This window comes from Eschrichtius robustus, chromosome 18 (assembly GCF_028021215.1).
Source record: "Eschrichtius robustus isolate mEscRob2 chromosome 18, mEscRob2.pri, whole genome shotgun sequence".
Classification (NCBI taxonomy): Eukaryota; Metazoa; Chordata; class Mammalia; order Artiodactyla; family Eschrichtiidae; genus Eschrichtius; species Eschrichtius robustus.
Genome location: NC_090841.1, coordinates 22,470,553 through 22,614,731, shown reverse-complemented (window position 1 = coordinate 22,614,731; position 144,179 = coordinate 22,470,553). Strand labels below are relative to the sequence as shown.

Below are 144,179 nucleotides of genomic sequence, written 5' to 3'. Positions count from 1 at the left end.
TACCAGTTGCCTTTTGCAACTCCTAAAGAAATCATGTATCCAGGCAACAAACATCAATGACTGATAAAACCAGTAGGTAATAGGGAATTAAAGGGGTATCCTATCACTGCTGTAACAACTTACTACAAATATGGCGGCATAACACAAATTTATTATTATACAGTTCTAGAGGTCAGAAATCCAAAATGGCTCTCTCTAGGCTAAAATCAAGGTGTCAGCAGAACTGTGTTCCTTCTGGAGGCTCCAGAGGAGAATCTGTTTCCTGCCTTTCCCAGCTTCTAGAGGCTGCCCGCATTCCTTGGCTGGTGGCCTCGTCGTCCATCTTCAAAGCCAGTAATAGTGGGCTGAGCCCTTCGCATGCTGCAATCTCTCTTGTCTCTTTTTCTCCTCCCTCCTTCTTCCACTTTTAAGGGCCCTTGATATTACATTGGACTCGCCTGGATAATCCATGATAATCCCCGTATGTTAAGGTCAGCTGATTTGCAACCTTAATTCTCCTTTGCCGTGTAATGTAACAAATTCACAGGTTCCAGAGATAAAGACGTGGACATCTTTGGGAGGCCATAATTCTGCCCAACACAACTTCCAAATCCTCTATTCAAGACACCAGGGAAGATCTGGATCCAGCCTACCCTGTTGAGGTGCCAGTGGCCAAGAGTGCTGTCCCCACCAGCTCCACACCCATGCTCTGGTCAAGATGCTGAGCTGGGCCTCTCCTAGAGGCCTCAGCCTCTGCTTCATTATGTCCCTGAATCCTTAGGCTCCCTAACTCTCTGGTATTTCTAATGGCTTCTTCCATCCCCACCCCTGGATTCATCCTGACGCAAGGAAAGAAAGGAGTCCAGCTGACCTCCTGTGCCTTCAGTCCCCCTCTGCCTCACTTGTACCCCGACACCCTCTACAGAAGGCTCAGGACCATTCTCCTCACGCCCCCTCCCCCTCAGGGCTGGTGACAGACAGCCTCAGGCCTAAACCGTCAGAGGCAGAGGAAGCTGCTCTGTAATTTTCTGAAGAAACCCTAATGACTCAAGTCTCCAGGCAAGGATTTTTTGGTTTTTTGTGGGTTCTTTTTTCGTCTTTTTTTTTTTGCCACACCGCGAAGCATGGGGGATCTTAGTTGCCCCACCAGGGATCGAACCCGTGCCCCCTGCAGTGGAAGCGTGGAGTCTTAACCACTGGACCGCCAGAGAAGTCCCCATAATTCTTGATATACTAAATTAATTTGAAGATTCTCCGTTCCACACTCTCTCCTTTCCTCATTCCCTGGGGACAAAATCAAAACTATTGATATATTTGAACAACCAAAACTGACCAACTGTCTTGTTCGAATGGCTATCCACGCTCCACCCGAAACCCCCAAACCCACTACTTCTTTGGGTGCCACGCCCCCAGGGTAACCAGATTTACAGGCTATGGAAGCAACAGCTGAAACTATTGCTAAAAAGTACTCCGATTTTCCTCATATAGAAATATGTGTGAACCGAGGAGGTAGGAAAAGGAGGATTAAGCTAGAGCCCAAGCTGAAAAGTGGTTAAAGCAGTTTCTAGCAAAGTCCTGAATTGAAAAGAGAAGCTTTTCTATGAGGGGTCCATCACGTGGTTCTCACAATAGGCCAGAGACGTGGGGCCGGTGGAGCAGGGGGCGCTTTTAGTTACAGCTGTGAGAACGGTTCCTGAGAGAGCGCTGGAAACTATTAGGCCTCTTGCTGACGCTTAGAAATTGTCTAAAACCCGCCCAACACAAACCATCGCCAAATCATTAAGTTTCTGAATTCCTCTGGCTGAATGTACTATGTACTTGAATTTAAAAGCAAGAGAGCTTTCCTTTGAGACATTGTGAGGTAACACGGTTTCATCTATTATTAAAAATCCATTCAAAGTCCCATCATTCAATGGGCCAAGTGATCTTCTTATGTAAAAGGGCTTTCAACAATGTTGTGCGTGTTTTAATTATGGGAGATCTGGGATGGAGCTTGGGCCTACGGTCTCTACTTAAAAGACACAATAAAGGAGGAGTCTTGAACTTGCACACGGAAGGGAAAGAATGTAAGGATGTAACACAGGCTTCCTTTGGAGGACCTATTCGTGGTGGGTCACACACCCCAAGCCATTGAGTGTGGGAGAACTTGGGAACACTCAGTTCAATTTTATTTTTAAGGAAGAAAAGAAAGGCGATTTCTAAGCCTTAACAGCTTTGTGGGGTCAGCTTCTTCAGGCTGGGTTGCTAAGATGTGACTTGTGTCTCGCCAAGGGGAGGTCCCCAGAGCATACTCAAGAATTATCGCCTCACCATTTTGGTTCATCTGGTGTCTTTCTAGTGCAATGTGGAATCTGTCACACAGGATTGTTTAAAAGTTCACTGAGCTTAATGCTGCGGGGATAAGCTCGTGACATACTGATAAGTGAAAAAAAGTAGCTTATGATACAGTCTGTACTATACAATGGTAGTCTTGTGACATGCTTGTCTGTAGATAGGTTTTATATTTTTGAGTATGATGTTGGGAGGAAATATACAAAAATCTTAGTGTGCAAGGCTCATGAGTCATCTTCTGTTTTCATCTACTTTTTTATATTTTCCGATTTTTCTATAATCAATATATATTGCCTTTATTATCCTAAAACTAAAAATTAATTAAAACAGGGACTTCCCTGGTGGCGCAGTGGATAAGACTCTGCGCTCCCAATGCAGGGGGCCCGGGTTTGATCCCTGGTCAGGGAACTAGATCCGACACGCATGCCACAACTAAGAGTTCGCATATCGCAACCAAGGAGCCCTGGAGCCGCAACTAAGGGGCCAGTGAGCCGCAACTATGACATGGTGCAACCAAATAAATTAATTTTCAAAAATTAATTAAAACAAAATGTCAGGACTTCCCTGGTGGGCCAGTGGGGCCAGTGCCAGCGGCCCAGGTTTGATCCCTGGTCAGGGAACTAGATCCCGCATGCACGCCGCAATTAAGAGTTCACATGCTGCAACTAAGAGAAGTTCGCACGCTGCAGCGAAGATCCCGCGTGATGCAACTAAGACCCGCTGCAGCCAAAATAAATTAAAAAATAAATAAATAATTTTTAATGTCATATAAGCCTCCTAGAGAGAACAGTCGAAATTCCCTCTATCACCCATTCCTTTGGCATATGATCCTATCGTCTAGTGCGGGGGTTCCCCAACCCCAGGGCCGCGGACCGTACCGGGCCGCACAGCAGGAGGTGAGCGGCAGGCAGGCAAGCGAAGCTCCATCGGCCGCTCCCCATGGCTCCCCATCGCTCACATTATCGCTTGACCCATCCTGCCCCTCCCACCCCCGTCCGTGGAAAAATTGTCTTCCACGATACCAGTCCCTGGTGCCAAAAAAGGTTGGGGACCGCTGGTCTAATGAATTAAAACAAAACTATGCAGAAGAGATGCAAGGGGATGATCATTCTTGGGTGAACTTCCAGGGACACTGGTAGCCAAAGGGTTAGTGCAGCTGCTGTTGCTGGGGGACCCAGAGGGTCTTAGATAGAGTGGGTCACCGCTTTGCTGAGAACCTGCTCTTCTCTCTTTGGAAGATAGAGGGCGCTCATCCAGGACCCTTTGGCGGATGAAGAGGTTCTTAACCAGGGTCTGGGTGACCCAGGAGATTTGACCACAGGGTGGAGAGGCCTAGAGCCTGGCCAGGACTAGCTGGATCTTTCAGGTGTCAAGTGTGAAGCAGGGAGAGTGAAGTCATAGCCCGCGTTTGCCCAGGTCGGCCAGTTCTGTTTGGCAGGTGGGTGTGGAGGACAGAATGTCCACTGCAGCTGTGAGCACAGCCAGCCGGGCAGGGCACGGGAGGCTACCTGCCCAGCACCCGCTTTCAGAACGATGCCCCCTCCCTCCACCCCTTCCCTGACTCCAGGTGTTGTGGTGTAATGAAAAAAGCACAACAGAAGGCCAATCACTAAGCTTGAATCTGTTAACCTCCTGGTGTGTGACCTTGGGCACTTAGCTTTCTGCATGTGTGTCCTATCTGTGAAAATGGAAAGAATATACGAGGATCTCACTGAGTTGTTGTGAGTTTTAAAAGAAAAGATGCATGTTAAGGACGCTTTGTATTGTATAGCAGTAAACACAGGTTTGTTATTCTCAGAAGGATATGGGGGCCTCACCTTCTGCACCCTTTTTCCTGCACCCAACACAGGACCTGAGCAGACCAGAGTCACAGTCATAAGCCATCCAGACAAAGCAGCCCCTGCCCACATTTGCCATCTCATCTCCATCTTTCCCAACACGTGCCACCATCCAGCAGACCGCCCACTCCCAACCCCCCACCCCAGTGATCATCATGGTCACTAACCGCTGCAGAGGAAGTTACCACCAAAGCCCCAGCTGAAATACGGAGAGAACAGATAAACACACCAAACTGAGTTGTGAGGCGAATCGTTCTGGAGCCCTTGGCAAGGGTGAGTGGCCGAGAACCGCCAGGAGACCCAGACCGCTCACCACACACCACACACACACACACACACACACACACACACACACACACACACAAATAAGGAGGGCAGGAGAGCGCTGTGGGAAGAGAGGGCTTGTGAAAAGGGCACGGAAGAATCCGCTTGTTGGTGAGTCCCACCCTCCCTGAAGGATGAACAGAGGTCGGGTCCACCTTTCCCTCAGTTCAAGAGGGCAGAGCTTTCAGGAGCTCGCTCGGAGAAGGATGTGAACCCCTTACAGCCTGAGGACAGGAGTGGAGTAGGCTGGTGTCTGACTCCCAATGAGCGAGCGTCAGATGGCCACACACCATCTCTCTGGGGTGCAGGGAGCTGGAGAGGGGCCGACAGCCAGGGAGAGGTGCCCGCATTGGGAAAGGCCTGCCCTCCCAGAGTTGGTTGCAGCAAAGGCGCCTGAAAGCTTCCCAGGGACCGGCTCTGGGTTGGGCAAGAGGCAGCTGTGGGCGGGTTGGAGCTGCCAGAGGTGGACCGCTGGAATCCGAGGGCCCGGGAAGAACAGCCTAGAGCTGCTTCTGCCCCAGTCGAGGCCACTGCAGGCAAAAGTCCCTCATGATGAGTGGATGTGGGGAGAGGGCACCGGGGGAGAACAAGTCAGCTCTAGGCGGCTACCAGCCCAGAGCCAGTTCCTGGCACTGAGTGCCAGACATGTCGGCGCTGTCCCCCTGTCCCCCTCCCCCCTTCCTGCACCCCAGTCCCAGCGAGGTCAGGAACAACCTGGTGAGTATGGAAGCAGGTGAGCTAGAAAGAGAGAGAAAGCTGACCTCAGCCCTGCCCCGCCAGCCCCCCTGCACAGAGATGGAAGGTTAAAATGTTAGCCGATATCTGAGCGTGCACATTCTGATGTCTGTGTGTGAAATGACTCTACAGCTTTGCATTTCCTCAGAGTGACCAGAAAAGTCTTGAGACTTTTCATCCAGATGCCCCGGGCAGTGGGAGAGAAAACAAAGCTGCTTTGTGATGACACCCCAGGAATGTGCTTATCCAACATATCGGTGTACTAATTAGATGTTTATCGGGCACTGCTGCACGCTGCAGCAAGCCCTAGCCAGGGCTTCACTTCACGTAAGCCTTACAGCAGCCGTCTCATGTGTTATCCCCAGGTTGCCGACGAGGAAACTGAGGCATAGAGAAATTAAGCAACGTGCCCCAAATTCGCAGAGGTTTCTCCTTTAAGCCTTAGCTAGAGCTCTCCTCCCTCGGCCATCTTCCATCTCTCCAGGATCCCAAAGCAACTCACTTCTCGAACGGAATTGCTTGTTTTGGTGCTGATGTCCCCAGTTACAGTGATCTTCTTTAAGACGAGAGCTAGGTGGCTTTCATTTTTGTGGGGCAGGACCAAAACTCAGAACATCCTGTTTCAGCTCAAGCCTGTCCCATCTCCGCTAAAGAGAGCTCTGGGTCCTCATGTTCATGCTTTGCCTCTGCTCAGCTGGCCCTTTGGGTTTTTGTGACAAAGAGCTGAGAGCAGGAACAGGGTTGAGCAGAGCAGCCTGGAGGCTGGTCAGGGGAAGAGGCTTTCAGGGAGTTTGGGAGAGGCATGGGACACCTGTGGGGTATGAAGAAAGTGGAGAAGAGAGAACACAGGTGTTTTAAGATAAGGGCCAGAATCCCACTTAGGGATGCTCATAAATCACATACACATATTTGCTTGAAATTACATTTTCGGTGGCTGGACTGTGGCTTTTGTTGCTGTGGTTTGTTTTGTTTTGTTTGTTCCCAACACCGCTCTGAGGCTAAACTGTACCTTGGCTTCGCAGTCTACGGAATATCTAAATTTTTAGACTCTAGTCTCTGACACATAATAGGTGTTTGACAAACGATTGCTGCATTGAATTTAAAGTAATTTGCAAAGCACCCTGTAACTCATAGCCGGATGCCTGCTTCTGAAGTTGACTGGGTGCTGGAGGAGGGCTGGCAAAACAGCCACAGAAATGTGTTGAAGGGCAGCCTATGGGCAACTTGACTTCAGCGAAAATCCCCAAAACCAATGGTGTGTGGTTCATGGTTAGGGGGGAACAGCTGACAAGAGCCTGGGCTGGTGCTCAAAATGTCAGAGCTTGAGCAGAGTGGGTGAGTGTAAGGTACCCCCAACCCCCAGATTCAGGATTCAAATGAACAGTTGCCTCTCTGGGTGGGGTGAGTCAGAGGTGTGGGTGGGACATTTCACCTCCCATAATCCTGGCCTTGTCTATCACCTCGAGTTGGCTAGAGGATGTCCTTTCAGCCCTTTTTGATTAACTTCTATTTACCTTTGTCTATTTTTAGATGACCTTTGACAAGACCCACTCTTTGAAATAGTCTGGCCAAAGGATTCCAAGAGGTCAACATCTTGTACTGGGTATTTTATAAAAGGGCCCTTCTTTTCTACATGTGGAGCCCAGCTGGGTGGAGGTATTTTGCTAGAGAAGCGAGCCTTGAAATATCCATATAACACATAATCGAGTCAAGACTGACCCTGGCTTTTCTCCCACTTCCTTAGGGGGATTTCTTGGACACAGAGGAGCAGAGGGGGCTTTGAGAAGGGTCAGTGCCCTTTCTACTGGGGGCTCAGTACAAAGTCTCATTACATCCAGCCTTGAAAATAAGACAAGAGAGATTCTCTCCAGTTCCAGTTGGATAGTTGTGGCCTAAAGAATAAATATGTGCTAGCCAGGAATCTCTAGAATCTCTAATGAAGACCAGAATTGGCATCCTCAGATATCTTCAGTCTTGTTGGTCTTAAGCACAGTCTTGAAAATAACTGCTAAAAAGCCTCAGTCCACAAGAATGTTGCCAATGCAAACTAAACTCACCCTGTCACACTGCTACTGCTAAGGAAAAAAGGGTTTCAAGGTAGAAAAGCTCAGTAAGATAAACTGGAGAAGAAGAAATGAGACCTGAGACTTTCCCTGCCACATGGAAAGAGCAGTTTCTTCTCTGCACATTTTCAAGAATCCCAGGGCAGTGACCTTGCTCCTTATAAGTAGGCTAGCAAAGGGCTCTTTGCAAACACAAACACCAGAGAAATGTTGTGAACAGACACTTCACTGACCTTTGTCACAATGGTGTTAAATGTTTGATACAAGTGATAAGAAACAGGGACCTTGTTTTCCAACTCGTCATTTCTGTAGAAGCGTTCTGTCTACTCTTCTGCTGAATATGGTTCTTTTTAATGCAACATGGTACTTTTTGAGGCAGAGGTTACATAGGTACCTGCTGAGAGGGATATTTATAAATTATGGCAGCCATCCCATCCCTGGGGAGAGCTCCGAGTCACCTTAAGGGGAATCATCATTCCCCCCGAGAATCATATCTGGGGTGTCTTCCTAGTTACACATAAATAATATAGAGCCAGAAAGCATCTGCTGCCCAGAGGGAAGGGGACAGTGGAACCACCTGTGGCCAGTCAGACACAGGGCTCTGAACAACAAATATCAGCGGGTATAGCCAGCAGTTCTCTAAGGACACAACAGGCCAAAATTCATGTTTCAAAACAACATGCAAAATGGCAAGTATGGCAGCATGTTTCAAGATGGCACTCAGCAGGAAAGCCAAGGAAGCCTCGGAAAGGACGTAGGCTCACTCAGCCTAAGGGTGGAAAGGTGGCAGTCAGGCTGGTGTTGGCATCGCAGGACTCTAGAGCTAAACCCCCCAGGAGCCAGCCACTCTGGCACAGCCACCTTGCTTGGGGACCACGGGTGAGCACTGAAGAAGGTAAACAGCCCCTGTGGCACACCTTGGCTGAGCACAGTTCTGTATGAGGAGTGGGACTGTCATCTTTCAAATAACCATTGAAGCCTGGGTCAGGACCAGCTGGGGGACCGTCTGAGCAGAGGGTGAAACTATGCAAGAACTGCCTCCAACAGTGACACTGTGTGGCAGCAATGAGCAACTCTGGGAGTGGTCTGATCAGGCTCGCTTCCTGCTTGCTCAGCCTGCAGAAGCAGGACTGGATCCCTCTGGCCTTTTTTAATAAGGACCTGGGAAGTCCTGGCCAGAGCAATGAGGCAAGAAAAATAAATAAGGCACCAAATTGGAAAGGAAGAAGTCAAACTGTCACTATTTGCTGATGACATGATTTTATATGTAGAAAACCCTAAAGACTTCACCAGAAAAACTATTAGAAATAGTAAACAAATATAGTAGGTTGCAGGGTACAAAATCAATATACAAAAGTCTGTTGCACTTCTGTATACTAACAATGAACTAGCAGAGAAAGAAATTAAGAAAATAATCCCATTTGCAAATGTAACACAAAGAATAAAATACCTAGGAATAAATTTAACCAAGGAGGTGAAAGAGCTATACACTGAAAACTATAAAACATTGTTGAAATAAATTGAAGACACAAAGAAATGAAAAGATATTCTCTGCTCATGTATTGGAAGAATTAACATTGTTAAAGTGTCCATATTACCTAAAGCTATCTACAGATTTAATACAATCCCTATCAAAATACCAATGACATTTTTCACAGAAATAGAACAACAACAACAACAACAAAATCCTAAAATATATATATGGAACCACCAAAGACCCCAAATAGCCAAAACAACCCTGAGGAAAAAGAACAAAGCTGGAGGTATCACAGTCCCTGATCCAAATTATATTACAAAGCTATAGTAATCAAAACAGCATGGCATTGTCAGAAAAACAGACATACAATCAATGTAACAGAATTGAGAGCCCAGAAATAAACCCACACATACATGGACAACTGATTTATGACAAAGGAGCAAAGAAAATATGATGGAGAAAGGATAGTCTCTTCAATAAATGGTGTTGAGAAAACTGTACAGCCACATGCAAAAGAATGAAACTAGACCACTATCTCACACCAGACACAAAAATAAACTACCTCAAACTGGAATACTACTCAGCCTTAAAAAAAATTAAATCTTGCCATTTGCAACAACATGGATGGACCTTGAGAGTATTACGCTGAGTGAAATAAGTCAGACAGAGACAGACAAATACTGTATGATTTCACTCATATGTGGAATTGAAAACAAAACAAAACAAAACAAACAAACAAGGAAAAAAACAAAATAAATGTCCAAATCATACCAAACAAAAACAAACACATAGAGGAAGGGGAGTTGTGGTGGGGGGGGGGGGGATTGGTAAAGGGGATCAACTGTATGACAGATGGAAACTAAACTTTTGACAATGAGACTGCTCTAGCGTATGCAGAAGTTGAAATATTACATTGTACACATAAAACATGTTATAAGCCATTAAAAACAAACAAATAAACAAGGCCCTAGGGTCTTTGACCCTGTGCCCCAGGCTTGTGCAGCCGTTACATTCACTTCCATGTCTTTCACAATTGCTATGTGTGTAAGTAAGCATGTGAATGGCTTTTAGCCGTACTGATTTAGGGGTTACTGGTACTGAGTTTCTCGCCTCTCCATAAGAATCAGGGTTACCCTCAAACGGCCCCACTTTTAGAGAAGTTCTCCCGGCAGTCTCTCTGGGGCAGCCAGCAGCAACAGGACACACACTGCTGGAAAAGTACCATTCCTCCCCTGGCTGGATGGCCAAGGACCCAGTGTCCCCGGAACCCACTGGCTGCTAGAATAGTATCAGACCCCTTCTCTTCAGCCCGATGACCACCTGCTTGGCCTTGGGTGGTAGGAAACTGTGACCCTAAATCTGCTCTTTGGCTGGAAGTTCTCATCTTTCTTTCCACTGGGTCTCAGGAGGACTGCAGACACCACTGCAGCTTTCTCATGTCTTACTTGTACGTCGTGCATCTGTGCTCCCAGTGCAGAGGGAAGCCGCTCCTGGTTCACCCGGGGACCAGGAGTCAGGTTTCAATCAGACAGGCATGAAGACAAATGTCACATACCTTTCTTCCCTAAAGTGGCACAAAGCTCCCTAAGAGGAGGCCAAGTGGGCGGGGCTAAACTTTTGTACTCCTATACTTCTTAGTCATGTGGGGAGGCCACTTACAGGTGAGTTTGATGCGGGGAGGAGGAAATGGACGGCTATTTGAAGTAAGACGTAGGTAACGCTCCACAACTGACCTCACAGCCTCAGGTCACAGACCCACAGCTTTCCACTCCATCTCAGTGTGTCTTGTCCTTAACTCGAAACCACAAGGCACATGTGCACACCCGGTGTGCTGGCTGTCCCAAAAGACTCTGAATGAATATGAGATTATTCAGCCCTCGCCACCTGTCTCAGCTAGGATTCCCCAGAAAGTAGAGTCTGAGGCAGAGGGCTCAGATGCTTCAAAACTTTGTTAGGGAATATAATCTTCTAAGGATTATAGGAAGCAAGATCGAGGGAGAAGAGGCGAGGATCAATTTAAGGATACCAGTCACTGAGTCGCCTACCAGTCACTAAGTGCAAGATGGCTATATATGCGGCATTCATTCAAATATATTTCTTTAATACTCATTAAACCCCAGGTATTATGCAAAAAGCTATAGAGTTGGTCCCTGTCCTCAAAGAGAAATCATGCAAACAGCATCTAAAGTCCGCCCATGTTAGTGTGGGGAGGGGGGAGAGTTTTTTTTTTTCTTTTATTTATTTATTTATTTATTTATTTATTTATTTATTTAATTTATTTATTTTTGGCTGTGTTGGGTCCTAGTTTCTGTGCGAGGGCTTTCTCTAGTTGCGGCGAGCGGGGGCCACTCTTCATCGCGGTGCGCGGGCCCCTCATTATCGCGGCCTCTCTTGCTGTGGAGCACAGGCTCCAGACGTGCAGGCTCAGTAGTTGTGGCTCACGGGCCCAGTTGCTCCGCGGCATGTGGGATCTTCCCAGACCAGGGCTCGAACTTGTGTCCCCTGCATTGGCAGGCAGACGCTCAACCACTGCGCCACCAGGGAAGCCCCGGGGGGAGAGTTTATTTATCAGCTCTTGCCTCCCATTGGTCGAAGATGAGCCCCAAAGGGCACTGACTCTCCCACGCTTCCAGCTTGCCCGTGTGTGGGCACCAGGCAGGTCTCGTGGAAGCATCAGCAGGGGTGCCCTGCGAGGGGAGGTGAGAGGTGACTGGTGTGCATATAGGCAAAGCACTGCTGGACCCACCCGAAGTCCACTGGAGCCCATGTGCCATGGCACTGGGACAAGAGACAGGAAAGGCCAAAAGGATCTGAAACTCCAGCCATGGGAAGAGTTAGAAGGACGGGATTGTAGCAGCTGTCTGCAACTCCACATTGGGACCTCTAGAGCTCTGTGTCTCAGTGGCAGCCAGCGCAATGTCCAAGGGCCGGACTGTCATAAAGACACGGAAGTGACAGCAAGCACATACCAAGTCAGGGAAGTGAATGGGATTTCACAGGCCGCCAGGATCTTCTAAAAACATTCTATGCTCTGATTCATAATCCACACCCTCCCCCGTTTGGGAACTCAGCAAAATCACAACCCCCTCTCTTCCTGGGGAGGCAATCAACAAGGAAGCCTTACAAGTTTGCAGTCTATGTTCAAGTCCCAGGTCTCCCACCTACTGGCTTTAGGACCTTCTGCAAGATTCCTAAACTCCCCCAGCCTCAGTTTCTCCACCTGTCAAAGGGGAAATTGAGATATCAAATGAGAGCAATTCAATGTCATGTTTAGCTTGTTCCTGGCACCCGATAAGTTCTACATAAATAGAAGCTACTGTGGTTACAAGGCCACAAACTCTGCGTGCCTCCAGGAATATCATGTTTCTCTGGGGGAAATTAGGATGGTATGACACTCTGAAAGGGTCCTAAAGCCTTAAATATATCAACAACTGCTGCTATTTTAACACCCCTGGGAGCAAAGAGAAAACTTGGCAACAGCAAAATGGCCTAAAAGAGAAATAAAATCAAGTAGTAAAATTAGCATCCCAGCCCATCTTCACTCCAGGGCGCAAGTTCTCCCTAGCCCCCCAAGAGTGAGTCAGTTCTGGCAGAAGAGAAATGAATTCATCCTAAAAGAATTTGTTATTCTTTCCCCACTAATCCTTCTCTTTCAGACTCAGTGTTTCAGCCTTGAGGAGGATGCTTGTGAATGACTACTTAGGCTTATGGAAAAGGTCCTGTGTGCTTAAGTTTCCATAAGTAGATGTACTCTACACTAAATGCTCCCACTTCACTTTGCTCCCACTTCTTACAGCTTTTTTCTTGCAGGTCTATTGCTGATCAGACTTCAGCACTTTATTAGTCCCCCAAATGTCTACGGAGCCCCAAATTTGTGCCAGGCCCTGCGCTGGCCTTGGGGATAAAAAGGTGAGTCTCTAGGGGAAAACTGCTTAGACGGGGAAACACATCACAGGACAGGTGAGCACAGAGGTTCAAGCATTTGTTCAACAGATACTACTGAGCACTTATCAAGCCCAAGTGATGTGCTAAAAGCTATATAGACTTGATGCCTGACCTCCAGAAGCTTGTCATCTGGAAAAGGAGACTGACAAAAAGCAGACGATTACCATACAAGGAGACCGACAGTGTGAACGGGAGAACACACCAACATGCCCTTTCTAGATTATTCCAGGAGTCTGCACCAAGCTGCACTGAAATTGAAGCCACCCTATGCTCAACTCCCAGACACACCTCAATCTTCCTGTCTCTGGGTATCCTTCAAACCACTCCTCTCATTTCAATGACATTTTTATGTTTATCAAATAGGGCATAAGTTCTTTTAAGGGTTGAAAAGCATTCCTCTACAAGATTCTTTCCTGTCTAGCTAAAAGCCACCAACCTGGATTACCAAAATGTCTCAGCGCCCAGTACCGTAAGGTCTAGAAAAAGGGGTGAGTTTCTTCCACTCCACAGATGGCCTGCCTAGTAAATTTCCTATTTCCGGCCCCCAAACTACCTCTTCCCAGGTGATGACAGTGGGAAAGCCCCACTCCCTTCAGTGGACACCTCCACTCCGCGCTAAGGCTGTATCAGTCTAAGTAATACTCATGCAGTGGTTGAAGCGAAGGGTGTGTCTCTATCTCCCTACATTAGCAAAAATTACCAAAAGAATGGACAGCTCTTTTCCTAATTTTATAAATTTTTTGTTGATATACAATATACCTAGAGAAAATTGCACAAATCATAAGGCATGTCTGGATGAATTATCTCAAAGGAATACCCCCGCTCCCATGACAACTACATAGGTCAACAGCTGTGTTTTCCATTTTAATATGTTTTAAAGTCTAGATTATTCTAGACTCGGAGAACCAGTGCATGTTCGCCAAACCCAGTCCAACTCTTTGTTATGGCCCCTTCTCCAGCATAAGGCCAAGGTGATGCCAGCATGCCCTTCCTGTGGTCTTGGGCTTGGCCCTTCCTGTGGCGCCTTGTGTCCTGCAGGCAACTGAGCCAGACCTAACACACACACAGCACCACAGCCTGCACGCACAGCACACGGTGGGTCCACAGGTGGAAAAGAAGCCCTGTCCCAAAGGAAACACGGGCTGCAGAGATACATCTCTGCCCACCACAGAGACAGCTTTTATATATTGTTATACAGAGCAGCAACTAACAGCTGACTGCTCTGGCGTCTCAATTTAACAGCCCAGTCAGGTGGATCTCCCTAAAAAAGCAAAGGTTACCATCAAAGGCATATTCAAGACCCTACCTCGTTCATGATTAAAAACAGCTGAGAGCGCTGAAATGCTCTTTTCCCCATCTCAAACGTTTCAAAGACCTGCCATTAAATTCCACTTTCCCCCGGAGGGCTCTGAAAGAAGGATGCTTCTGTCTGGCATGTGACCAAGGGCAGGGAACTTCACCAGGAGATGGGGGCAGCAGAAAAGCCATCTCACTGGGACACTGGGCCAAGCTGCTATCCCCACAGACAAGCTCTTCCCTTCAAAATCAGCTCCAACTCCATCTCTGCTCGGCCTTTTGTGCCCACTCCAAGGGCCGCATCTGGGATTTGTCATCTACTTTCTCACATGCCGTACCATCACACTTGCCCTGGCACCTGATGGCCATCTAGGGCTCAGATAAAATAACTCACACCAAAGACCTCTTAAACATCAACTGGTGTCAGACACTGGGTCAGGAGCTAGGAACACCAAGAAGAATATGCCTAAGACAGCTAACTGACCAGATCAAGGGGAAATATCATGAACAAATGCAAAAACCAAACAAACAAACAAAACTTTAAAATGGTCACTCGCTCCCATTTACATCTCACCTGAAACCCTAATCTTCTCTTTGCAACATTATAATTCTCTCCAGTGGTGACTAATTGTGGCGTCACAAAGGATTATAACTCTAGTTGAGGAATAAGCAGTAGAAGGAGAGGAAAGATCCTGTTTCCATGTCAGTGTTTCTGGCAAATTTGTTTTCAAAGGCGCGAAATAGACCGTCCCCTTTATTCTCACATTTGATGATAACAAGAAAGTCTCACATCTCTTGAGCTTCTTGGTGAGTACTTCACTCAGTACTGCTTCTCATATGTGATCCTGGTAGAAAGATGCCTTTCTGCATCTTGAGGCTTGTATCCTCTGCTCTCAGGGCACCCAGAAAAAAAAGTCTCTTTCCCCACAGTTCACAGAAGTTCTGGAACTTTGTCTCCCCTGCCTCTAACTGGCCTGTGTCCATTGCTGAACCAACCACAGAGGACAAGCAGTACAGCGGTCACATTCCCCATCGGCTCCACCCGAACCACAAAGACAGTGAGTGCAGGATAGCGAGTTTCTCAAGGAAAATCAGGATACTCCTTCCTACCAGAGGGAGGTGGAAAGGAAACAAGAGATGTCTATTGAAGAGTGAAATCGGCAGCCTAGCCTAGGCCCCCATCAGTTGCAACAGAGGTTAAAAAAAAGTCATCATATGATACAGACTAAAGAAGCCCCCAGACTCAGAGCCCTGTCTCCCATCTTCTTTTTTTTTTTTTTAAGATTTTTTTTGATGTGGACTATTTTGTTAAGTCTTTATTGAATTTGTTACAATGTTGCTTCTGTTTTATGTTTTGGTTTTTTGGCCGTGAGGCACGTGGGATCTTAGCTCCACGACCAGGGATCGAACCCACACCCCCTGCACTAGAAAGTGATGTCTTAACCACTGGACCGCCAGGGAAGTCGCCCCCCCCCCTTTTTTTTTTAAGATTTTTTTGATGTGGGCCATTTTTTAAAGTCTTTATTGAATTTGTTACAATATTGCTTGTCTCCCATCTTCTGTGAAGCTTGGCGTTGCATCCACAATACAGACCTGAACATTCATCTATAAGACACAGTTTGATGTAGTAGAACAGGGTTTCTCAACTTCCTCACTGTTGACTTGGGACTGGATAATTCTTTGCTGTGAGAGGTCTGTTCCGGGCATTGTAGGATGTTTAGCAGCATTCCTGGTCTCTACCCACTAGACCCTACCCCCAACCCACCCCCAGCTGTGAAATTAAAAATGTCTCCAGACATTGCCAAACGTTCCCTGAGAGGCAAAAATCGGCTCCCAGTTAAAAACCACCATGTTAGAAGGCATGAGGACAGAAAAGAAGGGTTCTCAACACTCACCAGGAAGGACAAACCCAAGTCACCTGGTCCAGCTGGGTCCCTCTGCAGCCCTGGGGCCTGCCCGGTTGGAATTCTGGGCAGGAGAATTGGGTTACTGGACACTAGGTGCCAGAGACAGAGATTTTCCAGTCCTCTCTCAAAACTTTGCTCAGAGCTGGCCTCAGAGGGACCAGGGTCTCCCCTCTAATTCAAGTTTCATGCAGTCATAAATCTTACCCCTTACTGAGCACCTGCTGCATACAAGGCACCACTGGGTGCTTATGTGTATATATTTTCTCACTTTATCACCACATCAACATTCCAATACAGATGTTAGCTTCATATCACAGAGGAGGAAACTGAGAAATTAGCTGCCCCCAAATCACACTTAGTGAACGCTAAAGCTGGGATGCAAAACTGTCTGGCAGAGTCCAGAATCCCCACCTTTTCTAATACGCTTTGTGGCCTCCCTGCATGTCCACGTGTTACCGAAGGCGGGATCTGGTTGCTCTCCACTCAAAAGCTAATAAAGAGGCAAGGTTGGTAGAAAGGAAAGTTTGCTTTATTTTGGATGCTGACAAACGGGGGGATGGGGGGCAGAGCGGACGCCTGTCCAAAGGCCGACTCCCCCAACTGACAATCAGGGGGCAAGAGCTTTTATAGACGGAAGGAGGGGGCTCCATGCAGAAACAGCACAGTCAGCTCTGACAGTCACCTTGATACTGGCCATGCGGTGGTCTGACCAGCATCATCTTGATTGTTTTAAGTACAGTTAGTCTTCAGTTCCAGGGCCGGTTTGTTCCCATTTCCTTGAGGCCAGTTTTCAGAATCGTGGCAGCTTATGTCATGGCTACAGTCTGGTCATCATGTAGTTAACTTCTTCCAGCTGGTGGGGGTTTCAGTGTCTACAACAGCTCACAGGATATGGCTCAGAATATTATCTACAGCCCTTGAGGAGGAACTAAAGGTCCTTGACTTTGCTTCATGACTAAACTATTATTATTTGGTCTCGTTTGACTGTTTTCCTTTGTTTCTGCACTTTCTCACTTCTCTCATTAAACTTATTCTTTGGCTAAACTTTTTCTCAGACAAAAGGCAGGCTGAGGACATGGGGGGCAAGGACCACAGGGTCCTGCTCTGTTTCACACTCCTGATGGCTTTCTGCAGCCAAGCTCCCGTGACTTGCCATTTCTATTCCAGTTTCTCTTTTCTTTGAGATATTATTTTATATTTTGTCTCATTCTTCTTCCTGTGCTCTGGGTTTCCACTTTGAGAGTTTAATCGCTTCATCTCTACAGGTCTAACAGAACAAAGGAACTGAATAACAGTAACTATTGCTCACCCTTAGGTGAATGACTGTACTTAACTATTCTCTTGAATATTTGGTCATTTTAGAGATTGGTTTCATGACTTAATTCTGTCTGAATTTATTTAAGTTTATCATTTTAAAGACCTCATAGTATGATGAAGGGGCCTATGTTTGAGACGCAGAGGACCTGGGTTTTCCTTTTGACCCTGCTACAAACTTGCTGTGTGACCTTGGGAAACTGATTCAGTGTCTCTGAATCTCAAATTGGGTGCCTAGATTTATTCATCTACAAGGACTCTTCTAGCAATTTGATAAAGGCACTAAATCTAAAATTAATTCCATGGACATTTAAAAAGTCTGAAATATTTAGAATAGGTTTCAAATAAGGAGCAAGTACTGCTTCTCTGGGAGGTGGTCGGAGAGAGTCCCACCGTGTGGAATAACAGCTCGCAGCTGACTTCAGCTGTGTTCCGTGAGGACAGAGAGGGGGGCAGGCCTGTGTCACCTGAGTCTCGAGAGAAGAGGTCATTAAAAATGCATGCCCAGGCTGCAGGAGGACACCTAGTGAATTAGTGATGGCCCTCAGATGTCTGCGCTGCATGGTGATGGTGAGACAGGAGACGGGGCCCTGAGTGAGGCCCAGCGGAGGATGGGTGTAAACAGAGCGCCCAGCTCAGAAGACCTCCAGCCTGGTTCTGGGTGTAGCCACGGCACAGAAGGCGCCACCTCCGAGTTTTAGGTGAACACGATTCATTTGGCAGGAGAAGCAGGGCAAGCACGGTGCCTCTCACACCACCAGAGCGTGCACGGGCCAAGCCTCCAGGCTTCTGTCTCCCAGGCTGCTGGCTGCCCAGAAAACAGTGGCACTGTGGTCAAAAAGGGGAGCCCCAGAGCAGGAAGGGGGACGCTGCAGAGATGACAGAGTGGCCTGAACCCCTGCCAGGAGCCAGAGACCTTTGAGGCCAGGAGGGAGTTTGTACACCGGACGCCCCCTTCCTCCCTCCCCCTCGCTCTCCCATCCTGAACTCAGCTGCCGAGCTCAGCTGCTGGCAAACTATTTTCTGTTGAGTCCTCAGAGGGAGTCTCCAATGGATCCCCACAGCTGAAGAATTCGAAACCCACTGAGCTGGGGGAACCCACCTGAGCTTCGTAGTAAAGGTGGTCTGAGAGCTTGAGAAGAAAACCTCCAGGGAGTGGCCAGGGAAAGGAGCCCCTTTCTCTCTCTGCCCACGCCAGGTGCCACGTGCCAGGTACCAGGTGTACTACTGGTGGGGGGACGACCCAGAGGATGCTGGCGATACACCCAGAGCCTCCCCTGGCTCCTCAAGTCCTGGGCAGGTACAGAGGCCAAATAGGTATGGACAGGCTTCTGCCCTGGTCCTGTGGACAGCAGTGGAGACGAGGACACAGCTCAGAGAAGGATTTAGCATAAGGGGAGGGAGGAGAAATTTGTCAGAGGGCTCCAGGCTGGGCAAGGTGTCTGGGAGACCCCGGTCACCGAGGCTGGGAAGTGGACACATCCAGCCAGAGGTAGACAGAAGACTTGGAGCTCAGGGGTCATGCACTTGGGGTCATCAGAGAGCAGGAAGGAGCCGACACTTGGAGGGTGGATGGGTATGCAGAGCAGAAATGCGTAGACTGAGCAGAAAACACCATTTTAAAATGTCCTTTGTAGAGAAGCTGGGTTTCCTGGGCCAGGTCACTTTTGAGTTATTAGAAAGTGCAGTGGTGATGATCACCACACATAAACTTCACATAACTTTAAAGTCACCATTAAAAGAACAGTCACGGGACTTCTCAGTGGGTAAGACGCCAAGCTCCCAACACGGGGGGCCTGGGTTCGATCCCTGGTTAGGGAACTAGATCCCACATGCATGCCACAACTAAGAGTCTGCATGCCACAACTAAAGATCCCACGTGCCACGACTAAGACCCGGTGCAGCCAAAATAAATAAAAATAAAATTTTAAAAAATAATAAAAGAACAGTCAGCAGTCCTCCTCGGCACCATCCAAGCTTTTACAGATAGTTGTGCTGAGAAAGCTTCCTCGGCAACTCCAGGCTGAATGCATGCCTCCTCCATCCACTGGATACGTGCCTCAGCTATCTCACCCAGAGAAGGCAGGACCTTCATCGGCTCGGTTTACCCGTGTACCCTAAGTGCTAGAACAGTCTCTAGCACATGGATGACACTCAGTAACTATTTGATGAATGAATGAATGAATCATTTACTCATCAGTCTTTCTAGTAAAGAGTAGACCCCCTGTAAAAAAAATCATTTCTATATCCAAAGCGCCTATACCATTGCTTGACACACAGTAGGTGCTAAATAAATGTTTTTGAATAAAGTGAAAGTTTCCAATGCCAACAGCAGGCAATGTGTGCTCCCTGGCTGCCCTGGGAATCATTTACACAACACCGCCACACCACCACCCCCCATCCCTCACCTAAAATCTAGATGAATTTCTGAGTTGTTCTCTAGACAAGCAATACAGTCACTTCTTCTCTAAAAATGTGTGTACAAACCTTTTTTCTTTTTCTTTTTTTTTTTTTTTTTTTTTGCTAAAAACAAGCCCAGCAAATGTCTAGCCTCCTCTAACAGCAGCAAAATAAACACAGGACATAGTAAGGACATGGCTTAGAGGAAGAGAAAATGGCTACCTGTTTTAGTTAATTTGAGGAGATGATTTTATAAGAAACTTTGTGTATTTGTCAGATTACAAATGAGAGCTTCCAGACCTCATGGTCTCTCTTTGATGATTCTGAACCTCCCGCAATAACCCCCTCAGGAGTAGGCGGGCAGGACGGCACCTTAACCACCAAATCTGCATAATAGACGTAATTACTACCATCAGGGTGAGTGACAGAAACACTGTCCTTAACAATGTTGTGTAATCTTCCTTTTTTGTTTTGGCCTATGGTAAATTAAGATCATTTCCCTCTCCTCTGAAAGGATTCAGCTGTCCTGCTTCTCTTTCTCTCCCCCTCCCCCGGCTGCTCCCCCCATCCCTCACTCTTTTGTCCTCCCTCCTATTCCCACACCCATTATCCATTGACTCACCTCCCCCTGTTTTCCTCTGGGATCTGACCAGAAGCCTCCCCCTTTCCCTTTTAATTTAGGTTGTGACATCTCTGGTGAGGTCGCTAACCTTTATTTAGGAGACTGGGAGCCATTACCCACCGCTGCAGAGCACTGCCCAGCCCTCTAGTCTTGGAATTTGGTCCGAAGGAAGCATCGCTTCCACGTGTGGGCTTCCAGTAGGAAAACTGTTTGGTGCACAGAATTCTTGGCGGTGTTTTTTGGGTGCAGTGGGAACTAAAGTTTAAGTGGTCATGTTTGAAGCCACTCTGGTGGTGGCAAAGCACGGCGCAAAGACCAACTTTTTGCTGCAAATTGATGCCAGTTCTGAAGAACAAGGAGTTCCAGGCAGGAACTAGCAAGCTCCAGTGTTACTAAAAAACTAAAAGCAATAATAAAATTACCATTTGAATTAGTTTCCTAGGGCTACGATGACTACAAATTGCCACAAACTGGATAATTTAAAACAACAGAAATTTATTTTCTCACAGTTCTGGAGGCTAGAAGTCCAAAATCAACGTACTCTCTCCAAAGCTTTTGGGGAGGATACTTCCCTGCCTCCGCATAGCTTCTGGCGACACCAGCCATCCTTCGTGTTGTCTTGTAGATGCATCACTCCAATCTCTGCCTCCATCTCCACGTGGCCTTCTTCGCAGTGTGTCTCTGTGTTCACTCCTCTCCTTTAAGGACACCGTTCAGGGGCTTCCCTGGTGGCGCAGTGATCAAGAATCCGCCTGCCAATGCAGGGGACACGGATTCAAGCCCTGGTCCGGGAAGATCCCACATGCCGCGGAGCAACTAAGCCCGTGCGCCACAACTACTGAGCCTGCGCTCTGGAGCCCACGAGCCACAACTACTGAAGCCCACGCACCTAGAGCCCGTGCTCCGCAACAAGAGAAGCTGCCGCAATGAGAAACCTGCACAACGCAACGAAGAGTAGCCCTCGCTCACCGCAACTAAAAGAGAGCCCGCGTGTAGCAACGAGGACCCAACACAGCCAAAAATAAATAAATTAATTAATTTTTTTTTAAAAAGGACACCGTTCACTGGGTTTAGGATCCACTTTAATCCAGTACGCTCTCGTCTGAACTAAACGCACCTGCAAAGACTATTTCCAAATCTGAGATTCCAAGTGGACATGAATCTGGGGAGGACACTATTCAACCCAGTACATTATTTTAAAGACATAGGAAGATGTATTTTTAAAAACATTTCTGGATTTCTTCATATTCTCGTGCGTATCTTTCAAACATCATCTAGGGGAGAAGGGAAGCAATGAAAGAATATAGTATTTTAATTTGGGGTGTTTTTTAATCCCAAAGAGTTCTCACAAAGCTAATTTAAACTTAGGGGCCTCAAGAAAAACAAATTTCACAACAATCCTCCTTAACGTTTATTTTTCAGCTGAATATACACATCTCCTCTTTGGAAAAGGGCCTTTTCCTCTGTGCCTTGCCTCTCTCACGTCCCAAATTCAGGGGTTGCTTTAGGGTGCCTCCTTATCGGAAAAGAGAGGTACATGGTGTAAGAACAGCAAAAATATCAATATGAGGTGTGGAAGAAACACCCCTTAGGGCTTTCAAAGCCTCATTTTAGAGTGAATTAAAACTTATTTGTATAAACATCGTGTGAGCTTTTCTTAAATTTTCAAATAGAATTCAGGAACTAGAACTAAGGTGGCCTTCCTACTACTTAAATTTCCGGTTCCTATGTCCACACAATTACAATGAAAGAAGCAAAGTCAATAACCAAGATACTTCAAGTCCAAAAATCTGATTTAAAAAAACCAAAACAGGGCTTCCCTGATGGCGCAGTGGTTGAGAGTCTGCCTGCCAATGCAGGGGACACGGGTTCGAGCCCTGGTCTGGGAGGATCCCACATGCCACGGAGCAACTAGGCCCGTGAGCCACAATTACTGAGCCTGCGCTTCTGGAGCCTGTGCCCCGCAACAAGAGAGGCCGCGATGGTGAGAGGCCCGCGCACCGCGATGAAGAGTGGCCCCCACTTGCCGCGACTAGAGAAAGCCCTGGCACAGAAACAAAGACCCAACACAGCCATAAATAAAATAAATTAATTAATAAATAAATTAATTTTAAAAAAACCAAAACATAAAAATAACCTAAACCAGTTTTTTTTAAAGCATTGGTTCTCAACCAGGAGCAATTTTGCCCCCCAGGGGACATTTGGTAATATCTGGAGATGTTTTTTTGGTTGTCATGCCTGGAGGGGTTCTACTGGCCTCTAGAGACCAGGGATGTTGCTAAACATCCTGCAATGCCCAGGAAGGCCCTTCACCACAAAGTATGGTCCAGCCCCAAACATCAGTAGTACCAAGATTGAGAAGCCTTGGTGTAGCACCAAGAAAATCTTTCCCAAACCTTATTTTGATCATGTTTTGTTCCTGCTCAAATGGCTGAATATTAACTTTGAGAATTCAACCTCCTTGACCTTTAAGACCTTCTAGAACTTACCCCAGGTTCCCTTTCCAGCCTTCTCTCACTACTCCCAACATGAACCCTTCTTATCTACTACCTTGAGCCTGCACGTACACTGCTCAAGCCCTTCATAGCTCACCCTGCTTTGAAAATGTTTCCTCCTCGCTCAGACTCAAACCTCATCTGTCATTCAAGGACCAGTTCAAGATCCCCGCTTTCCAGAAACTCTCTGGGACCAGCCCTCCCCTCTCCGTCTCATCTTGCGTCCCTCTCCCCTCACTCAGTACACTCCAGCCACACTGGCCTCCTTGCCGGCCCACTCACACCCCAAGCTCTTTTTCCCCTCTCTTCACCTGGCTGCTTGTATGACTGGCTTCTTATTCTTCAGGTTTTACCTTAAATGTCGTCACCTCAGAATGGCCCTCACTGAGCTTCCTATCCACTGCCCAATTTCTCTGTCATCACTCTATTTGGTTCCTTCATGATATTTATCACAGCGTAGTATCTTGTCTATTCACAGGCTTGCTTACTTCTTTCCTGTCTTTTTTTTTTTCACACTAGGATGTGGACTTTGAGGGCAGGAACCTTGACTAGCTTTTCAGCAATATGTCCCAGCCCTTTCACAACGAGTCCGACTCATAATACATGTTCAGTAAATATTTGTTGACCTAATGGCTGAACTCATGGGCCGGTATTTTGTTATTGAACTCTTTTTTTTTTTTTTTTTTTAAGTGTTTCAAGCCTGCACAGTGCTTTCAATTGTTGGACAGTATAATCTAGAGCAGGGCTTCTTTTTTTTTTTTTTTTTTTTTTTTTTATTTATTTATTTTTGGCTGTGTTGGGTCTTCGTTTCTGTGCGAGGGCTTTCTCTAGTTGCGGCAAGCGGGGGCCACTCTTCATTGCGGTGTGCGGGCCTCTCACTATCACGGCCTCTCTTGTTGCGGAGCACAGGCTCCAGACGCGCAGGCTCAGTAGTTGTGGCTCACGGGCCCAGTTGCTCCGCGGCATGTGGGATCTTCCCAGACCAGGGCTCGAACCCGTGTCCCCTGCATTGGCAGGCAGATTCTCAACCACCGCGCCACCAGGGAAGCCCTGTTATTGAACTCTTGAGGTACATCTCTCTCATTCTCAAGAGCAGAGTTGCCCCACCCCCATAGTACAGCATGACACTTTGGGGAAGTTTCTAGTAATTGTGCACTGGTTGAATAAGTGCCTGCCACAAATTTAATACTTATAGAGCTTACATCCCAGTAGCTCTAGATGTAGACTCCACAGTGGACCTGCTTTACAGTTAATTCTAAGTGGCTGATGGAAGATGCAGGAAGCAGTATTCTGACTGATTAGGCAAATCACCTGATAGCCACTACATTCTCATGAAGATTTCAAAATTGCTCCAGTTCTCTTCTATGGCACTCACATGCCTTGCTTATTATCACTGGGCTTCATAGTCTTTCTAGGAATAAATTTCCATTGATTTGTTTATCAAAATCCAAGCGGTTCCTTGCTCTGCAAAGACCTGGCAGAGAACCTCTCAATCCCCATTTGATGTTCCTCCCCTGGGGCAGTTGCAAAGGAGAACGAACATTGTACTTACGAGGCATTTTGCCACATTTCCTCCAGTCACCTATGGCAGAGATGCTATCTCCTGATACTGCTTTTCCTCATGTTTGTAGAATGTTAAGTTGGGATGTTGCCACCCTGGTTAAAGCCCACACGTCCCAGACTCCTTTGCACTGAGGTTTAGCCATGAGACAAAGCTCTGGCCAACGGGATGTGAATGGAAGGTATGTGTGAGCTTGAAAGGTGAGTGCCTTCCCCTTCTTTCTCTTTTCTGGCTTAAATATGGATTAGGTAGTCTCCACCATGCAGATGAGGGCGGTATTCCAAAGATGGCAGAACAAGAAAATGGAAGGCAATTGGGTCAATGACTCCATCACTGCCGCGCAGGCCGTTCATGCTTAGGCTCAGAAGTTTCCATGAGAGAGAACACTTTCTATCTTGTTTAATTGACTGTTATTTGGGGCCTTGCTCCAAAAGATGACCTGATAGCCTCAACCTTTCCTACCTTCCCCACTAAGAAGGTCAGCAACACCATCCCCATTTTGCCAAACCGAGATAAAGACGGGGTGCGCCCACGTCATTCAATAAAATCGGCAGAAATGCTAGATTTGAGCCAGTACCTCCTGGGACATGCTTTTCTCTGCCTCCTCTGCCACTCAAGCTCCTCACTACTGCCTATCCTTGGCCTTGTCTTAGCTCGTTCCAACCTTGATGTTGCCCATGGGCACCAATCAGGTGGTGCAACACAATCTGAATAAAGGATATTTTGAGAGACCCTGAGCAGGCTTATCTCCAGTCAGCAGTGCTTTTTACATTCCCAGAGGGAACTCACCCCATTCCTTTTTCTCAGCTTTCCCGGAGGTTTCATTTACTGCACAAAGACAGAGCACAGTTCCTTCGACTTAAGGATGCCTCCAGAACTTGTGATCTAAGCCTGCCACTGTGGATTGCTTTCAGGTTATCGGAGACCCCTGAAACATGAATACTCTTTGCCAATATCAAAGTGCTTTGCAGTGGTCTCCACTGACCTTCCCCCTTTCACCATTTGTTGAAAATAGATGATCCTAGCGTCCTAAAGTGTTCTCAGTGGAAGCAGCCAAGAAAGAAGGTAAGTGAATCAACTTGTTCACGCAACATACGTGTGTGGAACACCTGTTCAGCTGCCATCCTAGACACTGAGGATCCATCAGAGAGCTCCCATTTTAGTAGGGGAGACAGATGAGGAAGGAAAGCAGGAGGAACCAAGAAGGAGAGAGAGGAAAAGGGGAGCTAGGACAAGGAGAAGGAAAAGTAGGTTCATATTGCGATGAAAGTGCTATTAAGAAAATACAATGGGGAGTGGGTCAGGCAGGCCTCTCCCAGAGGAGACTGATTGAGCTGAGGCTTGAATGACACCAAGCCAGTCGTGGGGATAATGATGTGGGGAGGAATTCTGGAAGAGGGAACAGCAGATGCCAATGCCTGGGGGTGGGAACACGCCAAGTTTGTTGAGGGGCAGACAGAAGACCCTTCTTGACTACAGTGACATGAGTGAGGAGGAGAGCATGAGATGGGGCGGGGGGGGGGGGGTGCGGTTAGCTCAGCCTCCTTCCAGCTCTCAAAGTGCACACGTGGAGTTGGAAAGTGGGCCTGGAGGTCAGGAGAAGAGGAAATGGGAGGCCCACCCTTAACCAATGTCCTTCCCATGGAGACAGGAGCTGAAGAAATCTCGGAAAATGTATTTCAATTGTACCCAGTCCCTCACTATTTCAATGTCCTTTAGAGAGGACTTTGCCTGTGCTTACACTTGGACGTGTGGTAACTATGCTGATGATGAGGGGATTGGCAACTGAAAGCTTTGCTAAAGCTTGGTGTTAAATGTATCTGCTTCCAACTTCTCCAAAATATGTACCTTCCAGCACAAGCAGAAAGTAACACTTCCTCTTCTAAGACTAAATACTTAATGGAACAACTCACCACGAAAGTAAGATCTAAAGCCTACAAAAAGAAGATTCTTGCCTTGAAATCCTGTTTTTCTGCATTTATGACACACTGTGGACCAGATAGCCCCACCTCAGCCTTGAGTGACCCAAAACAAAGGTCCTGATCAGGTCTCTGGGATGAATGAGATGGGTTCACGTGACTTGCTTTATGCCTTTGGGCCTCAGTTTTAGCTTTGAAATGAATATAAATACCTCGAGACTAATGTCAGCTAATTGGTAAGTAGACTCTAGCATCTACCTTTCTCATTTTTGTAAACCATGATGACTTCTGCCTCTCTCTGTGGCATACCTCCCATACTTTCCCAGAAATGACTGCTCACAGGTCTGCGGTCACTCCTTCATTGGCTGGGCAGTCAATGGCCATACCATGATAGACAAGATGACCATGGTCCCTGCCTTCAAGAACCTAAGTCTAGTGGGGAACACAGATACTGAGCAAGTAATTTCTGGAGTACGTGCCATGCAGGGGAAATTCAGGTCCCTTTGGAAACAGCCATCTACAACGTCTAGGCCGAAGGCTTGGAGAGCTCAAGTCTCCTTGAGGGTCTCATCCACCTTGAGAAATGTTTGCTAGCCTTTGAAGACTGTTTTGCTTTGTGATGCCCTGAAGAAGATGTAGGACCAGCTGGTTTTGCTTTCTATCACCTGCCTGCGGTACACTACCCCATCTTCCTCTATATATACTTTTGAACAGGGTAACAGAAAGTGATGTGGGATAGTGGAAAGACGCGGCATTTGGCCTCAAATGATCTGGGCTCAAATCCCAGCTTTGCCTCTGAGAAGTCGCCACACACTCTGAGGATAATCACTCCTACCCACCCCGCCCCCCCCCCAAGGATTATTGTGAGGACCCATGTGATCATTTACATGAAAATGCTTTGCAAACTATGGAGAATTATTCTCATGTCAGCTGCTATTTCGCCAAGTCGTAGCATATTCTGGACTTCAGCTTTCCTGACACTAATATACAGATTCCTGCTATTCTTTTGTGACACCCTTCATTACGTGCCCCTCCTTCCATCTTCTGTTTGCGTTCATTTAAAATTAAAGCTCTAACAGCCTTCCCTCACCACCATGTTGGTTCTGTTAGCTGCCTCTTCCTTTTTTTTCCTCGTGATCTTGTTGGAACCGGTGCGTCATTCAAAGCTCCATAACCTCCCTGGGTCCTTTCAGAGTCACCCTCAAATCCAAATCTCAGACATCACTCTATTCCGTTTACCAAATTGGAAAATCAGAAAACTTTTAGTCCAGATCAAAATGACCATTCTCAGCCTGATGTCAAGTGTGGCCTCAGCTTTTCCATGAAATCTCTCCCATTTGGTGGTGGCCCTGGAGGAACTGTTTGGAAGCATAGGGGTCAAAATTCCCTTGAGGGTCTAATATGGTGATCTAGCGAACTTAGCAGCTGTTCATCTAGAGACTCCTCTTCATACCCCAGAGTTTTCTTAGGGCCCCCAGACTCACCCCACAACTGGCCTCATCAAACCGAAGAGCTGGGTCTCTGTTCGCTGGTCACCACCACGGCACACCACCTCAGCCTCCCAGGCGGTTCTTGGCAGGATGGGGGCAAGCTGGCCCGGGAGCATGTCGTTTCTCCCAGGACCCGCCAGAGGCAGCTCAGGCACGAGCTTCCCTTCCTCGTCCAGACAACCCACCACTGACCCTGGTGGCAACCCGCCAGCAGCGTCACTGCCCTCTCTGTTCCTAACCATCACCAAGGACTTTGCATCCAGGCACTTGGAGTCAGAACAAGAGGGTCCTAATCTTCCACGCAGGAAGTCCCAGCGGTTGCCAGGTGACATCACAGGTGAGGACGGGGGAGAACTCCTGAGGCAGGCAAGCAAGGAGACTGTGGATTGATCCAGTGTCTAAGTACAAACACGTGAAAACCCGAGCACACGGAAAGGAAATTAACATCACTTTTTGCCCCACTTCAGTGGGAAAGGAAGCTGGGTAATTGCAGTTCAGATGCAGTTTCTTTATTGGAAGTGTCTCGCTGCCAATGACAATAAACAGGGAAGCAGGTAGGAGGGATGACAAGCCCCTGGGTTGTTGCCATGAGGGGAGGAGTCACCGGGTGGTGCCAGCAAGGACGCTGCTATGGCAGCAGCCCTTTCCCAGCTGTGGGCACCTTGGCCGGGGTCCTCAGCCCAAAGTCCACAGCTTGCTTCCCTGACTGAGGCAGTGTGGTTTCTGGAAACACAAAGAAACACACACAAAGGGCAGCCCATTAAAAAGGATGGGGCTCTTGGAGCAAAGAACCAAAGCATGGCGGGGCTGTAGCTACTCCCCAGCTCCCGGACCTCTGCTTTACCAGGTGACAGTAGCTTTCTTCCGAGTGACTTATGAGGAATCCCAGGAGTGTGCATGTGTTTTCAAACAAAGATGCCAGAGCTCTTTGGCTACTGTGCAGGACTCAGTCTTTCTTCTTTCTTTCTTTCTTTCTTTCTTTTTTTTTTAAAGCCTTCTTAATTCAATCTACCCATCTTCCACAGTCATCACCAAATGTCACCGAATCTCCCGTGTCAGATGGAAATAACTACTGTTTGTTTCAAACACAGGTTCGTGTATATACTGGAATATGACACATCTTAGAAACGGCAAATCAAGAGGCATTCTGAAAAATAAGCACTAGCAAAAAAAAAAAAAGTAACTTTATATTGTTCAAAACACTCAACTGGGAAATGCCATCATTTTCACTTGCTGCAATCAGAGCCATTAAATGAACTTCATCTTTGTAATTCTGAGTACTTTTTTTTTAAATGTGTGCCCCCACGGGTTCTGGCAAGCCTGAGGGCATTATTGTTGCTTTGGTGATGATTTCAGAACTGTTTAAGGGTATCTTAGAGTTGTTTAAGAAAGTTTTCCTTTTTTCTTCCCTCTCCTGCCTTTTTTTTTTTTGGTTTTATGGAAATATTGACCCATGAGGATTTACTTAAATCCTCCTTGGTTATAGGCCTCCAAAGACAAAGCCATATCCATGGCAACCACAGGCCGCCCAGCAGAAGAGAGAACACATCAGACCCAGGCATAATAGCTCTGTTTACTGATGACTAAGATCTTGAAAGCACTACTGTACATTCCGACTCCCGGCTCAGGGCAGGACTCCAGGCTGTCCTCACCCTTCAGACCCAGCAATCTATAATCAGAGCCACAGAAAGGGAGAGAAGCCCTTTTCGCAGCCCTTGGATGTTCCTCCTCCCAAGAAGAGAGGAATGTGCCACTTCTGTCAAGGCCCGGAATGGTCCTGCAGGAAAGGAAATCGTGAGCCAACAGGAGAAGGAGGCGGGGCCGGGGCAAGTCACGTGGGGTGGGGTGCAGCCGCACCGGCTGGAACTTCATGGCCCTTTGGGGGGTCGGGGACCTGCCTAGCTGCAGGCCCTCTAAGGCCAGCCTCATGCCGAGGCCACCTCACCTCCGGAGGCAGAGGCACAGCCACCAGTAGCAGCCCCTGCTGGAGCCCAGGTTCCCAGGTCACAGCCAAGTGTTTTGTAATTTACCCTCTAACCCCGCTTCTTGCACCAGCAGGGCTAATTCCATCAGTCTTTTCCAGGCGCCAATACACATCTGGTAAACACACAAAGCCAAGTAAAGGATTGTGCACACCAAGCACCTCCCCTGCTTTCTGACACACGGACACCAAACAGGAGCTCCCACAGCTCTCATCCCGCGGCTGAACCAATCAAGTCTCTGGCTTGCTAAGAACCCTCAGGCAGCTAGCCATGCCTTCCTTCCAGAAAGTGAGTTCATCAGAGAAACCACCAAAAGGAAAAGAACTCCAGCCCCAAATGCATTAATTTCAACCCCAATCACACCGGAGCCCTCCCTGGGAAGATTTCAGGTGCCCGGATCTGGGAGGGGGAGGGGCAGTGGAAGGTGGGGAACATCGCAGGGCCCAGCGATCCAATCCTGTTCCTGTGCTCCCCCCACCTAGGGTCTCCCAGTAAAGGAGAAAGGCCATCCCCACGCACTTAAATTGCAGAAAACTTCTTCCAAGGAGAGAAAGACAGGAGGAACCGGGCGCTTCCTTCGCAGCAGCTTGGGGGTTTTATCTGTTTTCTATGCCTGACTTCTACATACATGTTTATTTGAATGTTTTAAAAGTTCCAGATGTTAAAACAGTTTGAAAGTCACAGCTCTAGAGACAAGAAAAGGGAATGGAGAGCAGGAGGAGGAGAGAGGGTAGGGGAAGGATTTTGTAGTGCTTATTGAACACCTTTATGTTAGTTTATTTGGTCATTCTTTCATTGACCTTATCACATAGGCATTGCATTTGCTATTGGTTTTTAGATGAAGAACTGGGATTCGAAGAAAATACAGAATTCCCCCCCAATGTCACACGTTGGCAGTAAAATCGATTCCAAGTCTATGTCAAGTTGAAGCTTCGCCCCAGGGCTGTTTGATTCACCCCCAGCTTTACTCCTCTGTAAAACTAGTAGCCGTTTACATATGATTACAGATGACAAAATAAAGAAAGCTTACGCTGTCAGCCAAGTTTTGACAAGAAATTCGAAATGTTTGTGTCCTCGCAGGCCCCAAATTGAAGCAATCACTGTGACCAAACCTTCGGTGCCAGATTTATTCTAAATTCTAAAAGCTCTCTGCTGAAGAGGGAGACTCTGTTTCTTGTCACCAGTGCCCCAGGTGCTCTTTGTTTTAGATCCCAGTACTTTGGAGATGTTTAGACTGCTCCATTTTTACCATCAAAGAAGAGAGAACCTCGTAGAATTGCTAGGAAATGGAGCCAGCTCTCTATGTACAGGGAATTGTGCACAATATCCTTGCCAGAAAGGGAGCATGAGCTCGGGCTATGAGGCGAAGTGGGAAGGATTTGGGAAGGGCTCCATTCAGAGCTGTGCGCTGGGCAACCGCTAACTGCATGGAATCAGTTTTTGTGCTCAAAAAAGCTCATGGAAGCAGCCAGCGTTCTTTGACCAGACCTGCTGGCTTTTTAAAATTTGGAGCAAAAAAAAAAAAAATACTTGGGGGGGCCAGTTGGGAATCTCGCCAGAGAAGGTTGGCTCTAGCTTCAGCGACCAGGCAAACAGAACCAGTGAAGGAATATTGCCCCATGTACACTGCATCTGGTCACTGAGATCATTTTATTCACCAGTGGCTTGTGGCCTAAGCAGAAGTTGGAGAATGAATCCATGATACCACCTTAAAAAAGAATCTTGCATTGGCTGTACACTTGATCCCTCAGAACATCTCCAGAAATTGTTGAACTTGTTTGACCTGACTCAGCCCTGGGCGGACCAAGCAATCAGTTGGTGGTGAAGGAAAGGACAGAGGACCTCGGGTGTCTACACTGGAATTCAACAGCAATGCCAGGGACGCATATCTACACCTAGTCATCTAAAATTAAACAACCCAACCAAAACAAAGCAAAACAAAAAACCCCCGCACAACCAACTTCAGCCTTGCCCCTCTCCCCCATCACACTCCCTCCCAAAATATTCACAGAAATACAACTGCTGCTTCCTCTGTCCAGTAGCAGTGGTAGAACAGTGGAACCCTAGGTTGTCTCTTCTAGTCTCTCTATATCCCCTGTACCCGCTACTCCCAAGCCCGTTACCCCCAACTCACCAGCATCTAACTTCACTTTTACATCGTGCTCCTAGGGATGGTGGCAAAAGTTATTATAATGAAGCTACAGTGCTTAGGCTCCTAATGTTTCTCATTCTCACTTAATTTCTTTTAACTTTCTATTTTGAAATAATTGTACACTCACAAGAAGCTGCAAAACATTTAAATTTTAATGGTCGTTTACCCGAGAGCTGTAATCACACTCGCTATGTCCCCCTTCCTACAGGTCTCTGCCCTTTGGGGGACTCAACCTGAGGACAAGAGTCATTGGAGGGCTTCCCTGGTGGTGCAGTGGTTAAGAATCTGCCTGCCAATGCAGGGGACACGGGTTCGAGCCCTGGTCCGCGAAGATCCCACACGCCACGGAGCAAATAAGCCCGTGCACCACAACTACTGAAGCCCGTGCACCACAACTACTGAAGCCCGTGCGCCACAACTACTGAAGCCCGTGCGCCTAGAGCCTGTGCTCCGCAACAAGAGAAGCCACTGCAATGAGAAGCCCGTGCACTGCAACGAAGAGCAGCCTCCGCGCGCAGCAACGAAGACCCAATGCAGCCAAAAATAAAAATAAATAAAATAAATTTATTTTAAAAAAAAAGAGTCATTGGAGACTGGAGATTTATGAACTCTTGCGGGGGGGTGTCTAACTTTCTTGAAAGCAGAATGACTTTCTACATACATATGTCTATGTACATTTATACCACGTCCTCAGAAGACCATGTTTAAAAGTTAGAGAGCGCTCTCTAAATATCCAAGTTATTATGCTTTTATTATTGCTGAGCCTAATAGGAATGAATTCTATTTTCTCTTTTTACTATATTATTTGTCATAGCTGACACTGGCCTCTTCCCAGCTTGTTAAAGGACCTGTTGTTTCTGCTAACCCTCAAATAAGAATTCAAATTATTGTGATTCTTGATATAGAATCTCATTGTGAGAAATCTCTCAGGGATTTCCACACCCAGCAGATCAAAACTCCAACTAAAAAAAATTTTTTTTAAAGCCACTCTGATTTTCATTTGCAAAACAGCAATAAGGAAAGGAAGCACTCTGACAAGAGGAAAGTTACCAGATGGAGAAGACTAATGGGATCTAGGTTGTGCGCTTACAAAGTCTTTAAATGCTAGAGAAGAGCTTTCAGTGAACGGTTCACAGACAGTCTTGGTTCACTAAAAGAATGTCACTTACGGCTAAAATGGCATTTCCTGTGCAAGACCCAGGGCATCCAGGTTTTGTTTTCCGATGAAAAGATGGACCAGCCACATCACCCTGGATGAGGGCATGAATAGGAGGTTAGTGGGCCTGGAGCCTTGCCCCTTCCGTGTCAACCCTGCCCACTGCAAGGGTCAGCCCAGAACCCATGTCTAAAGGGTGAGAGCACCACATAGAGGCTCACGAAAGGTTGGATGGCTCTGAAATGCCCTCGTGCCGCGGGTAGCTGAGAGCACGCTATAGGGCATCTCATAGCACTCAACCCAAACTCCCAAGCTATATGGATTTACTTGGGCGGGGGGGGAAGTTCCTGACTATACTCGTGTCAAAAATAATTTGGAAACTTGAAATAAGTACAAGGAAAAAGATTAAATGTAACTGTACCACCCAGAAATAGCCACTGTTAACTTTTTGGTATATCTCCTTCCTGTTTTTAGGTATGTGTGTATTGTCTTCTATACAAAGTTGGACTCAAACTATACATAGAGTTAGGGATTCTGCTTTTTTCTGCGTCATTAGATAATCTTGGCTGTAAATAATCGGCTCTACAATATTCCGCCATATGGATGGACCATTTGTTCATTCATTCTCCTATTACAGGACCTTTTTAGCATTTCAACTATTTTTTAATGATAGATGATGCTGTAAGGAAAAAAGCATCCTTGTTCATCAATCTATATCTTTGCTCTTCTCTGATTCTTCCCTTGATGTAGATTTCTGAAAGTATAATAACTAGATAAAAGGAAGAAACATGCTTAGGGTTCTGGATGTCTATTACATGCTAAACAGTTTTCCGTGAAATTCTTACCAACCCAGCTTTCCAGTGTGTCCCGCAATCACACACAAAACATATGCAAGAAACAATGTGCCAACGTTAAAGTGCCCAATTTATAAAATAAAATAATTAGTAGCTCAGGGTCTTCGACTGAGTCTTCACATAATGTAACAAGATCAGAAGGGACTAGAAATTTTGCAGGCTTTATTAACCAAGACTTATTAATAAAAAAAAAAAAAAAAGACTAACAAGCACCCCAGAGCCCCTGAAAGCTTATACAGTATCTTTGCTCAAATTGGGAAAAGTCACACCTTTCTCAAGACCCTTTACAAGATGGCAGATAATTTTCTGCCATCTGCCAGAAAATTATCAAAATCTATGATGACTGCAGTGGAACTGGAGGCCCTCGGAGCTGCGCAGGGCACATTTGGTGCTCTTGAGATGTGTCACTGCAGGGCTAGAGGTTTATGTACAAAAGCGTGTGTCTGTCACTACAGGCTCGATACGCGACAGAATCTCTCACATCTTCCCAAGCACACAGTCTCTCCACCACACCACTGATTGCAATAGCCAGGCACCATTCAGTTAGAAAACCCTCTTATTTGCCTGAAAATGACAATTGCCCCAGAGACGTGTGCTTTCACAGGTATTCCAGCCTGGATTGCCTGCGCTCTTCATTTGCTCTATTTAGATGTCCCAGCAGTGCCTCAAAGTTGTCAGAGGAGACAAATCTCATTCTCTCTGCCCCACTTCTCTCTCTGGGGATGCTTATCATCTTGGGGTTGTCAACAAATCATCCCTTCCCTTCACACCCCACCGCTGAGCTGTTGCCAAATTCTGATTATTCCTCCTTTACTTCCCTTAGTGCACCACTCTCCCCGCCTCCCTTGAATCCATTAACCCCAATCAGGACATTAATGAGCACGGGTTATGGAAAATTACTCCAGCTTCTGATAACTGGCAAGTTCACTGTTCCCACCGCAGACTCAGTGCACATATTTGATGCTTACAAAATGTCCTGCCTTCCTCTGTACCCTCCCCCTCCCTCCCCAATCTCCTGTATTAGAGCTTAGAATGGAAAACAGGACTCACCAGAGGTACCCAGAGGCAAGAAATAGATGATGGGGTTCTTTGCCTTTGGCAAATAGACTTGCTAGGTTTATACAGGACTGAGTCAGGGTCAAAGGCGATGCAATCAGACTGCTGCAGGTGTTGGATCAACAGAGCTAAAACTCACTGAGGGTGGGGCATGAGGTTCCCTGATAATAATAAGGTGAACTCCCCAGGTCCACCGTCAGACGCTGCAAGATCCAGACAAAATCCTGACAGGCCTCCATTTTCTGCACGCGATTCGGCAATTTTGCATTTGAGCTCCCCGTGGAAATCCTAATGCAGGTGACACGCCTCAGACTCACTGTGGTTCTGATGAGACAGAGTTCCTTAGCATCAAACACTCCTCTAGGGTCCCCTGTTTCCATTTTAAGATGAGAGCATGCCGTGGGACGGCCAGCTAGAAAAATGTAGGTCTCAGAGAAAACTGCTAATCTCCATAGCCCCTCCTCACCCTTCTTTTTAAAACTTCCCCTTAGGAAGTCTGGAAAAAAGGTGGGAAAGAAGTCAGAGCCATCATAAGCTGCTGCCCTAAACACTTTTCTATGTTTTGTCAAACAGTTTGCAGCCATAACCAATCCTGTCTCCTTCATTTCCACTGAGAAGAAAACTGGAAAAAAAAAAAAGGTTCATAGTAAAGAATTTGGCCTTGCCCAAAGAGAGGTCTGGCCTTTGCCCTTGGCTTCTGGGAAGTAATCTATCAAAGACACTCCTACCTGAAAGGAGTGTCTTTGTTTAGGGCAGGGTCTGGCCCTACCGGATAGCTTTAGGGTGGGAGCTGGCCAAGCCAGAAAGACCAACTATGTGACTTAGGATGGGAGCTTTGGGTCACATGTTATCAGGCAGCCTAGAGGATGAGCTCAGCCATGTGGGTGATCAAGCAATCAATCATGCCTACATAATGAAGCCCCAGTAAAAACCCAGGTGAGCATCCCTGGTTGGCAATACTCCATGCATATTGTCACACATCAGTACAGGATGGGGGTGGGGTAATGCATCCTGACTCCATGGGGAGAGAGGAGAGGATGACAGAAAGTTGTCCCAGACTCTGCCCGGTGTTGTCTCTCCCTTTGGCTGATTGCAGCCTGTGTCCTTTCCCCATAATAAACCGTAACTGTGAGCACTACAGCTTTCACTGAGTTCTGTGGGTCCTTCCAGCACATCATCAAACCTGGGGGTGGTTTTGGCAATGCCCCAAACTTAAGGACGGTGTCCAAAGTGAGGGCAGTCTTGAGGGCTGTGCCTCCAAACTTTGCAGTTTGGCAAACTCCAGGCAAATAGGCTGAAAACAAAGTGTAATGTGATCTAGGTTGGTCCACAAGGAAACTTTATTTTATGACAAAGTTGCCAAATTCTGAAAATGAGGTTATGGAAGCCATTTCAAAGACCTGTTAAACATTTTCATATTCCCATAAAAGTGTGGTTGGTTCTGACCACAAACAGAGAAACTGGCCAGAAGGTTCTCAAAGCCCCTCGAATCCAGGGAGTCTCATCCTGGCGGTGGAACCCTCTCTATGCTTAAACCTCCAGAGCTTTCCCATAACATTTAGAATGAAATCCAAACTTCTTACCTTATTCATGTGTTTTTGTGTGTGTGGAAGATTCCCCGACTAAAATGTAAATCTAGATGGGTGCTGGCCCATAATCGGTGCCTATAAATGTTTGCTGAATGAGTAGCTCAAATAAAAGGAATATAAAAATGCTTATTTTGCCAGCAAGATTTTATCTCTGGCTTAATTTTTTTCTTTTTTTTTTTAAATTGAGATATAATTCACATACCATAAAATCCAGGCTTTTACATTCGGGGGTTTTAGTATACTCACAAAGTTATGCAACCATCACCACTATTTAATTTCTCTGGCTTAATTTTAATCCCTGTTCCTCCTTCCTCCCCACCATGCGGTTCTAATGAGGGCTGCCAATCACAATACCCTACGTGCATTGACCATCAAGAGGGTACAGGGCCCAGGCAAGAACGCGTTCCACCCCAGCACTTTCCAACAAAAACTAAGAGAAGAAAGACCTTCCCTCTTAGTTGGAGGAGCTGTGAGAAATAAGTATGGAGCTGGTGGTGCCCAGATCCCTGCCATGTGGAAACAGCTGGTCCATAATAGGTGAGAATAAATCTGACACCCAGAGAGACAGAGAGACAGAACACTGGTTCTGGTTGTCCCTGAGGCCAGCCACACCACTCCACTTTCCACAGTTTGGTTACATAAGCCAATCGTTCTCTCTCAGGCCTGAACTAGTTCCAGTGGCTTTCTGTAACTTGGAACCTAAGATGTTCCTTGAGACAATACATTCCTTGTCCGGCTCACACATTCCCTCAGCACATGTTTATTAAGTATTTGCTGCATGCAGGGCACTGGCCTTGGAGCATGCGCTCCAGCGGGGGGCCATGGCAAGCGCGGTAAATGCAGTGAGAGAGAAACACGCAGACCAAAGCATCTCCCCCCACTGTCAGAGAGGCAGGAGAGACTTCTGGAGGAAATGACATCTAAGTTAAGACCTGAAGTTAGAGGGGAATTAGTATCAGAAGAGAGGTATACAAGATACTAAGGGGAAACAGAAGATATTCCCATCAGGAGTTTCCCAGCAGGAGAGGTAAGGGATGCTCTGTGAAGAACAGGACATTTGAATTAAGCCTTAAAGGATGGATAAGATGCAGATATTTAGAGAAAGGACACAGGAGCATTTCAGTAGAGGAAAAGTTGAGCAAAGGCCAGATACAGGGCAAAGTGAGAAATTAACTGAAACCTGGGGTGCACGGAGGGAAGCGGTAGAAGCAGGTTGTAAAGGTAAGTTGGGAGCACATGGCAGGCCAAAGCCCTGAAGGTGCCGGGGGACAGCACGCTCAGATCCACGCTGTGACGGGCAGTAGGATGTGAGATAGAAAAGATGGGTGAGATGGGGGTCAGAGAAACCAGTTCGGTAACTACTGCCAATAGTCCAGGGAACAGATGATCTGCCCAGCACAGTGGCGGGGGGGAAATAGATAAGAACGTACCTCGGCATCACTGAAGAGGTAGAAATGATCAGATTTAACACCGTGATTAGAAGTAGAGAAAGAGGAGCTAGACATGATAATGATGACGATGATGATAATGGTGGTGATGGCAACAAATTGCCATTGGCCCCAAACTGGGCCAAGCACTTTATATGCATTATCTTATCTAATCTTCACAACCTTATAAGGTAGGTCCAATTATTACCCCTATTTTACAGTCTAGGAAACTGAGGAACAAAGAGATGATGTAATTTGCACAGAGATTCTGAATAACACTTTTTTTTAAAAAAGGAATCCAGGCAGAAGAGACTTAAGATGGAGGACAGGGCTTCCCTGGTGGCGCAGTGGTTGGGGGGGGTCTGCCTGCCGATGCGGGGGACACGGGTTCGAGCCCTGGTCTGGGAAGATCCCACATGCCGCGGAGCAACTAGGCCCGTGAGCCACAAATTACTGAGCTTGCGCGTCTGGAGCCTGTGCTCCGCAACAAGAGAGGCCGCGATAGTGAGAGGCCCGCGCACCGCGATGAAGAGTGGCCCCCGCTCGCCACAACTAGAGGGGGCCCTCGCACAGAAACGAAGACCCAACACAGCTAAAAATAATAAATAAATAAATGTATTTTAAAAAAGATGGAGGACAAAGTCATTGCTGCATAGAATGAGGGTAAGCTGCCTATCTGGGTGAAGCTGAGCCCCAAACTTCGGTTTGAATGCATCCCTGCCAGACAGCCATAGTGTTGCCTACATTTTCTTCATGAGTACACAACAAAATACAAAATCCCAAGGTTTCTTAGGTCAGGATAGATTATCTTGACTGCTCCCCCATCCACCATGCCTGTCACTCTGTGACAAAAGGAAATTAGATTCATCTGATCAGCTTTGTTTTTCACAAAGCTATGTGGGATGATTACCCAGTACGCTGTGGGCTTCTAGGTGTTTGCAGATTGATTTTTTGATTATTTGTTCCAGTGATTTTCCAAGTATTAAGTGTTTTTCCAAGTTGTTCAGCTCTACAACGTGGGTAAGTTAAAAAATTCATATTTGCCTTCCCTTTCCTGTATTAATATGAAGTGTTAATGCTGCAATTATTTAGGAAATCTTTTGCATGCAACATGTATCTCTCAGGGAACATACATACAAATCTATGTGACTCTATATACCCATGTGGGTGGGCATAAAGCGATATCTATGCAGACTCCCCCAAAGCTTATGACCGTATATAAAAATAAAAGCATACTGAGAACCTATGACTAGTTCAAATATCCCAAATAAAGATCATCACTTTCTAGAAATGTCTGTATGGGGAATAAAAAAAAATTTTTTTTTAACTCAAAACTTCAAACAGGAAAATTGTTTTGACTGTGAGCACTGACCAAAATCAAGATACGACAGAATTTTTAAAATTCATCTTCTCAGCACCCAGTGGTGCAGGAGGGAGTGGTTTCAGCCAGGACACCATGAAAGATTCAATTTGGGGGAACACAACCTAAAATCCAGTCCTAGGGAATCAGAGGCACAAAATCTGGGACCCAATGCTTCATGGGTAAAATAAGGAGCTCCATTAAATGACTGCAGAGGGCATTTGCAGCTCAAATAGTCTATGAAGCTAAAGACTGATTAGGAAGATGATTAATGAAAATTACTGTGAAATGTTCTGCAAAAATACAAGGCTGTAAAATGCCAAATATAACTCAAGCAACCATCTCCCCACAAACTTAAGCTCTTTTCATTAAGTACATGTCTATAGAAGTATCTACTATGCTCTGCATCTCTTAATTATCATATGCATCCAAAGGAAGCTTCTGTCAAATCCGTGAGGCCACAAGTCTATTTTACGGAAATGAACGATTCATAGGATGAGTAGATTTAACAGCCTTCATGTGAATGGAACTCACCTGCCATATGAAAGCAAGTTTTAAGACAAACAAAAACAAAAACCACAGACCCTCAGTGGCAGCCCTCTCCTTCAGCCACCCTCCCCCGATTACCCATTTTAGGCCCAGGAGCCCTGAGGACTGCATTGTTCCTTGTTGTTTTCCTAGACCCTAAATAAACTCTAAATAGTCCCTTTATTAAACTCTGTTAAGAATGTCATCAGTTTCCTACTGGGCCCCTGGCTGATACAGACATAATAATAATATCTGATAACAAAATAAGGATTAAACTGAAAAAGGCGTGTAAAACATTTATCCTAGTTCATAGTACATGCTCAATAAATATTACTTCTTCTTATTATGTTTTTTATTTTCCTATCAATTCTGTCCTACTCGATTCAATAAATGCAGATCACCTGCTGATGATCAATTTCTCCTCCAAGCTCTTTATTTAGGAATTTTGAATAAGCATATATTTAGCCTAGTATTTTTCTCATGAAGGACGGCATTTTTGTGTCCCTTAAAATCCCAAAGGACTTTAAAAAGAGAGCAAATTTCAAACGAAGTCATGTGGATGCCAAGTCTTTTTCACAGCCGTTGCTCAGGGTTAATGGCAGTCTGGGAACAAACTGGGGAAGCTTCAAAGAGTTCAACACCAGTGGGAAAGAAGTGGTGTGACTTCTAAATGCCTGGAGACTTTTCCTAATGGCAGATGGTTGGAGAGGTAAGCAAGATAAACGATTACAGCAGAGGATGCACTTATTTGGGTAACAGTTGGAAACTGTCTCGTCACACATCAGTACTAAGATTTCTAACTCTAGAGAGCTTGTTGAGCCTATCATGAATTCTTGAAGTTTTTTCAACAGAATGTGTCAAATAAATATGTTAGGGCATGAGAAGACAGTGCTGTTTTTGCCATTGCCTCACTCCTCAATATTTGTAATAACCTAATTTTTTTTTTTCCTCCCTCACCACCCCCCCTTCCCCCCGCAATAACTGGTTTAGTGAGCTCCTTGAATCACAAACACAATCGATTGTACCCTGAACTACTCTGCCCTTAATAATATGTCTTCTCTGGAAATCTTGCTGTCCTTCTCAAAGGAATGGCTTTAGGCAACTTAAAAGCCCTATAATGCCCTACAATATGGCTTTTCTTTTTCTTTCACAGAAGAGCACTTTTTGGTCATTAGTTCCATAGTCACAGTACAAGGAGAAATTAAGGAGAAAAACCAGCTGAAACATATATCTTAGCACGGGACCGGTTGCCTCCCTGCTCCTCAGATTTAAAGACTTATTTCAAAAGCTAACTTGGCACTGTTCCGAGTTACTTCCTTTCCTCCTGCTCCTGCCAGCGGACCGGGTTTGGGTGGGCTGTGTGCCGACGCCCACTCCAGGGTAGACCCTGATTCTCTCCAGCTTCAATCTCTCCTGGCTGCTCTGAAATGGGGTTACAGCATTTTCTAAAAACACTAGTCTAGTCTCCCCCGGCTAGTTATGGGGGGCTTGAATTGCTTTTGTTTTGTCCCAAAAGGACCAGCGTTCCCACACCGGGAGTCGAACCCGGGCCGCCTGGGTGAAAACCAGGAATCCTAACCGCTAGACCATGTGGGAAACGACAACAAGCAAGCCAAATCTAGGCAAATTAAGTCTTGAGTCTCAGCTTCCTCCCACCCCCGCCCCTTCCGTCAACCGTTGTAAGACCTGCTTCTGCGCATGCGGGGATGCCTTCCGGCCCGCCCTCTATTCTTCCGCGAGTTGAGGAGGGCGCTCGAATCTCTTTTTCTTCCACGTTCGCGTCTTTTATGACCTCATCCAGTCTCCTGATTTTTAGACACCACGTATACACCGGTGTAGATTCTAGATTGATGAGTCATTATTCATAATTTCTCACAAGAAATGGGCAGAGTACCAAAGGACTGACACTCCTTTGGAAGGACGTAAAAGCGCCTCCACAGAGGCCGGAGTGGGCTGGGCGCCGGGTCCCTGGCGGCCGCCGACCAGCCGCGGGGCAGCCGCTCGCAGCGCAGCAGACCCGCCTCGGTGCAGCCGGGCGGACCCGCACGCCTGAGGAAACGCACGGGCGGCGTCCCCTGGGCCGCCAAGCCCGGGTGTCCCCAGCGCCCGCGGTGTGTCCCTCTCCCCTCCGCACTGTGCAGGGCCGTACGCAGGCCCCGTCCCGTCCCCAGAAACCTTCCCTTTCCTCTCAAGAAACAGGAGGCAGGGCTGCCTGGAAGCCTGGAACAGTCCAGGTTCTGTTGACTGAACGGTAAAAGGCAGGATTCGTGTCACCGAAAGTAGGCGATGGTGGTGCGTGAACGTACTTTAAAAAACCGGAGAAAGTCCCTCATTGCCAGGAGGCGTGGTTGAGGGAAGGTCCCCGCGCTTTCCCAGCCCGGTCTCGGCTGGAAGCAGCATCTCTCCGGGCACGGTTTCTGCCTTACAATCGGCCCCGTGGATGAGGAAGCACAAAGAGCCAGTTATTCGGGCAGCCGGGGTGGGAGAGCTGCGGTCCCGGTGGCCTCGTGGCGGCTTAAACTACACAGAAGTTGTTTTCGCGAGCGCCGAACACGTGGGAGCCCCTTTAAAAGCTGGTTCTGGTTCTCGTTTACTCCCTCGTCTCTCCCCACCGGCCAAAGGGTCTTAGAAGGTTCCCGCTCTCCCCCTGACCGAGGCTCTCTAAAGCTTCCATTGTGACATTCATCAACATGAACACGGATGAGGCTCCCGAAGAGGGAGTCGACATAATCCAACACCATTGGAACGTCATGAAGCCTCTGAAGGAAAACCACAACCTACCGACTGAAAACCTGCTCTGTGTGTTAGACACGTTCCAGTATGTTTGCTCCGTTAATCTTCATAGTATAGGTCTTATGCGCGTCTTTGGGGGGGGGGGGTGTCCTTCCTGTGCGATCTTTGCATCCTCGAACAGTTTCACTTGTTTGTTTTTCAGTCAGTGAGACAGCTGCTGCCTTCCTTCGGGGGGCATCTGTTCTGGAACAGTAAAGAAAACTCTCCAAAACAAACCTCATCAACTACAGACTGCCCTACATCTGCGGTTCTCAATCTGAGGGCGGAGATTTCACGTATACCTTTCAGTTTTGTATGTCCACGTGATAATTCTCTTTTAAAAGTACCTTCCCAGTTTTAAAGATAAAAGTTCCCCATGTAACCCATACATTGGACAGGCGCCATCCTTAGGCTATAACCAGAATGCAGCTTTCCTTTGGTCTCTTACTATCCCCGAACTGAAATTGGTTCCGTTTTTCCCCTGTCACTGCATGAGAACTTGAGCGGTAACAGAGAGCTCTGTGGTCACTTTAAATAACAAAGCACAGTTCAGGACAATATACTGTTCAGCAACTCAGTCTTCCTTCTGGATAGATAGTTCTCCCCCACCACCCATCGTGGGCATGACTTCAGGCTAGGAACAGTGGGGAGCTGGGTCAGGCTCCTACCAGCTCACCAGATCGAATTTCAGCTTCTCTTCCTAACCCTGCATTTGGTGGCATCACATGGGTAGCCTGAGATGGCCGTGCTGGAGAGTATTTACACCACGGAAATAGGCAGATACTCCAAGGCAGGGCTTTTTACCTTGGAGAGCTGGTGTGCTGGTTAAAGAATAGCGGTGTGCTGGTTCAGTATTTACCAGCGGACCCGGGGCCAGGGTCTGCTGTCCAGGAAAGAGGGTGTGACCCACTTCTCATTTCTTTCTTTGGCCTTCCTCCCTTCCGGGCTCCAAGGCCCTCCAAGATTGGAGCTCAGGGAGGGCAAGGAAATGGGGGACCGAAACTTGCTACTGGATCGGTACTGTCCAAAGCCAGCTTCCTGGGGCTTCCCTGGTGGCGCAAGTGGTTGAGAATCTGCCTGCCAATGCAGGGAACAAGGGTTCGAGCCTTGGTCCGGGAAGATCCCACATGCCGCGGAGCGAATAAGCCCGTGAGCCACAACTACTGAAGCCTGCGCACCCTAGAGCCCGCACACCTGAACTACTGAGGACATGCGCCACAACTACCGAATCCTGTGCACTCTAGGCCGGTGTGCCGCGACTACTGAGCCTGCGTGATGCAACTACTGAATCCTGCGCGCCTAGACCCCGTGCTCCGAGAGCCCATGCTCCACAACAAGAGAAGCCACTGCAAGGAGAAGCCCGCTCACCACAACAAAGAGTAGCCCCTGCTCGCCGCAACTAGAGAAAGCCCGCGTGCAGCAAGGAAGACCCAACGCAGCCAAGAAACAAAACAAAAAGTCAGCGTCCTGCTTTCTGGGCCTGAACGTGTTTTAGGGCTGACTCTTTTTCTCAGTGGCTCTCTGTGAGTTCCCCCGAGGCCTCCCTGCTTGGACCCCTTGGACAGCGTCTCCCAGGAGACCAGCAGTGACCTCCCAGTGTAGGTCTTACACCAGTGACACCAAGATCACCAGTGCCTTTGTTTAACTGCAGATTCCCAGCCCCACCTGGAGCTTCTGAATGAGAACTTCTAGGAGCAGGGTCTGAATTTTAACAAGCACACCCACCACCACCAAATGATTCTGATGCCACTTGAGTCTGAGAAACACTGAACTACAGGACTCTAAGTTTCCTTCAACCTCTCAAAGACCATGATCCCTGAAGCAAAATTTCCGTCATTTCCCTTTCCTGCTCAAAAACCTGAAAAAAAAAATGGCTCCTAATTGCCTGTTGAGTAAAATCTAAATTCCCTGGCCAAGCCCTCCCAGCTTTCCATAATCCAGACCTCACATAACCTGTTAATATTATCCTCCCGTGCCCCCTCTTCAGAGACCACATTCCAGTCACCCTACTGTCTCTGTCCCACTTGCCCCTCATGCTTTCCTGCCCTGATGCCTTTGTTCCACCTCTCTCTGTACCCTCCCCACTCTTCTTCCCACATCTGACCCCAACTCCAAGGCCAGCTCAGCCCCATAAAGCCCTATGGGTTCATTTCCTCTGAGTCCCAAAGCACAGGCCTTTAAAAAATGGTGATGTAGGCTTATGCCTTGCCACCCTTGTTATTTAAGTTATTTAATAGGAAAGTCCATGAATAAAAATCAGATTCCATAATCCCCCTGGGAACCCAGTCCTGCACTCACTCATTCTGCCAAGTAGTCCTTCCTTTTATCTAACTTAAATACTTCCTGCTGTACTTCTGTGTGAAAGCTGCCCCCTTTTTAACCAGCAGCATGAACAAAGTGTTCTTGGGAGGAGGGAAAAAACACAAATTTTTGAGGTTTAGCCAGACCAGTAAGTGAGCTGCATTTCTTTAGTTACACACACACACACACACACACACATACACACACAAAGCCTCCTTGTTGACACAAGGAACCGCTATTCCTGTTCCCATGCATCTAAGGCTGACTCTCACTGGGCAGCTCTCCCATTTCATCCACGATTTGATACATTTGATCCTGAGAAAAGCCCCAAATACATTCTACTTGCCGGGCATCTACATTAGCCAAAGCGATGGGTGCAATTCAGGTCTCCTGCCTGCCAGTCATTTAGGAGCACGAATGGTTTCCATTTCAGTGGGCCCAGGAGTCACCCTTTATAAGGGCATCGAAAATAAGTGCCAATTAAATTCCACTCTCCCAAGGAGAGCTCTGGCCAACGCAGACCCAGCCTACGGCATAAAGTTAACCTCAAAGCTCTTTTGGGTAACAGCATCTGCCCCTGCTGACCAGTTGGGGTGAGCTAATCTTCATGGCCTAACACTAGGTTCAATTTCTAAAATTGGATCTGAGCTCAGGAGGCCACTGGGATAACAGAGCTTCCTCGGGGCTTTTTTAGGTTATATAACTCTGCCCTTCACCTCTATCCCGAATCTAGCATTTCCTTCTCGTCCCATGACTCAGGACAAGTACCCTTGAACTCCCAAAACTGGGTTAGGTGCTTGTTCTGTGGGCCCATCCCATCAGTCATCAGGCTGGATGAATTTCCCTGCTTCCCTCTCCATGGTTGATTGTAAGCTCCTGATGGCACAGTCTGGGTCTCATTCTGTTGTCTCCCCAGCTTCTAGCACAGTTCTTGGCAAGAGGAAACTCTTCCTCAGCCAGGTAAAAATATCTTCATAGCGTGGTATCTTTCCTGACACATGAGCCACACTCAGTAAATGTTTAAGTGGTTGCTTACTTGATTCATTCATTCATTTAGTAATCAATCAATCAGTCAATCCCAGGGGAATAGTCTTGGTTTCCAGCCAGCACCTAAGTGGCAAAGCAACTAAGAGTCTCAGTGGGCCACAATTTCAGTATCTGAGCAACTACAACATAGAACATGGAATCACATCACTGTCTCCCAGTGTCCTCCCCTGCCTCACAGACACACTCTTTTCTCCCCACATCTTCCCTTCATCTGCTCTGATGGCACAAGACAGGGAGAACTTTGTCAGACTGTATTCATACTCACCCCTACCTGTCTGCTCAGCCCTGGGGAAGAGACGAGCTTTCCTCATTTTTCAGGAGGACCACGCTCTGGAGTTGTGCAAGGCCAGGTACCCCATGGCTTGGCACCTAGAAAACTTGCCCAGCGTCGTAGTTTCCTGTTCCACATGGCAGTTGCCCAAATATTGAAATTATGGCCCTCTGAGACCTTCAGTTAGCTTGCTTTGCCACTTAAGTGCTAGGTGCAAATCAAGTTGGACCTTGTATGGAAGGTTAAAACTATTTGATTCATTTCTGGATTTCCTACCAGCAGTTATGAGTTGAGTGAGCTTTCGAAACTCATTTTCTTCTATACCTGGGAGATAATCTGTCTCAATTTTCATCAATAGCTCCATGGCCAGGGATTATGTCAAGTTCAGTGCTCGTCATGGCACCCAGTATATAAGACAGTGCTTGGTATAAAAAAATAATAATTATCACATATAGGATTCACTTATGTGCCATACAATTCTAAACGCTTTAATATATTAACAGTTCTCACAATGACCCAATGAGATAGGTACTAATATTATTACCATTTTACTGATTAGAAATCTGAAACACAGGAAGGTTTAGTAACTTGCTAAAAGTCTTACAACTTATAAATAGTAGAAGCAGGCTTCAAATGCAGGCATTTTGTCCCAGAATCTGAACTCTTAATATCAAACTGCCTCTACTATTATACATATTGCATAAAATAGGGGACTGTCACTGATAATAATAATAATAATGATAATGCCATCAGCAACAATGACAACATGCATTCTGAGGCCGGATGGAATATTCAGCAGAGAGTGAAGATGTTTGGGGTTCTTCCTAAACCAATGAAAATAAACATTTCGTGATTTAAGACTTCATAGATGCTGACACAGATGCACCCCTGGTCCCTTCTTCCTCATCATCTAGCCATTTTCAGAAATACCGCTTTCTTCATTGTTATCCAAAAGTAATGTTTTCCCTCTCTCACAGTCTAGGGTTAGAAATCTCATAACTTTTCCCCCTAGCCTCCATTCAGAATTATTGTTCACTGTTGATTAACTGGTCCACGTAATCAACAAACAAGGCACGGAGATTCATGAGGCTGAAGACATTCTGCCCTTCTGAGGCTACCGCCCGCTTGACAGCTGCACGTGGATGACTACTGAGCATCTCAAACTCAGCATGTTTAAAACTGAGCTCCAGAGAGTCCACCACTTCCGTTCCCCCAAACCAGCGACTTCTGCAGTCTTCCCATTTCCATTAATGGCCAAAACGTTCTCCGGTTGCTCCCACCAAAAATCCTGGAATCACCCTTGATTCCATTTTCTCTCTCATTCTACACCCAATCCCTCAGGAAACCCAACTGGCTCTATCATGAAACTACATAAAGAACTTGATCGCTTCTCCCCATTGCTCTGGCCCTGGTCGCTATCATCTCTCACCTGGATGACTGAAATGCCGACAAGCTCTCCCATCCCCCAGAGCTTATTCTCAACACTACAGCTAGAGAGATTCTTTTATTTATTTATTTATTTATGGCTGTGTTGGGTCTTCATTTCTGTGCGAGGGCTTTCTCTAGTGGCGAGCAGGGGCCACTCTTCATCGCGGTGCGCGGGCCTCTCACTGTCGCGGCCTCTCTTGTTGCGGAGCACAGGCTCCAGACGCGCAGGCTCAGTAATTGTGGCTCACGGGCCCAGCCGCTCTGCGGCATGTGGGATCTTCCCAGACCAGGGCTCGAACCCGCGTCCCCTGCATTGGCAGGCAGACTCTCAACCACTGCGCCACCAGGGAAGCCCGAGAGATTCTTTTAAAACAAATCAGATCACGTCCCTTAACTCTTCAAAACCCTCAACACCTCCCGTCTCACACGGAATAGAAGAAGCACAAGTCCCAACGATGATCCACAAGGCCCTACATGACAACACCCCATCCCAGTAATTGTACCCCCGTGCACTGGGCTCCAGCCACACTCCTCTCCTGCCATTCTTCAAATCCTCTAGATATGCTCCCACCTCGGGGCCTCTGCACTGAGTGGGGAGGGAAGAGCTTTCCAGATGGAGGGAACATGTCCATGGCTTGCTCCCTCACCTCCTTCAGGTCCTTTAGAAATTATCATCTCAACGGGACCTTCCCTGTCCACCCAGCTGAAATTTCAGTAACCTGCCTTTTCCGGATTTACGTTTTCTCCTCAGCACTTAGTGACACTTGATCTACTATGTACTTTACGTATTTGTCTTGCTCGTTATCTGTCTTTGCTACCAGAAAACATTTCTGCCATTTTGTTCACAGCTGTCTCCCCTGCCTGGAACAAAACTTGGAATTTAGTGTGGGCATTCAGTAAATATCTGTCGGCCAGATGAACGAATGAAGACGGTTACACAGAGGACCGCACTGAAGGGCACGCTGAGTGATATGCACAGCAACCGCTATAAGAATTAAGAGGACAGGGCTTCCCTGGTGGCGCAGTGGTTGAGAATCCGCCTGCCAACGCAGGGCACACGGGTTCGAGCCCTGGTCTGGGAAGATCCCACATGCCGCGGAGCAACTGGGCCCGTGAGCCACAACTACTGAGCCTGCGCGTCTGGAGCCTGTGCTCCACAACAAGAGAGGCCGTGGCAGTGAGAGGCCCGCGCCCCGCGATGAAGAGTGGGCCCCGCTCGCTGCAACTAGAGAAAGCCCTCGCACAGAAACGAAGACCCAACACAGCCAAAAATAAATAAGAATTAAGAGGAAAAAGATCACTTCTGATGAGGGCAATCACAGAAATGTCAAGGAGGAGGGGAGGGTCTGAGCTGGGCTTTTAAAAATGGGGAGGAACCTTTGGTAAGTGTAGGTGGTGGGGAGAGCCCAGTTGCGAGGTAACAGGAGCAAAACTCCAGAAGCAGGTACATACAAGACATGTGGTAGGGCTACTGCCCAGACCAGCGTGCCTGGAATGGGGGTTCCTAGAGGAAGGTAATGCTGAAGCGTTAGGCTGGGGCAACAGAGAAGCCTTCGCATGCAACCCGGGGAACTTGGATGTTGCGGATGAGGATTCCACATCGAATCTTAATTTCCCGCGTCCAGGCCATAATCATAGCCGGCTCCACAACCACGGCATATAAAATACTTCTGTGATGATAGGGCATAAGGAAGCCAAAAAGATTTCTCATCAGCCTGAGAGTAATACTTACCACTCGCTGCTCACAGAACCTGTGTTGCCAGTTAACTTACTGTTGCCAAGAACAGAGGCAGCTTTGACTCAGACATCTGAAGGCTGGGACCATAGCTTTTAGCAATGCACATATTAGAGTTGTAAAAAAAAAAATCAAAAACAAATTGGGGAATTTATCTTACAGTCAGTATATTATGATTTCCCATTAGATGTAATGGCCAAGACTCAGCAAATCAGAAAGCAGCTGAACTAAGTATTGTCCCAAACCTTTAAGAAAACGTGATTTTTGGAGGGGGCCTTCAGTAGAACATTAACTTCCAAGCAGCTGATAGACAGTTCCCAACAATTAGATACTGTTGAACAATAATAATATCTTTCTTCCTGAGCCATTCTCAGGATAATAGATCTTTTATAAAGAGGCTTAGGCTGTAATACTTACTGAGTGCAGGGTAAGTCAACTACTAATGACTGATCCAAGAAGAGCTGAATATCCCCTTAGCAATGTCCCCTTTAAATTAAAAAGCTATTCAGACTACATCAGGACAACACTCTCTCCCACTGCCTGTTCCACTGAAGCCCCTGTTCTTTCCACTCTACCTAAAAGGAAACACTCAACACCATTTCCTAGTGACCCTCAAAAAGCAGATACCCATCGGCATTGCTGTGAATCTATCTTTTTCTGATATTTCTCTGGGCAAAATTCTGAGCAAAGGCCAAACAGTGCTCGTTAAAGTAGAAACAGAAATGCAAGGGGGAAGCTATACAGCAGACAAATCCGAACCAGCAGCAGCAATACTCCTGTGGAAGAAATGAAGACCAAGCAAATGAGAAAAACAAAAGCTCTTTGTTCAGAGCTTGCTATAGCAAGGAAGTCAGCCACTGTCACGAGCACTTGGGCAGAGTCAAAGGCAGGCAGGGAAGTGGGAGAGTGTCATAGGGACCAGACAGCTGCAGGAGGCCTGCCCTGATTGAAACTGTTGGCCTGGGGAAGCTGGAGTCAGGCTGACTAGAGGCAGAGGATCCTATGTGATTGTGGAGGGGTGAATATTTGGCTTTCTCTGATTGGTTCTTTGCTGGACGTGGAGACGAAACAGGGCAGCTGTCAGTTATTAATCAAGTCCTGGTCATTTGGGCTGATTGCTTCAGAAGCTATTTAGCCTCCTGGGTTGTTACTAGAGATAGCAGACTGACGCTCTACAAGCCTGGCTGGCTTCCTGGGTGGTTTAGTGGAGACCCCAGGTGGGTTTCCTGGGCAGGCTGCTTCAGGCTGTGGATCAGAGTTCTGTGTTTATCTGTGGCCTGGCCACCGTCCATTTGCACACTCAGTCTCTCATTCCCAAGAGGGTGAGCCGTGTCCCATAGTTGTGAAGCTCCTCTTCAGGCCAAGGCACATAATCCAGCCTCTCCTCACTCCTTCCTTCCTCTTGCCGGACTGGGCTCCCCACACGTGGCCCGGCAACACGGGCTCTTCCCTTTGTCCTTTCTGAAACATCCCTCCTACCTTGCCTGTTTGATCAAGGCTCTCCTTCGCACTCCAAACCACTTTGCCATCACCCCCGGTGTAGTCTCTGATGAAGGGCCTCCCCAGAATGCGCCAGGTCCCCTTCTCTCTCTGCAGTGTCTACACGTCATTTATTTATTGACAGGCACGCGTCCTTATTGTACGGTATTAAGATAAATAGCAGTGACCTTGTTCGTCTCCCAAGACCATCCAGGGCCCAGAATAGTGACACAGCAGAGAGGTGCTTAGTAAATGGTTCTGATGTTTGGTGACCCAAGCTACGCTTTAGGAAAGCAGAGAGAAATTCCAGTCAACGGGTCAGAAGAGTTTCAGGTAACCTGCTTAACCCCAGGTGGTGTCTTTCTCTCCCAGGCCCTCCTTCTTTTTAAATTTAGAAACATAGTAAAGGTATTTCAGAAACATGTGCATCCTCTATTTTTGGAAAAAAAGTTTCCCCACTGTTTGAGTAGTAAAGTTATTACATATTTACCCAGATACTGATTAAATTCTCACTTATGGTAACTATTAAACTAAAAGTCACATGCAATAATTAGAATGAAATAGGCCTTCCACATTCACAATCCAAACAAAATACACTGGTTAAGTATAATAAAAGCTGATGTAAAAAACAAAAAAAGCTGTTGTAACAGCATCTCATACAACAGTGCTGTTTACCTAGATCCAGATCAACTCCTGCAACACCTTAGAACTTACAATTATCCACCATGAAAGCCTGGTATGGCATGAGGTTTTGTCCAATTCCTGGTACCAGACTATTAATAAATTTCATTCAATTAAAATAAATGGATTCTTTATGCAGAGTGAAGTAAGTCGGAAAGAGAAAAACAAATACCTTATGCTAACACATATATATGGAATCTAAAAAAAAAAATGGTTCTGATGAACCTAGTGGCAGGACAGGAATAAAGACGCAGATGTAGAGAATGGACTTGAGGACACGGGGTGGGGTGGGGGGAAGGGTAAGCTGGGACGAAGTGAGAGAGTGGCATGGACATATATGCACTACCAAATGTAAAACAGATAGCTAGTGGGAAGCAGCCGCATAGCACAGGGAGATCAGCTCGGTGCTTTGTGACCACCTAGAAGGGTGGGATAGGGAGGGTGGGAGGGAGATGCAAGAGGGAGGGGATATGGGGATATATGTATACGTATAGCTGATTCACTTTGTTATGAAGCAGAAACTAACACACCATTGTAAAGCAATTATACTCCCATAAAGATGTAAAATAAATAAATAAATAGATAGATAGATTCTGGAAAAAAGTCTATCATAAAACTTTCAAATACTTACATGGTCAAAGTCAGTCACTGCTATTTTAAAACAGCCACAATTCATGAACTAGTGCTCTCTATTGAGATACTTGTCCAATTTACCTGGGTCCAAATTCTGGCTTCTAAAAGAACAGTCAGGGGCTTCCCTGGTGGCGCAGTGGTTGAGAATCTGCCTGCCAATGCAGGGGACACGGGTTCGAGCCCTGGTCTGGGAAGATCCCACATGCCGCGGAGCAACCGGGCCCGTGAGCCACAGTTGCTGAGCCTGCGTGTCTGGAGCCTGTGCTCCGCAACAAGAGAGGCCGCGATAGTGAGAGGCCTGCGCACCGCGATGAAGAGTGGCCCCCGCTTGCCACAACTGGAGAAGGCCCTCGCACAGAAACGAAGACCCAACACAGCCATAAATAAAATAAATAAATAAAAGAACAGTCAGGAGAGCCATTATTTGTAAACACCAAATCTTAAAAGTATAAAACTACTCTGTTAATTCTGTAAGTTCTGAGCCTTTGCTCCCTGTTCTCTTTATCTTCTCTGAAATCCTCCCTTGGGTACAGAAACCCATCACTTCCCTGGAACTCAGTTAAGGACCAGAAAGGATACAAATAATAAATACCACTTCTCATTTGCATCATGCTTCACAGTTGTTGTTTTTTAATATTTATTTATTTATTTATTTTGGTTGCACCCGGTCTTAGTTGTGGCACGTGGGATCTTTAGTTGCAGCATGCGTGTGGGATCTATTTCCCCGACCAGGGATCGAACCTGGTCCCCCTGCACTGGGAGTGAGGAGTCTTACCCACTGGACTACCAGGGAAGTCCCCACTTCCCATTTTATAAATCAGCTCATATAAAACGAAGTCATGTGGACCACAAGTTATGGGTGAGATATAATCAAACATCTGTGGTGTTCTATCTCTTAAAAGATACCAGTCATTATCAGGGTGTGGGTCAGACATGGGAATTTGCACAAGCTCTATGACAAGCCCATAAAATCATATATAATCTAATAAAGTTGCCAGTGGGCCTGTCTCCCTGGATCATAAGAATATGTTTCTTCCTGCCTCCACCTAATGTAGCCCACAAAATAGGCCAGGTAATTGCCCATGCTACCCAGTAATAATACAGGATTTCCAAGTCAGCTGTCCTCCTTGGCTACTCCCTTCCCTGACCTAAAGAAAGATATTAAGTTCAAGATAATGCTGGAGACTCCTTGGGCAATTGCCCAGTTGCCCCCAGGAAATGAATTCCCTCCTCCTGCCTCCTAACCTCTAGTCAAACAGGCTTTTAAAAATCCTGTGCTGGTTATTTCCCTCCTGTGCTCTGTGCTGCTGGGGCATCACTCTGTAGCTATGCTCCCTTCACCAGCTGGCTCCCTGTTTGGCTCTGTCGATAGGGGGCACTAGAGGGAGACTATGAAACTGCTTCCAGTTCCCGAGCCTGACCATGACCACACCGTAACTCATCCTAGCAGCAGCTGTTGGTTCCAGGGGCAGCAGTTCCTTCCAACACTTCCAGAACCAGCATGAGCGGCACCTCCGCTCCCTGCTCAGAGTCACTAGCATGGACACCAGCGTCCCCTCACCGGAGGTGTGAGTGCCAGCTCCACCGTCTCCCCTTTAAGCTTTTGAGGAACCAGGACCAACAAAGTAGGATGTCCTCCAGCCCAGAGGTCCGAGTCAGGGCCCTGCTCCAAGGTTCTAAGTTTCAGAAAATCTCAGCCTCTTACTTGTGTTATCCCAAGCCTCAGGGTGATCGCTATTTCCTATAATTCTTACCTCTGTGACACCTGTGTCCCGTCTTTGCCTTTTTTCTTCCCTAATACCTGTGTTTCTTCCCTAATATAAACAATCCTTTATAGTAAGTCCCCTATTAAAATACATGCTGTGGTTTCTGTCTCCTGATTCGACTCTGACTGATACAAGTCCAATAAAGGAACTCATTCAGCCTGATTTCATATCAACACTTCTTTAAGAGCACAGGTGCTGGACTTCCCTGGTGGCTCAGTGGTTAAGAATCCGCCTGCCAAATCAGGGGACACAGGTTTGATCCCTGGTCTGGGAAGATCCCACATGCCGGGGAGCAACTAAGCCTGTGAGCCACAACCACTGAGCCAACGAACCACAACTAGTGAAGCCCATGTGCCTAGAGCCCGTTCCCCGCAACAAGAGAAGCCACCGCAGTGAGAAGCCTGCGCATCACAACGAAGAGTAGTCCCCGGCTTGCCGCAGCTAGAGAAAGCCCGTGCGCAGCAACGAAGACCCAACGCAGCTAAAAATAAATAAATACATTTATAAAAAAAGGAAAAAAAAAAAGAACCCAGGTGCTGGTTGCTATTTTCCAAGAGGTCTTTATTTATCTCTATTAATTCATGCTCCAAGGGGAGGGACTGGTCCTCAGTTTGAAAGATTCAGAATTGACTATGTCAGCAAATAAAAGCAAATCAGTCTCTGAATCTTTTATAATGTGCAGTGAGCCTGTAGGCCCTATGCTCTAGAGAGACAACATCTATTTTCAAGGCTGATTGTTATAGAAAGATTCTTGAAAAGACAGTCCAGAAAAACGGAAACACAAGAGACCCTAGGAGAACTGTCTCCCAACATTTATCTGAAGCTTGCATATCAACATAGAGCCAGGACAGTTAGTTGGATAATTGAATTGCTTACATTTCCACACCAGAGATCTCTCTACAGGACCTAGAATAGTTGAGTCTTTGGGCCAGGGTCCCCCTTTCTTATTTCGTGCCATTATATGTCTCTCTGAATCTAGATTTCTCTAAATTACAGGCTATTGATCCCTTTTCTCATTGACATAGAAGTAAGTTGGATATATTGTTAGTCAAGTCTTGCTCTGGCCAGTAACTAAACCCCACTAGTTGCAGCATGCGGGCTCAGTAGTTGTGGCACACGGGTTCAGTAGCCGTGGCTCGCGGGTTCCAGAGTGCAGGCTCAGCAGTCGTGGAGCACGGGCTTAGTCACTCCGCGGCATGTGGGATCTTCCCGGACCAGGGCTCGAACCCGTGTCTCCTGCATTGGCAGGCGGACTCTTAACCACTGCGCCAGAGGTTTAACTATATAGAGAGGCCAGTCATATTTGCAAGTAAAGCAGTCCCCGCTTATCCACGGGGGATGTGTTCCAAGATCCCCAGTGGACACCTGAAACCGTGGATAGTACAAAACCCCATAAATACTATGTTTTTTCCTATACATGCATACCTATGGTAAAGTTTAATTTATAAATTAGGCACAGTAAGAGGATTAACAAAAATGAATAATAAAATATAACAATTATAACAATATACTGTAATAAAACTTATGTGAATTTGGTCTTTCTCTCAAAGTACCTTATTGTACTGTACTTACCCTTCTTCTTGTGATGATGTGAGATTCTTGTCCTGGGCAGGACAAAGTGAGACAGCATGAGATTTCTTCACGCTACACAGAGCAGTGCACAATTTAAAATTTATGAATTATTTATTTCTGGAACTTTTCATTTAATATTTTTGGACTGTGATTGACCACAGGTAACTGAAACTGCAGAAAGTGAAACAGTGGAAAAGGGGGGACTACTGTAGCTGGAAATTACCTTACTCTCCCTTGGTACCACCCATCCTCAACCTCAAAGACCACCTTAAAGATCTAGTTTGAGCATAAAATTGCTTTCTGCTGTTTTTAATATTGTGCTAAGGAATCTATCTTCTATCTATAAATATCTTTACAGTACACATTGGTTCTTAGAATATTAGGAGAAAGTAATGCCCTAGGTATTAGTAGACTAAGATTCTTGACCTCCTAGATCAATGTCAAATGTGAGATCATAGCTGATGCCTGACTTATATAGGAAGCAATCAGTAAATAGTAGTCGTACTGTCAGGGCTCTGGCAGATAACCGAAACTGAGTACGTTTGTGCAAAATAAAGAATTTATTATAAGAATAACAGGGTGTCTTCTAGAAATCCACAGGCAGGAAAGCAGCCAGTTTTGGAATGCCCACCCTGCCTTTGCCCTTCTGTATAATGTGACCCCATTCATTGCCATTCATTCAACTCCTATGTGCCAGGCACAGTATTTGCAGCTGAAACACAATAGGAAACACAAACTGATAAATTTTTTTTATAGTTTAAGTCCCAGAGCTTACAGTCTAGTGAAGAGAGACAAATCAAATGATCACACAAGTAAATATAAAACTGCAACTTTGGCAATGCTGAGGAAGGCAGGTACATGGTGTGAGTGTGTAAAAAAGGAGGACCTCACCTACTTGGAGAGGTCAGGGAAGGCTTTCCTGAGGAAGTGAGGACTGAGCAGAGATCCAAGCTGAAGCAAGCAATAACAAGATGTTAGAAGAAAGGGAAGAGCTTTCCACGCAGGGAGAGGAGTAAAGGCCTCCTGGTAGGAGGAAGTATGGCTGGAGCTCTGTGGCTGGACAGCAGAGAGATCAGGTGACCTGCCCAAGGTCACAATAAAACCAGGGTCAAAGAATGGGGACTTTAGCCCAGCTTTACACAATGCCTGGGCTATTTCCATTCCACTACCAAGCCACCCTAGCCAGCAAACATCTTCTTTCCACTCAAAACTTTCCTTAGGGACAGCATCAGTTAATGCTCACTACAAAGTGTAAAAATGACCAAGTAGAACATGAAAAAGAAATGCAAAACTTGAGCCACAGAAACTGAGAACCCTGCCATAGAATTCAGTTTGTTGTTTCCTTGTTGAGCTTGACTAGTCGGGGACTGGGGAGCCTTGGGGATTGTCTATGTCAATAGTACTCCAAGTGTGGTCCCTGGGCCAGTAGCAGCAGTAGCAGCAGCTCCTGGGAACTTAATAGAATTGCAAATCCTCAGGACCTACCAAAGACCTGAGTCAGAAACTTGGGAGGTAGACCCAGCAATCTGTATCTGAACAAGCAAAACATCCTGCAGGGGCTTCTAACGCACACAAAATGGTCTACATCAGAGGTTTCCAAACCTGTCAGACCATCCTAATCACCTGAGGAACTTGTTAAAACATTCCTGGGCTATACCCCCATATCTACAAAAATCTGAATCTCAGGGTAGGAACCTGTATTCAGATGATCAGCCTGGTGTGGGAGCCACTGGTCTACATCAAAGTAATACAGTATCTGACACAGTGAACAATTAATTTTCAAATGCCATTTTTCCTTGCTAGGTAATTAAAGACAATAAGTACCACAAGCTCTACAAGCCAGACTCAGTACATAATTTTTTTTTTAATAAATTTATTTATTTATTTTTGGCTGCTCTGGGTCTTCGTTGCTGCGTGCAGGCTTTCTCTAGTTGCGGTGAGCAGGGGCTACTCTTTGTTGCGGGGCATGGACTTCTCATTGCAGTGGCTTCTCTTGTTGTGGAGCACGGGCTCTAGACACGTGGGCTCAGTAGTTGTGGCTCGCAGGCTCTTGAGCGCAGGTTCAGAGCACACGGGCTTAGTTGCTCCACAGCATGTGGGATCTTCCCAGACCAGGGCTCGAACCACGTGTCCCCTCCATTGGCAGGCGGATTCTTAACCACTGTGCCACCAGGGAAGTCCCTCAGTACATAATTTGACTGATAATCTTCTATCTTCTCAGCTCTTTGATTTTAAAACAGTGCCTTTCAGAGATTTCTTATTTTGATGAATGTCTCCTTGTCGCAGTCTCATATATCATATCCACCAAAAACCATATGAGATCTAATAAGTGCTTACCAAATTCAAACCTTGTTATTTTAGTTGTGGTCAAAAGACCTGTTCTTGAATATGTCCCCAAGTTCCAAAATATTCAAAAGAAAATGTCCAGCCTTGTAACACAAATATGCATCTAATTCAGAGCTTTTTTTTTTGTTTTTTTTCCTGCTTCTACAAGGAAATAGATTTCTATCACAGTGATTTGGCATTGTTTTAAATAAACATAAAAATAAATATGGAAAGAATTGAGACGATATTATGTCTAGAAACAAAAACCAGAAAGTATTTCCAGAGCTGAAACCATAAATGTCATCCTAGATTTATTTTCAAGCAACAGAATTTTCAAGAATCTTAAAATTCTTCCATATCCTGGGATTTATGCAGTTCATCTGCAAATAATATTGACTGGGGTACTGTAGGTAATTTTATATGTTTCAGAAACTCTCAAGCAAGACAATGATATATGACTTACTTCCCTCAAGATATATGAGGGTCACAGTCCCATGAGAAGGGACAAAAAAATGAGTGGTTACTGTAACATAAATAAAGGCCCCAAGTACTGGTTATCTTCAGATAGCTTAGTGGTTAGGGTCAGCAATCTTTGATTGTGTAAACGCAGAATTTGTGAACTGGCTGCTGCTACCATTCCAATAAAACAAAGAAGTGGGACTTCCCTGGCAGTCCAGTGGGTAAGACTCCGCACTTCCACTGCAGGGGGTGTGGGTTTGATCTCTGGTCAGGGAACTAAGATCCCGCATGCCACGCAGCCAAAAAAAAAAAGGAAGAAATTTCAGTAGTTTTAAGAAAATGGAGAAAAGAGCATAGGAAGGAAAAAAGGTAGCCTTGATTAAATAACTCTGCCTTTGAAGATATTAAAAAGAAATCTCTAACTGTAAAATTACATAATAATAATAGATTGTTTCCTATTATACAGTATCATCATCTTCAAAGAAAAGAAAAACAGAAACCCTTCTGTAGAGCACAAAATGTAGAAGGCAGTATCAAGAAGGTAAACCATTTTAACTGTAAGAATAAAGGGATGAGAGCAAAAAAAAAAAAAAAAAAAAAGTCTTAAGTTCCTCCTCTGTAGTTCTACAGAATAGGGAATTTTTTTTAAGTAACAAATTCCTATCTCATACTACACACAAAATAAAGACCAAAATATAATATCACAAACATATATTACAAGAAAAAAATATATTTTTGTATGACACAAAGCCATCAAAGAAAAAGCAATAGATCAAACTTCCCCAAATTAAAATACTAGCAAGAGATTGAAATATTAACAAAAGATTGAGATCCATAACAAAGTGTCTGTACAAATCAAAAAGAAAATGTACAAGCAACCAACAGGAAAATAAAGTACTAGAACAGGTAATTCACAGAATACAATGGCCAAAAAGAAGAAGAAAAAAAAAAGGCTTAGCTTCACTAGTGTCAGGGGAAAAAAAGCCATTTTCTCACCTGACAGACTAACAAAATTACTGTATCTGCTGTTTGTTGGATGTTCTTGTCCCTCAAAAAGGTCATCTAAGTATAATCTGTGTTATATTTGAAAGGCCCAACACTGGGGACCACTTCACGACTGCAGTGAGAGGACCGCCTCTAGGGGTAGGAGGGCTCCAAGGAAAGGCACACATACCTCCCCAACCGGTGCCATGAGGGGTATGGAGACAGAAGCCTGGGCACCACTCAGTCCTTACAGTCTCACATCCTCCTCACGCACCTGAATGGTAAGCCCCAACTGAACTAGGACGAAATGTTTACGTTTTTTAAAAAACTTTTAAGTCTTTAAGTCTTACATACTGGCACATTTCATGTATCAGCAAAACTAGTAAAAAGGTTTGTAATACACTGGTAAATTCCCATGTACTTGTCAAAGAATAATTTTCAAAAAGTTGGAAACATAACACAGTAAAGCACAGGTCAAAACAAAGGTTTAACTTATTACCAAAGGACCCTGAAGGGTGACAAAAGAGGATACCAGAAAAGAATGTGGGAATAAGGTCAAAAAGTTAGATGCTAAAGTGGTTAATGTCCTACAAGGCTAAACAACTGTAACATCCTTTCTACTAGAGAAAAATAGCATGTCACTCCACCAAATAAAGATCATTTGCAGCTTATCAATAATGTACAAGTTAACACCTGGCTTTACAGAGTCTGGGCCATAATCAATCACAAACAAAAAGTGGCAGTTAGGACTTCCCTGGTGGCACAATGGTTAGGAATCCACCTGCCAATGCAGGGGACACGGGTTTGAGCCCTGGTCCGGGAAGAGACCACATGCCGCGGAGCAACTAAGCCCATGCGCCACAACTACTGAGCCCGCGTGCTGCAACTACTGAAGCCCGTGCACCTAGAACCCGTGCTCCGCAACAAGAGAAGCCATCACAACGAAGAGTAGCCCCCGCTCACCACAACTAGAGAAAGCCCGCATGCAGCAACAAAGTCCCAACGCAGCCAAAAAAAAAAGAAGTGGCAGTTAAACATCAGCATCTAGCATTGTTTGTTAGACAATGCTCTAGTACAGTGGTTTCCCAAACATGTCTCAGGACTCTGTCACACTCTTAAAAATTATCTAAGAGCTTAGAAATTAAAACAAAATTTAAATATATTAATTCACTTAAAAATAAACCATTTACATATTAACATAAATAACATTTTTCCAATACAAAATATATTAGTGAGCTGAGTGGCATCATTTTAAAGCTTTGCAAATCACCGGGATTTCAAAATAACAACTTATTGATGACAATAATTACAGCGGTTACAGAGACTATATAGCAGGGATAACCAAAGAGAGCTAGTAAGAATACAGTAAAAGTCCTGAGAACAACCTGAGTTAATCTCTAAAAACTCATACACATATCCTCAACCCACCACCTTAGAAAATTCTAGAAAACACAAGAATAGCCAAGCACATAGTGATGACAGCATCACACATTGTGTAGCCTTTGGGAAAGCTCCACTGTACTTTCATAAAAGAAATGAGAGTGAAAAAGGCAAGTAATGTCTTAGGATTAGGAAAATAGTTTCAATTTCATAGCCTCCACGAAAGTGTCTTAGACACCCCCAGAGGTCCCTGGACCACAATTTGAGAACCACTGCTCTCGTATGACACTGAAAAGGCATAAAGTAATCCATTTCTATTTCAAGTTTCAATCCTTTTTAAAACATATTTTTAATAAGAATATAATTTGATACAGCCTTTTAAAGGTCATTTGATTTTTGATCCTAACGCTCCTTTCCACAGAAGTATCCAGAGGTACATACACATACCCATACACACAGAGTGTGTATCACTGTAAATTCAGTAGTGTTCACTGTAGTATCATTAACCTCAGAGAAAAACTGGAAACAAATTTCCCCACTGGGGAATGATTTAAAAAGTGAAAGCATATGTATACATACATGCATATATATATATATGCATATATATATGTGTATATAAATACACATGCACAAACATTTGTGACATATTGTCAAGTGAAAAAATTTGCAAAGCGTTATCTATGATTTTTCCATTTAAACACAAAGTTTATACAAGCATATTTAGATACTTACATGTGTTTTAAATGTCTGGAAATACACACCAAACAGTTAACAGTGGTTCTCTGGGGAATATGAGAAGGGAATAGGACAGAACAAACCTCACTTTCTTATCTTATATACTACTGGATTATTTGAATTTTTACAATGAGCATATTACTTTTGACACTGAAAAACAACAACAATTAAAAACAAGATAACTAAGAGACACAGCGACTAAATGCAACGTGGTATCCTGGATTGAACCATCAAAAAGGACATTCTTGGAAAACGAGTAGAATCCAAATAAAGCCTATAGGTTAGCTTTACAAATTAAATAAAAACATAAAAATAATCAGAAAAACATATAGACACTAAACTGCAAATACTTGACCCAGGAAACGATGGCATTCGCTGCTAATAACCAGAGATGAAGCTGCCAGAAACTGGAATGTGGAAACCTTCACACAATGGGCGAAAGGTCCTGAAGCGAAGACATCATAGTTTCTCCAGGGTGTGTACAAAGACTTGTTTAAGTCGGCTGGGTACGGAAGATCGATAGAAGACACTTGCTCTCTTTATAAGAAGACCCAGAAAGTGTCCCAAGCATGAGCCACGACCGGTGTTTCACAGGATGCACTGCACGGCAGGGCACACAGTCTATGGCAACAGCTGTAAGAACAGAATTTCAATTTGGGGTCTTTTCTCTGTACTTTCTGAGTATCTGTCTTCTTTATTACTCCATTTATTCACACTTACTGATGCTCTCCTCTTCCAGTTTTGAGGAAGAAGTAATCATTTGTTCCCTAAGCCACTCCCAAGCTGCCTCCAGGTATGCTAACAGGAGACTGTTCTGGAGCACACCTGCCCTCCAAAGCTCCGCTTCCACCACAGATGAAGTGGCTCATTCCCTTCCGGTGACCACGCAGTCCCTTTCAGCCTTGTAAAAGAGGCAAACAGTCACTGGACAAAGGAAGTGAATAAGGCAACTTTCAAATGCTAATTCAGAGCGTGGGCTGTGGAGGTTAGAAAACCACCAGAAGAAAACCCACCCTGGCCTGTTCCATCAGCCGGGCTCTCTCCTCCCCTCTCCCTGAGGACTCACTGAGCACCTAGCGCCCAGCAGCAGCGGACAGCTCTACTGCACCGAGCACCACCACTTTCACATTTAAATTCAAATACTGATACATTGTCCACCTCAGAATTTAAATCTGTTTTTTAATGGAAAAGAGGAAGGTGTTAGTAATAGTAAATACAAAAATAGGTTGTGCTTTTAAATATGTCCAAAATGTAGTCTTCCAACATGGCACTTTTGATATACAAAACAAGGCACAACATGAAATATACAGAATGATCTTAACTATGTTATCATAAAAAGTTATAAAAACTTAATCTGATTGGACAGTTGATGATCTTAAGGAATTAATTTGTAATGATAGGTGTCTTTTTTAAAATCCCTATCTTCTAGAGGTGAATGCTAAAATATATAGGGATAAAATAATAAGATGCTTGAGCATTTGCTTCAAAATAATCTCAGGTGGAGTGGGGTGGGGTAGGGTAGGGTAGGTTGGAATGGGTGAGGTGTAAATGAAAACATGATTGGCAACAAACTGATAAAGTGTTGAAGCTGCACGATGGTTGGGAAGAAGGGTATCATTACATTATTCTCTTTTTACACTTCATATACTTTTACATGTGCTTGAAATTCTCCACAATAAAATGCTTTTTTAAAAAGCCACAAAAAGGAGAAAAAAAAAATTAAACAAAGATGTTTACCAAAAAAACTGAGGACTATAATGAATAAAGAGATTCAATTAAAAGTCTGGATTAAAACAATCAGGGCTTCCCTGGTGGCGCAGTGGTTAAGAATCCGCCTGCCAATGCAGGGGACATGGGTTTGAGCCCTGGTCTGGGAAGATCCCACATGCCACGGAGCAACTAAGCCCGTGCACCACAACTACTGAGCCTGCACGCTACAACTACTGAAGCCCATGCACCTACAGCCCGTGCTCCGCAACAAGAGAAGCCACCACAATGAGAAGTCCGCGCACCACAGTGAAGAGTAACCCCCCCTCGCTGCAACTAGAGAACGCCCGCACACAGCAACAAAGACCCAACGCAGCCAAAAATTAATTAATTTAAAAAAAAACAAACAATTGACTACTCTCTCCATATGCTCCAAATTCCTTGAAATGATATTTGTAAAAACAACTGAAGATTTACAACAGGGAAGAAATACAAGATAAAGGAGGATATCAGGAAGCCAGTGGTTTTGAGAAACTCCTATAAAATGGTTCTCAAAATGTGGTTCCCCCCCAGACAAACCTCATCAGCATCACCTCAAGCTTGTTAGAAATGCAAATTCTTAGGCCACATCCCAACTCCCCTTAATCATAACCTTTGAGGGCAGAGCCCTGCAATGTGGTTTTAACAAGCCCTCCAAGTGATTCTGGTGAACCCAAGTTTGAGAACCACTGTAAAACTGATCAGGCTGACAAGAAACAAGAGAGGAAGGCCTCAGCCCAAACCAGCCCCAGAGACAGCAATAGGAAAGGTAAAAGCAATTCCAGGGATACTCTAAGCTGAGTCCACAAGTGACAGAAAGCTGGAGGCCTCTAGCTGCAACAGTCAAGTGCTAACCTTGCCCACCTCCAAAACCAAGTGGTTGGTGGGAGTGGGAGATAGTTCTGCCCGGGATTAAACCTCAGATTAAAACCCTTTGTATTTTGGCAAAGAGATGGGAGTGAGGCCGAGACAATAGCCTAGATCTCTCGCCCACTCCCCATCCGTGTATTCTAAAAATTCTGCGTGAACAAGCTCCCTTTTCTCAGTCAAGGTAAACATCTATGGGAGCAAAGACGGCTTTTACAAATGTGGGAAAAACCCATACCCACGACCAACCCATTAATCAAGTGAATCTCTTTCATATATAAGAGTGATCCTTTAAGGACAACAAATAGTGATAATTAGTAAACTGAACAAACAGAACAACTGACAATCAATGGGGAAAACAAATAATTCAAGGAACAGAAAATAACATGAAAATTCTAATTGATATCTTTAGAAATGTAAGGGTACTACACCTTTGAAAAAAGCAATTAGAACACGAAAGCAATCTTGACTATTTAAAAACAAATTACTAAACTTAAAAACTAAACAGAAAAGCTAAATGATGTAATGGACATGCTTGAAGAGGGAATTAGTGATCTGGAGGATAACATTTCAAGAAATCTTTCAGAATAGAGCAAAAAGACCAAGACAAATTATATAAATCCAGTGAGAGGATCAAGTCAGGAGGTCCCATATTCACTTGATAGGAAGTCTAGAAAAACAAAAGGCAAAATGGAAAGAAAATAAAGAAATCATTTTAGAAATTGCCCTTAATCTAAGAATGGTACAATTCTTCAGAGTGAAAGGACCATTAGGTAAGCAGAATGAATGACATATATTATATTCCACATACCTGGGTGCATTACTGGTGAAATTTTAGGACTCCAAGCATAAAAAGAAAACCCTGAAAGTTTTTCATGAGGGGGAAAAATAAGTTTTTACCAATAAATAAAGAGAGAGAATCAGATTGGTGTCTGACTTTTAAGAAGCAATACTGGATGCTAGCAATCATGTTATAGCTTCAAAATTCTGAAGGGAAATGATTTTGAACCTAACACCCTAAACTGTTTTTTTTTTTTTAATTGAAATGAGGATTCAACATTTAATTACTTGATGATATGCTGCAGTAAACCAAAACTAACCCTGGGATGAAAGAAAAAGCAGTGAGAAGGAAACAGTGAAACTTATAGCTGTCTAAATAATGATGCATAATATCAAGACACAAACACACACACACACCAAGATAATAGAGATTAATCTAAAACAAATCTCACATGGTTACACCAGGAGAAGAGGTCCAGGTGGGGAAGTGACAGAATGCTAAGGTAACTGACTTAATCGGGAGATGGGTGGAAAATATGGCTACTGATTAACTGTAAATATAGAGAAAAAAGGTAACCCTTAAAGGAACAACAATAGGTTGAATTATTTCCAAAGCACTAAGAGGAAAAACAAGGAGAAAAAAAACGACAATCAATCAAGCCAATAAAATGGTAAAATAAAAACAAGCACGATATTCAGAAAATACAAAATACAATGGTAGGAATAGTCCAAACATTTCAACAATTTCAATTAACATGAATGGATTAAATTTCCCAGAGACTCTTAGATTGAACTTCCCCAAAGCTGTTTTGACTATATTAATTGGGGAAAATAGGAGCCAATGCAGAAAGTATTAAGGACAAAAGAGAATATCTCAGTTATAAAAGGCACAGCTCACCAACAGTCACATAATGCTTTCACATCTCAGAAATCAATTCATTAAATGGACAATAAGAATGTAGAAGGTCTGACAATTAACAAGTTAAATCCAAAAAAGAACAGGCAAGCCACCCCTCCCCCCGCCAAGTAACTCATAGAATATTTACAGATATTGACTATGCATTCCATAAAGTAGAAACCATACAGGTTACACTCTATCTGCTTGGAAATTTTAAACACATTAAGTAATTCCTGGTTTAAATATAAAGGCAATTGAATCTGAAATTACCCACTAGAAATAAACAACAGTCACCACAGCTTAAGACTGTCAGACACAGCCAAGGCAGTACTCAGAGGAGCATTTTCAGTCTTAAGTACATTTATTAGAAAACAAGAAAGATTGAAAATAAAACATTGCACAATACACCTTAAAGCAGTGATTGTCAACACCCCTGGAGATAGAGTGGTTCTTTGAAAGTAGCCTAGGAGTCTGTGAATTCCTTTATATATTTAAAAGCCTATAGAATTTGCATGCTAACCTGTGATAAAACTGCAGACCAGTCAAAATTTGAATATTAAGTCAGTTTGTAACATTGGTTACTTCATCTATCCTGATGAGATGAATTGGGTTAAGAGTCACATCTTTGAATAATGCAAGGTCTTATTCATTTTTCTATCTTTAATCCATTGAAGTAGTATACGAACTGAATTAATTAATGAACTGGACAGATAATTTTCCAAAATATGGAGCTCACTGGAGGAATAGAGTAAAGCAGAATAAAAAGGTCTGTATGGTGGTTACCAGGTTGGGAAACACTGACTTCAGTATGAATCTTAATCTCAGGTCTGTGATGTCACGGTGTTTTGTGCCTGGTGTTCCAGGATTTGGGATGGCATCTTACAGATGTAGAGGAACAAGAGGGCAGAGACCTGCTACCAGCTTTTTTGCCTTATTTCTTGAAGGCAAGATTCATGGATTTCAATAATCACAATGTCAGATAAAATTAATTTTCCAACTACAACAAGAGACTAATTTATAAAAATCCAGTTCCTTTGGCTGTACGTCAAAAGGGTGGAGCTCTAGCACTAGCTAGCACAAATGACTAGAACATAAGACCAGAACCTCTGGTATTATAGGAGATAAAAAGATCTTAGCAGCTATTTATTTAAAACATTTTTAGAAGGTTCAATTACTATCTTTATAGGACAAATTTTAATTATTTAAAACTCAGGTACCATGATTTCACAAACTACTGTTTATGCTATAAGAAACTAATTGAACCTCATCAAGTACTATACTTTACATACTTTTTCAAAGGAAAAATTTTTTAAAAGGTCCAATTCTAAACCATACCAAAAAGAAGCACTTCAACTGAATTGAAACACACACAGAGGCCATATCTGTAATGTTTCAAATGATCAATATTTGAGCTACTTAAATGCCAATAGGTGAATTTCAAAATGTCCTTTGAAATAAACAGTGAAAATTTAAATTTCAAGACCTTCTCATTATATTAATTTGCTCTGATTTATTTTTAAAATATCCCCCTTTGCTGAAGTTAAAGAATAACTCTTCCTCTCCCGTATTAAAAACAAAATGACTGTATTTCTCTCCCCAACCTATAGCTCTGCTCAGCTGAATTAAAAAATTTTTTAATTTTTTTCTTTACCACTAAACCAGTGCCTTCAATTCTTAACTGGCCCAAGGGCAGACTTCCTTACATGACAGCAATAAATACAAATAAAAAGTAGAATTCTGCCAGCAAATATTATGTATGATCCCAACAATACAGACACAGTCTTAAAAATCAGTTATGTATTTATTTGTATAGAGTCAAACGAAAGACTTGAAAATCCTACATAATAGCCCATGAGGCTTACAATTTAATTACTAATCCAGTTTAAAAAAAAAAAGGTTTTCCTCCACAAACTTGAAGATGTTACTATTTTACATGCTTCAGATATGTATGCTAAAACACCAGACACCTATTCATCTTTAGTTTTTGCAGAAGTAGTATTAAGTCCAAAAAAGTCTTTTTTGATGATGTACCGAACACACTGCAAAATCACGTTTCTTTCACGTCGAATGTCTGGAGCTAAAAGCTAAAAAATGATAAATAAAAAGATTAGCTGGTAAATAAAATATATCCAAGAAACACCATCTAAAATAGCATGTATGCCTTCTCTATATAAAGAACACAGAACAATAAAGATGTGTATTATATTTACTAATTATTTTACTAAAACACAATGCAAGAATATTTCCTTTTAACCAAAACTATCTAGCTTTAAGCACAAATGTTCGCATTTGAGGCCCTTTCTAGGACTATCAAGCAAAGGACAGGAAAAATAGGTTTAAAAGTCTACAATTCTTTCAATCTAAACGTCATGTCAAACAGGATCCTCCCAAACCCAAATCTATAAACAGTATAGAAAGTGGTAAGGAGATATGGTAAATATAGTAATAATGAAACTAGCAGTAAAAAATCCTAACACTGCTGGTCTTTCAGAACTGCCCATTTTTGGGCTTACTGTAATTGAAAGAAAGCTGAAAATCCCTGGTATCTAGAATACATAACCAAGGACTTATATGTGATTCGCCAAAAAGATTTAATGTAACTACTCATTTTACTTCTGATGTCATTAATGTAGTTCAGAAACACCCACACAGGACCTTTCAGTAGAAAGATGATTTAACATACCACTTATAAGGTAAACATTTAAAAAATGCAATTTACTTTATATAGCACCAAAATTTACAAAACCAGAGTACATTTCAGATCAATTTTATTAAGAAGCAACTGTGTCTACATGTATTATAACATGTCATAGAGTGTAGTCACAGAACACTTCAGCTACAGCAGAAGCATATATCTGACCAGGCAAAATCAGACTTTGCACAGAATGTCAATAGATAGTTTTACAATTCCACTAAAAATTTCAGAGTATTTCTATCACTCTTAGATACGAAAGTCTTGGATCTTTGAACAGCTTCGTGTCCATCACTTAGAATCAAGAGAGGCATTGCTTCTTTACAATTTGAAGAAAGATCATAAATTTCTGAGCACATCATGCTGAGAATAAAGCCAATAATGCACAGAATAAACATAAAACCCTTTCTCTCCCTTCAGCCTGCACTGTATTTACCTGTGCTTTCAACAGGAAAACTTTAAAAAGGTCAGTACACTTCAATACATATTTCTTTACCAACCACTTAAACCTAGATTCCTTTATTTTAAGCAGTTTTGAAAATTGTAATTATTCCACATTTACCGAATATCAGCTATATTTCAAATGCAGCTTCAGAATTAAGATACATAGATAACTCTTCAAGGAGCATATGTCTCTGGTAACCTTAAAATATACACACACAAGCCCAGGAGCTCTATCTTCAAGACACGAGAAGAACACAAAGATCAGAACATAAAGAAAAATCACTTACCATTTCCAGGAGATATGGATGGTGTGTTCTTGGTTCAAATAATGTTTGACAATTGCGATAATTCTTTTTCCTCTTAGGATTTGTGTTTTTAAAACTTTTCTTTTGGCTCTCATACTTGGCTTCTGAGAAATTTCTAACAGTTGCTTTAACATCTTGACTTGGTTTCTTAGGAGTACTGCTATGAAGAACCTGGTCTTCTGCCAGAATGTCTGCTTCAGTCTTGATGGGAGCTTCTAAATGTGATGAAAAATAAACACAAAAATAAAAAACAAATTAAAAAACAGGGAAAACTTCCAAAGATAACAAAAAAAACCCCCATAATATTCCCCTTCCCCAGCCATAATACTGGCTACTTATTAGTTAAAACTGAGCATGTACAATGTATTATACAAAATTTTTCAAATTGTGAGCTATGACTGCCAATAATTGAGGAGATTACCACAAAGAGCTACAGAAAATGATCCCTATGAAAGAAATAATACCAGATGGAAACTTGGATCTACACAAAGGAATGAAGAATGCCAGAAAGTCAATATGTGGATAAATACAAAAGACCTTTTTTCTCATTTGAAAAAAATTTTAAAGGTAATTGACTATTTAAAGCAAAAATAATAATAACAATGTATGTGGGGTTTATAACATCTATAGAATTAAAATCTAAGATAACAATAGCACAAAGGAAGGGAAGAGGAAAATCTAAGTATATTGCTGTAAAATTCTTAAATTACAGGAATACTTCATTTTACTGTGCTTCGATTTAATGTTCTTCACAGATAGAGTGTTCTGTATAAATTGAAGGTTTGTGGCAACATTGAGCAACTCTATCAGCACCATTTTTTCAACATCATTTGCTCACTTCATGTCTCTGTGTCACATTTTGGTGATTCAATATTTCAAACTTCATGTCTCTGTGTCACATTTTGGTGATTCAATATTTCAAACTTTCACTGTTATTAAATTTGTTAAAGTCATCTGTAATCAGTGATCTTTGATGTTACTATTGTAATTGTTTTGGGTCACCACAAACCATGCCCACATAAGACAATAAACTTAATTCATAAATATGTATGTTCTGACTGCTTCACCTACCTGCCATTCTCCCATCTCTCTCCTCCTTCTCCGCAGGCCCCCCTATTCCCTGAGACACAATATTGAAATTATGCCGGTTAATAACTGTGCTACGGTGGCCTCTGAGTGTTCAAGTGAAAGGAAGTGTCTCACGTTTTTCACTTTAAGTCAAAAGCTGAGACAGGCCAGAAGTTAGGCCTCTTGTACCAGTTAGCCAAGTTGTGAAAGCAAAGGAAAAGTTTTTGAAGGAAATTAAAAGTGCTACTCCAGTGAACACACAAATGATAAGAAAGGGAAACAGCCTTACTGCTGATATGGAGAAAGCTGTAGTGGTCTGGACAGAAGATCAAACCAGCCACAACATTCCCTTAAGGCAAAAACCTAATCCAGAGCAAGGCCCTAACTCTCTTCAATGCTATGAAGGCTGAGAGAAGTGAGGAAGCTGCAGAAGAAAGGTCTGAAACTAACAGAGATTTAAAAGAAGCTGTCATCATGACATAAAAGTGCGAGATGAAGCAGCAAGTGCTGATGTAAAGCTGCAGCAAATTATCCAGAAGACCTAGCTAAGACAATTAACAAAGGTGACTACACTAAACAACAGAGTTTCTATGTAGACGAAACAGCCTTGTATTGGAAGAAGATGCCATCTAGAATTTTCATAGCTAGAGAGGAGAAGACAATGCTTGCCTTTAAAGCTTCAAAGGACAAGCTGACTCTCTTGTAAGGGGCTAATGCAGCTGATGACTTAAAGTTGAAGCCAATGCTCCTCTACCATTCTGAATATCCTAGGGTCCTTAAGAATTATGCTAAATCTACTCTGTCTGTGCTCTATAAATGCAACAACAAAGCCTGGATGACACAGCACATGTTTATGACATGGTTTACTGAATATATCAAGCCTACTGATGAGACCTACTGCTCAGAAAAAGATTCCTTTCAAAATGTGACTGCTCACTCCTGGTCACCTAGGAGCTCTGATGGAGACGTACCAGGAGATTCATGTCGTTTTCATGCCTGCTAACACGACATCCATTCTGCAGCCCATGGACAAGGAGTAATTTTGACTTGCAAGTCTTATTATTTAAGAAGTACATTTTGTAAGACTATAGCTGCCATAGATTAGTGATTCCTCTTATGGCTCTGGGCAAAGTCAATTGAAAACCTTCTGGAAAGGATTTACCATTGTAGATGTCAGTAAGAACATTCATGATTCATGGGAAGAGGTCAAAATAGCAACATTAACAGGAATTTGGAAGAAGTTGATTACAACCCTCATGGATGACTTTGAGGGGTTTAAGACTTCAGTGGAGGAAGGAACTGCAGATGCGGTAGAAATAGCAAAAGGATCAGAATTAAAAATGAAGCCTGATGTGTGACTGAATTGCTATAATCTCATGATAAAACTTTCACAGGGGAGAAGCTGCTTCTTAGAGATGACCAAAGAAAGTGATTTCTCGAGATGAAATCTACCCCTGGTGAAGACTGTTGAATGACAACAAAAGATTTAGAATATTACATAAACTTAGTTGATAAAGCAACAGCAGGTTTTGTAAGGACTGACTTCAATTCTGAAAGAAGTTCTACTGTGAATGAGATGCTATCAAAGAGCACTGCATGATACAGAGACACTGTTCATAAAAGGAAGAGTCAATTGATACAACAAACGTCACTGGGGTCTTATTTTAAGAAACTGCCACGGCCACCCCAGCCTTCAGCACCCACCATCCTGATCAGTCAGCAGCCGCCAACAACAAGGCAAGACCCTCCACCAACAAAAAGATTATGACTCACTGAAGGCTCGGATGATGGTTAGCATTTTTCAGCAATAAAGTATTTTTTAATTAAGGTAAGTACACTGGTTTTTTTAAGACATAATGCTATTGCACTCTTAACAGTCTACAGTATGGTGTAAACATAACTTTGATATGCACTGGGAACCAAAAAATCTGTATGACTTGCTTTATTGCAGTGGTCTGGAACAGAACCCACAATATCTCTAAGGTATGACTCTATATATGCAGTGTTATAGTATCATTTGAAAGTATATTGTGATAAGTTAAAGTTGTATCCTATAAACTGTAGACCAACTCCTAAAAACTAAAACAAAGAGATACACCTAATAAACAAATAGAACCAAAAACAGATGAGACAAATAGAAACAAATATTGATAATTACAGCATTGACTATAATTATTTGTTTAAACACCCCACTTAAAAGGTTAGGTGGTATACGACCCAGCAGTCCCACTACTGGGCATATACCCTGAGAAAACCATAATTGAAAAAGAGTCATGTACCACAATGTTCATTGCAGTTCTATTTACAATAGCCAGGACATGGAAGCAACCTAAGTGTCCATTGACAGATGAATGGATAAAGAAGATGTGGCACATACATACAGTGGAATATTGCTCAGCCATAAAAAGAAATGAAATTGAGTTATTTGTAGTGAGGTGGATGGACCTAGAGTCTGTCATACAGAGTGAAGTAAGTGAGAAAGAGAAAAATAAATACCGTATGCTAACACATATATATGGAATCGAAAAAAAAAAATGGTTCTGAAGAACCTAGGGGCAGGACAGGAATAAAGACGCAGATGTAGAGAATGGACGTGAGGACACGGGGAAGGGGAAGGGTAAGCTAGGACGAAATGAGAGAGTGGCATGGACATATATACACTACCAAATGTAAAACCGATAGCTAGTGGGAAGCAGCCGCAAAGCACAGGGAGATAAGCTCGGTGCTTTGGGACCACCTAGAGGGGTGGGATAGGGAGGGTGGGAGGGAGATGCAAGAGGGAGGGGATATGGGGATATATGTATACGTATAGCTGATTCACTTTGTTATACAGCAGAAACTAACACAACATTGTAAAGCAATTACACTCCAATAAAGATGTTAAAAAAAAAAAGGTTAGGTGGTCAGACTGGTAAACAACAACAAGACCAACTACATAATGTCTACAAGAAACCAACCTTAAATTGCAGGCAGTCCTTGCTTTGCACAATTTGAACTGAGATTAAGTCTCAGTTACCAAGGAACAATGCAAGGTAAGGACTGCATATATAAAGTCAAAGGTTGAAAGTAAAAGGATAGAAGAAGATACTGTGTATACAGCAATCATAAACTTGGAATGGCTATATCAATATCAGACAAAGGAGACCTCAGAACAGGGACTATCAACAGCGATAAAGAGGGACAGTTCATAATGATAAAAAAGTCAATTTGTCAAGAAGACAAAACAGTAACACCTATAAACAGAGTTTCAGTATACATGCAGCAAAAGCTCACAGAACTGAAAGGAGAAATAGACAAATCCATTATTAAGGTTGGAGACTTGAATACTCTTCTCTCAGTAACTGAAGAACAATGAGACAGAAGATGAGCAGGGATATGAAACACCTGAGTACCATTAACAACCAATTCAAACTGACAACACTCGACCCAACACACATTCTTGTCAAGTTCACATAAACATTCACCTTGTGTTGGGGTATAAAACAAATCTCAATAAATTGAAAAACTGAAAGCATACAGAATATGTTCTCTGACCATAACAGAAGTAAATAAAATCAATAACAGAAAACTATCTTTAAAAACCTTCCAAAAATTGGAGCTGAACAACAGACTTCTAAATAACCAGAGTTAAAGGACATATCACAAGAGAAATTAGAAAATATTTTGAAATAAATAAAACTGGAAACAAAATGTGTCAAATTTGCGGGATGCAGCTAAAGCAATGCATGGAGGCAAACGTATAGCTCTGATTGCTTACATTAGAAATGAAAAAAACCTAAAATAACTTATCTAAGTTTCTACTGTAATGAGGTAGAAAGTGAGGAGGAAAGAAAGAGTGAAAGTGTGAAAATCAACTAGAAATAGACAATAGAAAAAAATCAACGAAGCCAGAAGGTAGTTCCTTGAAAAGATTTATAAAATTAATAAACACCTAGCAAGATGATCTGATCAAGTAAAAAGGGGGGGGACTTCCCTGGTGGCGCAGTGGTTGGGAATCTGCCTGCCAATGCAGGGGACACGGGTTCGAGCCCTGGTCTGGGAAGATCCCACATGCCGTGGAGCAACTAGGCCCGTGAGCCACAATTACTAAGCCTGCGCGTCTGGAGCCTGTGCTCCGCAACAAGAGAGGCCGCAACAGTGAGAGGCCCGCGCACCGCGATGAAGAGTGGCCCCCGCTTGCCGCAACTGGAGAAAGCCCTCGCACAGAAACGAGGACCCAACACAGCCATAAATAAATAAATAAATAAATAAAAATTGTATAACTTTAAAAAAAAAAGAAGAAAAAAGGGGGAAAAAACCCCCAATTTATAGTATAAGGAATCAAAGAAGGAACATCACTATAAATCCTACAGATATCACAAGAAAATATCACAAACAACTTTATGCCAATAAATTTGACAATTGGTCAAATTGAACCAAATTCTTTTGAAAAATACAAATTACCAAAATTGGCTCAAGGAAAAAATAGAAAATCTGAATAGTGCTATACCTATTAAGGAAATTTGATTAATTTAGAATTTTCCCCCAGAGACAATGCCAGGTACAGATGGTTTCACTACTGAATCCTACAAACAAGAAAAAATTGCAGCAATTCTACACAAACCCTTAAAAGAGGAGGAGGAAACAGATCCCAACTCATCCCAAATGCAGACAAAGCCTATAAGAGAAGAAAAACACAGACTAATATTCCTCAAGAACACGGATGCAAAAATCCTTAATAAAATATTGGCAAATCAAATCCAGTAATGTATTAAACAGGTAATACACCAAGACCGAGCAGACTTTATCCCAGGAATACAGGGTTGGTTTGACATTTGAAAATCAATCGGTGTATTTCACCATATTGAGAAAAAAAAAAACAACAACCATATAATCAGTTGAAAATTCACAAGTATTAAGATAGGAATTCCCTCCTCTCAGCCCCAAATGGTTTTTCTATATTTTTGATTACCATGAATTATAGGCTGATGTGATAGAAAGAGTTCTATTCTAGAAGTCGGGAACTGAGTTCAATTGCCTGGACAAGAGTGTAACAGGCTAATCATATGCCTCAAAACCCTCAACATTCAAGCATTACGTAGGACTGAATGTGGAAATTACATTTGAAAGGAAGTACAGGGTAAGTGTTAGAAGCACAGACTCTGTTACAAACTGTTAGGTTCAAGTTCTAGATCCAAGACTTCCTAGCTGTGTGACGTTGGAGCAGCTACTTATCTCTGCCTAAATTTCCTCATAAGTAATGGCACCTACTTCATGAGGTTACTGCAATAATTAAATGAGTAAAGCACATTAAACAGTGCCTGAAACAGAGTAAGCACTGTATAAGAATTTGCCCTGATAGTGATTTTAATGTGCCTTCAAAGTAATGGGGAAAAGAGGAAAATAAGAGAAATATAACCATAAAACAATGGAGCTAAGAATTCACAAGTGGTTTGCAGAGTTCAAAACTAGGGAATAATAATTAAAGGCAAAAAAGAAAAACTAGGGCACTATTTTCTATTATTTCCTTCCCCTTCAAGTATTGCTCTCCCAATCCAGGAATAAAAAAGTCAAATGAATCAGAGCCTATATTGTCAATTCCCTGCTAAGGAATGAGGAACTGGGACCATTTATATGTTTCTTGAGGTTCACAACGTTTTCCAGCTTAGTATCATATTTTAACGTAATATTTATCAATCCAAATAGATTTAAAACATAGCCACTGAGTTTTTTCAAACCTAAATCACTCTTTTTTGGTATGTGGCCTTTTGAATCAGTTTTCAGTATGGAGGTCCCTCAATCATAGCCAAACCTGTTTGAAGAAACATAACAATTTTGGGGAGTTGCAAAACTGTGCTCAACTTCTCACATGGCGCAAACAAAAACAAAAAACTAACATGCAAGACCCAGGATAGATAAAACGTTTGGAAATACTGCTCACTGAAACTTTCTTTCCTATCTATATCTTAATGATTCTGACAGCCCCAGAACCAAGTATATAGCCTCTTCTTTTGCTCAGTCTTTCTGGAAGGACCCTTTCCTTGTTTAAAATTCATTCTGGAAAAGCACTATTCATGCTTAAGATCCTCTACACTCTTCTACGTTAATTCCTAAGTTAAGACAGGTCTTAAATATGAAAATACAGTCGTTAAAATCTGTGAGAAAGAATCAGACTGCTTCTCTCCATTTAGAACCCACTTAAATAAGCAGCCTTCTAGATTCTATTTCATGGTTCAGAGAAGGCTCACTTTATTTCCTTGGTTTATTTATTCTGAAGTCCCTCTGTGTCAATATCCTATCCTATAGCCCAGAATTAACACTGAAAGCTAGAAATTTGCTAGTGACCTGGATGGCTTAATAAAGCTGAATTCAAACTACATAAAATAATTCTTAAGGCTTAGGAATGTGAAGCAAGGACTTTTTCCTTAAGGCAGGACATTTTAGACAATTAGTCAAAATGAATTCATACAAAATCAAACATATCTTTTAACAGACAACATCTTCTGATATGTACTAGAAAAGAAAAGCTATGCATTACTGTGCAGGAAGATAGCAAATGCCACACAAAGAAAGACTGTAATGGAAGGCAATATAGTTGGCTTCTTTAGACATTTAAGTCCCTAAACCTAAGCTTTACATCAGTTTTGCCATATACTAGCTTTGCAAACCTACCCTCTCGAAGCTTAAGGGTCTACAAAATGGAGGGTTGAAATCTCAAAGATCCCTTCCAGTTTCCTTTCTTCCTTCTAATTTAAAAAATAGTGGCAGCCTCAAAATGAAGACATGAGTATAAAATGTTTTATCTTAGGAAGGAGAGAAGAAAGCATTAGTACAGCTTGTTTTTATGGGATTCAGTAATCTGGTAATAGCTTTCTTTGCTATCACCTGTCATAAATACAAATGATAAGCAGGAAATGTAATACGTGTTTAAAGAATAACTTCATCTTCATATCAGTATAATGGAAACAAGAGTAAAGAAATAAATACTGTTTTTCTGAAGATTAAAAAAAAAAAAATAAGAAGAGGCAACCATCTGCTAAGGAATACTCTGATAAAGCCAAAGTAGTTTATATTTCAAAATTCAACTAGCTTTTAGCCAGCTACCACGGTAAAAGGAAAAAAGGAAAAAAAAAAATTCCTGTTAGATAGATTTAAACCTTAACTTTCGTATTAAAGCCCAACTCTTCCTTCAACATCTCAACTACACAAACATTGATTTTCTCTAGCCTAGCCAACATTAAAAGTCCTGCCATCTTCATCCAATTACATTCAAACCTTCCCTTCATCCTACATATTCACTTTTAAGACCCTCTATTCTTGAGTATAGCCCCTACTGTGATTACATATCCGAGACACACACTCATGAATTCTCTCATGGTTGGTTGGTGAAGCCTAGATAAAATGACCATGCAGAGCCAGGCACACAGGCACAATAGGCCACATGCTTATTCACTAAACAAATGCTGGACTACTGATATGAACCTTGGGTTAAGAACTGCCATACTGCCAAGCCTACTCGCAGCTCTTTTACGTGGCCCTAAAAGAGACGCCAGTGATTGAGCTGGTTTATTATCCTCTTTAAAGGTTAAGACATGTATCCTGAGCAACGTTAACTTCTCAGAAAGATTATCTAAAGGATTCCGTGTCTCTCAACCTTTAAAATACATACACAGGCGAATGCAACACAAGTATAGGGTTACTGTGTTCTCCAAATGTTCTCCAAATTTAGGTAAATGAGCTCTATAAAGAGCAATGCCCCATATACATGTAAGGAATGTTATTATCCTCTTTGTCCTAAAGGACCTCGCTCCACCTACTAACGGTGCAAAACATGTTAAGACAAGGGTTCTTGAGAGTAGAGAGAAGTAATTAACCTTCTTCACTATATCTTTTAGAATTTTCTTTGATTTCACTAGTGGATATTATCTCTTCCCCTTCCTATTCTTTCATTATATTATTTTTGCCCTTTTCTCCTAGAGGAGCAATACATTTCCCCATTTCTCTCACTTCGCTTCATCCCATGTTAACTTCTGAATCAAATGAAGAAGGAACTTGAGGATCACAGAATGTGCATGACACATCTGGTCCTCAGACACATACACATGAAAGGATGTTATTGATGCGTAGTGTACATCAAAGGCAACGAAACAAACCTAACTGTAACAACTGAGGCCATGACTTACCTTCTGGCTCACTCTCCGACCCCGAGAGGCTGCCATAGCTGCTCATTAGGGAGCACAGGGCTGGTGTCACTTCCTTAGGTATGACAGCACTTTGTGGTTTCTCCTCTTTATCAGACTCTGGAATAGAAAGACCTAAGAGTAAAACTGTATACCAAAAATATCTACCACCATAAAAAAGAAAGCTGACAGCCCCCCACTCCCTCATGTGTTAGTGAAAAGAAAGTAATTTCTGATCATTTCCTCAATCTTCCCAAAAATGAAATCCAGGAGACTCGAAAAATTTCCCCTTGGTTTAAATCTTTATGGTCAGATAAGCTATCTGCCCCAAAGAGAAAACAGAGGGGCAAATGGAAGCTATACACGACTCAGTTTCTTACCATGCTTCACAGGTTATGGAACTTGGGCCTTCTCTAAATTAACTAGACAGTCTTTGTTATTAATTATTTTATTTTATTTATGCTATTAATTAATTTTATTAAGGTAGCAGGAAGGCCATAAATTTATTTGACTTCACTGGATTAGGATCACAGACTCTGAAAATTAGATTTAGAATAAATAAAATATAAAATATCCACTCTTTTTGTTGTTTTTAAGACTGGTTTAGAGGGCACATATAATATTTCAACCATTCTATAGCTAAAGGCACAAAGAGTTACGCTGAACTGAATCTGCCCAAAATTTTTATTATTTAGAACTTCTAAGAACTTAAGTAAACAAGCCAACTATGAGAATTTACCAAGTACTAAGAGCCTGCCAAAGGTAAAGTGTTTGATCAGAGCCCAGTAAGCCTAGCTATAGCCCCCGGACACCACCTATTACATTTATTTTTGGCAGCTCTCAAAATGTATTACATCTATTCTAAACAAGTCAGTAATGCCTGACTGAAGAATGAAGACAGTAAGTAACTTGTCTGTGTAATGAACCAACTCAACCCACAACCAATATGAAATGTTTCAAGACAGTACTTAACGTTTACCAAGTCAGTCTAAGGGAAACCAAAACATGCCAGTAGGCAACAGGAGTAAACTTTTATGTGAGCATGGAATTACCACCTTCTGGTGGATGAAGTGAAATCCTCTCTCCTCCACCAACCCACACTGCCCAGCAGCAGCCCCTCCAAAAACTGCTCCTTGTCGATTTTTAGCTAACTTATTACCTTTTCTCCTGAATTAATAAAGGGAAAGGAAAATATGCAGTTATATATATATAAATAAGTTACTAGTGGATAAAACAGAATCTGTAACAATATTAGTATAGACACTGGTCATCTCATCGTTTGAATGATGATGTACCAAAGTGTAGTATTTCCTTCTAAGACCCAAAGAGAGGCACCAAAAGGTACAATACAGTTGACTATATAATGCTCTTTAAAAGCATGAGCTCATTTAATCCTTTTGAAGTATCACCGTCACTATTTTTTTTTTTTTTGGCTGCATTGGGTCTTTGTTGCTGCGCGTGGGCTTTCTTTAGTTGTGGCGAGCTGGGGCTACTCTTTGTTGCAGTGCATGGGCTTCTCGTCACGGTGGCTTCTCTTGTTGCAGAGCACGGGCTCTAGGCGCGTGGGCTTCAGTAGTTGTGGCTCGCAGGCTCCAGAGCGTAGGCTCAGTAGTTGTGGCGCACGGGCTTAGTTGCTCCGCGGCATGTGGGATCTTTCCAGACCAGGGCTCGAACCCGTGTCCCCTGGGTTAGCAGGCGGATTCTTAACCACTGCGCCACCAGGGAAGCCCTGCCTTCACTATTCATTACAGGTGATGAAACCAAAATTCAGAGAATCTGAACTGGATGATCCTTCAGGTAACAAATCTATAGAACACATGGGTCAAATTTAAATTCTGGCTATCTGATTCCAAATACCAATTCTTAACTAGTGGGCTAGAATATCTCCTACAGATATATAAAGTCCTCTTCTTAAAATTAAGTCATCCTACCAAAATGTCTCTATGGTCAAGAATGTTAATAAATGTCTTCCAGCTATAGCCCATTTCTCTGTTCCCTTTCACAGCAAAACCCCAAATAACTATTTATATAATTCACCAGGGAACACCCGGGCCTGAAATTTCTTACAGCTATCTGACACACTCCAGAATCTACTCCAATCTGTCTTTCAGGCCCACCACACCAGTGAACTTTTTTCTTCCAAGTTCACTGGATTCCTCTGTGTTGCCAAAGAGGAATACTTGTTGGTGCTCATCTTATTTAACTTAGTGACAACATATGACAGTCCAACTGACCCTTGAACAACACGGGCTTGAAGTTCATGGGTCCACTTATACACAGATCTCTTTCAATAGTTAATACTATTGAAACTGATCTGCAGTTGGTTGAATCCATGGATTCGGAACTGTGGATACAGAAAAACTGCATTACATGGGAGGCAGACTACAGGTTATACTTGAATTTTCGACCACGTGGAGGGCTAGTGCCCCTAACCTCCCAAATTGTTCAAGGGCCAACCGTAGTCATGTTTTACTTTTAAAAACATTTCCTTCACTTGGCTTCCAGAACCCTTTCACTTGGCTCTCCTTTCCCAGTCTCCCTACTAAATTCTCTTCATTGACCAACTTCAAAATTCTTGAATGTCCCTGGGTCCAATCCTCAGCAACCTTTTCTCTTTATGCCTTCTCCTCCTCCTCCTGTTAAGATCTCATTTTATCTCAAATCTTAAAGTACTATCTAGATGCTGGTAAATCACAAATGTATACCTCCAGCCTTCAATTATCCCCTAAACTCCGGAATAACCTAACTGTTATTCAACATCTCTACTTGGGTATCAAACAGGCATCTCAAAGGTTAACACGTCCAAAAACAAGCACTTGATTTCTCCTCCAAACATGCCTGCCAGTAGTTTCCATCTCAATAAACGCCAGCTCTTCTTCATGGTTACGCCAAAACCTAGCAATCACCCTTGACTCTTCTCTTTTGCACATACCATATCCAATCTAGCAACAAATACAGTCAGCTCTATTTTGAAAATATTTCCAGAATCATACTCCTCCTCATTACTTCACTTCTATAACCCCAGTCCAAGTCAACATTTCTTACCTGGACAGTTCTAGCAGCCTCCTAAAAGAACACCCTGATATGACCCGCCCACCTATGCAGTCCATTCTCCACCTTAACACATCACATCACCTCTCTGCTCAACCTCGGAGTAAAGTCCCAAGTCCTTTCCTGCTTACAAGACCCTACTTGATCTGGTCCTACACCATTTTCTTCCTGGCTTACTCCACTCCAATCTTGCTGTTCCCTGAATACACAAAGCAAGCTCTCACCATGGGGTGTTCGCACTTGTTGCTTTCTCTGCTTGGGAAACTCTCCCCTCAGGTCTCAGCCCCCAATTCTACTCAGATTTCTTAATGTCGCCTTATCATACAGATGCCATTGCTGATTATATAAAATAGCACACCCCTTTCTCCAACTGCCATTCTCTATCCTTTTCCTTAGCTTTACTCATCGTTATGAAGGATATCAACCCCTATTTACTGTAGCTGCCCCAAGCAGAACATAAGGTACAGGAGAGAAGAGGTTTGGCTTTGTTCAGTACTGTATCCTCAGAGCCTAGAACAGTACATAAGTGCTCAAAAAATATTTGAAGAACAAACTCTTGCATGAATGAGTTAAGGACAAGTTCAAAAAGGCTAACTGGTACAGAATGATAGAGCTATGCCGAGGTGGTGCCACAAAAGAAACCTGATTTTATCTGGATTCAGAGCTTATTCTTTTTTCTTTTCAATAAAATGATTCCATTCTTCTTAAAAAATCACATACATGTGTATAAGAAAAATATTGAAGGACATAAAACAAAACGTGAGCAGTGGCTGTCTGTAAGTTAAGTAGGTTGTTTTTTATTTTATGCTTTTCAGTTTTTTCCTCACATTTTCTGCATTATTTTTGTAATCAGAAATGAATAGAAAAAGAAAACATAGGAAAATAAAACCTGGAGGAAAGTGTTTCCTCACAATTCAATTCAAGAAGTGGACCACACGGCTTTAACTGGCCTACGTATCACGCCTTTCTTGCCTCCCTTTTTTTCTAAACCTTATATTTTGAAACAATTTTAGATTTACACAAGTGTTGCAAAGATAGTACCAAGAATTTCCATATACCCTTCACCTAGCCTCCCCTAATATTAACATCTTACAAACCACAGTACATTTACCATAGCTAACAAATTAACATTGGAATAGTACTACTACCTAAACTACAGACTGTAATGTAATTTCACCAGTTTTTCCACTAATGTCCTTCTTCTGTTCTAGGATTCAATCCACCATATCACATCACGTTCAATCACCATGACTCCTTGATCTGTGTCTTCTCCAAACCTGTGACAATTTCTCAGTATTTCCTTGCCTTTCATGAACTTGACTGTTTTAAAGACTACCGGTCAGTTATTGTAGAATATCCCTCAGCTGGGTCTGTCTGATGTCTTCTGATGATTAGACTGAGGCTGTGGATTTTAGGTAGTGACCTTCTCATCACATATCAGGGGGTACATCTCAACCTATTACTGGTTATATTAACCATGATCACTTGGTAGTCTCCACCATAATGTTACTATTCTGCTCTTTCATTATTCTATTTCTAGAAACAGGTCACTAAGTCCAGCCCACATTCACAGGGAGGGAAATTAAGCTCCACCTCTTGAAGCAAGGAATAGCAAAGAATTTTAGACATACATTAAAACCACAACGTGAGTGGCTGGTGTACTCATTACGAGTGTCACAAAGCTCACTACACTTAACTGCCTTCCCAAGGGTAAGAGCTAGGAGTTCATACAAATGAACACCTCTTTTCCTATTTCGTCCCCCTCAGTTATGTTTTGGGGACCCACCACATGTAATGACACTTTTGGCACTATCAAAACATCCTCTATGGTGACTCTTCATCTCAAAAACAGCAGGCTGTTCACAAAGACGCTCAGATCTACTTGGCAGTTCTAATGTAGGCATTTCTAGCAGCCATTTTGGAATGACTACGCCATAGGCAGAGCTGATAAAATAATACTCAAGAAACTTCACCCACGTTTTAATAAAAACAGACAAAACATCCCTCTAAACTAAAAATACCAGTATATTTGCAGCAACATGGATGGACCTAGAGATTGTCATACTGAGTGAAGTCAGTCAGACAGAGAAAGACAAATATCATATGGTATCGCTTATATGTGAAATTTTTAAAGAGTACAAATGAGCTTATTTACAAAACAGAAATAGAGTTACAGATGTAGAAAACAAACTTATGGTTACGGGGGGGTAAGCGGGGGAGGGATAAATTGGGAGATTGGGATTGACATTTACACACTACTATATATAGTAGATAGATAACTAATAAGGACCTACTGTATAGCACAGGGAAGTCTACTCAATACTCTGTAATGACCTATACGGGAAAAGAATCTAAAAAAGAGTGGATGTATGTAAATGTATAACTGATTCACTTTGCTGTCCACTTGAAACTAACACAACACTGTAAGTCAACCATATTCCAATAACAATTAAAAAAAAAACAGAAACCATAAAAAATAAAAATAACGAAAAAGATCCCTGAGTAATATTTTAAGGTCTTATACAATTTAATATTAACATGTGTTAAAAATTTTGATGGGCCTAATTTAGGATAATAAAAGTTTCTATAATTGAAAAAAATTGAAAAATTAAGAAAATTTTTAAAAACTTAAAATAAAAACACCAGTACAAAAATAATAGCAATGAAGATTATAAAATCAAACTTTAAAAGCATTATAAATACCAACTCCAATAATTTCTCTTACTGTTAAAAAAAAAAAATAGTGACACTTTTCTTAGGGTAAATCTCACCTCTCTCTCTCATACATACACATCATGTTCCCAATGACCAAAAAGATTTTTTTAAATCTAAAAATTATCACTAGACTATGAGTTTCTTGAAGGCAGGGAAAGACTTCACTGAATTATAGGGCTGGGCAAGCAAAATGTAGGACCTCAGTAAATCCCTACTGAAATGAAAAAAAACAAACTGCCCTTTGAATGTCCTACCCAACTCTAAACATTAGAAAAAGCGTCTCATCTGGCTTCTTTCTACAACTTATTTTTTTATTTGTGCCACCCTCCTCTCCCACTACTATTTCCTATTGCCTTTATGGAACAAAGCACAAGTATATGCTGTAACCCCAAGATGATTTATAAATTCTCACAAAGAAAAAGCTATATATTGAAAAAGTCACTCTAAAAAAATGGGAACTTTGGTTTACAGTTTCCAAACCTCAAAACCAGGTATTTAACATTGGGAATTCATGATTTCTGATGTGCTAGGCCAGCTTACTTTCTTACTTGAATGCCTACCTTTTTAACAACAGAAGCCATCTAGTTTACCTCGATGCATAGTTAGACTGATGTCCCAGTGTTCTATGACAATAGCTATACTTGTTATAATGAATGACTAACAAACTGGATCCTTTCTGTTTTGTGGACACTGAGGCACTGTAGTCAGTGATGCTCAAGGACACATTACTGACCAGCTCCTTTCCTTCTAGCCCAGACAATACTTGTTAAAACCACGGGCCAGGAAAGCCATAGAACATGCTGTATTTAAACAAGAGCAGAGCACCACCAAGCATATCTAGTGACAACAGGCCATACTCAAAACTCATAAGTTGAGAGACTGCAAATGACAGGCTTTCCTTTTGAAACAATGTCAATTCCCAATTTAAAGCATCTGCACAGGGACTTCCCTGGTGGCACAGTGGTTAAGAGTCCACCTGCCAATGCAGGGGACATGGGTTCAATCCCTGGTCTGGGAGGATCCCACATGCCGTGGAGCAGCTGGGCCCATGCGCCACAACTACTGAAGCCCGTGCGCCTGGAGCCTGTGCTCCGCAACAAGAAAAGCCACTGCAATGAGAAGCCTGCGCACAGCAACAAAGAGTAGCCTCTGCTCACCACAACTAGAGAAAGACCATGCGCAGCAGTGGGGACCCAATGCAGCCAAAAATAAATTAATTAATTAACTTAATTTAAAAATTCTCCATCTTTAAAAATAAATAAATAAAGCATCTGCACAATTAATGAGGGTTCACATACTACCAACTACCATCAAAAAAAGGTGGGCTCAAGCGTGATTTTCTAAACATGACATGAGGTTTATAGAGATTCTCAAGAACTACTATCTTGTCTAAATGTGAATGCTGCTGTCTAGATAGGTTCTAAGCCCAAAAAAGGAAAAAAATAAAAGAAATTGGGATCTTCATTTTTAAAGTGAGCTTAGTGCTGAAAAGTGTCAACTGCCACGTTGGAGCATGAATAGGGCCACGTTGTCACAATGCTGCCCTGCCACCGACAACTTGAATAACAAGCACAACTAGATCTTAATAAAGGTTGGCCGGCTCTGGCCCATGTGAAGGAAGCTGCCTCCAAACAAGGTAAAACTGATAAACTGGAAAGTCGAGAAGCTGAGAATATCTAGGGCATGTGAAAAAATGGTACATACGGTTTTCTGTAGCTATACCTGGAGTGGAAAGTTGAAAAACCAACACTCTGAAACATTGATTTGGAAAATGTGAAAGTCCAGAAGAAATCCCAGGTAAAGAATAACATAAATTTAAACGGAATCTTTCCTACAAAATTAAGCTACCATAATTTGATTGTGGGTATTTTGATTTCCTCAAAGAACAATATTATAAATTTACAGCTTACTTTTAGGATTTTTATATTCAAGACTTACATTTTCATCTCTGACCTTCAGAATAGGTAAGAGTTTCAACATTAAGCCAAAACAAAATTACTTGCTACTCTCATTCAACTGCTCCTAGATCTGACTGAATGCTTTCTACCATGAGGATGAAAGGCATTTAACTATTGTTTCTCAGGTCTAAGGTGTCTCTTGAAGATCTAGATACAAATAGAGGCAAGATATACTCATCTTTTTGTTAGTGTTTCACCAGATTGACACACTGAAACACTTCTTTAAAAATGAGAAAACAGAATTACCCAACCAAAGCTAACAATGCAAAAACAGAGTATTCAGCATTACAGAATCCTTCAAATGTTCATTTAGAAAACTGCATAAAGGGAAGAATTATGTAATTTTCAAATTAGTAACACTGTTTATAACAGTAGTCTTCACATTTGTGTTTCAAGTATTTTAACGACATGGAAGTTTGTATTTAGGTACAGATTGTATTTCATCATCAAGGTCACAAACTGTAAGTTTGAAGAAGTATGTGGGCTCTAGCCAACATTTTTTGAAGGAAAAAAAATCAGTGCCCAAGAGTAAATTCAGCCCTGGCCCAAAATGTCTTCTGTCTTTGCCGTGCTAGCAGCAAGGATAAGAAGATGCCTTTTTAAAACTCTCTCCCACATCTCAACTATCCTAGACTCCTACAATATTTTTTTGGCCAAATGCAGACTTCACGTGTAGAGGTAGTACAGTATACTAGGAGTTAGACACCTAAGTTCTCATTCTGGCTCTGCCATTAACTAGCAGCATGACTAAGGTAAATTGCTCACTCTAAGTTCCTTGGTTCGAAAATGTAAGTAGCATCTGTACATACGTAAAACGTTGTCAGGAGGAAAAGAGCTAATGTATACAAAGCATTTAGAGCACAGTAAGTATTGGGTTGGCCAAAAAGTTCGTTTGGGTTTTTCTGTAAGATGTTACGGAAAAACCCCAACGAACTTTTTGGCCAACCCAATACCTTACTCAGTAAGTGTTAGTTGGTGTTAAAATAATTTATTATTATTATTCCTACTAAATTGTATCTTGTCACTCTTAGCCCAACATTCCCTTATGCCAAGATCTTTTCCATCCTGATTTAGTCAATGCAGTAGTTATCCCCCTGTTTCTTCCCATCCATAAATTCAGTCATCTGCCACGGGGCTTCCCTGGTGGTGCAGTGGTTAAGAATCGCCTGCCAGTGCGGGGGACATGGGTTCGATCCCTCGTCTGGGAAGATTCCACATGTGGCGGAGCAACTAAGCCCGTGCGCCACAGCTACTGAGCCTGAGCTCTAGAGCCCGCAAGTCACAACTACTGAAGCCCGCGTGCCTAGAGCCCGTGCTCTGCAACAAAGAGAAGCCACCATAATGAGAAGCCCGCACACCGCAACGAAGAGTAGCCCCTGCTCGCTGCAACTAGAGAAAGCCTGCGTGCAGCAACGAAGACTCAACACAGCCAAAAATAAATAAATAAATTTATAACATAATCTGTGATTGTCGTAGAAGCTGCTTTCCCCCAAGCTGAGCAGAGCCTGCTAGCAAACCTGCAATGTAACATCAATAACACCCCTTTGCAAAAGAAGAATCACTAGCAACTGGATAAAGCCTCACATCGTTATTGGAAGGAAAGGTGGTAAAATATTTACATAAACATTTTTATTTTTCAGAAGAGAAAGGAAGCCTTAGCGGTATCTTTCTGTGACAGCAACATTTTGGTCCTTTAATTTCTCAACTTATAAGCAAGAGTAAACTTATCTCTTAAATTCTAGAAGGAATTTAAGAAAAAACAATAAACACACATAAATATATTCTATGCTCTGAGGAAGAACAGTATTATTTAAATATATGGAATTAATATTATTTACCCAAAGAGACCATGTTCATGCTGAGCAGCATAAATACTGGCTTTCATTGGAATTCCTGCTTTCTAGGTGGGAAAATTCACATAATGGTGCAAATCTGAATCCACAACATCTATACATTCAAAATAATCTTAAGAAAATTTCCAAGATTATATGATACTAAGGAAATCATCCAATAAATATAATCTTTTTCCCACATTCTGCCTGCCTCATGCATTCATTCCCAAGATTCAGAAAAAATTTCTTTAAACAAGGTTTTTGACAAAACACTCCTATTAAGAACAAAAGCATCATTCTACCTTTTTACATTTTTGCCATTAAACTCTCCCCAAACAAGGATGTGAAGAATCAATTTCTGCATCATTGGCTATACTCTTAAAAACACGGTGTTTTCATATTTAGCTTACCGGAATCTGTGTTTACCAAAACACCCAAAGGGTCTGAATTTGCCTCGGGTGTACTTTCAGGCTTTGAATCACACAAGGGATTGCCTGACCCAATGGCTGCTCTCTGTCCAGCACGACCATTTTTCCATTTGTGACGTTTGCCAGGACTTCTGATTTTTGCCATCTGTGAATGTCTGGCCATCCCCTTCATCTTGCTGGAGTAAGAAAAATGCAATTCTTAATATAAAAGGCACTGACCTTTCAAGAAAAATTTGAAAAAGATTACTGAATGCAAAAGAAACTTAGCCGTCAAATAAATCACCTGTCACCTAGTACATTAAAGAGACCAGAAAAAAATAAATTCAGTGACTTCCAAAGTAGAACTTTAAAAGGATAACATACCACAATATACCATACTTTATCAATTCTAAATTGCACATTTCCTCCCATAATGTAATCCCTCTGAAACTGGGCTATGTTGTACAATCAACAGCAAGTGAATTTAATTGGCAGCATTCTTTCATTCCTATTATACATTAAGAAAAAATGTTCCTTAGACTTTACAAAGTGCATTAACTCTTATCTTGTTAATTGTAAGTAGTCTTAAAGTTTCTGATGCTTTTACAAATATGCTACCTCGTTTCTTGTTTAAACTTCATGGTAACTCCTTGAAATAGATTAGACAGGTATTATTCTCTTCACATTACAGGAGGATAAACTTAAAGATCATAGACCAAGCACAATTTCACAGCTAGCTCAGATCAAGCGCCCTCTCAAACCACAGCAATTACTACTCTTAGGAGGAAAACAAATACTTATGTGAGCACATGCTTATGTAAACTATGCATAGGAAAACAAAGACCATTTTAAAAAAAAGGTTCACTACATATACTCTCAATGGACAATAAAACAAAGTAAGAAAATAATACCAAGGCACATAATAATCAAATTGCTCAAAGCTAGTGAAAAAGAGAAAATCTTAAAAGCAGCCAGAGATAAAAGGTATTTTATATAGAGGAACAAAATGATGACAGCAGATTTCTCTTGGAAACAATGCAAATAAGAAAACAATGGGGCAACGTCTTTAAAGTACTATAAAATTTTTAGAAAACTGTTAAGCTAGAATTATGTATCTAGCAAAAATCTTTCCAATAGGAAGGTAAAATAAAGATCTTTTCAGACACACAAAGCTGAAAGAAGTCATCTCCAGCAGACCCTCACTATAAGAAATGTTATAGGAAGTCTTTTAGGCAAAAGGAAAATGGTATCAGATGGAAAGATGGATCTACGCTAAAGAACGAAGAGTGCCACGAATAGTAACTATATAGGCATCCCAACCATCAGCTAACCAACCCCCAGCTGTGACTAAGCCTTGTCAAGATCACCAGATAACCCCCAGCTGACCCCAGATACCTGAGCAGTTAAGACTATCATATGGAGGAAAAAAAAAAAAGACACCTATTAAGGGTAAAAAGGCAAGCCACAAATTGTAAGACTATATATATCTGCGCTACCTATACTCTATGCAAAAAATGATTTGTATCTAAGTAAATAACTCCTACTAATCAAGAAAAGCAACCCAATTAAAAAGTGGTCAATAGCATTTGTGTTTGTTTTTGTTTAATTTGTGGACAAAGACTTCTAGACAGGGGCAAAAATAAATCCTCTTTTGCAACCCAGAACTCATTGTTCAGTATGAGTTTTGATACAGGTAAGAAGGAACATGATACCTAAAAGAGAATCAAGTGATGGGGGTGTATTGATAAACATAAAGATTGCTTCCAGGACTATAGAGCTGATAATTTCCCTCATATCTTAAGCTTTTAAATTATCAGCTGTATTGATTTAGTACTCTAATTTTAATGTTGACATGAAACAAAGATGGCTTCTTTTTTTAGGCTTTTATCTTGAACACAGTGTCTGGATTTTAAAAAGGTACTGGCAGATCCCAATGATCTGTACTGTTCTAGGGTGTGATGGCTTAGGAGTGAATATGATTTGAACCTAACACATTTTTAGAGGATGTCAAATTCAGAACCAAGCAGATCCATCTCCTGACCCTAAACACGGTCCTTAAGTAAATCGCTTGAGGAAACTGGATCCCAAAGATTACAGGTGTGGAATTTTGAAGTGTGTCCATATTCCACTGGAGATCAAAGAAGCCCAACTAAAAGAATTGTGGGCTAACATGACAACTTCTTTTTGAAGGGCTATTTTATCTTGAAGATTATGAGTTTGGAGGAACTAAGGTGATTGGCAGTGGAACGAATCAGAATACGTGAAATTCCTTAAAAATTTATTGACTTAAATAATTTTGTCTGTTACACATAATTTTAAAAAAACTCTTTAAAAAAAAAAAGTGGTCAAAGACTTGAGCTGGTACTTCACAAGAGAATATCGACATGACGGATAAGCATATAAAAAGATGTCCAACATCGTTAGTCATGAGGGAAATGGTATAACATGAGGAAAAGGTGTAACAATACTATACATTGACCAGGACACACAGCAATTAGATGCAGAGTCAGTAGGAGTATAAATTAGTACAAGTGTTTTGGAAACTGTTTGACTGTATCTATTATAACTAAATATCTAGTATGACCTAGTGTGTGTGTGTGTGTGTGTGTGGCCAATGTAAACAAGAAACAAGTACTTATGTCCACAAAAGACACTTAAAAGAATGTTCATAGCAGCTTTATTCATAATAGCCCAAATTGGAAACAACCCAAATGACCAATAGTAAAATGAATATATATTCTCACACTTAAGTTCTATATAGCAATGAGAATGGATTTACAGCTATACACAACAATACGGATGAATCTCACAAGATAATTTTGAGCCACAGAAACTATACACTAAAGAAGACACATCAGTACTATATGTTTCCACTTACACAAGGTTCTAAGAACAGGTAAAATACATTTATGATGATAGAAATCAGAAAAGAGGTTACCTTTGTGGGGAGCCATGGAACTAAGGAGGGCCTAAGAGAGAAAGCTTTGTGAGGTAAAGACGTTCTAGATATTATTAATGTGTGGAAGTTACATGAGTATGTAGGTATGTGAATGTATATAAATTCATTCGGTTGTACACCTCAATACAAAACAAAATGGAAAAAATTCTATGAATGTGAGGCATTGGGGAAAATGGGATGTCTCATATACTGCTGGTGGGAGAGTAAACTACAATTAGCTTCTATGATAGGAATTTGGCAGTTAGCTATCAATATTATAAATACACATGTCTTTTGACTCAGCAAAACCACTTCTAGGAATCCATGCTCAGAAATATCTGCACATGTGTAAAATGTATGTACAGGGCAATAATGGCAACTTTTTATTAGTAAAAGATTGGTGAAAACTTAAAGGTCTGTCAATAGAGAATTTTTTTTTTTTTTTTTTTTAAAGACCCTGTGGGATATTCTTATGCTTCTTACACACCCTCAGAGAATGAGGAGTCTTGTTTATATGTCAATATAGGACAATCTCCAAGTATATTATTTGGCTAAAAAAAGCAAGATGTACAATAGTATCAAAAAAGGAAAAAAAAGACTATTATCTATGTGCTGTATAAAGATGAAATATCTCTAGAAAGATAAAATGGGTTGTCTCTGGGAAGGAGAACTGTTTAGCTAGGAGACAAAGACAGAAAAGACTTGTTACTGTAAACCGTTTTGAAAACCACATAAATATAGGGTACTACTTATTTTAAAATACAATTTTAAAATTTTTAAGTAAAAAAGTTACAAAAGCACACATTTCAGAATTGAAAGTGTAGAGGTTTTAGGATTTGGGTGTATGCTCTTTTTTATTATTTATAAGTACATACATTCATTTAAAATAAGCATTGAGGGTACAAGCAATTTTAAGGAACTTACCCATACTGTGTCGTTGTCAACACTGCTCCTCGCTTTTCCTTTTCAATTTTTAACTTTTTCTTCCTTTCGATATTAGCCAGAGTTGGGTAATTTCTAGAGAACAATAAAAGTCCATTATAAAAGGGCTTTTAGAGTAAATTTTAATTATGCAATCAAGCAATTGCTGCATTTAACAATTTTTGTTTAATGACTAATACAGTAAATTGATAAAAACTTTTAATTCCTTCTAGAATTTTTTTAAGGGTGAAAAAGTAGACTCTAACAATGCTACTCAAAGTGTATACCAGCTGCCAGTCCAAACTCTGCTACCAGTCTGTTACCAAGTAAGGAGCTTACAATAGAATTTAAATCAAATATATCATATAATGTGCTGAAACTGATATACAGTTCATTTATTTGGCACATACCCATAAATACTATAAGAAAAAATGTATTTTCTTATGCATCTACTTATGCAAATACATACTAGGAGGTATATCCAAAGTTACCAAAATGAGGAAGAGACAGTTCTTAAAAAAAAAGCTACAGTCTACCAGGAAGGTTAAGAAAAGCATGGTTATTTCTAAAGACTAGTTAAAACAAAAGACAAAATATAATAAGCACCCTAAGGAGTATAAGGGAGGGTGGGAAGGAAAGATCATATCTAGATGGAAAAATCCACAAAGAAAGGAACATGAAAGACACTGGTCTTAAATGGTGTTAACAGACAAAACTCTGATGGAAAAGCGTCAGCATGTGCTTTTTTTTTTTTTTTGGCTGCGCCACATGGCCTGTGGGATCAACCAGGGATCGAACCCATGCCCCATGCAGTGTAAGCACAGAGTCTTAAGAGTCTTAACCACTGGACTGCCAGGGACCTTTTTTTTTTTTTTGGTCAGAGTGTTCTAAGCAAACAATGCAGACAAACCAAGGCCTCAGAAAGTGTGAGAGAATGGCAAGTGGTTCATTCTTAAAGAAATAGTTACAGGCAATCAGATCAGAGAGGGAGGCTGGGGCCAAAATGTGCCTCAAATGCCAGACAAGAAAGCTTATTTTTAATTCAGTGGTGTTGGGGAGCCACTGAAAGTTATGAACAGGGAAAGATATGAACAAGGCAGTGAAAAAAATTAAATCTGACAGCAGCGTGCAAGATGAATTGCTCTGACAAAGCTTTCTTTGTTCCTTAGCACAGTTGTGTGGTGATGGAGGCACCAAACTTTGGTGGTGAGAGGAACAGATCCAAGGAGCATAAAAGGCACGAAAGGAGGGGAACACAGACAGCCCTCTACCACTCAGCCTGGCTGCTCATTAGAGTAAATTTCGAGAAACATCAACACATCACATTCTGCCATCATTTCGAGGACACTGTCTCTACCCCCTTCTTTTTTTAACATCTGCATCACGGACTGGGATAGCACAGACAATAGAAGCCCATGGGCTGGGCACATTGGAAGATAAGAATAGAAATGACATTGAGTAAGTGGTGAAGTAAGCAGAAAAAGAAGGCAATGAATTTCAGTGAGGACAGTGCAAAGCAATCTATCCAGCCAAGAAAAATAAACTCCACAAATAAAAGATGATTAATGTGCAAGTTATAAATAATCACAAGAGGAAAAGATCAAGGTCACAGGAGATAAAAATCTGACAGGCAGTCAGCACCACACGAGTACAGTTTTGGAAAGCAAACATAATCTAAGGTGATATGAAATGGACTCTGGCACAGGTACAAGTGTGAAATCATCCTCTCATGACACTCAAAGGTGATCAGAAACTCTCAGGGCACTGCCATCCAGTTTTGTACTTCTAAACTGAAAAGGAATGTTAAGGAAAAATAAAACTTGGAGGGGATTCAAAAGAGACTCAAAGCTGATTAACAGGATGAAAAAAGAAAACCTCTGAAGAAAGATAAAAGGAACTGGAACTATTTGCAGCCTTTAAAAGAGGAAGAGAAGTGACAAAAAATGATCTTACAGAGAAGATGGCAGCCAGCTGTTCTCAATCTGAAGACAAACTACACAGAAGAAGAAATGATGAGGAAAAGGTGATGACTTTCACAGGCACCACAGTGTCTAGACGTGTAACTCACAGCTAATCAACACTCTTCACACCTCTGAAATTCACTCATTCTTACTTATTCTTTTTTTTTTTTTTTTTTTTTAATGGCTGTGTTGGGTCTTCGTTTCTGTGCGAGGGCTTTCTCTAGTTGTGGCAAGCGGGGGCCACTCTTCATCGCAGTGCGCGGGCCTCTCACTATCGCGGCCTCTGTTATTGCGGAGCACAGGCTCCAGACGCGCAGGCTCAGCAATTGTGGCTCACGGGCCCAGTTGCTCCGCGGCATGTGGGATCTTCCCAGACCAGGGCTCGAACCCGAGTCCCCTGCATTGGCAGGCAGATTCTCAACCACTGCACCACCAGGGAAGCCCATCTTACTTATTCTTAAAAATGTTAAAGAAACACAAAATGTGTTTCTTTAACATTTTTCTTCTGAGTGTTACAGACCAACCCTTAACATGTTGGGCCATATGCTAAACATAAAGACTTGGTCCTACAGTGTTTCATGTATAAGCGATGAGCTATGTAAATGCTTCTCAATGATAAGGAATATAAACAGTTTGTTACAGCAAGTGGATTTTAGGTGAGATATAAGAAAGAATTCCTTAAATGAGACATCAAGAATGTTGTGGAAACTCCTTTGGTGGAAGTCTTTTAAAACAGCTCACGTTTTCTTTCTGGCTGACTAAAGTATCACTTTCCTAAAGGTAGGGGATCTTTATATCCCTTCCAAAGTTATAAGATTCTATTTTTCAGTGCTTAAATTAATAAAATTTTCTTGCAAAAGTTATACCAATCTTATTTACGTAGAACCTAGAGACTAAAAACTAGGGAAAACAAGGGTACCAGAGAGCAAATTATCCCCCCAAATGGGAAACCAGAAACATAAGACCTAGTTATACATACAACAATAATCAGAAGCCCCTTCCAGCAACATACTAGTGAGATACAAGAATCAGGAAAAGTCTGGATCTTTGATAAAGGACACAGTTCAGGTTTCTAAAGTACACAAATCCAGAGAAAACTGTTGAAAAAAATCACAAATTGTCTTACATTGCACAATACATACCAATAAAATTTAGTCCAATACCTCCTGGTAGAGAATGGATGTTATAAAGCTATAAAGACTGTGACAAGTGGTATTTTCACAGTTGGTTTCTCTATTTTTATCTGCTAAAATCACTTTTCTCCCTACTTCCATCTTTTCCCAACACCCCAAAAGGAACTGGCCCTTAAACCGTATGCTCTTTATCTTGCTCTCTTCTCCCTCTTTCATTTCTTGCCCCCTCTTTGTCTTCCCCTTGCCTAAGCCTTAAGCCTCCAGTGACAATCCTTAAGCCCCAGAGTCAATAAATTGGCAACACGGAACCAACCATTATCTTAGCACATCGCATTCTGGTTACTTTTCTCTTTCCTTAGCCTCAAATCACCACCCACTCCTTGGCTTTTCCCTTAAGCCTCTTCTGCAGAAAAACACAATCCCTCTTTATTCTCCCTGAATCACGGCTACTTCAACACTACTGCATTTTTATTTAAAAGTCTTTCCAAACTTCAAAAAGATGTACCATTCTTTAGGAGCACAGCCCCTCTGCTGGAATTCTGAAAGAACTGGGGACACAGCTGTAAAGTGTTTCCTCAGAGCCATGGTAACCGCAGTATTAAAATAAATAACACAACTACTCCACCTAGTGGACTCCCAATCTGCCATGAAATATGTTTCAATGTCTCTAAAATAGAGCTTTGGGAAACGAACCTCTACCACTCATTTTTCCTAATGCCAAATCATACAGCATTTGTACCCGACAGGACAGGAATTAAGAAAGAATCACTACGGGTTTTTTTGGCTAGGATTTCTTTTTTTGCAGGTTATTAGGGGAAAGGCTTAAAGTTCTTAATTAAACACAACTATGGATGTTTGTCAGAACTATGCATTAAAAAAGAATAAACTTCACCTTCAAATAAATTGGGGGGGGGAGGGGTGGCACGACCCCTCTCACAAGAAGTCTTGCAAAACGAACTGATTGCCCTGCCTTCCAAAGACGCCAGCTACCCCTTGACCAGACACTGTTATCCCCACACAGCAAAAATTAACGCTTCAGTTGCCTGTGCTCTCATGGCCACCTATGGATATTCTTCCTACGTCTCCCATTAGAGTGAGGGTCTTAAAGGCAAGAGTCTACTCCTATCTCTTTTCAGTAACCTTGGCCATATATAAAACAATCTTTGCCTTTTCAAATACTGAATGTTCACCTCTAATTTCAAGCTAAACTCTTGTCAGGAAGTTATTCAAAGCTATAATGTACATCAACATAAATTCAAAGGTGGCTGAGATTTCTCAATTACATTACAAAACCAAACTAGTCTTCTACCAGGGACTTTATAGAAACACGTACTACCTAAGCTAGTTTGCATCTTCAAATGTTAATATTCCTTAAGTTTCTCTAGCCAGTGGAATTTTTTCCTTTAAAGCACTTGTTGCACAAAACCACAAGCTGGCAGAGTTCACGTTCAAATGGGGAAAGCTACTGTAGAAAGTAATACATTCAATTACAGATCAATTTGGTTTGTCTTGGTGATGATCTGTCCTATGTGGTGAGAATTTATTGTTCAAAACCACAGCAATTTAAGTACCATTAGTTATATTACTGAACTCCAACTACAGTTATTAATCAGATCAACATTGCCCAATTTCTTTAACAATGACAAAGGTATAGTTTAAAACATAAATTAAAAATATGAATCTCAGCAAGATTTCTCCAACCACTTACTTGTATATACCAAAATAGAATTACACCCATAATAAAAATATTTTCAAGCCCCATTTACATATATCAACATTTATAAGCATCCCTTCTACCTATGGCCCCATGGGATATAAACAGTCACACAAACCATGGTTCTTACATTTCTAAAGCTTGTAATTTATTTTTTTTAAAAAGACACATAAGCAAAACAGTTCATCAATAGGACCATAATGAGGGGCAACTACACTAAGGAGGCAGAGGGGATACCACATTCAAAGAGGGACAAGATATCCCTCTAGGCAGATAAGGAAAAATACTCCCAAAATTTTAGTCTGGCAGGATTTCAGCTGGACTAAAGCAGTGAGCAGAACTTCAAGGATGGAGCAGGGAGGATTTTCTGGAAGCAGCATGATCAAAACTGAGGTTAAAAGTTCAAAAAACTTGTTTGGGATATGAAAAAGAAAAAAACCAAGTCTGGCTGGAACAAAGAACTCCTATAAGCAAGTAATGTGGGATTAATCAGGAAAGATGTGTTAAGCCCACATTACAGTACCCTGACTGTCAGTTCTAAGGTGCTGTTTTCACTGGCATTTTAGCTGGCTAAAATAAAATCAGTTTAACAAATTTATTTTTAAATTTTATTCTACATAGTCACCCATGTAACTAAGAAATACATGCATACTAGCATCTCATTTTCATTTTGCATGAAAAAAAACAAACACAAAGAGAATAGCTTAACCTCATTGGTCAAAGTCAATTCCTTAAGTGTGATCAACACTGCTGAGCGTTCCCCTGCAGAGCGTACTTCAGCTGTGTGGTTTTCTCGAACAACACTTAGCAACTAAGCCAGAGCTGAGATTTTGCCAGGTGGGTGTAACGAAGGGCAATGGGATGAGGGAGCTGAGCTGCTGAGAGTGGTGGAAGTGACTTAAACTTGGCAGAGAAGCAAAGACGGAAGGGGAATGAGAGAAAAAGAAGGTAAAGGGCGTAAGAGGTGGGAGGCCTCAACTAGTCCGGGACCAGGTACAGGTGACAGTGAGACAGTTGGATGGAATGAAAGTTATGACCAAAGAGGAGTAAGCCCAACTGCAAAATTTCTGGAGCAGAAAGTCCAGAAGATAAGATCCACAGGGTGGCCATGAAAGTAAGTGGCAGAAACTGCATGGAGGTAAAGGACACTGGAAATCGGAAGGTAAAAAGGTGCCAGATGAAACTCTTTATTGTAAGCTGTGAGTCTCAAAAAGTCAGCAGAATTCAAAGGATACACACTTCTGTTGGACCATCTATATATATGCCAAGGGCAGGGTGGCAAAGGCAACTGCAATCCGTCTTGTTAAGAATCACGGGGGAGGGACTTCCCTGGTGGTCCAGGGGTTAAGAGTCCACCTTCCAATGCAGGGGATGTGGGTTCGATCCCTGGTCAGGGAACTAAGATCCCACATGCCGCGGGGCAACTAAGCCTGCACGCCGCAATTACTGAGCCTGTGCACTTTAGAGCCCACACGCCACAACTAGAGAGCCCACGCGCTCCAACTACTGAGCCTGTGCGCTCTAAAGCCCATGCACCACAACTAGAGAGAAGCCCGCATGCAGCAACAAAGAGCCTGTGCTCCGCAACAGAAGATCCCATATGCCACAACGAAGATCCCGCTGCCGCAACTAAGACCCAACGCAGCCAAATAAATAAATAAATATTAAAAAAAAAAAATCATGGGGGAGGCTGTCAGAGCTGCAGAGAGCTGTGGAGACAGATGGCAGGAAACTCCAAGAAGAAGGGCCAAGGAGCAATCATCTGGAATCCACGTCAAGGGGGCCCTACAGGTCACAAAATCAGTCACTTTTTGTTCTTGTTTTATTTGACCTTTCCACAGCAATCTGCACTGATAATCACATCTTCCTTCTTGAAATCCTCCCCTCTACTGGCTTCCACGACAGGTCATATTCTGAGTTTTCTTCTACTTCTCTGGCTCTTGCTCAGCAGGCTTGTTGGTTTTAACTCCCTTTTAGGCTATCTTCCCTTTCCACTCTACCCTCTCTCTGTGGGGAGTATCTTCTGCATTCATGGTTTCATGATTTTAAAATATCTATCTCCAGCCAGTCTGGTCTGAGTCCCAGTGCTTACACAACATCTTCAAATAGTTCTCTCAGAATCTCCTCATACTCAACGATGTCCTAAATCAATACCTCCAAACCTGATTCTCTTCCAGGGTTCCCTGTCTGAGTAACAGGCACCACCTTTCACAAAGGTGCTTTCACAGAGGAACCTGGACATCTCCTCAAGACCTCTTTCCTCCTCAACCTCACAACTGTCCAATTACCAAACAGTGCCCATTTTTATGTTCTATATCCACCGAGTTCTCTCTGTCCCCACAACTGCCATCTTTCAAAAGCTTCTATCATCTCTTACCTATATTCAAGTTCCTATACTCATGCCAATCTGTCTGTGCACTAGCCCCTGCCTTCCCTTATTTCTTCCTAATTAGGTCTAAGTTCAGCTCAACTGCCCTTTGTCAAGGAACACCCCACTCCTCCAGACTAGATGAGGTCCTTCCTCTTATATGCTGAGGAGGGTAGAGTGGAGGATTGTGGGAGAGTAAAACAGTTAGAGACATAGTAGAACAGAATCACTGAAGCTGGCTACCATTAATTTAATAGTGGGTCCAATTTTCCCAGTTTATATAATGACTTAATTTAAACACTCGTTAGATATAAAAGAACGAAAGTTGGTTAATCAGGAACTCATTTCAGAACTTCCCTATTGCCTTAAGTGAACTCAAAACTTGAGAGATTAAACAGCTTACTTAGTTAACTTCTCAGTTGCTTTATAATCATTGCTGACTAGCAGCCATCATCATTCTTCTCAGAAGAATTAAACATATACAACAGGGGCTGGCACCACTGAGCTGCAACAACTTCCAACTAACCAAAGTCAGGGCAAAGTACCAGGGAAAAACCTTTGCAGGTAGGCAATTTCCAATCCATCTAGCAGGAAATAATCTTCAATACTGTCATCACCAGCTCTTTAAAAACTAACTATCAGGAAGTGGAGCTAACTCTTCTTCTTTGATTATTCCTCTGTGCAAAACAGTAAGAAAAAGATACACCCAACAGATAAAAAACAAACAAAACAAAAACCCAGAGTGAAGTGGAATCATGAAAAGAAAAAAATTGTACCTGTAAAGAAGCCACCTAGAGGAGGCAAGGAGCTTTATATGAACTTCTTCGAATTCTTCACTAAGTCAAATCACGTCATGGTCCCAACTCCTTTGACTTCTAAGTTTGACCATGCAATTGGCTAAGGCTCTTTATCAATGCCAAGACTGGTTCTTCCCATACTGCACCATTTAACAGTAATTCAGTCCACAAATATTTATTCTCCAAATACTAAATCCCAGGTACTATGCAAAGTGCAGCAGAATCAAAAATGTCTAAGACTAGGGCCACCTATAATATAACGCAACAAACGCTATTGTGTTTCTATTAATAAGCTATGTATTCACACAGGAAGTAGTGAATAATGCTTTAGGGGAGGTTGGTCCGTGGGCTGGCAGCCAATCCACACACTTACGTCAGGGTATAAATCAGCTATGTCCCTAAGCAAAATATATTTAGTTCAGCTGAACATTTTCTTCTTACCAAGACTTTCTCAATGAAGGAAGTAAGGTATAGATTTATATTCTGGTACAAGTTCCTTATCTTGTTACAGACTAGCACTCTGGCAGCATTGAGATAGAGGAAATGAAGAAGAAGAAGAGAATTGACAAATCAGGTGACACTTAAGAGAGGTCTTGGGACTTCCCTGGTGGCCCAGTGGGTAAGATTGTGCACTCCCAATGCTGGGGGCCTGGGTTCAATCCCTGGTCGGGGAGCTAGATCCTGCATGTATGCGGCAACTAAGAAGAAGTCTGTATGCCGCGACTAAGATCCAGCGCAGCCAAAATAAATAAATAAATAAATAAATACATGTTAAAAAAACAAAAACAAAAACACAGGTCTTACAAGATAAATAAGATTCTGCCAGGAGAGAAAGAGGAAAAGGCATTCTAGTATACCCTACTCCTGGTGGCCTAGATTCTTACCCTAGATTCTTACATTTGTTAGCCAAGGATGCTCTTAAAATTCTATTAAATCCATTGAGTCCATGTTGACTGCTGACTGGCTGGACCCAGGTTTACTTGCTTAAGAATTAAATTCCTCTGATTGTCCTTCACCCTCATCCAACTCTTCACAGAGTATTAACAATGGATAGTTACATACACATTTACTGAATTCTATTTGTTCTCGGTTGGTTCTAAATCTTTATCTTTATGCTGGTTTTCCTCAGAATTACCTTTCAAGCTTTAAAGGGCAGTAACTAACTCTCTCACATAACAGCGCAACATTTCACACAGTTCTTCATATACACACATACAGGGGCTTTAAGCTGAAAACTTTAAGTTGAACGAAGTACAACTTTAACCTGCTGGTTAAAAGTTTTTAAGCATCTTTCTTGACCTTTGAAGGTAACTCTTCCTATCTCAGGCTCTTCTCATTTTTTAATTCCAGAAAAACAGCTATTGACTTAAAAGTGCTGCTGACCATCCTAATAGCTCTGACTTGGTCTTCTGTTTCAGGCTGAGGTATCCCGGTCCTATCCTGAGACAAGAGCATCCTCATGGGATTTCTCATTGGTAGATTCTAGCTAGACATCTATTAAGCTTTCTTCCCTAATAACTATAAAGCTACAAGTCACATGGTAAGGCTCAAATTTCTTAGACTTTAATTACAGGAAAACATTTCTCGTCTTTTTATGGATAAGGGCAGGCACGTGTGTATCTTGTCACTGCTGTACTCCCTCTGCCTAGCACACTCCAATCATTCAACAACTTTTTTAAAGTAATCAAAACAATAAACATAGCAAAGTATTATACATTTTTTTTTAAATAGCACCCACCCATCACTGCCTCAGTATTGAACATTTAACAGAGGGGACATGTAGTGGCTCCCCTCATAGAGCAACGTCCCATTATGACATCAGTTATTTATGAAGAGTTCCTATTCTGTCTACCAAAAGCTACATTCATATAGCCTCATATAATATAGCTTACAGTCCTATTCCCTAGTACCAACATTATAAGGGAATGCAATGAATCAAAACTGCAATAATAAAAGCTGTGTGTTTATCATACGTCAAGTAATGATACTCCCTAAGCCACTATATACCAATTCTGAAGAACGACAAAATTAGGACTTGTCATTTTCCGTTGAATATTTGCAACATTATAAAAGACCAAATTTCCATGGGTGGGCCTGAACCAAGATGGCAGATAGAAGGACGTGCTCTCACTCCCTCTTGCGAGAACACCAGAATCACAACTAGTTGCTGGGCAATCATCGACATGAGGACACTGGAACTCACCAAAAAAGATATCCCACATCCAAAGACAAAGGAGAAGCCACAATGAGACAGTAGGAGGGGCGCAATCAGAGTAAAATCAAATCCCGTAACTGCTGCGTGGGTGACTCACAGACTGGAGAACACTTATACCACAGAAGTCCACCCACTGGAGTGAAGGTTCTGAGCCCCACGTCAGGCTTCCCAACCTGGGGGTCCGGCAACAGGAGGAGGAATTCCTAGAGAATCAGACTTTGAAGGCTAGTGGGATTTGATAGCAGGACTTCGACAGGACTGGGGGAAACAGAGACTCCACTCTTGAAGGGCACACACAAAGGAGTGTGCCCATCAGGACCCAGGGGAAGGAGCAGTGACCCCATAGGAGACTGAACCAGACCGACCTCCTAGTGTTGGAGGTTCTCCTGCAGAGGCGGGGGGTGGCTGTGGCTCACTGTGGGGACAAGGACACTGGCAGCAGAAGTTCTGGGAAGTACTCCTTGGCGGGAGCCCTCCCAGAGTCTGTCATTAGCCCCACCAAGGAGCCCAGGTAGGCTCCAGTGTTGGGTTGCCTCAGGCCAAACAACCAACAGAAAGGGAACTCAGCCCCACCCATCAGCAGTCAAGTGGATTAAAGTTTTTCTGAGCTCTGCCCACCAGAGCAACAGTCAGCTCTACCCACCACCAGTGCCTCCCGTCAGGAAACTTGCACAAGCCTCTTAGATAGCCTCATCCACAAGAAGGCAGACAGCAGAAGCAAGAAGAACTACAATCCTGCAGCCTGTGGAACAAAAACCACATTGACAGAAAGACAGACAAGATGAAAAGTCAGAGGGCTATGTACCAGATGAAGGAACAAGATAAAATCCCAGAAAAACAACTAAATGAAGTGGAGATAGGCAACCTTCCAGAAAAAGAATCCAGAATAATGATAGTGAAGATGATTCAGGACCTCGGAAAAAGAATGGAGGCAAAGATCGAGAAGATGCAAGAAATGTTTAACAAAGACCTAGAAGAATTAAAGAACAAACAAACAGAGATGAACAATACAATAACTGAAATGAAAACTACACTAGAAGGAATCAACAGCAGAATAACTGAGGCAGAAGAACGGATAAGTGACCTGGAAGACAGAATGGTGGAATTCACTGCTGTGGAACAGAATAAAGAAAAAAGAATGAAAAGAAATGAAGACAGCCTAAGAGACCTCTGGGACAACATTAAACGCAACAACATTCGCATTACAGGGGTCCCAGAAGGAGAAGAGAGAGCAAAAGGACCAGAGAAAATATTTGAAGAGATTATAGTCGAAAACTTCCCTAACATGGGAAAGGAAATAGCCACCCAAGTCCAGGAAGCACAGCGAGTCCCATACAGGATAAACCCAAGGAGAAACACACCAAGACACATAGTAATCAAATTGGCAAAAATTAAAGACAAAGAAATATCATTGAAAGCAGCAAGGGAAAAATGACAAATAATATACAAGGGAACTCCCATAAGGTTAACAGCTGATTTCTCAGCAGAAACTCTACAAGCCAGAAGGGAGTGGCATGATATACTTAAAGTGATGAAAGGGAAGAACCTACAACCAAGATTACTCTACCCGGCAAGAATCTCATTCAGATTCGATGGAGAAATCAAAAGCTTTACAGACAAGCAAAAGCTAAGAGAATTCAGCACCACCAAACCAGCTCTACAACAAATGCTAAAGGAACTTCTCTAAGTGGGAAACACAAGAGAAGATAAAGGACCTACAAAAACAAACCCAAAACAATTAAGAAAATGGCCACAGGAACATACATATTGATAATTACCTTAAGCGTGAATGGATTAAATGCTCCAACCAAAAGACACAGGCTTGAATGTGTCTTGAATGGATACAAAAACAAGACCCATCTATATGCTGTCTACAAGAACCCACTTCAGACCTAGGGACACACACAGACTGAAAGTGAGGGGATGGAAAAGGATATTCCATGCAAATGGAAATCAAAAGAAAGCTGGAGTACCAATACTCATACCATATAAAATAGACTTTAAAATAAAGAATGTTACAAGAGACAAGGAAGGACACTACATAATGATCAAGGGATCAATCCAAGAAGAAGATATAACAATTATAAATATATATGTACCCAACAAAGGAGCACCTCAATACATAAGGCAACTGCTAATAGCTATAAAAGAGGAAATCGACAGTAACAGAATATTAGTGGGGGACTTTAACACCTCACTTACACCAATGGACAGATCATCCAAAATGAAAATAAATAAGGAAAGAGAAGCTTTAAATGACACAATAGACCAGATAGATTTAATTGATATTTATAGGACATTCCATCCAAAACCAGCAGATTACACTTTCTTCTCAAGTGCACACGGAACATTCTCCAGGATAGATCACATCTTCAGTCACAAATCAAGCCACAGTAAATTTAAGAAAACTGAAATCATATCAAGCATCTTTTTTGACCACAATGCTATGAGATTAGAAAGGAATTACAGGGAAAAAAACGTAAAAAATACAAACACATGGAGGCTAAACAATACGTTACTAAATAACCAAGAGATCACTGAAGAAATTAAAGAAGAAATCAAAAAATACCTAGAGACAAGTGACAATGAAAACACGATGATCCAAAACCTATGGGATGCAGCAAAAGCAGTTCTAAGAGGGAAGTTTAGAGCTATACAAGCCTACCTCAAGAAACAAGAAAAATCTCAAATAAACAATCTAACCTTACACTTAAAGGAACTAGAGAAAGAAGAACAAACAAAACCCAAAGTTAGCAGAGGGAAAGAAATCATAAAGATCAGAGCAGAAATAAATGAAATAGAAACAAAGAAAACAATAGCAAAGATCAATAATACTAAAAGCTGGTTCTTTGAGAAGATAAACAAAATTGATAAACCATTAGCCAGACTCATCAAGAAAAAGAGGGTGAGGACTCAAATCAATAAAATTAGAAATGGAAAAGGAGAAGTTACAACAGACACTGCAGAAATACAAAGCATCCTAAGAGACTACTGCAAGCAACTCCATGCCAATAAAATGGACAACCTGGAAGAAATGGACAAATTCTTAGAAAGGTATTAACCTTCCAAGACTGAACCAAGAAGAAACAGAAAATATGAACAGACTAATCACAAGTAATGAAATTGAAACTGTGATTAAAAATCTTCCAACAAACAAAAATCCAGGACCAGATGGCTTCACAGGTGAATTCTATCAGACATTTAGAGAAGAGCTATCCCCCATCCCTCTCAAACTCTTCCAAAATATAGCAGAGGGAGGAACACTCCCAAACTCATTCTATGAGGCCACCATCACCCTGATACCAAAACCAGACAAAGATACTACAAAAAAAGAAAATTACAGACCAATACCACTGATGAATATAGATGAACAAATCCTCAACAAAATACTAGCAAACAGAACCCAACAACACATTAAAAGGATCATACACCATGATCAAGTGGGATTTATCCCAGGCATGCAAGGATTCTTCAGTATACGCAAATCAATCCATGTGTTACACCATATTAACAAACTGAAGAAGAAAGACCATATGATCATCTCAATAGATGCAGAAAAAGCTTTTGACAAAATTCAACACCCATTTATGATAAAAACTCTCCAGAAAGTGGGCGTAGAGGGAACCTACCTCAACATAATAAAGGCCATATATGACAAACACACAGCAAACATCATTCTCAATGGTGAAAAACTGAAAGCATTTCCTCTAAGATCAGCAACAAGACAAGGATGTCCACTCTCACCACTATTATTCAACATAGTTTTGGAAGTCCTAGCCATGGCAATCAGAGAAGAAAAAGAAATAAAAGGAATACAAATTGGAAAAGAAGTAAAACTGTCACTGTCTGCAGATCACATGATACTATACATAGAGAATCGTAAAGATGCCACCAGAAAACTACAAGAGCTAATCAATGAATTTGGTAAAGTTGCAGCATACAAAATAAATGCACAGAAATCTCTTGCATTCCTATACACTAATGATGAAAAATCTGAAAGAGAAATTAAGGAAACACTCCCATTTACCATTGCAACAAAAAGAATAAAATACCTAGGAATAAACCTACCTAGGGAGACAAAAGACCTGTATGCAGAAAACTATAAGACACTGATGAAAGAAATTAAAGACGATACCAACAGATGGAGAGATATACCATATTCTTGGATTGGAAGAATCAATATTGTGAAAATGACTATACAACCCAAAGCAATCTACAGATCCAATGCAATCCCTATCAAATTACCAATGGCATTTTTTACAGAACTAGAACAAAAAATCTTAAAATTTGTATGGAGACACAAAAGACCCTGAATAGCCAAAGCAGTGTTGAGGGAAAAAAACGGAGCTGGAGGAATCAGACTCTCTGACTTCAGACTATACTACAAAGCTACAGTCATCAAGACAATATGGTACTGGCACAAAAACAGAAACATAGATCAATGGAACAAGATAGAAAGCCCAGAGATAAACCCACGCACCTATCGTCAACTAATCTATGACAAAGGAGGCAAGGATATACAATGGAGAAAAGACAGTCTCTTCGATAAGTGGTGCTGGGACAACTGGACAGCTACATGTAAAAGAATGAAATTAGAACACTCCCTAACACCATACACAAAAATAAACTCAAAATGGATTAGAGACCTAAATGTAAGACAGGACACTATAAAACTCTTAGAGGAAAACATAGGAAGAACACTCTTTGACATAAATCACAGCAAGATCTTTTTTGATCCACCTCCTACAGTAATGGAAATAAAAACAAAAATAAACAAATGGGACCTAATGAAACTTCAAAGCTTTTGCACAGCAAAGGAAACCATAACCAAGACGAAAAGACAACCCTCAGAATGGGAGAAAATATCTGCAAACGAATCAACGGACAAAGGATTAATCTCCAAAATATATAAACAGCTCATGCAACTCAATATTAAAGAAACAAACAACCCAATCCAAAAATGGGCAGAAGACCTAAATAGACATTTCTCCAAGGAAGACATACAGATGGCCAAGAAGCACATGAAAAGCTGCTCAACATCACTAATTATTAGAGAAATGCAAATCAAAACTACAGTGAGGTATCACCTCACACCAGTTAGAATGGGCATCATCAGAAAATCTACAAACAACAAATGCTGGAGAAGGTGTGGCAAAAAGGGAACCCTCTTGCACTGTTGGTGGGAATGTAAATTGATACAGCCACTATGGAGAACAGTACGGAGGCTCCTTAAAAAACTAAAAATAGAATTACCATATGATCCAGCAATCCCACTACTGGGCATATACCCAGAGAAAACCATAATTCAAAAAGACACATGCACCCCAATGTTCACTGCAGCACTATTTACAATAGCCAGGTCATGGAAGCAACCTAAATGCCCATCGACAGACGAATGGATAAAGAAGTAGTGGTACATATATACAATGGAATATTACTCAGCCATAAAAAGGAACGAAATTGGGTCATTTGTTGAGACGTGGATGGATCTAGAGACTGTCATACAGAGTGAAGTCAGTCAGAAAGAAAAACAAATACCGTTATGTTAACGCATGTATGTGGAACCTAGAAAAGTGGTACAGATGAACGGGTTTGCAGGGCAGAAGTTGAGACACAGATGTAGAGAACAAACGTATAGACACCAGCGGGGAAAGCCACGGGGGTGGGGTGGTGGTGGTGTGATGAATTGGGTGATTGGGATTGACATGTATATACTGATGTGTATAAAACAGATGACTAATAAGAACCTGCTGTATAAAAAAATAAATAAAATAAAATTCATTGATGACTAATAAGAACCTGCTGTATAAAAAAATAAAATATAATTTAAAATTTTTAAAATAAATAAATTAATTAAAATAAAATAAAATACACAAATTTAAATAAATAAATAAATAAATAAATAACAAAAGACCAAATTTCCTTTTTCAACTTGTTCCTTAGGGCCAGAACGGTCATTATTTTCAAGTACTCAGCCTTGCCACAGTAAAAGAAAATTGTTTCACTAGTTCTTAACTCTTTACTCACTTTCTTCTTTCTTCCCTCCATCTTGCAATCTCCTCTGGAGTGTCTAACTTGATTTTCTTCATACCAGGAGCATGCGTCTAAGGGGAAAATGTCTGCTGAATATCAAGAAGCGTATTGTATGCTTTTGACTAAATCTCAAATATTATGGGGGATAATGGAGACTGTGTACCTAAAAGTAAATTTACTAGCAGAGACAATTTTAAAACTAAGTAAGCAGGTTTTATCTATCCTTATTATGACTTTTCCTTTAAAGGAAAAAGAATTTTTCTCTTGTCTTTAGATTAGTACTACCGATAAGAAAAAAGTCATAATATCATTTTGGTTACAAAGTAAATGTCACCCAATACTTGATTGATATTAAATACCAAAATGAATTACCTACCAACCAAAGTTGAGAAAGTTAGCTAGAGAAATAATGAATACACCAAACAATTTGAAACAGCATGGTATAGTAAAACAGAATTTGCCATCATGAAATTCAAGTGCAGGGGTCAGTTCTGAGACCCTGGGCAAATCATTTCACCAATCTGTTAAATAGGGCCAAGATTTATTTACTTTACACAGTGGCTTACGAGGATAAAATTGAATAGTAAATGTAAAAATGCCTTACAAAGTACAGTGTTCTGTGAATGTTACTTATTAGTAGGCTATGTAAATAGAGAGCTATGAAAATAATAAATCAATGAAATAAAAAGAGCATGTAACAAACAAACAAACAAAAAAAGAACTTACATTTCTCCAATGGAATTGGACAATCTTCTCATGTGCACTAAAAGAGCAATCTACCTCAGGGCACTGTAAGAATTTTTAAGAAAGGCTATTCAATGTTTTCCATAAAAAACTTACCTTACTACTATATATACAGACATATTCTGGTCATATTACATAGTATCCCATCTATGTGGTGTTATCACTGAATACCTAAAACAAAAATCCCTCCAAAACAGAACTGCACTCTCCAAGTATATAGTACAGTAATGCATATCATTTACTTCTCCACTTGAGTGAATGCACAACATCAGCAATGTTGTAAAATGTTCTTAATTCCTAAAGTTAAGGGGCATGCCTACAAACTGAAAGAGAACTTTTCCAAACTAAGAACTTTCTTTTTAACTTTTTTACTTCTCAAATATCCTGGTTAAAAGTACTTAATAAGGTCTAAACCATCCGTAGAGGGTGCTGGGCCAAGGCAAATTACACTGTGTGGTTAAAGAGTCAAGGGCAGCCTTAAAGGAGAAAGAACTCACAAAGGCGCACGGAGCAACCAGAGGGGAGGCCCAGCCTCTCACAGAGCAGAGGAGGCGCATACATACAAACAGCTGCCAGACCTCCCTTCTCTTTTACTGCCATCTCACACTTCCTGAAGCAGTGGGCTTCCCACCCGCAAACTGCAAATCCCAGGGTCACTGTCCCAATTTGTCAAGTCATCAAACAACATTTCTATGAAAACTGTAAACTTTTAAGGGAAGAAAGCTTAGAATTTCTACCAAATACACCATTTTGCTAAATAAATATCAGGACAACTAAGAAAACCTACTTTCATATGTTCGGACATGTGTTTATCATACTTCTCTTGATTTTTAAAACCACGATCACAGGTATCACAAAAATAGTGAAAAACTGGTTCCTTTCTTTTCTGCAAACAAAAATGAAGAGGCATTAGGCTTTTGGTGAGAACTCTTTAATCATCAGTAAAAATATAGTACATATTTTGATTTTTCACACAACCCTTACAGGTGGCAAAAACTTCTGAATACATTTCTAATGAAGGGATGATTCTGTTTTTATTTTTAACAAATACGTTAGGAAAAGCCAGGCTTGTTAAAAAATTTTAAATCTGAGTAAAGCTAATATAAATTGTGAGTAGATTTCAAATTGGTAATCTAATTAAAACTTAATAGAGCATATGTCAAAATGACCTAAGAATAAATATTCAGGGTAAAAACAGTATTTCTTCTTTTAGGAAAAACAAGTGTGTGCGTGTGCATGTGTATATTTTAACTACAGAATGAGAAAAAAAGAACTATTTAGGTAAATATTAGTTTTTTTAAATTCCCAATTTACTATTTTTATGTTTAAACATAAAACAAAAATGATTATTACAATGATAGGCTATATAAGGCCCCAATTGTTCAATGTTGAGATTATGTTAATAAACATACTTTCACAATATTTTGTTAATATTAGTTACATAGTTTTGATGCCAAAATGAAGGGTACTAATTTCATGCTGTAGATTTACTCAATTTATTCTAAACTAATAAAATTATTTACACATCTTAAAAGTTGAAAGACCAAATTATAAGCTACATCAGAATAAAAGAAGCCTATTTTAAGACTCAGTTTCTGAACATAACGAAGGGTTGTTCCTCATTAAAAAAAACAAACACTTGTAATTTCATCCTTCTCCTCCCAATATTTTAGTAAAATAAATAAATTAAATATATAATATATATTATGTATAACTTACATATATTATACTTTTGTTTACTTCATTGAAGTTTAATAACATTTACATTTATCTGTAATCATAATTCTCCATTATATTTACTCCTGATACTGTACTGAAATGAATTAAATGTTTTCTTTTTCTACAATTTCTCCATTTATTTCTCAAAAAGATTTCGCTTGAAGTTTTTACTTACAGCCAAGACTCTTAAAGATCCTTTTATGCAAGGCTCTGCTGTGTCAATAATGAATGCAAAACACGGAGACAGTTATGATAGAAACACAAGATATGAAACAGTGACATAGGGACCAAACTGTCACATTCAAGAAAATCTTAAAAAATACCCTTTTTTTCTGTTTTCTCCTGGGAGAGATGTTGAAGTCATTGACCTCTGCATCATGTTTTCGTGGAAGATAAGAATGTTTAACTGAAAAACAAAAAGGGATCCAGAAATGTTTGCAACTATACAATTATTTAAAATTTTGCTACAGAATGTCATAAATACTTGAGTAAAAACAGTGGTAAACTGCTTCTAGGCAGAATAGTAATTCAAACAAATTAACAAAGATTAAGACTAGTTTACCAAATAAACATTTTTCAAATTAATACATATTGCTAAGATTACATGTCCATAGATGCTTTGGATGTCTAAGTAAAGGAATGGACAAGCTAACCTGGTAAAATTCCTTGTAGTTATTTCAAACATTAGAAATGTAAACCGGGGACTTCCCTGGTGGTCTAGTAGTTGACTCTGTGCTCCCAATGCAGGGGGCCCGGGTTCAATCCCTGGTCAGGGAACTAGATCCCGCGTGCCGCAACTAAGAGCCCACATGCTGCAACTAAAGATCCCACACGCCGCAATGAAGATCCCATGTGCCGCAACCAAGGCCCAGCGCAGCCAAATAAATAAATAAATAAAAGTATTTTTAAAAAGAAAAAAGAAATGTAAACCATAAAATCCCTAATGGAGCTCTTTCAGCATCAATTTTACACCAGGAAAACAGACTCTTGTGAAATACATTTCTTCTCAAATATTTTTCCTTTCTTATTGCCATGACCCAACTCTGAAACCTCAATCTTTCACCCAGATCACTGTGACAGCCTTCCAGACTGGCTTCCACTTCCTAAGCCCTCTCTTCCAATAGACCCTGCACACTGACACCACAAAAATAATCCTCCAGTCATCACAACCCTGCTCAAGACCCTGGAAGCAAGTAGCTTCCTAGAGTCCTTCGATAAGATCCCACTTTATTTTTTCACCCTGCTCTTCCCTGTACCTTCCACATACTATGCTTCAGTCACACCAGAACACTGCAACCTTCAGAACTCACCTTGCACTGACACCTCTTTGCTTCCACCTAAAAAGTATCTCTTCCAGAATATTAAACATCTCCCAATACACTTCTTCCAAAAGTTTTCCCCAACTTTCTCCATACTCTGAAATCTCCTTTTATATGCCTCTATCACCAGTCACAGTGCGTTGTGATTTATATTTATGAACCCATCTCACCTTGCTTGGGACTGTCTTAGGCACATTCATATCCCCAGCATTAGGCATACAGTAAACACTGATTTGGATTCAACTTAATGTAAATTGAATTGTTCTAAGTGAACAATTTCATGGCTTTAAATGTGATCTCTACGCGAATGACACCCCGATGTACAGCTCTAGCCACAAACCTCCCCTGAAAGTACAAACTAATAGCTAACAGCCAGTTCAGTATCTCCACTTGACACAAATCATATTCCAAACTCAACTCCTGGTCTCCTTTCCAAATCTACTCCCTCCACATCCTTCCACTTGCTTGGCAAAAAACTTTAAGTTATTCTCATCTCCTCTTTACATCCCATCCCACATCCAATTCCTCAACAAATCATGCTGGCCCTACCCTACCTTCAAGATATATCTAGATTCCAACTACTTCTCATCACCTCCTGAGCTCCACCTTGGTCCAAGTCCCCAGTATCTCTCACCAGGTTAACTGCAATACCTTCTTAACTCATCTCCCTTTCTGTCATTTCCAATTAGTAGCCATATTAACCCTTTGAAAACATAAATCAAAGCATGCCACTCCCCTGCACTAAACATATCATAACTGTAGAAGTCCCACTATCTACAAGGCCCTCTTCCTCTATCGCCTACAACTCCACCCCAGGCTCAGTCCTTTCTTGCCTCACTGGGTTCCATTCTGATCTATAGCTTCTGCCTCCAGGCCTTTGCACTTGAAGGTCCCTCTGCCTGTATCGCTATCCCCCAGATACATGCACTGCTCTGATCCCTCACCTCCCTGAAGTCTTTGCTCCAATGTCACCTTACTTACGACTGACACTGACATTTAAAACTGCACTGCCTGTCACTCTGCTCTCTCTCCATAGCACTCACTGCCTTCTAATACACACTGCTTTCTTTTGTTTGTCTGTCTTCCTACACCAGGATATTTAAGCTCAAAATAAGGATATTTGTATGTTTTGTTCACTGTTATATCTCCCCTTCCTGGTTCATAGTTTGAATTCAATAAATAATTGTTAAACTGAATGAACAAGCAAGAAAAACGTAACTGTGGAACGAACTGTGAGACATTAATGACCAGACTCCAAGAGTGCAGGGCAGTATCAGAAGGGGAGAGAGCAACAAGGGTGGAAAAGGAGACGGAAGAAGGGAAAAGGAAAGGTAAGGGGTGGTACAGAGAGGAGTAACAACCTACCCGGAGTGTTGTGGGGCTGCCGATGCCAAGGAAAAACACCAGGAGACTGTGTCCAGTACCATGATGTTGAAGCCTGGAAATTCCAAGAAGGTTGGCCATTGAGTTGACGCTGAGAATCAAGGGGGGACTGGGCGTCGAAAGGGGGCTGTGCCCCGGGAAGAATCTGGGCGTCAAAGGGGGGAGGCGCCTCGGGGAGGCGCTGGGCCTCCGCGGGGGGCTGAGCCTCTGAGGAAGGTTCGGACCCTGCTGCGGGAAGCGACGAAGGCGGTGGTGGCGGCGCCGGCAGCATCGCCCAGAACATCCAGTTGTCCGGCAGCGAGGCACCGTCGCTCAGAGGCTCCAAAGTGGGGGTCACCTCGGGAGCTGAAAAACACCCCGTGCGAGTCACGAAACCACTTGCCGGCTCACCCATGCCATCCGCCTAGTAAGGAAGCCAGCGTGCGAATGTGGAGCAAGCCTTAGACGTCACTTCCGTTATCGTTAATGACACAGGTCAGCCAATCACAGGCTGCTACGTCATTGGTCGGGGCCGGAAAAGCTTCCCTCATTTTCGGCGTATGGCGGGCTGCTTAGTGGGGAGGTTTGACTCGGTGTGGATACACTTGTGTGCGGGACCAGTGTCTGCCACCGCGTATGGCGAGGGATCTTATCGGGCCGGCACTGCCGCCCGGCTTCAAGGCCAGCGGGTCAGCGGAGGACGAGGAGCGGGACCCCAGCCCCGGTAAGCGGCGGCGTGTCCTCTGCCCGCCAGGCCCACCCACCCCGTCTCTGGCCCGGCCCTGTTCTCGGAGTACTGGTCCCGAGGCCCGGGAGGGCGGAGGAGTGGCGAGTGGGCGCGGCCCCACCCGAGCTAACTTTCCTTCCCAAGCGTGGCCGTGGGGGCTGTAGAAACGAGCTTTGGCCTGGTAATCGTTATCACCAAGAAGTATTCGCATTTAATTCTCAATGGGCTGGACGCTGTGCTAAACGATCGATACACATTCAGTGATTTAATACTCCTGGCCACTGTATAAGGTAAAGATTATTATTTCGTGTTGCAAATGGGGACACTGAGGCCCAGGCTGTTGCGCATACCACACAGTTAGTTAAGTGGTGGAGCCCGACTTGGAGCGAAGCCCGTACTCCGAACCTCTGTGCCTTCTTGCCTTCTAACGTGCAATGGATGGCCCTGGCTCTTGCAGAAGATGCTCTGCGCCCTAGCCACCGACCTGCCTTCCTAGCCTCTCGTCCTGTCCTGACACACACGGCTCAGAGCTCAAACCAATCCGAGTTTCTGCGCAGTTCTTCAATACTCTAGGCTCCTTCGGCTCTCGCCCTGCCCTTTTTGACATACCTGACAAACTCCCACCTCATCCTTCAAGCCCTAACTTCAGTGTCACCTCAGTGAAGGCTTTCCAAACTCTCCCAAGCATTGTCACGCCCTCCTGTTTACCCACGGGTTTTTTGCCTACTTAATTACATCACATATTTAATACACTGTTTTCGAATAACTTGCTGACATATCTGTCTCCACCATTGCACTATAGTCTTCTAGCCTTAACACGTAGCAGGCACCTCGTATTTGCCAAATAAATGCTTCTCAGACTCCTCCGTGATGAGTATCCATCCCTTTCATGTTTGTACTAATTTGTAGCCTGGGACTGACTGAAGTTGGCAAAGAGCAAAGCTGGAAGAACTCTTCCATTTCTGAATCTAATTTGCATTCTTTGACTACGCAGAGGCCAAGTTTCCACCTAGAGGTTTCTTTCCAGGTCTTGTTTCTGCTATAGCTGTTAAAATGTTAGGCTTTTATTTTAGCAAGGAAGGTTCCATTCAACTAAGGCTGAAGAAAAGTGGGCTTAACCAAACTTTTTATTTAGCACACAGGTCTGAGATGGACCAATTTAATTTTATTTCAATACTCTGGAAAATTGAGTGCTGGGAAATGTCCCCTGAGATCATGTTAAAAACACGGGGGTGCAGATGTTTTCTCAAGACCAGTCTGCATACTCCAGACACTGCTTTGTGTAAGCTGAGTGGAGCCTGGGCTCTTTTGACTCTGACTTTATTCTCCTCATCTGCGGCAACCTTCACGCCACTCATCCCAGCCACATTTGCAGTCACACACTGGATCCTATTCCACCTCTGAAAACTTTTTTTTTTTTTTGGCCGTACTGTGCAGCTTATAGGATCTTAGTCCCCTGACCAGGGATTGAACCCGGGCCCTTGGCAGTGAGATCATGGAGTCCTAACCACTGGACCGCCAGGGAATTCCCCCATCTCTGAAAATTTAAATTCAGATCTTATTATCAGCCAGAACCCCTTATTCATCCATCATTCTTACTCAGTTACTCTCATTACAATTTTTTATTTTTTATTTTTGTTTTTAGTCTCATTGAGCCATGTGATCTCTGCCTCAGTCCGTTTTGGCCTTAAATTTCCTTTAATTACTTCTGTCCCTGCTCAACTTAGCCTCCATGGTCCGTCCATTCATGCCTTCTCTTGCCAGTGTTTTCAACTGCCTTATCCCATTCAGTATTCTTTTTTTTTTTTTTTTTAATAAATTTATTTATTTATTTATTTATTTTTGGCTGTGTTGGGTCTTCGTTTCTGTGCGAGGGCTTTCTCTAGTTGTGGCGAGCAGGGGCCACTCTTCATCGCGGTGCGCAGGCCTCTCACTGTCGTGGCCTCTCGTTGCGGAGCACGGCTCCAGACGCGCAGGCTCAGCAGCTGTGGCGCACGGGCTTAGTTGCTCCGCGGCATGTGGGATCCTCCCAGACCAGGGCTCAAACCCGTGTCCCCTGCATCGGCAGGCAAACTCTCAACCACTGCGCCACCAGGGAAGCCCCCCCATTCAGTATTCTGTTAAACCCATCTAGCAAAAACTCAGCCCTGGATCAATCCAGTCGTTCACCCCTGGTGAGCCCACACCCAGGCTTCCAAGTGCTGCTAGAAGAAACCTCACCCCTCCACAGGCTAATGCTGCTAAAAACTATAGTCTCCTCCCTGGCTGGGTCCGCAGTTCTGCCCAGCCATCCTCAGACGTTTCCCCACGCAGGTCTCCTCCCCCATGACCAACCATGGCCTTTTAAAACCTTCTCTTTCTTCTTTACACTCTCTCCATCTACTTCGCAGAAAAAGTAGATGCCATCTTAAGAGAACTTCCTCACTTTTCTGGCACAGTACCTAAAAACTTTCCTGAACCTCTGCCCAACTCTTTCGTCTTCCCTTTGATTATAATGGAAGAGGGGAACTACCTCCTTTCAAGGCTAATCCTTCCATTTTTACTCGGAACCCCATCCCTCACTTGTCCTGGGGGCTCCTTGCCCTTAGCATTTAACCAGAACATTCAAATCGTTCCCATCTTCATGAAGACTACTCCACATCCCCCGGTAGCTACTCCTCTTTCTCTCTGACCAACTCTGGATCCTCCCCGTTTTCTTCTTAACCCACTGCATTCTGGCTTCTGTTCTTGCCAATCCACGGAGACCACTCTCACCAATTTCACTGTGGAAATAAATGAAGACCACCCACCAATCGTCTCGGCACCTTTTTGCTAAATTCAAGGCACCCTTTTCAGTCCTGACCTTGTTTGACCTCATAGCCACATTTACCCCTGGTGATCCGTCCTTCTCTCTTCTCTTGGTTCCAGCCACTCTGAACACATTTCTAGATGTGCCAGGCCCTTAGGCTTTCAGTTCTTTGCAGATGCTTTTCCCTCTGCCTGGACCAATCTTCCTCCAATCCACACTCCCTTTGCCCAGCTAACTCAATCTCATCTTTTAGCCTCAGCCCAACCATCACTTTTTTTTTTTTTGGCTGTGTTGGGTCCTCGTTGCTGAGCGGGGGGGGCTACTCTTCGTTGCGGTGCGCGGGCTTCTCATTGCAGTGGCTTCTCTTTGTTGCGGAGCACGGGCTCTAGGCGCATGGGTTTCAGTAGTTGTGGCACGCGGGTTTAGTATTTGCGGCACACGGGCTCTAGAGCACAGGCTCAGTAGTTGTGGCGCACGGGCTTAGTTGCTCCGCGGCATGTGGGATCTTCCCAGACCAGGGCTCGAACCCGTGTCTTCTGCATTGGCAGGCAGATTCTTAACCACTGCGCCACTGACGTCACTACCTACTCCCATCAAAAGACAGTTGGATGCTCCTTATTGACATTTCCATGACAATCCTGTCACAGGATCAGCAAGCTTTTCCTGAACCAGATAGTAAATATTTTAGACTTTGCCAGTCAACAGGCAAAATCAAGATTATTATAAAAAATGTATATAACAAGAGAGAAAACAAATTTCCACAAATCTTTATTGTTGAAATTCAAAATATAACAGTATAATTTTTTTGTAGTTTAAGTCTACTAATGAGAAGAATGGAATTGCTTTGGAGGGAATAATGTTTTGTTTAATTGGGGTTCAGAGTCAGTGTTTCCTATTATAATTGATTGCTGATCTATAATGAGATTTAATGTGCTTTATACTGAGTATTTCTTTTTGTATGCATAATTCTGTGTGATAGATATCACAAGAGAAACATAATGGAATATATGACATAATCTCTATTTTCATGGAAGTTGTAATCTACTTGTAAAATTACCATTGCAGTAGAAGAGCTACCTTAATGACGCGCATTACTGCTTTAGTAGGAAAGAGATGGAATAGTTCATTACAAATGCCTAAAACAATTTTTTGAGACATTTTATATAGTTCTGAAGAATGATACCTATAAAAAAAAGTGAAGCTAGGGGGCTTCCCTGGTGGTGCAGTGGTTGAGGGTCCGCCTGCCAATGCAGGGGACACGGGTTCAAGCCCTGGTCCGGGAAGATCCCACATGCCGCGGAGCAACTAAGCCCATGCACCACAACTACCGAGCCTGTGCTCTAGAGCCCATGAGCCACAACTACTGAGGCCACGTGCCACAACTACTTAAGCCCACGCGCCTAGAGCCCGTGCTCTGCAACAAAAGAAGCCACCGCAACGAGGAGTAGCCCCCGCTCGCCACAACTAGAGAAAAGCCCACACGCAGCAACAAAGACCCAACGCAGCAAAAAAAAGAAAAAGGAAAAGAAAAGAAAGGAGCTAAAAAGGCAAAAAAAACTTCTGTCTTTAATACTTAGGAACAAGAGGAAGATGGAAAGAGCCAAGAGTGAAATGTAATCCCCTAGTCTCTTTCATGTTAAACTATAACCGCCTAGAATTTTGAAGAAAGGGATATTTATGGAAGGTTGTGTGCTCCCTTGCTATATTCTAAAAGGTGCTTTCTCTAGGAATTAGTAGTACATACAAAGATAAATCAGAAATCAGTAAAGGCATTATTCATTACGGTCAGAAGTCAGATATAATCTCCACTTACAGTTGGGGAACATTTACATACGAAGATATTAACTGTTCTTCAGTCTTAAACAGCAGTTGGAGATATGAATTTTATCTTTTAATTCTTATTGTTTTCCTCTTTTTGCTCATTGATTGTTCTCTTCTAGGCATGCTGTATTACCAGTTTAGCTTTTTCTTAAATATATAAATTTATTTATTTTTGTCTGCATTGGGTCTTCATCACTGGGCGTGGGCTTTCTCTTGTGCGGCGAGCGGGGGCTGCTCTTCATTGCGGTGCGCGGGCCTCTCATTGCTGTGGCCTCTTTTGTTGAGGAGCACAGGCTCTAGGCACGTGGGCTCCAGAGCACAGGCTCAGCAGTTGTGGCGCATGGGCTTAGTTGCTCCGTGGCATGTGGGATCTGCCCAGACCAGGGCTCGAACCCGTGTCCCCTGCATTGGCAGGCAGATTCTTAACCACTGCGCCACCAGGGAAGCCCCAGTTTAGCATTTATTTTCTATAATTCCTTCCTTTATTTAATGATACGTGGGAGAATGTAGAAAAAATGCATCCAATTTTTTAAGATAAAAGTTTGGATATTTTAATTCAGTTTGTTGTGTATTGAGCACTTGTTCTATGGTAATACAACAAGGAGCAAATAGGAAAAAAATTTCAGAAATAGACCAGTGGTTCCAACACTGAGCCTGCCTTCTCCCCTGGGTTTTATATTAATATACCCAAGTACCACTGAAATTTCTAATGGGCATGTTAAACTGAAGATGTGAAAGCAAGCTCTTAGCTCTTCCCCCAAACATGCTTCCCTTCTAGTCTTCTCCATATTAGAGAATAGCATTACCATCCTCCTGGCTAGCTAATCAGGCCAGAAACCTGTGACATCCTCAGTTCCTTTTTGGCTGTCACTTCTCACATCCAAACCATTAGCAAATCCTGCTTCTTCAAAGCAGTTGCAAATCAAACCATTTCATATCAGCTTTCTAACTCATCTCCCCTACTCCTGATTCCCTATTGTCCACAAGCTGAGTTTTTTGTTTTTGTTTTTGTTTTAATAAAAAAGCTAACTCAGATTATAGCTCTCCAGACTTAAAACCTTGCAGTGACTGCCTGTTATAACTAAAATCCAAGCTCAATTACCACAGCATATGCTCACATTTATGGAGTGCCTACTGTATGCCAGATACAGTGTTATATGCTTTGCAGGTATAATATGTATTCTTCACAACAGCCCTATGAGATTGGAACTACTGTTAACCTCACTTTACAGATTAAGAGAGTAACACAGGAAGGTTAAATAATATCCAGATCACACAGCTAGGAAGTGGCTGAGCTGGAATTCACAGCTGGAGTCTGGCCCCGAAGCATATAGTGTGGCCCCTTTGTACCATCCAACTTTGTCTTGTCACTTTGCTTACTTTGCTCTAGCCGCACAGGCCTTTTTGTCCCTCAAGCACATCAGGCTTGTTCTCTCCATAGGACTTTCGCACTAGTGATTCCTCCATCTAGAATGTTCTTCCCTCAGATTGTTGCATGACCACTGTCATCATTTAAGTCTCCCTACAAATGTCTTCTCAGGAGAACCTTCCCTGATCTCTGTCTTTAAAATTACCCTCCCACGTATTCACAGTCACCTTTTTTTATTTGTTTCTTTTTTAAGTTGTTTCTCCAGAAGTACTTACTCAATAAATATTTGTTGAATGGATGGATGTTGACTTTGTTGAATGTTGTTTAATATAGTGGTTAAGAGGTTCATATCCTAGCTCCACTATTTAGTTGTGTAAAATTGGGCAAGTTACTGTCTCTCTGCCTCAGTTTCCTCATCTGTAAGATAGAAGTAATACTGCTTTCCTAATAAGGTTGTTGTCAGAATTAAATAGGGAAATGCATGTAAATCTCTTTTAAGTTTTTGTTGTTATTAATAGTGAAGGAATAGCATACCTGGGAAGCTCTTTGGAAAATCATATTTCCAGGCCCTACTCCAGGCCAACTAAGTCAGAATCTCTGGGGCAAGGGCCCAGGAATCTCTTTTTTTAAAATATTTTGGCAAGTCTGATAAACACCCAGGCTTGAGACCTATGTCAGTAGAGTTTTAGCATCACTGCTGAGGATCGACATAGACAGTTGTGTCTGTGTGACATCGTACAATGACATCATGCAATAATTTATAATTTTGCTAAGCCATGAAGTGAGATCAATTCACCCTGGTGAGTGGGCACAGAACACCCTTACCTCTTCCTTGGCATCTGCATCCCAATGTGACCTCATTCTCTTCTCTGAATCTTTACTAGTAGGCAGGAGAATTTAGAGTGCCTCTACTTTTGTTTCTGCTTGGAAAATCATCTCGAACAGAAAGCTAACTGAGAAGTATGGTAATTAACCAATAAAGATATTTTTAAGTGGTGATTCTTAGTCAGAAACCAGAATGGATAATTTTGATTTTTACTATGTTAGACTGTGGAATGGCAAATTTGTTGTTTGGTTAGCTCCACGATATGAATATTGTCTACCATATGCTGTCCGTAAGGAAAAAAACAAAATCATGAAACCATTTTGGCAGTTGCACCAACCAAAATTGCAACCAATGCAAAAATTGCAAGATGTCAGGGAAATTATGTGCTATTGCTATATTTATAAGTTTGGGTATTAAAGCTTTTGTGAATCTCATAGTTACCACTGTGTAAGACATGATTTCTGCCTTCCTGGAGTTGGAAAGACAAACCCACTGTACACAACAGGAGCAAATGAGATTAAAATCCATAATAAATGATAGCCAGCCTGTGCTGAGAATTTCAGAAAAGGAAGTGTGAAATGTCAACTAGGGAGTTCATTGAAACAGTTGTGGCTACTTATGACATACACAGGACATCTTCTTTAGTTGCAGGACCAGCTCTGCCCCCTAATTATAAAAGCAGTAGTTCAAAGTCATCAGACAGCGACGAGGACAGTAGTTCTTTGTCTGAAGAAGGAAATCAAGAATCTGAAGAAGATGACACTGGTCCAACTGCAAGGTGAGTCACTTATTAAATTAAATGGTAAACCAAGCTTCAAATCTGGTGTACGCTGGCTAGAACAGAGAGCTAGTAAGGGGATATCATAACCTGCATTTATACAGCACAGGAAGAAATTACTTCATATGGCATTTGCTCATGAACTATACCTTTCAGAAAGAAATTTATTTTAGTACTATATAGCTCTGGAGATATCTAGAATTTCAATAAAAGTCTTATATAAAGGATTTTTCCTTAAGGTATTATTGAAGTGATTAAATATTCTAAATAGACCATACATCTTCTTTTTCAAATTATGTATGCAGGGAACTCCCTGGTCGTCCAGTGCTTAGGACTCAGTGCTTCCCATGCAGGGGGCACAGGTTTGATCCCTGGTTGGGCAACTAAGATCCCACAAGCCGCACAACCCAAAAAAAAGAATATGCTTTTAAAAAAATATTATGTATGCTGTATTTACTTTTTGTTTAAGTGAATGAATGATTCCCTCTGACCTAGCTTTACTCACCACAGGTCAATGTAAATAAGAAGTCGAATCTTTGTTTATTATTGGATAGCAAGGTCTTTTTTAAAGCATTTTAATGAGTAAGAGACAGAAGTAGCAACTTAAAGCTTTTACTTAAGTGAATTTAAAAACCAGTGCCATAAACTTTTTGCTCAAAAATATCTAGCAAGTAGAGTATTTGAAACTTCATTGAATGGACTCTTAAACAACACAGAAAATATAGAAAATTGATATATTACTGCTGTAAAGAAGTAACCAATCCCTATTTTTAGACCATAAATGAATTTCAAGAAAAGATTAGTGTAAGATCTGTGGTAGATTTTTTTTTCTTATTTGGCAAGATTAATGTATTGTTTCAGTGTTTCTACAACTAGTTGAAGTTAATGTTCTTTTAAAAATGGAAATTTCTCTATGAAGAAAATTTTGACATACATGCATAAAATTACACTACCGTGTTTTCAGAAAACAGAGGAGAAATCAGGATGACGATGATGATGACGATGAAGGGTTTTTTGGACCAGCCCTTCCTCCTGGATTTAAAAAGCAGGATGATTCTCCTCCAAGGTGGTAATGTGTACTACTTCCGGCCAGTCTTTTCTAGTGTCTGTTAATTCATTAAAGAGTTGTCTGAAATTGTTTTTTAACTTATGTGTTTATATAACATTTGAAATAAATTTGAAGTAAAGGTAACTGTAATTTTAAAATTCATATAAGGAAAATAATTATTTACACGTTTATGACACTTTTATAATTCATAAAAAACTTCCACATCTCTTATTTGATACTCACAAGAGTGTTCTGTGGCAGGCTGGGTGAAACATGACCCTTCTTCCCCATTTTTTTTTAACAAGTAAGGTTGCACACATAGTCAGTGGTACACCTGGGGCTGGAATCCCGGTGTCTGACTTCTAATTCAGACGTCTTCTTAATTATTTATTGAAAGAATAGACAAATCCCTATGTGCCAAGTTACACAGTTAACTTCACAGAACCTCAGATTTGTCATCTGTGGAATAAGATAGCAACACGTACCTTACAGAATTGTCGTGGTGATTGAGATTTCATATTTATATGCATATATATACATGTGTGATTCTTATATAGTGCCTGGCACAGAATAAACATATAGTAAATACTGATTCCTGTCTTCTCGGAATTATAAAATATTTAACTGCTGAATATGAAATTGCACACCATGTTGTTTATAATTCATAACACTGTATCCCAATATGCAAGAACAAGTAGAAAAGGCTGTTGTACATTTTATATTCAGAGGTTATAGTCACACTTGTCAGCTTCTAATTTTCATGTAACTTTTGGGGAGTAACTGCCTCTGACTTCAACTCAAAAAACACTTTTTGTTGCGAATGTAGTCAGTTTCTGTAATGGCGTCAGCAAGTAAGGGGATGCTTATTATTGAAGAAAAAAAAGAAGAAATAAGAGGAATAGGCAGTCCACTGCCTATTTTTGTATGGCCCTGAGCTAAGAATGATCTTTAGGGGGTCATTAAAATACAAAGACGAATATGCAACAAAGACCAAATGTGGCCCTCAGAGCCTAAAATTTCCTGTCTGGGTTTTTATGGGAAATTTGCTGACTGCTGGGATATAACACTCCTTTCAAGAAAATAGATTATTAGATACATAGCGATTTCTTTCTATTTTGACAATAGTAAAATATATGTTTGAAATAAACAGGTGGAAGCATATATTGGAGGCAAAACCTCATACACGTCCACGGCATATGCCGTGGTTATGTTCCTTTACTATATTTTAAGATTTTATGTGTTAGTGGTTTTATCCTCACAAATTCCCTGAGGCCAGAGAATTGAGCTGTAAATTGCATTTGTAGATCTGCTAAAAACTGTACTCAGAAAAAAACCCATACAGCACTTCCTTATACTTTATAAATGATAACTAATTTGATCTTTCTAACAATGCCACACTTCCGCATTTTTCATTTGCAAAATTGTTTTGGTTCATAGCAGTTTTATGAACCAAGACAAGAGATAATTAAATGGCCAGGATCAGACCCCAGACCTTGTGACTCTAGTACTGTTTTTGTCCTACTGGAAAACCTGTCTGTAAGACTCTAATTGAACATAGTGCAATCTGGAAAATTCAACTTAGGGCATCAGTGCCATCTTGGTTGGTAACACTTGCACAGGGACATCTCTGGAAAAAACCAAAGAATGGAGAAACTTAACAGTATGAAAGAGAGTAGAAAGTATCGTTCCTCTTTTGTTTTTTCCATACATAAAGTAGGACTTTTTCTTTTTAAGGCCCAGAATTTAGGCAGTTTTCTCTTTTGAACGGATGTCTATTCCCTCAGAATGTGGCAGTAGGGCAGCTAGAAGGAAAATGAACTTTGGCATCAGATAGACCAGGGTTCAAACTCCAGCTCTGCCACCTACTGGTTCATGTTGTGCTTGGGTGTTATTTTGCTCAGATAGAAAATGGAGTGACTTATACCAACCAGGGTTTTTTGAAGGAAACAGAAAAGTACACTGGTTGAAATGTAGTTAGCGTACTACCTTTTCCTTTCTATGTAGGTCTTAAATGAACTATTTTCCTTCTTATATGCTTCCACATCATTATTGGATTGTTAGTTAGGATGGTGTTTAGGTTTTTATACTGCCTTGGCACACATAACCATAAATTACTAACATCTGTTGTATGCATTTGCTATATATGTCCTTAGAACTCAATTCATACTTAAGTAGTTCTGACTATAAATATAATGCCACTAAGGTATTTTTCAGTGGACGGTGAATATCAAAACTGAAAGCCAAGGCACAAAATAAAAAAGATCTTCACAGGCTTTAGTCCATAATAAGGACTTTTTTTTTTTTAAGTTATTATTTTTATTTAACATAGTTCTTTTAGGAAGTGGGTATACACCATTGCCACAAAGATTGAGAATTACTGGTTTAGCATCTAATCATTGACTAACAAATAGAAAGTTAAAATACAAAAAATTAGATTTTTATTTTTATGATACTCTGAAAAAATACTAGGTTATAGAGTAAAAATAATATGTTGAATAAGATTCTCATTTTCAACATTTGTTATTATCTGGCTTTTTATTATTTGTGTGAGCTTTTGTTCTGAAAGCTGACTTTTTAAAGTCAGAGAGAATGATAAAGGTACATTTTATTTTTCAGGCCTATAATAGGTCCTGCATTACCACCTGGTTTTCTTAAATCTGCACAGAAAAGTGACAAAGGCAGAGATGATCCAAGACAAGTATCATCGTATTTCAACTCTGAGGTTTGGAACTTTTTCTATTAAAGAATAAGATGTAAGAAACTCAAGACTTTACATAGGAATAACTACAATCATTTGACTCAATCATATTCAAACTAATTTAGGATTGTAGCTAGGTAGATGAAATCAAAAGCTGTCACAGACCTGAGATTCTGTTAGAAAAATAACAAGGCAAATTACATGTGACAGGGTGTTACCTATTCATGCTTCTCATCATTGAAGGGAAGCTTTAAAGTACTAGAAACTAGAACATGATGAAAAGTTTAAAGAATCACTGTGATTTGATCCAGAAGATAACAAGCTAAGAAAATTTTTAATAGTGAAATAATTATTATAAAATATTGAAGTTAACTTTCTCCTACCCAGCTCTCATACCATTGTATAACAAGGGCACTAGTGGATACATGATGTTTTGAAAAGAAAGAACAAGTAATTTTGAAGTCAAGGAGGAAGCCTATATTCTTACAGAGGGCCAGTCCTTAACAATAGCTGAGATTTGCAAAATACTTTATAATTTGTAATGCATTTTCCCCACATATGCATTTTCAGCTTCTCCAAAGCCTTATGAAATAATCATGATCTGTATCTTAGAGATGCTAAAAGCCAGAGAAATTGGGTAACTTAACTCCAAATCACACAATTTCTACTTATCAAAAGTCAAAGCTCAAACCCAGTTCTTAGGATTTTATATCACCTGTTCAGTCTGCTAATCTGCAGTGCCTTCCTGTATATGAATTCATATACTCCTGTGCATCTCCACTGAGAATTCAGCAATTCCACTGAGGTTGTTACTAAAGGAAATATATAATGCATAATGCAGTGGTTAAGCTCATGAACTCCAGAGTCATTTACTCATTCTTTCAGGAGATGTTTATAAAACACCTACAGTGTGTCAGGCCCTTAGTCAGAGAAATCAGTCTGACAACAAATTCTGTTGTTCCCACCTTCAAAAACGTCCAGAATCCAGCCACTTCTGCTGCTACCCTGATCCCAGTCAACATCATATTTCACCTGTTTCATTGGTCTTCATGACTTAGCCTTTGTTCCTCCGCTACCTCTTCTCAACACAGCAGCTAGAGTGGCCCAGATAAAACAAAGTCAGATCATGTCATTCACGCTCAAAACCATCAATTTGCTCCTCCTCTGTCTGCATAAAAGCCAAAGTCCTTACAGGGCCCTCTGTAATCTGGCCTCCATTAGCTCCCTGATTTTCTCTCTAATTTTGATCTGACCACACTGGGCTCCTTGCTCCTTAAATATGCCAGACAGGCTCCTACTCCTGAGCCTTGATACTTGCTATCCAAGTCTCTCCAAAATGGTTTTCCCCTAGATACTTATGTTGGCTTGCTTACCACCAGCTAGAGTGCTTTTAGCTGCTAATAACAAAAAATCCAACTCACAATGAAATGTAGTCTTAACCTTGTTAGTTAACAAATTGGTTGTTTATATAATTTCCTGGATGGTCTGTAATCTGTATTCCCCAAATAAGAAAAATGTGTTTCATACCTAAGAAGAGGTCTAGAGGAAGGGTCATTCCAGGGTTGGCAAATTCAACAGACTAATGAGATCATCCAGGACCCAGTTTTTTATGTCTTCTCTATCATTTACAGTATGTTAATTCCTCTTAGGCTGACCAAGTGCTGAGATTAACATGCAGATGGCAGTGTCCAGACATAGGGTCCCTATCCTGTGCCCCCTTTTTAGAGAGAGGAAAACCTTTCCAGGTTTCCTGTAGATCTCTCCTCACATTTCTTTGGCCAAAATTGAATCATATGCCATGCTCAAGCCAATCAGTTGGCCAAGAGGAATGAAACCAAAGTGATTGGCTTAGAATTATCAGCATTTTTGCCCAGGAATTAGAGAAGGTCCCAGTTTCCTGAGAAGCACGTGGTTCCAAAGAAAATGAACAAAACACAGGGTTCTCTTAGCAATAGAGTAGTTATTGGTTGGAGCTGTTACAATCCCTATCTGAAAGACAAACCACGGCCTAGAAAGATTAAATAATATGCTTGACAATCTTGAGAAAGAAAAACGGAGCTGGAGGAATCAGGCTCCCAGACTTCAGACTATACTACAAAGCTACAGAAATCAAGACAATATGGTACTGGCACAAAAACAGAACTATAGATGAATGGAACAGGAGAGAAAGCCCAGAGATAAACCCTTGCACATATGGTCACCTTATTTCTGATAAAGGAGGCAAGGATATACAGTGGAGAAAAGACACCCTCTTCAGTAAGTGCTGTTGGGAAAACTGGACAGCTACATGTAAAAGAATGAAATTAGAACACTCCCTAACACCATACACAAAAACGAACTCAAAATGGGTTAAAGACCTAAATGTAAGGCCAGACGGTGTAAAATTCTTAGAGGAAAATATACGCAGAACACTCTATGATATAAATCACAGCAAGATCCTTTTTGACCCACCTCTTAGAAAAATGGAAATGAAGACAAAAATAAACAAATGGGACCTAATGAAACTTCAAAGCTTTTGCACAGCAAAGGAAACCATAAACAAGACAAAAAGACAACCCTCAGAATGGGAGAAAATATTTGCAAATGAAGCAACTGACAAAGGTTAATCTCCAAAATTTACAAGCAGCTCATGCAGCTCAGTATCAAAAAAACAAACAACCCAATCCAAAAATGGGCAGAAGACCTAAATAGACATTTCTCCAAAGAAGATATATAGATTGGCAACAAACACATGAAAGAATGTTCAACATCACTAATCATTAGAGAAATGCAAATCAAAACTACAATGAGGGATCACCTCACACCAGTCAGAATGGCCATCATCAAAAAGTCTACAAACAATAAATGCTGGAGAGGGTGTGGAGAAAAGGGAACCTTCTTGCACTGCTGGTGGGAATGTAAATTGATACAGCCATTGGAGAATAGTATGGAGGTTCCTTAAAAAACTAAAAATAGAACTACCATATGACCCAGCAATCCCACTACTGGGCATATACCCTGAGAAAACCATAATTCAGAAAGAGTCATGTACCACAGTGTTCATTGCAGCTCTATTTACAATAGCCAGGACATGGAAGCAACCTAAGTGTCCATCGACAGATGAATGGATAAAGAAGATGTGGCACATATATACAATGGAATATTACTCAGCCATAAAAAGAAACGAAATTGAGTTATTTGTAGTGAGGTGGATGGACCTAGAGTCTGTCATACAGAGTGAAGTAAGTCAGAAAGAGAAAAACAAATACCATATGCTAACACATATATATGGAATCTTAAAAAAAAAAAAAAAGGTTCTGAAGAACCTAGGGGCAGGACAGGAATAAAGACACAGATGTAGAGAATGGACTTGAGGACACAGGGACGGGGAAGGGTAAGCTGGGACGAAGTGAGAGAGTGGCATGGACATATATAAACTACCAAATGTAAAACAGATGGTGGGAAGCAGCCGCATAGCACAGGGAGATCAGCTCGGTGCTTTGTGACCACCTAGAGGGGTGGGATAGGGAGGGTGGGAGGGAGACGCAAGAGGGAGGAGATATGGGGGTATGTGTACATGTATAGCTGATTCACTTTGTTATAAAGCAGAAACTAACACACCATTGTAAAGCAATTATACTCCAATAAAGATGTTAAAAAAAAAATAATATTACGCTTGAGGTCACAGGGCTGATACAGTGGCAAATTGAGGCCTTGAAACTAGGTCTAACTCTGCAGTCCAAACTATAAACCAGTAGGGTACGTAATTTCTATTATATTTCTGGATAAAATATTATAACTCACCTTTTTAAAAAAATTTAAATAACTCATCCAGGACACCAAAATGATTTAATACCTAGATTGGATTTAGGTTTGTGATTCTGGGTTCTCTTTTTATTTTAGTGTATTGGGCCTGATTTTGTTTGTTCCTCCATCCACGCATTTAGTTTCTGTCTCCCAATATCCTAAGTGATTTTTATTTCTAAAACTTTCAGGCATCTACCTTTGTAAAACCATCTCTTGTTGGATGGGAGTGTAACTATCATTAGCTTATCCCATCATCCTAAACTTCAACACTATATTGATATCATGTCTCTTACAGTATTAAAAGTTTATTATGTCTTCTATATCTGCTCGTTTTATGTCACCACGTATTATATTTGTAGGGGGCTATAAATATGTTTAAGACAATGTCTTTGCTATCAAAGAGCTTACTGTTGTAGAAGTAAGCTATAAACATTTAAAGTTAGATCATTAGCAGTTGAAATAAAGAAAGTAGAGGGGCTGCTGTAGTATAAGTAGAAAAAATACTGGCCCTGATCTTAGAATATTGGAATCTTAGATTCTAGTTTTATAACCTCAGACAAGTTGTTTAACCTTTCAAAGTAGGTTTCCTCAAAAGGAAAACAGGAATGATAATGCCATTTCCCAGTCTTCAAATGAAGCAAAGTCCATAGTTATTGAGAGAGGGAGAGTGTATGTGTGTGTGTGTGTGTGGCTTAGAATAAGCCGCAAGACAATATGTGATTATCTAGTTATTTGTACTAAGAGCAATTGTTATAAGGGTTAAGAGAAGAAACCACAGAAAGTTAACCATTAAGTGGTTAGCAGGGAAAATGTAAAGAACACAAATCAACTTGTCTAATCCTGGTAGTTTGAAAAAATAAGAGGAGGAAGCTTCCTGTCACAGCTGGAGGACAAACATCTTATTGTTGTTCATCTTGTTGTTTATCTTTCTCTCCTCGTTGAGGACAAGGACTGTTTTATTTATTTTTTTATACAGCAGGTTCTTATTAGTTATTTAGTTAATACATATTAGTGTATATATGTCAATCCCAATCTCCCAGTTCATCCCACCGCCACCACCCCCATGCCACTTTCCCCCCTTGGTGTCCATACGTTTGTTCTCTGCATCTGTGTCTCTATTTCTGCCCTGCAAACCGGTTCATCTGTACCAGTTTTCTAGGTTCCACATATATGCGTCAATATATAATATTTGTTTTTCTCTTTCTGACTGACTTCACTCTGTATGACAGTCTTTAGATCCATCCACGTCTCTACAAATGACCCAATTTTGTTCCTTTTTATGGCTGAGTAATATTCCATTGTATATATGTACCACATCTTCTTTATCCATTCTTCTGTCGATGGGCACTTAGGTTGCTTCCATGACCTGGCTATTGTAAATAGTGCTGCAATGAACATTGGGGTGCATGTGTCTTTTTGAATTATGGTTTTCTCAGGGTATATGCCCAGTAGTGGGATTGCTGGGTCATATGGTAGTTCTATTTTTAGTTTTTTAACGAACCTCCATACTGTTCTCCATAGTGGCTGTATCAATTTACATTCCCACCAGCAGTGCAAGAAGGTTCCCTTTTCTCCACACCCTCTCCAGCATTTGTTGTTTGCAGATTTTCTGATGATGCCCATTCTGACTGGTGTGAGGTGATCCCTCACTGTAGTTTTGATTTGCATTTCTCTAATAATTAGTGATGTTGAGCAGCTTTTCATGTGCTTCTTGGCCATCTGTATGTCTTCTTTGGAGAAAGAAGGGGCTATTTAGGTCTTCTTCTATTTAGGTCTTCTCCCCATTTTTGGATTGAGTTGTTTGTTTTTTTAATATGAGCTGCATGAGCTGTTTATATATTTTGGAGATTAATCCTTTGTCTGTTGATTCATTTGCAAATATTTTCTCCCATTCTGAGGGTTGTCTTTTTGTCTTGTTTGTAGTTTCCTTTGCTGTGCAAAAGCTTTGAAGTTTCATTAGGTCCCATTTGTTTATTTTTGTTTTTATTTCCATTACTCTAGAAGGTGGATCAAAAAAGATCTTGCTGTGATTTATGTCAAAGAGTGTTCTTCCTATGTTTTCCTCTGAGAGTTTTATAGTGTCCGGTCTTACATTTAGGTCTCTAATCCATTTTGAGTTTATTTTTGTGTATGGTGTTAGGGAGTGTTCTAATTTCATTCTTTTACATGTAGCTGTCCAGTTTTCCCAGCACCACTTATTGAGGAGACTGTCTTTTCTCCATTGTATATCCTTGCCTCCTTTGTCATAGATTAGTTGACGATAGGTGCGTGGGTTTATCTCTGGGCTTTCTCTCCTGTTCCATTGATCTATATTTCTGTTTTTGTGCCAGTACCATATTGTCTTGATTACTGTAGCTTTGTAGTATAGTCTGAAGTCAGGGAGTCTGATTCCTCCAGCTCCGTTTTTTTCCCTCAAGACTGCTTTGGCTATTTGGGGTCTTTTGTGTCTGACAAGGACTGTTTTAAACCCAAGTGCATATAGCATCTAACACAGTCTTACATGAAAACCCTTTAATAAAATGATTTACTAATGGGACTTCCCTGGTGGCTCAGTGGTTAAGAATCCGCCTGCCAATGCAGGGGACATGGGTTCGAGCCCTGGTCCAGGAAAATCCCACATGTCACAGAGCAACTAAGCCCGTACGCCACAACTACTGTGCCTGCATTCTAGAACCCATGTGCACCGCAACTACTGAGCCCATGTGCTGCAACTACTGAAGCCCACACGCCTAGAGCCCATGCTCCGCAACAGGAGAAGCCACCTCAATGAGAAGCCTGCACACCGCAACGAAGAGTAGCCCCCACTAGCTACAACTAGAGAAAGCCCACACACAGCATTGAAGACCCAACACAACCAAAAAAAAATTAAAATATAGTCACTGTTCTTTAAAAAAATTAATTAACTTAAAAAAATGATTTACCAAGAACTACTTGAATTCAATTATTGCAATAATATTGTGTCTTTGGGGTAATGAGAGAAATACTTTGGGAACCAAATTAACTCGTTCGGACCAGTATTTTGTAAGGCTTTGCACAGCATTTCTGTTTCAGTGGACTGTACGAAATCATGAAGGCTGATACAGCTTCCAAGAATGTCTTATTTGTGTGCATCTTATTCCAAAGAGCTCTTTCTGTACCAGGAAAGAAAATGGTTTTAACTTGTGTCATCTCTGACGAATCATTAACAATTCTCTGGAATATTACAGAGAAATTGTGAGGCCACATCTTTGTCCATCAGGAAGAGGACTGAGATGAGTTAATGAGCTCTGCCGTGGACATAGGGAAGAGGTGGGACAGTCCACAGCCCCTGGGTTTGTCATTTTTGTATGGTGCGCTTGAGGAAGGCACAGGAAAGGTGCTCAGTGATTAGCCAGCAACACAGTGTTTGCTTTTTGTTCCGTTTCTAGGTTATCAGTCACAGTTAAATTTTAAGTAATTTAGGATCATCTTCTTATTTCAGAAGGAAACAGGTAGCAGTGAAGAGGAGGACATTATTGGGCCGATGCCTGCCAAAGGACCAGTTAACTCTAGTGTAACGACAGAGTTTGAAAAAAGGGCCCAGAGAATGAAAGAAAAACTGACTAAAGGAGATGATGTAAGTTTTCAATACATAGTACACTTTTCTCTGAGAAATTGACCAAATATATTAAAAATCTCAATTTTAAAAACGGACATTAAAAAAATGTATATGTACATATGTAAGTGTATAAAAATTTAGGCTCTAGGTAATTCAGAAGCTATAAAAGGAAAAGAGTAGAAATTTTGCCTACTTAAAAATTTCTGTATGGCAAAAGATAACATTAAGTCAAAGGAACAATAAATTAGATAAAAGTATTCATATATGACCAAAAAAAAATAGTCTATTAAATCCTTTCTCTTAAAGTCTGTTAATTAACTTTCAAGCCTCAGTTGGGAAGCATAGTCACTCATACAGTATTCTGCACACATACACACATACATGTGCACACACGCACACATATACACATTTTCCAAGGCTACTTTTTTTTTTTTTTTTGCTTTTCATTTCTCTTAAGGATTCATCTAAACCAATTACAAGAGAGTCTTGGATGACTGAGCTTCCTCCGGAGCTGAAAGACTTTGGTCTTGGGCCCAGAACTTTCAAGAGAAGAGCTGCTGACAAACCTGGAGATCGATCAGTCTGGACAGATATGCCAGCTGACAGGGAAAGGAAAGCTAAGGTAAGAGGGTTTGTTCCTGTATTTTTGTCCATGTTGACTCTATTTTGAAAAAATAGGAGGCAGAATTATTTGAGTACTGTTTTTTAAATTATGATTCCAAAGGGAAAAGATTTCCCCTGAAGGAGAGTTAAAAGGAAGTGACGCCAGTTGCTTCTTGTGTATTTACTTACTATTTCCCAATAAATTGTCTCATCTAAATCTCAAGAGAACCTGGAGACATAGGTTTACTGACCTCATTTTATGAAGGGAGACACTATCCTCTATGAGGTCACCTTTTCTGGAATTAAATGCTGGTAAGTCATGAACAGTAATTCCCTTCTAGACCTTTCTAACTCCAAATCCCCTGGTCTTTATACATCATACTATCTCCATGAAAATTTCTTTTAAAATGTCTTGAACAAGCCAAGGCACAGATTAACCTAGCAAGTTAAGTGATACATAGGGACTATCTCTCAAAATAACAGTAGCTCAAGTGCACTAAACTTCATATTACTGTCAAGATAGGCAAAAAGCCCTTTCATTAATACATTGAATAATTTATTTGAAAAATACCCACAAAAGTATGCATAAAATATTATTGTTAGATTTTCTTTTCTTGGATCTCTCCATTTATTATGAAATATTCCATTGTAAGTTAGGGGTCCAACCAGTATCCTTAAATTCACTCCATCCCAAAGTTTCAGTTTCCTTGAGATGTCCCATTCCAATCTTAAATGCTTGACTAATCGGCACCTTATGATTATAGCTTTATCAGTTCTGACTTCAATTCACACCCCTAACTCTGTTTATCTTGTTCATCAGTACCTAGAATTATGAGGATTTCCATCTTCATTCTATAACTGTAAATTGAATATCTCCTCTGCCAGGTATTCTGTTTGGTCACAGGTAATAGAAAAAGCTCCTTATGGCGCTTTCATTTTAGTGGAGAATTGGTTGTGAAATAGTGTCATTCTTAAAATGTGGATGATATGTGGCAATCTCCACATTTTAGCAGAATATGTGGCAAAATCATAAGTTCTCCTTTGCCCGGAGTATTCAAGGAAATCTGAGAGTTGTAACAGAAAGGTGAGGTGAACCAACACACCTGAGGGCAGAAGAGACAACAGAAGATACAGTATAGAAGCGAGCCACACACCGTGAATGACTAGTGTTGGAATGCCTGTCTGCTCTTTCTTAACTGGTCTTTTATAAAAATAACATACTGACGTTTTTTATAATTTAGCCTTTAAGATTGTCTCCAAAAAGACATTTAATCCCCTTGCTTACATGGACTTTTTATTTGTGCTTTTTTCAGTCCTTGTGTTCCTCATTGTATGTGAGTAGATGTCTAGCCTACAGCCAGATATGCAGGGAGTCTTCCTCAAAGAAAAATACCACAGAAAAACGGAACAAACAGAAACTAGCCAGTATAATTTGAACTCAAGTGATTTTAGGCCCTGTGACTTAGTTCTTTAGATCTGGTCATTCTTTTCAGGGCTGAAAGTGTTTTGTTCTGTGTTTACAACAGACTCCCAAAGGAATGACTAATACCCCTTAAATTTTATGTGACACTGTATTACAGCATATAATACCACAGACTTATATTTGTGGTACAAATTATATAGTGTCACAGAGCTGTCCTGTATAAAGGTCATGGCTAATTTTTGATTTTTGTAACAGATCTTAGTCAAGTTTCCTTTTTTACCTCTCTCCAAATTACCTTTTTGTAGATTTTCTCCACCACTTCATCTTACTTTTTTATATTTGATTCCCCAGCATTCATCTCTCATACCACTAATGTTCGCACATTCACTTAACCAACATGCCCAAATGAAGTAAGATTGCTTCTCAGAAAAAAATGACAGTGTTATGCATAAATTAATTGAATAAGATCTGTTATGTTCTCATCTCCCAGTCTTGACTAGATTTGCTAACTCTTAATTGGTCAGGTTTTCACCTCCATCTTACCAGAACATCATTTTTTCTCTTAATATTTACAAGTAAAAGAATCTGGGGAAATTTTTATGAAAAAATAAGAAATGAGCTACTCCTATGTTTTTCAGCATACTTTATTTATTAAGTACAATGTTGTTTTAGTCCATCATTAAGGTAAAAATGGTGTGGGGACCTCCTTGGCTTTCTTAAGCAAACAGCAACAGTATAAAAACATGCTTTGAGGAAAGTGGTTTTCAGCTGATTTTATATGGGCCTTCTTCTTTCCTGGTTGGGACTATATTCTCCAGAATACTTTTTTTTTCCTAACTAAAATTTATTGGAAATTTACCTAAGTATTTTATTTGTGTGTGTGTGTGTGTGTGTGTGCTATGGTAAATGGTATTTCTTTTTAAATTTCAAATTCCAGTTGTTCATTGCTGGTATATTTTGTATGTTGACCTAGCATCCTGCAGCTTTGCTACACTTATGCTTACTAATGCCAAGAGTTTTTTAATAGATTCTTTGGCATTTTCTACATTGCCAGTCATGTCCTCTGTGAATAAAGATAGTTTTATTTTTATTTTTTCTGTACCCCATTTATTTCTTTTTATTTTTTTTCCCTCAAGAGTGCTTTTCCTAGCTTTGAAAACAGATAATATAAGATCTCTTTTTGAGCCTTATTTTCTCTTCTACATTTCATTATTGTTTGTCAGTCTCATCTCTGAGTTTGATAAAATCCAGTTAGTTGATTGGTTGGAGGTTTTTGGGGGTTTTTTTCTTGTTTTCAGGCAAATGTTAGAGTAGAACACTAACAGATACCTTATCAAGTATATTAACATTTCTAATGGGAAGAGATTCAACGGGCCTGGCTTCGTTTAGTCTCCTATTACTCAATCTGAGTTAAAATAATAGTATTTCTTTTTTATTTTCTCTTAATTATATGGTTTAGTAATGTGTTTTCTGTGTTCGTTCCTCAGGAGACACCAGAAGCAAGAAAGTCATTCAGTAAGAAGGATGAAGAACATATATTGACAGGAATGGAAAAGAGATTGGCCGAGCAGGTATCCGCATACAATGTAAGTCAGGGGGTAAAATATATGGCCTTTCATTTTTTCCCATCTTTTAATGCTCTTCTCATTTTTTCTCTTTTTCTTGTTTCTCTTTCTTAGTCTTCCTTTTCATCTCAGTCTTTTTCTATACATCTGTTCTGAAAAATACTCTTGTGTGTGTGTGTGTATGTGTGTGTGTGTGTAGTCCTTTAGTGTAGGCTTTTGTAATGCATCTCATAACATTTTCAGTTCACTTTTTACTTAAGTCATATATCAGAAATACAATTCCTAGAGATGGGTAGCACATGATTATAAAGTAAGAGCCCTACTAACTCCTAGAGAGCCCAATTCATACATTTTAAATTGTAAGCTGATTTGGAATGTTTGATGTAATGATTTAAATATGGGAGAAAAATATAAATCTATATAAATATAAAAATTTAAAATATGGTTCAATTTAAATTTATAAACTAAACAGTCAGTATTCATTGGGCATATTATTATTTTGTAATAGTCTCTTACTCATAAAAAAAAAACAAAAACAGAAAAAAACACTGGTGTTCCAGCTCAAAGAATAAATGTAAGCCATTGAACCCTTTGGTCCCTGAAAGGTATTCAGGAAAATTACCTTCTGTTCCTAGCGTATTAGTTCATGAAAATTTCCATAAGCATTAAAAATATAGTTAGCATGATTTATTGGGCATATGTAGACCAGTACCACAAACAGTGAAGCATACATGAAACATAGTTGGAAACTGACCAGAAACCCAACCCAAATGGAACATCTTTGAAAACTGACCAACTCAAAGTCAAGTCTCAACAAAATTGAAAGAATCACTATCATTCAGGCACCACAAAGAATTTAAGTTAAACTTCAGAATAACTTAAAAGCCCTACACAACTGGAAATTAGAAAATTCAAAATTTAAACTTTACATCAAAGAAGACATGATAATGGAAGTTAGAAAATACCTAAACCTGAATGATTAAAAAAATATTCAGTACAACATATCAAAATGTGTGAGATGTAATATAAAGTGGTACTTAGAGGCAAAATTTATAGCTGTAATGAGTTATGTTAGAAAGGAAGAATAGCTGAAAATTAACGAGCTGGGCCTTTTTCCAAACAGGCATTTCCTATAAAACTAAACGAACACCTACCCTATGACCCTGCAACTCCATCCCTGGGTGTTTATGTAAGACAGATGAAAACATGTTTTCACAGACTCGAACGTGTTCACTCATAATAGCTTCAAAAAGACTTATACAGGAATGTTCATAGAAGCTTTATTCATAACAGCTAAATACTTCAAGCAACCCAGCTGTCCATCAGTAAGAGAAAGAAAAAGCCAAACTGTGTTCGTGATAAAATACTACTCGGCAATAAAAAGGAACAAATTACAAATAAATGCAACAACGTGGATTAATCTCAAAGTCATTATGCTGAGCGAAAGGAGTCTTACGCAAGACTTCCTATCCAAGTACTACTGTATGATTCCATTTATATGAAGCTCTACAATAAGCAAAATGAATCTATGATGGGAAAAAAATCAGAATAGTTGTTGTTGGAGTGGGATTGTGGAGGTGGACTAGGAAGGGGCATACAGAGCTTTCTGAGGTGATGGAAATATGTTCCAGAAATTGCTAGGAGTTTGAATTGTAAAACTCAGTGAATGTAGTATTAAGATTTGCACATTTCATTGTATGTAAATTTACTTTAAAAGAAAAAATTGTAAACAAATATTGAACTCTAGTTAGTGAAATCATGCTGAAATACTAGGGATACATGTAACAGTGTCTGCAATTTATTTTAAAACACATCCAAAAAAGTAGCGTTCTAATCTTATGCTGAAATTCTGGTTACCTATGAGATATAGTTTTCAAAATATTAATATAGTCTTAAGACTAAACCATCTTATAACTCTTAGTATTGATAAATTGAACACTCTTTAAAATATTACCATGAAGGCAAAATAAAAACCAAACAACTAGAATCTTAGCATGAATTTTCAAAAACTGCTGAAAAACTAGCCCATTCAAAATAAATTGCCCTGGCTTTTTGTAAATTAATATAAAACCTACACACTTTTGTTAAATGATTAAATTTGGTAAATCAGCAAACCAGTCACTTAGCAAATTGATCTCTACATGAATTGGCTTTTGGTGTGATTTCTAGTTACTTACTTAAACCTTATAATGATCTATTAACAAAAAATTATTATTAATGATCTCTCAACTGTCAACTCTGTCTCAACTTTGATTTTTTTTCACATTGGTCTTTTTTTTTTTTTGCATTCAGAACGGCTAGACATTTAATAACTTCTCAGCTGAGGACCGTTTTCCATCCTTTTTCCAAAGGGCACAAGCTGGCAGCATTGCCACCCTACTGGATACTGAGGCACAGGGTAAAGAGAGTGAGGAAGGGCTATAGTGCCCTGACTCTCCAGCCCCCCTGAACAGGGCTTATTTTCTCATTCTCACTTTCCAAATATGTATAATGGGAATAATAACATTTAATTTATAGAGATGTTGTGAGGATTACAATATAGTATGTGCCCAGTAAATTGAATACTTAACATTTATTGACTTATTTTTTTTTTTTTTTTTTTTGGCTGCGTTGGGTCTTTGTTACTGCACACAGGCTTTCTCTAGTTGCAGCGAGCGGGGGCTACTCTTCAAAGCGGTGCGCAGGCTTCTCATTGCAGTGGCTTCTCTTGTTGCGGAGCATGGGCTTTAGGCACATGGGCTCAGTTGTTGTGGCTCGTAGGCTCTGGAGCGCAGGCTCAATAGTTGTGGCTCACATGCTTAGTTGCTCCGCGGCATGTGGGATCTTCCCGGACCAGGGCTCGAACCCATGTCCCCTGCATTGGCAGGCGGATTCTTAACCACTGCGCCACCAGGGAAGTCCCTTGACTGATTCTTATGAACCCCGCCACGCTACTAAATCCTTTGTATTCATTAGATTACCTAACTCCTACCTCATCCAAATATTTAGACATTATTACTATTATGATTTATTATCCTACAGCTGAGAAATTGAGGCTTAAATAACTTGCGTAAGGTCACCAGTGTTGAAAATGTCAGCACCGTCATTGCTAACCAGATTTTTCCAGATGCAGAACTTTAGTTCTTAACTGTTTCTCCATGCCATGTGTATTGATAGGTTATTTTTTCTTAGCAACATTTGATTTTTTTTCACCTCCAGTTTTCATTAAAAATAAAGAATTCGAAAGCACTTAACTTGCAAATCAGTTTGTTTCCTAAAGACTTTACCAAGATTTATGAAATGACCAATTTATGAAATGAGAGGGATTGAGAACATGGAAATAGTGCTAATTCAAATAAATATTTACTAATACAGCATCCAGATAGAGCTCAATTCATAGGAAATAGCAACCACATAACTTAACTGATAAAGTCAGATCTCATTGTCAAATCAGACAGATGATTGAGACTGACTTTCTATGAGAAAGTCTGACTTCATTTCTCTGTTCAAATAGATGTGATTATGATCATTGCTATGACACTTCTGAATTGTAACGTAGGCGGGTAGGTACCATGAGTTTGTCTTCTGATAAAATAAGATGCTGCCACCTTCATCGTTTCTTACCAGTTATTTTACTCTTACTGAGCTCTCCTCATGTCTTTGCTCTCAAATATATTCTCTGACAGGAGGCATGGCCCGGAAGAGATGTGATTGTTAAGCAAAAATTGTCTTTTCTTTCATTGCCCCATTCTGCAGTATATCTGCATTCAGAACATTCCAACAAGAGCCAAACTACCCATTCCGAAAGGACATTACGCTCTTCAGAGAAATATGTTTGAGACACAAAAGGACACAAAGCCTCCTGGGTTTACAGTTCCTTGATTAGAAGAAGTTTCATTCATACAGTATTTCAGGTTTTTATTTGATGCTCTGGAGACTTGCTGTCCAAGACACTATTCTGTAATAAGATTCTGAAAGGCCTCTCCTTTGTTAAATGGGAAAGGGCTGTAATGAAAGGGGAGACATCCTCACGAGATGCATTACCAGGCAAGTCAGCTTTAAGTGAGGCTAAGAAGTTGAGAATCATGGGTAGGTAACGCTGAAATTCTCCATGCCTCCATACCCTGTGGAATCCACTCCGTGTGGCCCCCAAGGATACATATATCGCAGTTTGATGGCTGCTGGTCTGTACTACCTGCATCTACTCCTGCATTCCACTCCCTGCTTCTCCAATCCAGGGCTGTTCTGTCTTTTAGTTTAACCAATACCGAAAGGTCTGTAAAGAATCTCTAATTTATGCAACCAGTTGACTTTGCTCAGACCTCATCCTACTAGATATACTTGAAAATGTGAAACCAATAGATTGTAAATAGCTATACTTCAATTTAAGAAAAAGGAAAAGAAAAAGAAAATGTGAGCACCTACCCCAGCTAAAAAGAAAGAAAAAAAATGAAGGAGATAAAGCTGAAAGGACAAAAATTCTCTTGGCACACAGACTATGCCAGCTTTTCCTGCACCGGCCTTGGATTTTGTCATCTCTGTGCCGTGGTTTTTCTGCTTTGCACTTGCTTTAGCTTCAGCCTGGCAGTGCCCGTCTCTTCAGTTCCACCCGTTCAGGGTTCACGGACCAGCCCATCCATGAAGCTTTAACCGGGCTCCCAAGTGAGAAAGTAATTGCTCTTCTTTCTCACCTGTGTTCTTGGTTCAGACTCTAATGTTGACTAATCACACGATGATTTTCATGATGGTTATTTAAACATTAGTTTACTCTCCGTCTTGCTCTTTTTTTATTGTGTGGCATATAGTTGGTAGATACCTTCATTTTGGTCTAATTGAATTTGCCTCTGATAACACATTTTCTTCAGAGATGCTGTCTTAGATTTGGAAAAACCTATTGGGTTTGTAAATAGCCCTCCTTAATGTTTACCATTACTACTTCATTGTTTTGTTTCATGATTATATTCTGTCAATGATCTATATAAGATTTTTCTTTCTACTGTCTTGCTCTCCCCAGGAATCAAAAAGGTCAGAATCTCTTATGGACATTCATCAGAAAAAACTAAAGAATAAGGCTGCTGAAGATAAAAATAAGCCCCAAGAAAGAATACCATTTAACCGTGATACGGATCTCAAAGTTCATCGGTTTGATGAAGCTCAGAAAAAAGCCCTGATAAAGAAATCTAGGGAACTAAACACCAGGTTTTCACATGGCAAAGGCAATATGTTTTTATAAGTAAGTATATTTCAGTGAGGTATATTTTCGTACTGATAAATTTGAACTTTTCTAAATACTCATATATAACTATGTGTAAAAATTTATTTCCTTTTATAATAAAGTAGATTATAAACCTGCAGATCTTTATTTTCTAAGTAAACTGTGAGGTTTGAAAATTCAGCCTTGTGGGATAAAAAATGTTGTATACTGGGAAAGTAGACTTGTCCTCATAATAACCTAACAGGGCATTACTATTCAAAATGCTAAAATAAAAGCTTTTCATTTGTGAGACATGGCAAAGGAAAGTGTGGTTTGAAGCTTGGGTAAATATGCATGCTTTATTAAAGAATGAGGTTTGCTAGCAGTCTTTTTATGTTAAACAAGATCACAAAAGATGTTCATTGCTTTTGAAATGTTCTCTGTAAGTTAAGGTTCAAAACCTTTACATCACTCATACATAGCCCGAACTGGCAAGGGTTCGTAATGGTGATTACATAAAAGCTAAGGTTGCTTCTTAAAATCTTTGTGATTTTTAATTGTATGAAACCTACATCAATATTAAAATGTGACTTTCAGGGAAAATACGGTTAAAGTGAGAAATATTTTCCAACTTACTGAATTTTCTTATTCTTACTTCAGGGGGATTTCCCTGTGCAATGAAGAAGAGTTGAAGAATACTCTTTTTTTCTGTCTGTCCATCTTTCTTCCTTTATTTTGAGTTTCTTAAGGTTAGAGGATTACTTTAGTCTTACAAACCACGCGTCCTTTAAAGTCACGTGGAAACATGAAATCAGTGTGTCTTACGTAGAGTAGAATTTTATGTGTCTTTGGCTTCTGAGGAAATGTGGACTTTTCTTCAAATAATTTTTTTGAGGATTCCCCCCCTCCCCGCCACTCCCTGATTTTTGTGCTGTCTCACAAGTGCCCTGTTAAGATCTGGTCAGGACCATCCACTGAGTCTCTGCCACAGCTCAGACCCCCTCATCAGATATTATGAACTTGCCCTGAGTGAGTGTGTCGGGTCCTCACAGTGAATCCATGAATTTGAAATTGTTTGGGTTTCCCTCTAAACTGCAGCCAGTGAATACACAACATTTACTTGAAAATAGAGGGTATGGAGGTTTTGTCCATTTTGTTATCAATTTGCTTGTTGTGGCAATCAGGGCTTTTTATTTGTGGTTTGGATTTTTTGGTTTGTTTGTTTCTAAGTCAGAAAGAGGGACCTCTGCATTATTTCATGTGCTAAGGAAAAACTATTTTGATTTTTCCAACTTCAGTAAGTATTTCTAGGGAAGGCAATCTGAGGGACAAGAGAACACCATTAACTGTTACCAGTGTGAAGTCTGAGACCTGGTCTCTGTGGTCTCCACCAAAGCTTTCTAAGTCTTTAACCTGCTTTGGGATGATCTGACTTGATTCATTTATATTTAACATGCTTTAGCTAATTTATTGGGGACAGATTTTTTATATCAATCATAAGTAACTTTTTAAAAAAATCGAACTCATAATCCCTGAATACAAAAATGGAAATGGAAACTGTAATCAAAACCACCCTGATGTAAGCTGGGACGAAGTGAGAGAGTAGCATTGACATATATACACTACCAAATGTAAAATAGATAGCTAGTGGGAAGCAGCTGCATATAGCACAGGGAGATCCGCTTGGTGCTTTGTGACCACCTAGAGGGGTGGAATAGGGAGGGAGGGAGGGAGACGCAAGAGGGAGGAGATATGGGGATATATGTATATGTATAGCTGATTCACTTTGCGATACAGCAGAAACTAACACACCATTGTAAAGCAATTATACTCCAATAAAGATGTTAAAAAAAAAAAAAAAACCACCGATGGAGTATTGTAAGTTTGTGATGCTTTAAGCACTGCCCCTTAAGATATTAAACAAAACTCTGAATAGTTAAAGCTTAAATTCAGGTTCTGGAAGTTATGTTTCCTTACAGATTAATCCCGATTGCTCTGCTGGTTCTGTGCTCTAGTTTTGATGAAGCACATGGTTTTAATGAAAAAAGATTCTGAGTCCTAGCTCATCTATGCTTCATGAAAACTGAGTGAACTGTTCAGTCAAATTATGTGACACATTTTTCTCCTGATCATAGAAGTACAATGATCTTCCATAACAGTAACCTACTCAAAGAGTGTTACTATTTATAAGATGAATTTTTCTCCTAAGCAAATTGAAAAAGTCTAAGCAGATTGAACAGAGCTACCTTTTGACCAAAGATATCATTTTTAGTGGATGATGTTTTCTGAACACAAAACTTTGTACAGGAGCATCTATTACTTTCATTAATTTTGTTATGATTTTTTCCCCTGATGAAAGGAAGAAATGTTTTCTAGTTCCTCATCCTTATGTAAATTCCTAATATATATTTTTGAGAAATTTTGGTATTTTTAATGTAAAAGTGTCGTCTTTGGATACTTACTTTTGCTTTGCTTTCCTCACC

General features: G+C 41.5%; 2 protein-coding genes and 2 non-coding genes across 4 annotated transcripts; 2 read left to right on the top strand and 2 right to left on the bottom strand.

The window, feature by feature from the left end:
• Positions 1–41,324: 41,324 nt before the first annotated feature.
• On the bottom strand, positions 41,325–41,396 carry TRNAE-UUC (transfer RNA glutamic acid (anticodon UUC)). Its single transcript has one exon. It is a non-coding gene; the product is annotated as a tRNA-Glu (tRNA).
• A 25,704-nt stretch (positions 41,397–67,100) lies between these two features.
• Positions 67,101–113,945, bottom strand: NUFIP1 (nuclear FMR1 interacting protein 1). The gene is made up of 10 exons (XM_068526688.1): positions 113,518–113,945; positions 111,157–111,239; positions 109,902–110,000; positions 109,097–109,159; positions 108,365–108,441; positions 92,153–92,245; positions 88,294–88,487; positions 78,331–78,447; positions 69,083–69,315; positions 67,101–67,743 (listed from the first exon to the last, which is right to left on the bottom strand). The coding sequence occupies exons 1-10, from the start codon at positions 113,927–113,929 to the stop codon at positions 67,627–67,629; spliced, it is 1,488 nt and encodes a 495-aa protein (XP_068382789.1). The 5' UTR covers positions 113,930–113,945; the 3' UTR covers positions 67,101–67,626.
• Positions 89,872–89,998, top strand: LOC137752322 (small nucleolar RNA SNORA40). Its single transcript, XR_011071163.1, has one exon. It is a non-coding gene; the product is annotated as a small nucleolar RNA SNORA40 (small nucleolar RNA).
• A 108-nt stretch (positions 113,946–114,053) lies between the features above and the next one.
• GPALPP1 (GPALPP motifs containing 1) lies at positions 114,054–143,978 on the top strand. Its single transcript, XM_068526898.1, has 9 exons — positions 114,054–114,238; positions 121,691–121,823; positions 122,788–122,889; positions 125,488–125,593; positions 132,816–132,950; positions 133,390–133,554; positions 136,446–136,544; positions 141,517–141,735; positions 142,357–143,978. The coding sequence occupies exons 1-8, from the start codon at positions 114,151–114,153 to the stop codon at positions 141,733–141,735; spliced, it is 1,047 nt and encodes a 348-aa protein (XP_068382999.1). The 5' UTR covers positions 114,054–114,150; the 3' UTR covers positions 142,357–143,978.
• The last annotated feature ends 201 nt before the right edge of the window (positions 143,979–144,179 follow it).

Excerpts from the sequence above, each read along its gene's own strand:
- GPALPP1 (XM_068526898.1), top strand. The coding sequence starts at position 114,151 with ATGGCGAGGGATCTTATCGGGCCGGCACTGCCGCCCGGCTTCAAGGCC. Across the intron at positions 122,890-125,487 it reads CAGGATGATTCTCCTCCAAG|GCCTATAATAGGTCCTGCAT; the intron begins GTGGTAATGTGT and ends TTTATTTTTCAG. Across the intron at positions 125,594-132,815 it reads CATCGTATTTCAACTCTGAG|AAGGAAACAGGTAGCAGTGA; the intron begins GTTTGGAACTTT and ends TTCTTATTTCAG.
- NUFIP1 (XM_068526688.1), bottom strand. The coding sequence starts at position 113,929 with ATGGGTGAGCCGGCAAGTGGTTTCGTGACTCGCACGGGGTGTTTTTCA. Across the intron at positions 110,001-111,156 it reads GGAGAAAACAGAAAAAAAGG|AAAAGAAAGGAACCAGTTTT; the intron begins GTATTTTTTAAG and ends TTTTGTTTGCAG. Across the intron at positions 67,744-69,082 it reads ATCCATATCTCCTGGAAATG|CTTTTAGCTCCAGACATTCG; the intron begins GTAAGTGATTTT and ends ATCATTTTTTAG.